This window comes from Phodopus roborovskii, unplaced genomic scaffold (assembly GCF_943737965.1).
Source record: "Phodopus roborovskii unplaced genomic scaffold, PHOROB, whole genome shotgun sequence".
Taxonomy (NCBI): Eukaryota; Metazoa; Chordata; class Mammalia; order Rodentia; family Cricetidae; genus Phodopus; species Phodopus roborovskii.
Window position 1 is genome coordinate 38,334,303 of NW_026126433.1, and position 121,896 is coordinate 38,456,198.

A 121,896-nucleotide genomic window follows, 5' to 3' on the forward strand; every position below is an offset into this window, starting at 1 on the left:
TTCGAGGCCAGCCTGGTCTACAGAGAAAAATCCATGACAGGGCAGTTACACAGAGAAACCCTTTTTCAAAAAAGTAATCCTCAAATGCGAACCCTAATAATTGTGCCTAATAAATAAATATTGCATAATTGTAAGTGCTTCATAAGGTGACCTGCCACTTAAATGTACATAAAGCCATTGTTGTGTTGGCTTAGTGAATTCATGGTTCTGCAAATTAACAATACAGCAGCATTATAAAGTGATGTCTGCTGGTCCTTGTGCCTCTCATGGAACACTATTGGTCACTGATTAAACTTTTAATGGTGGTGCTGGGGATTGAACCCAGGGCTTCCTGAATTCTAGGCAAGCACTCTGCCACTAGGCAAGCACAACTTCCCAGGCCTGCAAGAGCTCTAATAAATAATGGTCAGATTAAATGCATGCTTCATAGAGGCCTACGCAAAACATTGCTTGAGAAAATGAAATAAATTCGAATCTTATCTGGATAGCTGAGTGGAGACAATGACTTGAGTGGTTTCATTATTTCAAATGTTTGGTTTTCAGTGGTAGATTGAGAATTTGCACGTGTTGACTGGAAGGAACATGACCTCGAGTCAAGACCCACCTTTTAGCTTGGTCTTTGTCCAGAATCAGGCAAACCATTTAGCTTAGTTTGCAACTCATTTCTTTTTCTATAAACAAAGGATGTTTATAAATGCAAGAACTGGACCTAGTCCATTCAGCTCTCTTCCCCTGACCCAGTGTGTATGTGGTGTCTCTCCTTGGGAGATAATGGGTTGGTGGCATAATCAGAGCACACCAGGTAGCCAACGTGACCTACCATGACTTCTTCCTGTCAGCCTGTGTGACTCTGAGCAGGAGAATCAGGGCACAGACTATGGCACAGTGCATTTTCACCTCTAATCAAATGGAGAAGTCATGGTGGTTTTGAAAATTGAAATAACTTTTTCCCCATTTTCACATATAACTCTATAAATTTCCAAGAGAAGATATCAATGCTTCTGACAACCTTGAAATTCACAAATACTGGGGAGAACATTTTTATTTACCTGTCTCCAGTACCAAGGAGCAGCCTACCAGATGCTTGCTTATGCAAGCTGAAAACAAAGTAGGCTCCTGGGTCAGATCACCTGCCTGCTGGCAGGCATACCAAACCAACAGTATTTAACAAGCTCTTCCACCGGGAGCTTAAGGTTTCCCAGGAAATACAAGGGTGGCATGGCTGGCACTGTTGATTGTCTACCTGGCATTTGTTCTGTGTTACTCCCAAGCTGTAGAGCCCTGGCATTATTGAAGGCAGAAGTACACTCTGGTGTCAATGGAGGCAGAAATGTACTCATTTAAAAGCCACATTTCCTAGTGTCTGGCACCCATATGTAATCTTGCATATTCTGATAATTAAAAACCAAATATAACATCTATGTTGGTCTCTAGGAAGGCTTGTTAGTGGGGAGCTTGCTACAGTGAGGAAACATGCTTATTTTAAAGCCCCTCCTCTTTCTGTTTCCTTATGCTTCTTAGTCACTCTGCACTGTAAGCATGGAAGTTATGCACTACGCTATGGAAAGTCAACCTGAACTTAGAAGGACTTTTCATCTTGCTGCTTTCATGTCAATCAGGGACTTCCTCTCTTCAGGTAACTCCCTGAGGGAGAATAAATTTTTGTGTTTAAGCCTTGGTTGTTTTGAACTTTCCACTATATGCTGTAGGTGATACCATATGTCCCTGTCTTACGGGCCTTTGTGTCTCCTAGTGCTATGTGGCACACAAGTGATCCTTACTATAGACTTTACATAGCCCAGTGTCTAACAAAGCTCTGGGTTTGCTTTCCAATATCACAGCAAACAAACAAGATAGATCATAGTATTCTTCAATAGAGCAACCAAAGATGAAGGTGAGATGACGATAGAACTGGGGATAGGGAAGACATAGGTGATGTTATGATTAAGTCTGGAGGCTTCCTCAGCAACTGTTAGGATTATAGGCTAATGGAACTGAAAGGAATGCTAATGGTGAAAATGTATGCCTCCTCCCACTCTTCCCACCTCTCTGTGGGGTTGAGAAAACAGAAGCCCAGAGATGTTAGTGAAGCCCCTACAATCAACCAATATATAGGAGAATTACCATCTAGGCACAATGGGAAGGTATTATCTGTGCCACAAGTAGAGGACTGTCAGTCAGTGGAATAGGATGACATTATGTAATAAGGGCCAAATCCTAACACTAGGACTTTTGTATTATAAATAGACCATGCAACACACCTGATCTACTGATGTGGCTTTTAAGCTAATTCATCATCAGTTCAGACCTCAACGTTTTAGCATATTTCATCCTCATTTTTGTCCCCATTGTGGAGAAGATATTGCAAAGAGACATATGAAGATTTTTGATTGACATCCAGAGTCACATGAAAACTTCATGAGATTCTTATTAAAACAGACTTCTGGGAATCAGATCTTTCAAATTAGACTCTAAAGTGAATGAGTTTTTGGAGACAGATTCAACTGTGTTTGCGCATTAGTCATGGAGAAAGGGTGGCTTCAGAACAGGGTTCCTTGTCAGAAAATACCTCTATGAGCCATTCTCAGAGGACAGACCAAAGAGCACCAGTGGCTTTAGGGCTATGGTGGTGGCAGGTTAAAGACAGTCCCAAGGTGGGTGGAGTCAAGTAAAGAGACATGGGCAGGTGTGGCTTCTGTAGTTCTGTAGTTAACCATTGATATTAGCACAGGAGTCTAAGTTTTACTGTCTTTGTGGTGTCTCTCTTTTTTAAGTAATTTTAATTTGCATTATTATTTGTGCATATGGCACAACACACGTGCAGAAGTCAGAGGATGACTTTTGAGTGTCAGCGCTCTCCTCCCACCATGCTGAAGGCAGGTCCCTCATTGTTTCTGCCATGCTGTACTGAGCATGCCAGGCTTGTTGACTGATAAAAATCTAGATCTTACTGTCCTGCCTCTCCTTTCTTTGTAGGAGTGCTGGGGTGATAGATGTGTGCCACCATATCTAGCTTTTTCATTTGGGTCCTGGTAGTTGGACTCAGGTCATCAGGCTTTAGTATCAAGTAAGTACTTGTGCCCTCTGAGCCATTCCACTGCTCTTGACCCAAGATGAAGGCCCATTCAGTTGCTGGTATCATACAACCTGCTAAGTAGCCTCTCCACTGCTCAGTGAAACCCCTACTTCTCCATGCCATTCCTAATCTCATGTTGTAACTAACTACAGAGAGTTTCTGCAAGAATTTTGTTCACCTGTGGTTAGCCACAGCCTTGGAATTCTAGGGCTCTTGAACGTCTCCCAGACCACCCACTGCCCAGATCCCCTGAACCTGAGATTTCTTGTTCCTACTTCTCTGCTCCAGACTCTTGTCCAGTTTTGGAAGCTCTCAGTCTTTGGGTAACAGGTGTAGCTGAACACAAGTAGCTGTGGTCTTCTGCTGCCTTCTTGGGCCTCAGGACACTGGGGGATCATCTCCACATTTTCCTGGCTGCTATTTCTATACTGTGTCTATCTACACCCTCCTCTCCTCTCACCAAAAGCTGCCTTGCCATGCAGACCTCTTGTCTATAAATAAGCAGCTCTCTATAGTACTCTCTGTTTGCAAGTCTTAGGGAATCTTGAAGACTTAGCTCTACATGGTCACAGGAAGACTTTTTTTTAGCTTTTCTGATTTTTCTCTAAAAGGCAGGCCTCTGTCAGTTACCAGCCGCACATAACATGGGTTTCAGGGAAGTCTTGAAAGGGTAGGTAGGACTTGGAATTAACATCTGACCACTCAGTAACTCAGCTTCAAGCATATCAAAGGGACAATTACATGGGTGCCCAGCCATTTGCTCATGTTTCAGCCACAACAGGCAGCTAAGTCACTAGGTTCTCTTCTCAGTTTGGCTCTTTGAGCATAAGTGATCTTGATACAAATATAGAGGGGTTTATTTTTTAAATTAGTCTCCCTCCCTGCTTCCCTCCCTCCCTGTCTCCCTCCCTGCTTCCCTCCCTCCCTCTCTCCCTCCCTGCCTGCCTCCCTCCCTGCCTCCCTGCCTCCCTCCCTCCCTCCTTCCCTCCTTCCTTCCCTTCCATTCATTCATCCTCCCTCCCTCCCTTTCTGACAGGGTATCTCTGTATAGCCCTGGCTGCCCTGGAACTCACTTTATAGATCAGGCTGGCCTCAGATTTACAGAGACCTGCCTGCCTCTGCCTCCTGAGTGGTGATTGACAGAGGCCTGCCTTTTCAAGAAAAATAAAAAGCTGAAAAAGTTTTCATGCAACCACCCACAGCTAAGCCTTCAAGATTCCCTGAGACTTACAAACAGGAAGTTTGCTGGTTTGCTGGTGTTTGCCATACCAGCTTAAAACCTTTCTTTCCATGCAATATATTTTGTTCATCTTCTTTTGTCTTCCCAACACCTCCCAGGTCCTCCCCCATCTCCCTTCCCCTGGGTTTATTTATGTTATTTCTCTCTCTTTCAAAACAACAACAAAATAGAAAAAAAAAGAAAAGAAAGAAAGAAAATCAAAATGAAGAAGAGCAAAAGGCCAATACGACAAAAAAAATTTCCAAAACAAAAAGTCCACAACACACACACACATACACACACAGAGAGGGGGGGAGGGAAAGAGAGAGAGAGAGAGAGTGAGAGCATGGACTTCATTTATGTTGACCATCTACTCTTAGTCGTGGCGTTTGCCCCAGAGTGTGGTTGACACAAACAATGACACTGTTGGAGAAAACTCATTTTCCTTTTACCAGTGGGTGTCAATTACAAATTACCTCTTGATTAAGGGTGCATTTCCTTCTCTCAGTGCTGGTACCATGTAAAGCTGGAACCTGTGCTGGTCTCGTGTGTGCTGCCACAGTCTCTGTGAGTTCATACTTGCATCAGTCCTCTTGTGTCTGGAAGACACTGTTTCCTAGGAGTCATCCATCACCTCCGGCTCTTGCAAATTTTTCACTTTCTCTTCTGCCTGGGTCCCTGATCCTTGAGGGGAGGTGTTTCCATTTAGGGCTGAGTGCTCAAAAGTCTCTCACTCTTGGCACATTGTTCAGTTGTGGGTCTCTGTTAATTCCCATCTACTGCAAGCAGACGCTCTGGAGGGATTTATTATTAGCTAATCCAGCTCACTTGAAGCTGATCATGTATGCCAGTTTGTAGTTCCAGCCAAGGCTTCACGTGGAAGCTTTTAAATGTATTGTTTTAACACTCATCGCACAGAGTGTTGTAGCTTCAACACTATACACAGGCTGTAGACAGTTTCAACACCTCAGTGGATTCTTTCATGCTATGTTGTTATTTTTTAAAGACAGTTCTCTTTTTCTGATGTTTGCTATTGTTTTATTTGTCCCTTTGGGAACTATAATATACAGAAAGTTGCAGTTTTAAAGTGTACAGTTGAGTGGTTTTTACTTAATTCACAGCATTATACAATAGTTATAAGGGTCTCACTCTAGAACATCTCCACCATCCCAGTGAAGCCCTCTACTTGCTAGCATATAGGATCATTTCTGTTCCTCCCATTGCCCCACACTGATTAGTGCACTTTATGATTTTCGCCTATTTTAGACATTTTGCATACATAGAATCTCTCTCTTTGTAGGCACACTTGCCTCTATGCATGCACACAAAGGTTAGAGGACAATGGTAGATGCTCTTCTCTTCCTCCCATAGCACGCATTATGGGCAAGTTCAGCCACACCTAGCCTTTTATGTGGGTGCTAGGTTGTGAACTGAGGGCTTCATGCTTGCATGGCAAGCACTTTTACCCAATGAGCCATCTCTCATGGAACCTGGAAGCATGCTATTATTTGCAAATAGCTTCTTCTGTGTAGTGTAATTGTTTTCAGAGTTCATCTGCACCACATCATATGCCAGTCAGCATTTTGTTCTTTTTTTGGAGGAAGCAGTGTTGGGGATTGAACCCAGGACCTTGTGCATACTAAGCACATGCTCTGTCACTCTGTGTGGGTGAATAGTATTCCATTATAGGAATATTTTCTTTATGCATTCATTAGCTAATTCTCCTGGGTGTACCCAGCATTGAAATTTCAATATCATCTGTTAACTCCCAATGCCTTAAGAGGAACTTTTGAAGAGCCTGGCCCAGTGCCTTCCACAGTGTTGCCACTACATGCGAGATCCCTCCCTCACCCATGGAGGCAGAAGAAAACCCATTAGTACTTGTTCTCAAAGTTCACACATCCTCCTTGGCAAATCCAATTGTATGGGTGGTGGGAGTGTGGACTGCAAATGGCTACCCTTTATTAAGATGTAGTTCCCATACCATGCAATTCAGCTACTATTCATGTTGCTGGAGACCAACACAGTTCGTTTTCATTACCCACAAAAGGCCACTCCTTATTCTTTAAATATCCTCTGCTCATCCTTCTGCCCTTCCCCAGGCTTAAACCATCCACTCTTTGTATGGATTTGCCTGCCCTGGATGCTTTCTGTATCTGGAATCATGCAGTGTGCAGTCGTCTGTAATTGGTTTCATCAGCAAACCATTGTCTGCAAGCCTGGTTCATGCTATAGTACATTTCATGATCACATACCCTTTTATAACAAAACGACATCCTCCTCTGTAGAGATGATGTATTTGTGATCATAGGGTAAAGCACATTTTGCACAGATTCTACCTTTGACTCTGACCATCTGTGTGGAAACCTTTACTTGTACACCTGTTTCCAGTTCTCCCGAACATGGGGTCTTGGAGTGGAACTACTGTTCGCACATTACGTCCCTGTTTCACTTGTGAGGAGACTGCCCAGTTATCCAGGAAGGTGGCTGTGTCACACATTCGCTTCCCCAGCTTTCTACATCGGTCACCCACACTTGTGACACTCTGTTGCCATGTCAGTAGATGTAATGTTCACGGTCATTGCGTGTAGGGGTGTGGGTGGCTGTTTTAATTCCCCACAGTCTAGGCAACAATGTACTTTTTGTCCTGGTTTTTGCTGCTGATCCAAACTAAGGAAAATGCAGATTGAGATTGAGGTCTGTGAAGTGCATTGGGCAGAGAAAGTAAACCACAAGGAACAGCCAAAGAACACAGTATGAAAAAAGGCAAGTGCTGGGATAAAAAATGAATCTGGTTTATACTTCCGGGCAGCACACATTTTGTTCCTGATTGTGTGCCAGGCTCTACGACAGGCACCGAGGTCTTAAAGCTACATATTCAGGAATTTAGTTTTCAAAATGGTTTCTATGTGTCTGTCAGAAGGCTCCCCTGAGCTGGAACATGGAAAGGAAAGTACTCATCTAGGAACAGGGGACTCCAGAGCTATATGGGGAAATGTGCTACAGTGTTTGGTGTCTTCTGGGTGACCTACTTTTCTTTGGCCTTTAGGTAATAGTTTTGATTAGAATATTATTATTTCATTTTCTAATTGGTTATTGATGAGGCTTTTTCTTTCTTTAGAAACATAAATCACAGGTAAGACGTTTGTAGATATTGATAGCTTTTATTCATGTGGGCTACTTAAAGAGGGATGCTGAGCTTGGATGGCCACAACATAAACAATCATGTTTGGAGAACATCTTTTCCTGTCGCTGCACAGATGTTGCCAGGTCAGACTCTCCTAGAACTCACAGATCCAACTCAATCACCAAGCAGTAGGAACGAAGCCTATGGCCTCATGGGATGAGTCACTGGACCTGGAGAAAAATTATTTTTCTCTAGACAATATCTCTTGTTTGCACCTTTCTTGTGGTGAGAGATAATGACTTGGGTTTTCAATTTTCTAACTTCTCTTCTACTGGAAGAATATTTCTGAAACCTTTTGATACATTTCATAGGTAGTTAAAAAAAAAAAAAAAAAAAAAAGAAGAACAACAACAAAAAGGAAAACCAGATCACTTCGGCTGTCTATTCTTCTCTGTTCCCTTAAATACTTTTTTATTCATGGGAGGATGAGATAATTTTTGATGAGATAAATTATTTTGATAAGACCAGGTAGATTTTAAAAGTATCTTAAGTAATTTAATACTTCATAACTCAGACAACACATGCTTAGTAATCATCATAAAATATATACAAACACCCAGTAGGCCATTATCTAGATGTCTTGTCTCTAGGTTGGTCATTGATGGAGAACATACCCACATCCTGAGTGAGTAATGTACCTCTTTGTCTAAGTGAGGAACAGATTCATATAAGTACAATAATGTCTGAAATTTTTTGACAAAGAATTAGCAAGTTTTTTATTAAAGTTATCATTATTAAATGTTTTGGAAAATAAATATCCTTCACAACAAATTATCCCAAATTAAAGGTTTAAAAGGTTTAAACAGCAGCAAGATTCATTCTTTTTTGGGTGTGTATACATGTTCATCTGTATTGTGCATGTGTGTTTGTATGTGTGGTTATACACACAAATGTGTACAGAGGCTGGAGGTCAATCTTGAATATCAGGTTTCTGGATCATTGCCTTCCTCGCTTTCTGAGGCAGAGCCTTTTATTGGCCTAGAACTTGCCACACAAGCTAGCCTGATTGGCCACCGTGCCTCAGCGAACTGCTTGTTTGTATCTCCTGGCACAGGGTATAGAGACCTGTGCTGTCACACCTGCCTTTGTTCACATAGATTCCAGGGACCAAACCCAGGTTCTCAAGCTTACAAGGCAAACACTTCAGAGACTGAGACTGAGCTCTCTTCCCTTTATTCTTACATGGCTTTTGAAAGAAGACTGGCCAAGGGATTCTGGCCCAGGGGGTCAGGATGCTAACTGGAGCTACAGTCATTTGAAGACTTGGTTGGGGTTGGGAGGACTGCTTCCCAAGTGGCTCATTTGCATACCCAGAAAAATTCTTCAATTCTTGTTTTAGTGGAACTTACTGGAAAGCTATATTGTACCTGGCCCCTGCCAGAACAGCTGATCCTGGGGACAAACAGAGATAGCAATGTCTTTAATGACCTGGTTTAGGAAACTAGACATCTCACTTAGGCCATATTTTATTTGTCCCTCAGACCAAGCCCAGTACAGTGTAAGCAAGGGTGACATAGCCATGAACACCCAGAGGCAGGGATCACTAGGGGCTATCTTGGAAGTTGGCTGATAAAAGTTACTATAGTAAAAATGTCCACGAGTCATTCAGAAAGGGAGAGAGTTGGCTTAGATACCTCTGTTCTGAGAAGCCACAGTTGATTCCTGCTGTCAGCAAAATGTTCCAAAGTGAAGCCTAGTTAGGCCACTATTGGAGCTCTCTAGGGAGATTTAGGAGAAGTATCAAAGTGGACCAATAGCCGTGAAGAACCATCAGTGAGTAGCTTGATCCTTTGCCACAATAAGCAGAGACTCCTCCGGGAGTGGTATCTTCCCAGGATGCTCGGGCATCTAGCATGGGCCTTCTACAATCTCGTGTCATTCCTGTAAGGCTACTTAGCTTGCTTGTCTTGAGCAGAGATTTCCAAATATTTCCCTATGTCACATCACATTCTTACAGGTAATCCTCGGGTCATGTGTACTTCCCACGCCACTGGCTGTTCCTATGTCTCTTTATTTTTAATCCAGGTCTCATGTAGGTCAGGCTGGCTTCAAACTCATTTTATGCAGCTCAGGTTGGTCTTAAACTCCCAACCTTCTTGCCTCTACCTCTTGAAAGCTTGAATTATAGATTCACCTCCATACTCAACTCCCCCCACTCTCTCTCTCTCTCTCTTTCTCTCTCTCTCTCTCTCTCTCTCTCTCTCTCTCTCTCTCTCTCTGTGTGTGTGTGTGTGTGTGTGTGTGTGTGTATGCACCGGAGGTGGTTGACAATAGGTGTCTCCTGGGTTGCTTTGTACATTATTTTTGTCTTTGAGAAAGGGTTTCTCATTGAACCTGGAGCTCAATAATTAAGCTAGATGGACAGGCCACCAAGTCCTAGGGATGCTCCTCTCTGCCTCTCCAGTGAAGGGATTACAGGTACATGCCCCTGTGCCCAGCTTTTAAGTGGGCATTTGGGAAGAAGCTCAAATCTTCAAAGTTGTATAGCAAGTACTTTGTTACCCCAGCTCTCCTTTCTCTTATAGTGTAAGAAAAACAACAAAAAGAATATCAATGAACAAGAGAAGAGTTGACAAAGGGACAAACTCAAGCCAGTGTTAACTGATAAGAATAAGTAAAGCATGTATATAAATAAGACAGTTTCAGCCTATAGCCTTCAACTACTACTACTCGAATGTCTTTTGGCCCTGGAGTGGCCAGCCTCAGCAAAGACACCCATTTAGAATAGCCAAATTTGAAACTCAGCTTGACCCATTTTGTTCTTGTTGCTTCTTGGCTAGTTGGAAGCACCTGCTACTAATTGTAAGGTAAGCTGGGCAAGAGAATTCCTGTGATTCTGCGATTTAAACAGGTCTCACTCCTCAGAGCAAACAGACTGTGAGATGCATTCCAAGCCCAGCTGTAGCCGTTGGCTTGCTGCCTCTAGATTCTTCTTTTGGGCTTTCTCCTTCCTGCATTTCAGTTTCAATTCTGCTTTTATTCTCAAAGCTCCATGTTCTCCACTATGGTGTCTTTATTGTTTGGCTTCTGATATCCCCTAGGTCTCATGTTCAAATGAATCTGGAGATATTACTTCTGGATTTACCCTCTGGATCTGGACTGTGAACAAGAATTTCTGTTTTCTATACCATCCTTTTCAGTGGGCATCTGTCCCCATTCCTCATTTAGCCTTGGTGGCTGCAGGTGGATACCACACTATTCATTCCACAAAAATACAGCCTCACACAGTGGCCTCTCTGGGCCTTCATGTAGGAGCTCTCCTGCCAAATGTCTAGTCTCAGTGGCTTTCCTTAACCCCAGAGGAAGACTCCATAACCATTTCCTATATCCTTCTTGACTCTAAAACCAGAACCAGAAGGGCTTAAGCTGTCAGGTTCCTCTTGCTGAAGCTGGAACCCAGTCCTTTCCTTGAATTATATTTGCACAGTCTTTCCACTGTTAATGGTTTCCTTTGCTACTTAAACTTTCCTTTAGTTCCCTTTTTACAGCTTGGAAGTTTCACTAGGTGAGGTCTATCCTGAGGTTCCCACTTTATTTCATTTAAGTTTTTTATCTCCTTGAAAACAGAATTTGGTCCAAACATTGTATTTCTTAGTGCTCGTTTTCTCCTCAAACTGTACATTTTTCATGTTTTCCTCATCTTCTTGCTCCTTTTCATTGTAGTTTTTCGTAAGAGTCAATAAATACTGGGCTGACTTGAAATCTCCTCTGCCAAAACCATTAATCCACAACTCTTCAATTTAGCCTCTGGCAGATTTTTTTGGACAAGGGGAAAAATCAGCCACATTCTTTGCCAAAATATCACAAGAATGGTCTCTAGGTCACTTATTAATATTCTTCCCCTCTGAAACTTCTTGAACCAGGCCTACATTGTCCAAATTTCCCTCAGCACTGTTTTCTAAGATGACTTATTAAGCCCCACTTAAAAGCCTTTAATTTCAGCACTAGGGAGGCAGAGGCAAGCAGATCTCTTGAGTTCAAGGCCAGCCTGTTCTACCTAGTGGGTTCCAGGACAACCAGGACTACAAAGAGAAACACTATGTTGAAAACAAACAGCAAAAAGCCCCACTGAAAGTGTTCAACTGTTTTTTAGTTGAAGGTCCCAAAGTCTTCCATAACCCTCTAAACAACAGTATGGCCAGTCCTGTCATAGCAATACCCCAGTGTCTAGGAAGTTCTGTTTTAGCTATTGTTCTAGTGCTGTGAAAAGATACCATGGCCTAAAGAAAACATTTAATTGGGAGCTTTTTGAGAGGGTTAGCCCATGATCATGGTAGGAAGCAGACAGGCATGGGACTGGAGCATTAGCTGAGAGCTTTTACTTCCTACGCGGCCCATTTTCATGCAAAGCAGTACAGCGGGGCCCCTAAATTATTATGTGAATGGGATTAGAGTCTGAATCTTGTGACATTCCAGTCTAAGTGGTTTTCATTATTCTATAAGCGGAACTGGGAAATGTCACAATACAGGGTACCACAGACCAAGGGCAATGGATGGATTATTTGATTAGAGTGTTTGACAAAGAAATTTGTTAAGAACAATCTTTGGAGAAAAACTGGACTTTTGGTAAAAAGAATGAGTGATGACTTTTGCTATAGCACTCACAACTAATAACAACTTTCACCTTTTAGAGAACAAATCCAAATTGACAAGTTAAGCTGGACATTAGCAAAACTGTCAGAATCACCAGGTTGTTTGGATGGCAGGGTGGAAGGGGTGCAGTTGTAATTTGTTGTATGTGTGCTTCCAAGTATAGGCAGTGAGGAACTAAAGCATAAAAGGTATTTTTACTGTTCAAACACAGCCAGTATATTGAAGGTGGAACACTGACCTCGATATATAGGCCCCTAATGTATCTACACCTTATGAACTATTAGTCTGAAGTGTGCCTTGAGGGCAACTCTAATAAATGACCTGTAAAACACGATTGCATTTGACTTGGAGGTATTGTGGAGAACATGGTTAGCCATTTCATGCAGTATGCCTTTCAATAATAGAAACATCCCTTTCTCTCCTCTCTTTACTTCTCTCTCACACTCTCTCCTTCCCTCCTTTCCTTTTTCTTTTAATTTTTTTTTTTTTTTTTTTTTTTTGCACGCGGGGGGTGGGGGAGGGTGTGCTCTGTAGCTCAAACCTTTGATCTTCATGGCTTAACCTCTTTTAAGTGCTGGAAGTACAAGTGTATACCACCACACATCTCTTTGATTGAAGTATTTCTTGACCTCTAATATCAACAAGCTTTTACGAAACTGCAAACCTCAGAGTCTGATGTATTTTATTCTTCATTTTTCTTGTGCTTGCATCCCTGGGTACTAACGTTGCCCTGCTCTGTCCTACAGAATTTCTGAGTTGACATTTTAATCTTTGCTTAGATCTTCTGCATAGAATTTGCTTATGCCCGTATGCAAACTATTGTCATGGAAGTTATGCTGAAAAGAAGAGATGAAGAACATGATTAGGAATCAACATGGGGAGATACGACTTATGACTTTACAAACATCTGCAGAGTCAGCAAGCTCACGAGACTTATTTGTTTAAAAACATTGAATTGTTTAGAAACAGTGTCATAGCAACATAATGTCGAGCTTAGGTGGTAGAAAGGAGATGGTAAGAACCTGGCTCCTACTTTCCAGCCATTGGCCTTGAGGGACTCCAGGGAAAGACTGGGACTCCGGGGAAAGACTGGGATTTGCTCCTAGAAGTCTGACTGAGGTCTCAACACAATGCTTCCCGGAACAACCTCAAAGCCTCCTGAAATGTGTCTGGATGGCTATGCTCAGATTGCTTGGAATAAAGGATGACCTTGTTCAGTTTTGTTTCCTCATTAGATGAGAGGGCTGGAGGGAAGAAGGTTTTTCTCCAGGGAGGGGCAGCAGAGATGGTTCTCCCTGAGTGGTCCAGCAGTGTCACCAGGGAACTTGGTAGAAATGTCTCTCCCCACGTCTCACCCGGAGCTATTGAGTCAGGAGCTCTGAGTGCAGTTCAGTGGATGGGTGGTTATGCAAATATTTCAGAGTCACTGTGATAGGACCTTCTCACTGACTATAGGCAAGGTGATAGCTACAGGTTCTCCGTGTGTGAAATGGGAGAGCTGTAGGGCCACCTTCAGAATGTTGTTACAGGGATTGCTTAGTACATTGGAGGAGTGTCCAGTGAAAGTTAAATAGATGTGACCCCTTAGGATCAGAAGACCTGCTGCCATGGAAGAATTTGGGGAGTTTCACTCTCTAGCTCCCCTTTTCTCTAAGAGTGCACGAGCCTCTCTGGGGACCATGAGCTCCTCTCTGGGGAGCAACTCTAAGCTGACACTGCTGGGATAGGACCAGAGCTGAGAGTATGTTAAAGCCCATGCCACATGAGTCAGCCTCCAGGGACTCTTGAGTTATGGAAAACGTAACTCTGTGTATATGGGTGAGATGTGTATGCATGTTGTATGTACATGTACATGCGAGTCAGCATGTAGTAGTGTGACATTTGAACACTTGATGTCCAGTTGGTGGTGCTGTTTGGGGAGGTTTAGGTGGTGCAGTCTTGCTGGAGAAAGTAAATCAGTGAGAGCAGCATTGAGATTAAAAAGCCTTGCCTACTTCCAGTTGACTTTGCCTGCATTGTGTTTGTGGTTCAGAACATGAGCTCTTAGCTTCCTGTACCTACCACCATGCCTGCTTCTTGCTGCCACACCTTCCCACAGTGATGGCGTCTTCTCTCTCTAAAACCATACGCTGAAATAAATGATTCCTCCTATAAGTTGCCTTGGTCACAGTGTTTTTATCACAGTAACAGAAAAGCAACTGTACACAGGATCTCTAACTGAACTCAGCGACTGACTCAGCGACTCAGCTAGTTTAGCTATCCAGGGATCCTGTGTCCTGAGATTACAGGTGGGCTGTCATGTCCATGTCATGTTTATGTGGGTGTTGGAGATCTCTACTCCATTCCTCATGTTTGTATAGCAAGTGCTTTACCCACTGAATAGTCTGCTTATCTCAGAGACTCTATCCTGGATTTTCTGAACCCGCATTTGGGTGAAGAGTCCAGACAGAACCAAGTGGTTGGTTGATATTATATGCTTTTCCTAAAGTTCGGCAATCACTATTGTAACATTCAAATGTATCATGTGCTCTATAGTTTCTCCAAGCACCATTTAACAGCACAGTGCGGGCCTGGGTGTCCAATGGAATGGCAAGCACTGCGATTCCCCTGCTTTCAATGTTTGAAACTTTCCCAAGACACAGCGCAGCTTGACTCAATTAAACTGTTGTCAATAAGATGGAAAACACTAGATCAGTTGGGCCTTTCTTTCTGGCAGCCCCAACAGCCTGCCTGGCTCATCTGCGTGGTTGATCCATTCCATCATAGACAAAGAGTTGCTGATGTAACCAGAAAGAAATAATTTATTTGTGGAAAGTGGCTGGGACGAGAAAGAGCTGGGATTAAGCTCAGGAGTTCAGAGGTTCCATGCTGTACCCCAGCAACCAAGGGGCCCAGGCAGCCTGTTTTCCTGTCCTCAGGTGCAAGATGGTGTCCCGGAGACCAACTCAGAATCCTTGAATCCTTTTCTCCTTGTGTTGAAGGCCTGAAAAGAATTATTGTTTGCTTTTGTTTCTGTTTTTGAGAGCCTCTTGTAGTTGCTATCTAGTCCTGGATGGCCTTGAACCCTGGATCCACCCCACCTCCCCACACACACACACAAACACACTTCAAAGCAGTAGGATGATAGAAGTGTGCCACCATTCCCAGCTCTAAAAGCTTTTGGGGCCAGAGAATGCATTCTGAAGCCAAGTCCCCCTCCAACAGCACAGTGGAAGCCTGTGCCACAGAGATAGAGCGTCCTTCAGTCCTGTGTCATGGACACAGAGCACCCTTTAGTCCTGTGTTCTGTGAAGACCAAGTGTTTTTCTTATCTCAATACATTTCCCTCCCATTTCACCATTTCATCTCTTCTCATTGAATTTTCTGGTGAATTAGCCTGCTGTTGCTTTGACAATAGGTGGGAAGAACTGGGTAGGGGTGCATAGTGCAGTGGAGGACTGGGAAATACCACATCTGTCTGTGGGGAGGCTGCCAGAGTGAGATGTCAGCTTGTGGTTCAGAAGCGGCAACCCAGGCTTGCTTGCCTGGCTCTGGAGGGGCTTTGCTCTCTTCTTTGCCTACCCCCTTGGAATCCTCCAGGACACTGAGAGTAATTCATTTATCTCAGGGGACATAGCTGGTGTGTTGCCAAGAGAAAAGCTGATGGCAACAGGTTGAAGCCCCCAGTTGTGCCATAATTTATGGCGGGGAACTTAGTACACCGAAAGGGGCAGTTTGGGGAGGCCTGGCTGGGGTCTCCACCCACAGGAATGCTCGGCTTGATCCTGCTGTAAGAAAAATGAAGTGCAGTGAACTAGCGAAGAGCCCCTGTGATGCTTGGATGATCACACAGATGTGGATGTAGAGTAGATCAGAAATGACCCCGGTCATACCACTTAAAGGGTGTGGAGATAAATAATGAGCAGCTCACATGAAAAGGTCAAATGTCTGACTTCAGACTGTGTGTTTTCTTCCCGAGCCAAGTTGCATTGCGTTAAACGCAGGTCGGATTTGCATTCACATGTTTCTCTGCTTCAGCTCGTAACTTTCTATGTTTTCTCCCGAGGGGGTATTAAAACCAGAGCTGTTTCACATGGACGTGATGGTTCCCATTCAGAACCCTGTCACGACTTTGTCTTTTCTCTATCATCTTGATGGGAAAAATATCTCCCAGAGTTTCAAGGTCAGCTGTGAACTATCTGGGCTTGGAAATGAAGCAGTGACCCTTGGGCCACTTGTCCTTCTTGCCACTGGCCTTTTGTGGACATTTAATAAGACAGAGTCATTCTCCAGCCTTGGGTCAGAGGTCAGGCTGCCATCAACAGCATCCATAAGGCTGCACAGAAATTTCATCAGGACAGCAAGAAAGGCTTTTGCTTTCTCTCTTTCTGCAGATGGACTTTTTTGTCCTTTCAGTTTTGTTTGCTCTCGAACTTTTGCTTCTGCAGCCTAAGAGCTGGGGTCCTTGGTTCCCTACAGGGCAGACCTAGCCTGACCTCTGGTTTGGGGCTGACTTTATGCCTGGCCCAGGGAAAAGATGGTGAATAAAGCAAGGCATAGGACCACTTCCTGCTGCCTGGGGTGCTCCGAGCTGGTGCCTACCAATTGGACCTTGTCCTGATAACCTGTTTTGTTTTTAAAAATAATTTATTTAACTGTATTTTATGTGCATTTGTGTGAGAGTGTCAAATTTCCTGCAAGTGAGTTGCAGACAGGTGTAAGCTTCTATGTGGGTGCTGTGAATTGAACCTGGGTCCTCTGGAAGATGAGTCAGCACTCTTAACCTCTGGGCCATCTCTGATGACCTGTTTGCAAGCCCCGTTTGTCTCCTCTGTAGCACAGGCTCCACTTGACACTTGCTCATCCAGTGACTTCTAAGTAGACACTCGTTTCCTGGTGTCATTACTCTCAGTTCTGTCTAGTTCCTCCTCGGGTTCTCCTTTCATGCTCACCCCTGAAATGTCACATTGATAGGTTGATAGGCTCTGTCTGTCATTTTTCTTCTCTGGATAATTAGATACACTTTCGGCCTTCATCACTATATTGAGACTTCTGACTACTAAGCACCGAACATCAGTTTGCTGGGCTTTCTGGCCATGTCTATCATCAAGGTGCATGTCCCTTACGTGAAGCATAACTCATCTCAGTGCAAACTCATCCTCTTTCTGTTCCTTTGCTACAGTTCTGTAGGGATGCTGTGACTAAGCACAGAGGCATGTGCATCTTCTCATTTTTCTCCAGGCTGGGGGGGGTCAGGATGAAAAGTCGACAGATTTGGTGTCTACTCAGAACTGGTTTCCTGGTTCCCAGGCAGATGTCTCCTCCCTGTGCCCTCACATTGTGGGAAGTCTAGAAATCTCTCCTGGAACTAATGCCATCACAAAGGCTGCATCCGAAGGACCTAATTACCCACTGAGTTCAGATATCACCACATGCAGAGTCAGGATTTCAACATACAAATTTTAGGTGGCAAGGGGCCGAAAGCATTCTTTAGCACCTTTCAAGCTTTCTTTCAGTCTAGATTTTGGCTATTTTTGTTGTTGTTTGTTTGTTTTTATCTACCCAGGTCCTTAGGCTAAAAACAAAAGCCCAAAGTCATCCTGATGCTTTTGTTTCCTCATTCTCCTCATTCTATCAATTGCTGTTAAACATTTTTTATTTTGGAAATTTTTCTTAAATCCTGCCTCTCACTTTCATTTTACTGAGGCTTCTTTGGTCTAAACTCTTCTTCAGCCTCCTTTACCTATAAAAACAAAACAAAAACATCACAGCATCACAACTCTTGAACAGGCACATTCAGCAAGCACTGAGTGTACCGGCCCCACCCAGGCAGCCTATTGGGAAGCTTAAATAAGACGCTTTACAGAAAGGACACTTGGCACAATGATTGGCACATAGCAGTAGCTCAGTAAATAGGATTATACACAGGACATATCAGACTTGGGCAGTCTGGGTTCAAATTAAAGTGTCATTTGTATACTTACTGCACACATAATCTCCACATTCCCACTTATCATCCCTACAATGCAGAGGATTATAAAAGGATGTTGTGAGGATTAAATCGATTTATGTGAAGCACTCAGAATGCTGCCTGGCACATAGCAAGTGTCTGACACGTTGGTTGGTAATATTATTAATTTCCTTCCTCCCTCCCCCTCACTTTTCTTTTGAGATAGAATCTCACCACATAGCTCAGGCTATCCTGGATCTCACGACGTAGATTAGACTGGCCTCCAACTCACAGAGATGCAGCTGCCTCTGCCTCCTGTGTGCTGAGATAAAAGGCGTGCCCCTCCACACTTGGGTGTCTTACTCCTGTCTTTTATAGACCAGTAGTGCCGTGGGCTTCGTCAGAAGAAATGTTCATGGTTTGAATCCTTGTCCACAATACCCAAAGACCACGTGGATATAAAGCCATAGAGGACTCGTATCAGTTTTTCACAGTGTTTTAGAACAGCTCTTACAGTGCCTGGCTAGACTAGGACTGCTTCCCCAGGACTGAGAGGCTGGGGGTTTGAGAGGACTGACTTTCAGCTAGAAGGCTTCTGCTGGGCAGTGGCCACAGAAGGACAGTAGTTGTCACCCTGATCTCCCCACACCCCGCCCTCCTCACCTGTATATTGTTTGTTTGGTTTTGGTTTTTTCAAGACTAGTTCTCACTATGTAGCTCTGGCTGTCCTGGCACTGACTATGTAGACTAGGCTGGCCTTGAACCCACAAGGATCAGCCTGCTTCTGCTTCTCAAGTGCTTGGACAAAGGTATGTGCCATTACACCCAGAAGTCACTCTGCTCTTTGTTTATCGTGGGAACTGTCCTTCTGAAGGACATTTTCCAAATACCATTCACAATGTGAGACTGGGGACATTATTTGGAGTCCTCATGTATGACCATCAAAATGTCCCCTTTGCAGGGAGAGGATGATCAAGGTTTGTCCTTACTGGTGAAAAAAGAATAAGTCCTGGTTGCTGGCATTTCCCCACTAAAACCAGTTTTATTTGGGGCACATCTTAGGCACAGTCTCAAGCACACAACTCAGTGACTTTGACAGGTATTATATGTCTGCTTTTATCATTACCCTCCCATGGCCACTGACCTGCTTCCTGTCATTGCAGAGCAGACCAGCTTGCAATCTTAGAATTTTACAGAAATCAAGTTGTATAACGTATAACAGCAATAGCTCTTTCTAACAAAGTTAATTTTTGGCATTCATGTGCATTATCATCTACTTTGCTCATATCTGTCCCATTACTCCCACACACTGCCCCTTTACCCCCACTTTCTGTTTCATCCTGTGTACACGCTCGTACACCCACACCCACACCCACACACACACACACACACACACACAGAGAGAGAGAGAGAGAGAGAGAAACATGAGCTATTTACCTTTGTTTGTTTCTCCCCCACCAATAGTTCCCATTCTATTTTAATGTCCTGTGTATATATTTTTAAATCTATGTGACATTGTTATCAAACACTGCACATCTCTCCTCCCTTCTGCTTACCCTCCTCTGCCAAGTCTTCTCCTCTCCTGATGGACCAGAAAGGAGGCCTTGAACCTCTGGCAGCAGATGACCAGCTCCATGCACAGCCATTGTAGAGAAGGCTTGACTTGCAGTGGGTGGGTGGGGGAGGCCAGTGGTTCTTAGCCTTCCTCACAGTGCAACCTTTTGATACAGTTCCTCATGTTGTGGTGACCCCCCCCCCAACCACAAATTTTGTTTTGGCTGCTACTTCATAACTGTAATTTTGCTACTGTTACTAATCATAAATATCTGACATGCAGGATATCTGATATGCAACCCCCGTGAAAAGGTTGCTGTAACTCCCAAACCGGTTGCAACCCACAGGTTGGGAATCACTGCTGAGTAGTATGGGGCTTGTCCCTGCTACACATTTGAGATCCTCCTTCTGAAGTCCAGCTTCTTCATCTTCAGAATAGAACAGGTCACATGGCTTCCCCACCTAAGTCTGTGATTCCTGTTTCCACTGGATCAGTGTTGGCTCATTGGCTTAAAATTTTCCCCCTCTTTTTCATTTCATTTCCCTGTGGAATGCTCTTTGTTTCTTTTTCAATTTTTTTTTTTTGAAGTTAAAATATAGTCACACCATTTCTCCCCTTTCTTTTTCTCCTTCCAACCCCTCTCGTGCCCCTCATTCCTTTTGCTCCCTCTCAAGTTCATGGCCTATTTTTTTTTTAATTGTTATTGTTATATAAGGACAACCAATTAGGGAGTTCATCCCTGGGAGACTATTTCACTTGCTCTCAGCACTTCTTAGTTGCCTGTGGTTCTCAGTCTAAGAGCGGGGCCTGGAAGAGCTCCCCCTTCCATGTCTAGCATGTCTACTGGGGATGTACTTGCTCAGCTCTTGCTTAGGCAGGCATCTTGTTGAGGTAGCATGGGTGAAGCTCCCCTGCCATTTCTAGGAGACACAATCTCACAGCAGAATTCCTGGTCCTCTGGCCCTCCTAATCTTTCCATCCCCTGCTCTGCAGAGTTCCCTGAACCTTAGGTGCATATATATATATATGGCTGGGCACCCCACAGTCAGTTGCTCTCAAATTTTGACCTGCTATATTTTTCTACAGTGCTCTGTCTGTTGCAAAGAGAAGTTTCTTTGATGAGGAGTGAGAACCACACTTATCTTACGGAGCCGTGCAGGAAGTGGTGTAGGCAGACCACAAACACATTTTCCTGGGACCCGGTTTGATGTTTAAGGTATTCCACAGTCTGGCCTCCAGCTCTCTGTCCACCCCTTTTGGCTGACAATCTGGGTGACATCTACCTCAGTAACACAGAACTCAGCACCATTCATGTGAGCCTGTCATCTCTCACTAACTCAGGGATCTGCACACACTTTTTCCTTTGCCTTATGAACCCTTTGTTGTCACTAGGCCAATGCTTCCTCATGTTGTAAAGTCTATGTAACTATCCCCTCTGGGAAGCTTGCCTTGGCTCTCCACTGGGGACCCAGAAGGATTTATTCAGATCTTAGTCAAGAAGCTATCACTTGAGAACATACTGGCAAGGCTGTCCTCCACTGTGGTCATCTAGACAGGAGCCCTACTTCTTTTGACATCTCCATGTCTAATGCAGGTGTGGTGTGAATTCTGTGGAATGCTTGAATAGCAGCAACAACAAAATCACAAGTCAACTTCACTAGGGATCATGTGGACCATACAGAGCGTTCTGTTGAATGCTTTCCAAACCTTGTCTCAGCCTTCATCTTTATCCTGTACAGGAAGGAAAAGCCCACAAGCAGGCTCAGGCACATAACCAGCACATGTCTTGCAAAGCTCCCAATCTCATACGCTGAGATCTGCTAAACACAAATTAAACCTAACTGCTAAAGCTACTCTAAAAAGTGCACCAACATGGTATCTTCTGAAACCGATGTCACACTGAAGCTTGTATGTGAAAGTGAAAAGGCTGGTTTTATTTTAGAAGTACCTTAAGACATTTGGTAAAGCCATGTTAACCTTGCCCACTAGTGTGAACTGACTGGATTTAAGAGCCACTCACAGCCGCATCTCTTTCTCGTTTCCCAGGCAATGTCCATGTTGGCCTTAGCTGATGCTGGTGTTTTGTTCTGCAAAGCTTTGATGTAAAATCTGAAATGCTAAAAGCCCTCACTGAAAAACCAAGCCATCTACAAATCATGGTCAGGGAAAGGTTCTATTAGAGCAGCGGTTCTCAAGCTTCCTAATGCTGCAACCCTTGCAGTTCCTCATGTTGTGCTGACCCCCAACCATAGTTATTTTCATTGCTATTTCAAAACTATAATTTTACTGTTATGAATTGTATTGTAAACATCTGTTTTTCAATGGTCTTAGGAGACCCCAGAGGGGTCAAGGCCACAGGTTGAAACTGCTGTATTAGCAGGATAGATTCAGGTGTAGCTTTGGTTTCCTAGGTAACTGAAAATGATAGGCAGCTAACTTCTTAAGATTGACCTATGTTTTGGGATTCAGCATTCCTATAATAATCCTATAGTGGAGGAAACAGGCTCTTGAATTGTGTAACTTGCTCAAGATCTTCCTGTGATAAGGGAACAAAGGTCTTGGGGATAAAAGCCGAAGTTAGCCTTATGCTGTTGTAGAATATTATTTTAAGGTGTGTTAAATTTGTTTATGCTGCAGAACATTTGTTTTAATGATGAAAATATGTTGCATTCTTTTATATTGCATTTGTTTAACTCTGTGAAGCTGTAATTCTTTGCCTATCTAAAACACCTGATGGTCTAATAAAGAGCTGAACAGCCAATAGCAAGGCAGGAGAAGGGATAGGCAGAGCTGGTAGGCAGAGAGTATAAACAGAAGAAGAGATCTGGAAGAAGAAGATGAAGGGGCAAGAGAGAACAAGGACAGGAGGGTGTCAGGGACCAGCACCCACCCAGCCATGGAGTAAGAGTGAAAATAAGACATACAGAAGTAAGAAAAGGTAGGCAGAGGCAAAAGGTAGACAGGTTAATTTAAGAAAAACTGGCTAGACACAAGCCAAGCTAAAGCTGGGCGTTTTTAAGTAAGAGTAAGCCTCCGTGTGTGATTTATTTGGGGTCCCCCAAAGAGCCCAAAGAGTAAGAGCAAAGAGTGAAAAAAAACCTCAACATCATGCCTTTGTTCCTGTTCTCCAGTGACTAGCCTTATAGTGCAGAGAACACAGAATCTTTGCAGTGACCATACATTTACAGTATCTGTGGTGTCACCAGCCTGTGTTCCCAAATACCGTCAGGCTTCTGTTGCTGGCCTCAGTGTTTCTAGAGGACATTCCATTCCTGTGTTACAAGAGGGGACTTATCCTGGAGGTAACTTGGTACTTGTTCACTATTCTGTGAGGCTGGAGATGGACAAGTTCTCAGGCATGGGGAGTGTGAGTCAGGAGGAGGTAGTGAATGACAGCAGAGTAGCAAAACCACCCCCCCACACACACACACAAGCAAACAAAAAACAACCCAGCTGGCCAGCCCAGTGGGATATGTTTAAAGCAGCCCCTGACTTTCACTTACACAATCTGTTTTTTAGCTTGGGATGTGAAGGATCCAGGTCATTTCATGATGGATAATGATAAAATTCAAGAAATAAATTTAGTAAGAACTAGTCTTACTAAATACGATTTTTATTTGCAGATGATAGTTTACATAAGTAACCCCAAAATATCTTGAGAATGAGGATTGTTTCAACAAGCAGAAACTAGTCAAATCCCTTAAAAGGGCCTGGTGGGCCCCTTAACTCTTTTGTGCACTGAAGAAACCTTGATGGAGTTTTTGCCAAGTTTTACAAAGCTGGCACAATTGACAATAACTCTTCAGGCAACCAAAAGGACCAGCATTTAAACCAGCCTAATCCCTTGAGCCGTGTCCCTTTCTGCCAGATGTAGTTTCAAATGACTGTGTTAACTTGCAGGTTGGAAGGCAATTGTCAGTAAGCTGTATCTTTATTGCCAAAAGGCAGAGGTTGACATAATTAACTGGACAATAGAGTCAATAAACATGGACATTAACTGACCAGAAGGTCAAGACCTACCTTTCTTTATACCGGCTTTAACTGGGTAGCTGGTCACTGTGTCCTGAAGTCTAGTGTGTTCCTAACATCTACACATTTTATCTGGAAACTGGTGTTTTTGAAATGGTCTTGGATTATTACTTCGAAGTTTACTATTCTCCATAACTGTACTAGCTAATGTTTAAATGAGGTCTATCCATGTGTCTCAGGGTGGCCCTGTGGCTGGGGGAAAACAGTGACCCTGAGGTCGATGTGGTCCCAGTTCTCCTCACACCCTGGCTGGAGGATTCCCAGTTTGTTCTCTTGCTGCTGTGATGAAGGATCAACATGTGGCAGACTGGACTTGGACTAGCAACCATCCAGCCCCAATCAGGAACCAAGCCAAGCATGGTGACACCCTCCTGTGACCTCTGCACTCTGAAGGCAGAGGCTAGAGCATCATGAGTTCAAAGCAGTTAGACTCTATCTCTGAAATCCATAAGAACTAGGAATGGGGGCTCCAGAGATGACTCAACAGTGATAGAAAATACTGCTCTTCTATAGGACCTGAGTTCAGATCCCCAGCACCTACATCAATCAGCTCACAAAATCCTTACCTCCAGCTCCAGGGGATCTGACATGCCCCCCTTGGAAACACACACACTATCATACATTCACACACTATGCATACATTTATATATACTATATATACACACACATACACATTGCATATATTCACACATACTATATATCCATTCACACATTATATATACATATGTTAACACACCATATTTACATTTGCACACATACACACTATGCATACATTCACATAAACACTATGTACGTATTCACACATATTATATATCCATTCACACATTATATATACATATATTCACACACTATGCATACATTCACACACACTATATATCCATTCACACACAATACATACATTCACACACACACACACACACACACACACACACACACACACACAAATCTTTTATAGGGATCTAGGAATCATCCCTGATATGTGGCCCATAGTCTCCATGCTGAAATGGCACTGGGAATAGCTGACGCAGAAAACAGAAAAAATGGTGCTGTTCTAGCTAGCTTGGTAGGGTGTGTGTGTGTGTGTGTGTGTGTGTGTGTGTGTGTGTGTGTATGTGTATACATATATTGTGAGCATGTATGTATATTTGTGTACATGGAAGACAGAAATTGATGATTTGGGGTCTCTTCCTCAATCATTCTTCACATTACTATTTTTAAAACAGTATTTTTATTTTGAGAATTTTATACAACATATTTTTTCATATTCTTTCCCTTCCTCAACTCGTCCCAGATCCTCCTTCACCTCCCTATTTATCCAACTTGATTTTCCTCTCTTTATCTCTTTTTAAAACTCATCGAGTTCAGTTGTATTAGCTGCTTACTTCCAGGAATGATGGAGTGTGGTCCATTTACCAGATGGCACACATTAAATAAAACTGATTTCCCTCTCCCATCAGCAAATGCCAAAAACTCTGTATTGAGGCAGGTGGGACTTTATGCCAATGCTGCCATTTTGCCTGGCTTGAACTTGCAAAAGTCTTGCAAACATTGCCACAATTGGTGTGTTCATAAGTAAATCTTCCCTGTTGTGCCCAGCAAACAGTTTTCTTGAGGTGACCTACCACATCTGGCTTTTATAGTCTTCCCACCTCTTCAGCATAGATCCCTGAGCCTGGAGAATAGGAAGTGACCTATATATCCATTTAGGCCTGCTCACTCTCAAGTCTCTTATCTCTGCTTGTTGACCCTCATTTTCCACATTTTGTTTTTGAGGCAGTCTTATTATTCAGCCTTGGCTGGTCTGGAACTTGCTATGTAGCCCAAGTTGGCCTTGAACTCACAGAGATCCATCTGCCTCTGTCTCCCAAGTACTGGGATTAAAGGTGTGTGCTACCGTGCTCAGCTTTCACATGAGTTTATGAATCACTGACATCTTTTCATTTTGTCTAGACTGGAAACTATGTTTTTGTCTAGTCTGTCGCACTCCATATTTGTCTTACTACAAATAATTCATAGCCAAGCTTACAGACAGAACCACTTGTCACATTTTACAAAGTGTCCAGGTATATTGATGAAAAATTTAAACATCCTTAGTGTTTAAGGAAAAAAAAAAAAAAAGATCAAGGAATAATGATCTAACTTAGAGATATTTTTAAAAATTATTTATACTGTGATCCTCAATTGTGTCTACATTAGATTCAACTTGTAATCAAATAAAAATATTGTTTCCTAGGCCTCACCCTAGTGATTCTGGTAGAACTGAACCCTCTGGAGAGGGTCCAGCACTCACATTTCCCATGGTCCCTCAGCTGAGTCTCACGTGCAGCCTGGCTGGGGCTCTGCACTGAAAACTGTCCTGTAAATTGGGGCTTCAGACTTGGACACTTCACCATGCTGTCCATGTTACAGCAGTTTCATTTCACTATCCAAAGAGGGGAAGTGTTCTGAAATACATCTCCGGTCATCTTTCCTGCCAATATCCACTGACAACACCCCGCCCCCTGCGTCCTTGTTATGGCCAAGGCAGAGATTTATCACCTTGGGAAGGAGAAGGTGGGCACAGTCAAGAACTATGATTTGTAACCCTAGGTGGCCCTTAGAATCACCCAGGGAGCCATAAAACACATCTGGGATCCACTCTAGACTTATTAAGTCAGAATCTTGGGGGATGGGATGATTACTAGAGTACCCCAGGCATGATTTTTTTAATTATGCAGCTAATATGGAGAACAATGGATCTAGTAAGGAACAGCTTGTCAAATGAAAATGAAATTCTGCTTCCCAAGATCTTGCTTTTTCTAACATTTGAAATTTCAAGGAAAATCAGCCACTTAGAGATTGAGGTGAGCTTTGTTAATTATTGATGAAACCATTGCGTTGCTTAACTGATATACTGAGAGCCACTCTAGGCAAAGAAGCAACGAGTAAGAACAGGTTATTTCTAGTTTACTTAGGGTCAGAAAGGAGAGCCCAAGGCAGAGATAAGGGTTGGGGTTCCAGTAGGGAAAAGAGGGCACAGTGAAGGTGCAGAACCGAGCAGGACTTCTTAAGGGGTGTCTTTGTGGTGCATGGGTAAGACTTGGAGGAACAGTTAAATGCAGAGTCTGGCCCATACAGACCCTTCAGCCCTTCAGAGCCACTGCATTCCTAGGCCTGAAGGGGAAGGAGTGGGCTCTCATCAGAACTGCATCTACAGGAAAGACTGGCTAAAGCAATGAGCTCCCAAAGGAAGCGGCCAGCCCCACTTTTTTTTTTTTTTTTTTTTTTTTTTTTTTTTTTTTCTTTTCTTTTTTCTGTATTGCTTTGGAGGCTGTCCTGGAACTCGCTCTGTAGACCAGGTTGGCCTCGAACAGAGATCCACCTGCCTCTGTCTCTTGAGTGCTGGGATTAAAGGCGTGGGCCACTAATGCTAGGCTTCAGGGGACCACTTCTTGCATAGGAACATTTCAGTTGAGTTCCTTGCTCGTGTGGACAACAGTCTAAGTAATGCAGAGGTTGTTTCCAGTGAGCTACAAGGGGCAGAGTCTACCTATGGGCTGTGGATAAACAGAGACAGGAAGTGGTCAACAGACCCTAACTCTTCTGTGAAACAGCACAGAGGCCCATGCCCACAATTTTGCTTTCCATGTGCTCAGTCATGGTCTAGCAACAGTAAAAGAAAAGCCCCAGAAACGGGTTTTAAAGTCGGTGATTGCTTTCTTGCCACATGGGCTGGAAAAGCAAAGGAGGAGTGACAAAGGATGGAGAGTAGCACATAGCTATCCCGAGCCACAGTGTTCACAGCTGTCCAAGATTTCTTGGAGAATCGCCAGAGCATCTGTTCTCTGCTGTTAACTCCATCTCCATTTCCTAGCTGCCCTGGAGCTTCCTGGGATCCTCCTGTCTCTGCCTCCCATTTGCTGTAGGGGCCCTGGAATTGCAGATGTGCTAGACTTTAAATGGGCTTTAGGGGTTGTAATACAGCTCATCTAACAGCTTTCCCCACTAGGCCATCTTTTAAAGAATGCTTTTAATTTATGACAAATACAATAAAGGGAAAAGGCTTCACAATGCCTAACTGTTTGAATAAGAATGTGGCTTTGGCACTAACTGGACTGTTGTTCCTTTGGAAATTTCTGGGATTTTTTTCTATAGAAAATATGCAATAGAGGGAGACATTATAGGTTTTAAGAGAAATATGGCACTAGGGAAATGTCCTGAGATCTACAAGGATAACCCCAACTAACAATCTAAGCAATAGTGAAGAGGCTACCTTAAATGCCCTTCTCTGATAATGAGATTGATGACTACCTTATATGTCATCCTAGAGCCTTCACCTAGTAGCTGATGGAAGCAGAAGCAGACACCCACTGAGTTGAATACCTGGAATCCAGTTGCAGAGAGGGAGGAGTGATGAGCAAAGGGGTCAAGACCAGGCTGGAGAAGCCCACAGAAACAGCTGACCTGAACAAGGGAGAGCTCATGAACCCCAGACTGATAGCTGGGAAACCAGCATAGGATGGAATCAGGCCCCCTGCACATGGGTGTCAGTTAGGAGGCCTGGGCGTTCCCTGATAATGGAATAGCAATTATGTATGAATGGATATTGGAAGCCCAATCCCCATAGAGGGATACTCTCTCAGCCTAGACACATGGGGGAGGGCCTTAGCCCTGCCCAAAATGATGTGACAGACTTGATGATCTCCCATAGAGGGCCTCACCCTTTCTATGGAGCAGAAGAGGGATGAGATGGAGGTCTTGGGGGAGGGGCATGGGAGAGTGGGAGGGAGAGGGAACTGGGCTTGATATATAAAATAAGATTGTTTCTAATTTAAATAAAAAAGAGAAAGAAATACCATATGGGAACCATAGGATCATATATTTATAGAGATGTTATTAGGGGTGTGGCCTTGCTGGGGAAGTATGTCACTGGAGGTGGGGTTTGAGAGTCCATAGCCTTTCTGACTTGTAGTTTGCTCTCTCTGCTTCTGTGGCTAGCCAATCATCATGCCTATCTATTAAATTGCTCTCTGCCAAGATGAACTCATAGCCCTCTGGAATTATAAGATAAAACAAACCTAGTTCCATAAGTTGCCTTTGGTTAGGGGTGGGACTTGATGCTCACCTCACCTTTCCAATCCCAGATCTGACACAGGCTGGCACAGGTCTTGTGCATGTTGTTGCACCTGCCCTGCTGTGTCCTGGAGGCACTGTTTTGTTGTAGTCATCTACAGTTTCTGGCACTTAAAATCTTTCCCTCCTCTGCAATGCTCAGATGATTTTTGAAAAAGAGAATCTGATTATTTGCCTAATTCCACCCCAAGCATTTGTGGCATGCACATTTGTGTGCATTTGTATTCTTATATATTCACTTATGCAGAAGCCAGAGAAGAGGGGGAAACCATGGTGTGTGTGTCTGTGTGTGTGTGTGTGTGTGTGTGTGTGTGTGTGTGTGGTTGTCCCTGTATGTTTCTGTGTGTACTAACAGAAACTCAATCTAGCCCAGGCAGTGAGGGAAGGAAAACTCATCAAGTTAGCTCTGCTTTCTTCTGGCTCAAAATCAACCACAGGATTTGAGTTTCAATATGTGGCTGGGGTCCACTGAAGTGTCCTGAGCCCATGACTCCTTGCAAGGGGACATGCTTTCCTCTGAGTTTCCCAACAGGTCCAGGGGAGCCAGAGTCAAACAGATTTAATTTCTGAGGTTTCCAGTTAGTTTGGCTCTCCCAGCCTGGGAGGAGACAAGTGTCTGCCAGCATGAGGAGGTCTAGGAGGTTAGTGTGGGACTCTGTTTGTCACTCTTATATTTGACAGCTATGGAATTTATTTTGAACAGAGTAACAGTTACAGGTTCAAGGGAAACTACCTGGTTAGCACTAGGTTGTTTGAGGTAAGAATGACACTCTGGAGACAGATTCTCCAGTAATAGGTATTTGGCCATTACTTGACCTCAGTGCAAATCAGAGACTTGGATGTATTCAGAAGAAGAGCAGAGGCACTTCGAAGGGTCTGGTGGCGGATCCAGGTGGTTCTTGGCATTTGCTAGGACATTGCAAAGCTGCCTTTTAAAAAGATACTTTGAAAAGACACTGCAAGACAGCAGGAGAGGGTCCTTCAATGCTCTGGGCTTCTGGGGTTATCTCATTTCCTACACACAGAAGGGTTCCGTTTTGCTGTGGTTGGAGGCCCCTTTCCTCTGAAAGCCATCTTTTTGGATGCTTGAAGGGTGACAGTGGGGTGTTAATATAGCTCACTAACTAACCAGGCCAGGGTGGATTACCATTGACAGCCTCTTCAAGGTAATCTCAGCATCTCCAACTCTGGTTTGCAGCCCCTGACCTCACTACGCTTCTGATTTGTATATAACTTCAAGTGACCTAGATGTAGGAGATTGTGTGAACTGGTGGGAGTCCACCATACTGGGTGCTGCTGCTTTGCTATATCCACGACTATACTGGTCTACAACTGTGGTATCTGTCAGAGGCCCTGCTGTGTGCAATTCACCTTTTGCCAGGACCTTTGGCTGCTGCCAGGTTGCTAATCTTTTAGCATCTAATATTATTATTTTCTTAATCCCCAAAGATGAAGGATCAGAAATTCCAGGTTCTGGACCACAACAAAAGCTTTTAAAAATATAATAACAAGATTGACAAACCTTAAGACAGTGACATAGGTTGACTTGGCATAACATTGTGTTCAGCCTAAGCCTTCTAGAGAGTTCTTAGAATCAGCTGAATTGTGATAGAGTTGGAAAAAATGCCTGTTTGTGGCAAGTGACCCTTCAACAAACACAGGTGCTTATTTCTGTGTGTGTTTGAGAAATTCTAGTTATGAAATCTTTTGATTTGCTCTTCTTTATTTTTTTCTTCCTGGCACTCAAATAAATAATAAGCAGACAAAGAAATAAAAACTTAAGAGTTTAGGAGCAGAGATAACTTAGTGTGTAAGGTGCTTGCTGGGCTATCAAGATGAGGAATGGGAATTAGGTTCCCAGAATTTACATGAAAGCCAGGTGAGCATTGTGCTGCATATAATCCTAGTGTGGGAAGCAGAGCTACATGGTGGGCATTGCAGTGCATGTAATCCCAGTGTGGGAGGCAGCACTAGAAAATCCTTGCAAAAAGATGGGTAGGCACACTAGCAGAAAGGTGAGTTTTAGGTTCAGGGACACACTCTGCCTCTGCATATGTTAGCAGTCAAGGAGGACACAAAATACCAGCCTCAGGCTTCCATAAGCAAGTAATAATATGTGCATATGCACCTGCTCACACATGTGCCCCACACACATAAACACACAGAACACCATACACACAGACACATGCAAAGAATTCTTCCTTGTGTTCAGCTAGAATCTTTGCTGTTTGATTTTTTAAAATCTATCTTCTATCCCTTATCAATTTGGGTTATTTTTCCTGGGTCCGCAGATATGCCTTTCACAACGTGGCAAGCCAGCTCTAAACTGGTGGTCTGATAAAGACTGACTGCTCCAGGGTACACTGGAACCATTGGGTCAATATGCCGGAAGACCCTGGTCCGCTTCCTGCTAGGGCCATGGGCAAATTAAGTCTGAATTTCATGGTCCTCACCTCTGAAGGGCATGGGTCAGACTGCAGATTGCTAAGATTTCTTCCAACAAAGAAAGGGATTTAAGAAGAAATTTAAAACAAATTGCTCAATAATATTTTAAACAAACGGCGTATCTCACACAAGGAACCTGTGCTTTGTACTAGGTGGATAATAAATACTAGTCAACTTGATTTAATCATAGGGATTTCCAGAGAAGGCTCTTCTCCGTACACTAAACCTTCTAGTCACCTCAACACCCTGTCTCTCCCAGGAGTGATGAATCTCTTGTAGAAACAGGAGCTAAAGCCCAGGGGTGCACTTACTTTCTTCCTTAAGTGTAGCAAGGCCTCCAACAAGGAGTAGTCAGGCTTCTCAGGTTCCATAGACAACTGGGCACAGCTGTTTCTAGTCATTTCTCTGCTGCTGTAGCCAATCTATTAAAATACCTCTGTGATTTTGGAAAGAAAACAAATGCTCATGAGGAGGTTATAAATAATCTAATTATAAATATATCTCATTAAAAAATAGATATTGACAAGGTTCTCCAGACAGTATGGTCCTCCTTAAGCTGAGCTGAAGTGACAAACTGGCCCATTGCTCAGTGAGTAATAACAGAGTCATAGATAATTCTGGGTTGGCTCTTTGGGATGTGTTTTCCTCTTCAGTAGTTTCTCAGTCATGTTGGGTGGATTAAGGATCTGATTGCTAAGGGCCCAGTAAACAAATAATCAGATCTGGATAAATGTTTCCTGCTCTGCATCAAGGTCATACACACTAATCGAGGAGGTGTGCTGCTGGAAGGATTAAGTTGACTTTGGAAAGGATGGTAGTAAACAGACTAAACATTCCTGGTCTTTAAAAGCTCCTACAGAACCCCTGGGGTGTGTCTGGGGAGCTGTGGCTTTGGACTTGGTCTCTACTCTGGTTGCTACATGCTCTGAGTGAGCTCAAGGACACGGATAACTTCTTCCTTCCTTCCTTCCTTCCTTCCTTCCTTCCTTCCTTCCTTCCTTCCTTTTCTTTCTTTTGAGACAGAGTCCCATTGTAGCCCAGGCTGGCTTCAAAATTGTCATGCAATCAAAGGTGATCATGAACATTTGATTCTCTTGCCTCTATCTCCAGAGCTTAGGTGTGACAGGCCCACACTACCATACACCCCCTCCCCCCCCTTTATGGTGCTGGGCAATTGAAGCTCTCTGCATTTGAGGCAAACACTCTACCAACTGAATTATATCCCCAGCCAAGTTAATATCTTTTGAGCCTCATTTACATGAACAATTCAATGAAGTAATCGGCAGTAAAGCTGCATATAGCTTCTGGCATGTGGGAAAACCTCAATTACTACTCCCTTTTAATGACTCAGTGAAGGGGAGAACAAAGCAGGGAGACACAGCTCACAGGCTGCAGCAGGGAGCCCCCAGGGCACCTCACTCAGACCCTGGGAGGAGTTTTATGCCAGAGTTAGCTTCCCAGGCTGCCACACCACAGTGCTACAGACAGATGGTTTAAATAATAGGACTCTGTTTGCTCCCCATTCTAGAAAGCCAAGATCAAGATGCCAACAGGACTGGTTCCCTAGAAGGCCTTTCTCTTTGGCTTGTAGAGGCCACCCTTTTGCTGTCAATTTGCATGGTTACCCCTCTGTGCACATTTGCCACTGGTGTCTCTCCTCTTTTATGAAGACACTAATCAGGTTGGATTAGGGAACTCTTGTAATGGCTGCATTAAAAAAAAGGATTTATTATTTTTTTATTTTATGCATATGTTTATTTTGCCTGTATATATCCATGTACCATATGCATGCAGTACCTGAAGAGGGCATCAGATCGTCTGTAACTGGAGTAAGTGATGATTGTTAATTGTAATGTGGGTGTTGGGAACCAAACCAGGGTCCTGTGCAAGAGTAGCACGCACTCTTGACCCCTGCGCCATCTCTCTAGCCCCAACTTAATTACTTTTTAAAAGTTGCTGTCTTATCTAGTTTTCTATTGTTGCAAAAGAGACAGACATTTAATTTAGGGGTTCATGGCTCTCCATGCTCATCGTGGCTGAGAGCATGGCAGCAGGTCCCATGACAATGGAGCAGTAGCTGCGAGCTTAGTCTTTAGACATAATCACAAGGCAGACAGTTCCGACAACTTTGCACCAAGCACTCAAAAATGTGAGTGTTGTGGGACAATCTTTTTGTATACTATGGAGATGTGTCTTTGCCAAAGCACCTGTTATTGGTTTAATAAAAACCTAAATGATCAATAGCTAGGCAGGATGTATAGACAGGACTTCCAGGCACAGAGAGGATTCTGGGGAGAAGAAAGGTGGAGAAATCAGCTGGATGCAGAATGAATCGGACATACAGAATAAAATAGAAGTAAAAGGCACGTGGTAAAATGTAAATTAATAAAAATATGGGTTAATTTAAGTTCTAAAAGATAGTTAGGAACGAGCTTAAGGTATAGGCCAAGCTTTCACAATTAATAATAAGTCTCCATGTCATTGTTTGGGAGCTGCCTGGTGGGACAGAGAAAAGACTTGTTACATGTTAGCCTGTGGGGGCCATTCTCATCAGGCTCCATCTCCACTCACACTTAGAGGTAGTAGTTTTGGGTGGGGAGACAGAGTCCACTCCATCACACCCAGGAACTTGCTGAGGCTACACAGGGTGTCCCAAGCACATGGCCAAGTGCATCTCTTTAATCCAGCACCAGCTCCTGGGTGGTAGTATCAGTTTTTATGCTTTAGGGCTGTCTTCCCTTGTTTTCTTCTTTCTAGTAGAAAGAGTGAAATTAAAACCTCTATTTTGGCAAGTAACCACCTCCCTCTTCACTGCAGATTCTTTGCCTGCTTGGGTTCACAAAGAAGGAAGCATCACCTTTGACTCTCAGGATATTTGGGACCAAAAGCCACCCCATAAAGTGGCTTCTAAGTACTGAAGCCAGTGAATGATGTGAGCTCTGTGTGAGGCATGGACAGATGCCAGCATCCCACCCCAGGGACTAGAGGGGGTTCCCTTCCTGCTGAGCCTTTCCTACATGGTGAGTCAGCCCACACTCCAACAATACAGCCAGCTGTCTGGCTCACTGGTTTACAGGAAGTGTCCATAGCCAGAGGCATCTGGGATCCAAACACTTCCTCTAGTCTCTCCTCTCCTCTCCTCTCCTCTCCTCTCCTCTCCTCTCCTCTCCTCTCCTCTCCTCTCCTCTCCTCTCCTCTCCTCTCCTCTCCTCTCCAGTCTTCACTCTTTGCTCATTTCTTAAATCATCATACTCCACCCTCTGTGGCCAATGCTTTATACATGGTAATGCTCTAACACTTTTTGAAGAAAGTAACAAAACTCTGAAGAATAGTATTACTATTTGATAGGTCTGGACCCACTGTTAGTGCTAAAGAAACTTGAGAAAAGCCCGAGAGGCCTTGGAGTCAGTGTGCTGCCAGTTACTCTAGTAACATGGTCAGAACCACTGAGCTTAGCCATAGGTATAACTTATTTTAAGAGCAAAGCTCTATGGATGCTTTTGATGATAGACTATAAAGCAGATAAACATCTAAAGTAGTTTACATGAACATAAATGTCTGAGCGAGTGTAGTACTTTACTAATGGTGAAGTTATTATATTTACGTTTTTCCCCAAACATTGTTTTTCCTCTGAGATTCTAAACTTTGACATTCTCTCTTAAGTACATGTTCTAGTATGAAAGTTCTTGAAGTCTCATCGATGTTAATGCATTCAAGCTTTCTTAAATAGTGGGATTCAATCCTTGTCTTTGTGTGTGTGCGTGTGTGTGCCAGTACATGCATGTGTGTGCACATGTAGGAGTATGTGCACTTGAATGCCAGATAACAACCTTGGGTGTCTTCCTTAATCATTGTTCATCCTTAGATAGCAGCGCACCCATAAGCTAAACTGGCTGGTTACCAACCCCAGGGATACTACTGTTCCCCCAACCCCACCCCACCCCTGCCCCTGTATTGGCATTATAGGCCTATGCTACCATGCCCAGCTTTTCTTTGTGGGTTCTGGAGGGGGGGTCAAACTTGGGTCCTCATGCTTACATAGGAAGCATTTTACCAACTGAACTATCTCATCTCCATAATCCTCCTCTGTTTCTCTGAGAAGGAAATTGGATGGCCCATCTCCGACTTTTCCCTATACTCCTCTCCACTCAGTACACTTTCATCAAACAAGTTTTTAAAAGGTACCTACTGCCTGCCAGACATTTTACCAAGTTCAGCACTACATAGAATAGAAAGCCACAGTCTCCTCCTTCTAGAAGCTCGGTCTGATAGGGGTATATAAATGTAAGTCAACCACTTTCATATACTGAAGTAGAATGTGTGTGTGTGTGTGTGTGTGTGTGTGTGTGTGTGGCTATGGCATTCTCACAGGATATCTGTCTCCCAGCATGAAAAGAAGAGTCCTGGGGCTGTTGGAACAAGGTCTTGAAGGATGGGGTGAGTTTTGCTAACTGGTGAGATGTGCTATCTCATATTTAAATGAATTAAAACAAAAAAGTTGTAAAAAATGAACAGTTGCTTTGGCTATACTTCAAGTGCCTGGTAGCCATGTGTGGCTGTTACATTTGGCATTACAGAGAAGGACGTTTTCCATGACTATGGCAAGTTCCACTGGACAGAAGTATTTTAGAGGGAGGGGAAACAGCACAGTCTAAATGTCTGAGGACTAAAAGCCTGCATCATCTTTGGGGACCAGACAGCCTAGGGACCAGACAGGATCATCCACTGAGCTTGACTTTCAAAATTGTAAGTCCTCCTCCCCAGGAGTGTAACAGATGCAAGTTTGGTGTACATTCTGGGAAATTTCCACACAGTGGCCTAACAATAGTACTTTTCTTAGTAGCAGATGGTGATCTTTAAGAAACCTGCAGCTTTATAGGCTACCTGAATAAAAGGGTAATTTATCTTACCCCAGAGCAGGATTTTGGAGCAATATTTTAAAGGGAAAGAGCTACTTTCTAAAGGTTTAAAGATATGAGCATACATCTAGTCTTTGGAGTGAACCTAGAGGAAATCACTATCTTCCCACTTAGTAGATGAAACACTGAAGACAAAAAGAGATACCAGACAACCCACCGACTTACTTGGCACCTCTGTCCCAGGTGCATTTTAAAAGGGGGCTGACAATTGAGCACTGTCTTTCTGCTCAGGATTTGTACTTTTTTCTCAAATGGTTTCAGGGTATTTAGAACAGCCCTGGTTATAGTTCCACAAAGAGCAGTCTCAATTCAACTGTTGCCGTGGTAACTCCTTCAGTACATAGTAGGTCTGCATCTCAGCACTTTCGGGAAAGATTCCCCTCCCTTCTAAATGCAAAGGTTTCCTTGATGGAGCTTTTAGGGTTCCTCCAGAACAAAGATTCTCCAAGTGAGGCCCTCAAACAAGTAGCACCACCTGGAAACCTGTTAGAAACACAGGCCGCCACCATGGCAAGGCTGTTAGAGGGCAACCAACTGCGTTCTGATTGAATTTGATGCCCCGTCCACAAGAGGGAATTCACGCAATATACTGTAAATTCAGTCAGGAACCTGTGGCTGGGCTGGGCGGGTGGGAGCTCATAGGCCCTAGTGGGGGACTTGCTTCTGTTGTCTTGCTGAATGGACAGGAAGTGCCTGTCAAGCCTTGTCATGACTATATTTGTGCCCATAAAATGGTGCCACCTGTCAGCTTCCCCCAGAGCAGTTTCTTTTTGCGGTTTCCAATAGTGCCTTTAGAGACTCTCATAATTGGTCAAAGCCTAGATAACAAACTGTTGAACGCCCACCCATAAAAGGGACATCTAAATTTTCTTTCTCAAAGCCCAGGGAATATCATGGGAGAAGAGGCAGAAGAATGAAACAGGTAGAGTAATGGGCAGTGCTGACTTCTGAGCATGGCAGGCAGTTACACTTGTGAACTCATAGCAGCTGTGATTACCTACACAGCTGGGCCTGCTAACACTCTGTTATGGACATGCAGGGCTCATGGGACCCCACCCTCCCTGAGGATTTCTACATACTTACTGGTTGATGTGTCGAGGAGAGATTTTCTTCAATGGTGTAGCCACTGGTAAGGTGCCCATGCTCCTAAACACAAATTGTCACCTACCTCCAGTAACGAAAACCCCATTGATACTCCTCCTGTCAAAATAAGGAACAACAACAGTTACAACAGCAGACTTACATGAAAATAAAAGGAGGCTAACTGAGAAGAGGATTAGGAGAATGGAAAGGGAACAAGAGGGTAACAAGGGCTCATGATGGAAGTGTATTATGTTCATGTATGCAGACACCATAATGAAGCAAATTATCATTTGTAGTTAATATATGCTGTAACAAACATGGGCTGCTTGACCCCTGCCAGATTACTGAGTCAGAAACTCAGGTTGAGTCAGCAGTCTCTGTTTAAAAATGGTTTTTTATTAGCACGTGCGTGCGTGTGTGTGCATGGCATGCATGTGGGGATCAGAGAACAATTTTTTTGAGAAGTTAGTTTTCTGTAGGTCTCAGGATTGAACTCTGTTGTCAGGCTTGGTGGCAGGTACTTTTTACCCCATTGAGCCATGTCACTGGCCCAGCAACTCATGTTTTAACTGGCTCTCTGAGGGTGGATTCTGGTACACATCAGAGTAGAAATCTCTGTTCCACCCAACATTATTTTACAAGCACTTAAACTTGAAAGCAAGTTTAAAAACCCAGTAGAATGTTAGCAAATAACACCTCCCAAAGAAAGGGAGCAAAGGCAGACTAGTGAGAAATGAGAAATAAATGGAGGCGGGGGCTGGAATTAACCTTAAGGTGCTGACTAGAGCCAGAAAACTCAGCATAAACTCCTAACACTCTCCGTAGGCAGCAGACAGGGACTATATGGATGTATACTTACTCTAGCACAAAAGTGCACTTCCTACCTCCATCCTCTGGCAAGGCCTAAATGCACAGGCACCCAGCTGAACTGAGCATAGTAAACAACCAGATTTTGACCTCTAATATTCATTGACCAATAAAAAAAATATAGGGCATCTGAAGAAACAGTAAATCCCAGGAAAGGCAAGAAAGAAATACAAGAAAAATTTGACGTATCTTGTGGATTTATCAAGTAAATAAGAACTGAGGGAAACACAGATGGGTGCATGCTAACAGGACATGGGTGCCAGTTAGGAAGAGCTCCCAGTGGCTAGAACTGGCACAACATATACAACACAATGACCAATGACAGTCTCTCACTATATAACGTAAAGGATAAAGAACTATTCACACATCTGCAATAATTCAAATGAATGAATACAACACAACACACAAGAGGAGGGACAAATACTCCTTACAGAAGTATTTAAAGTCATCTATAGAAACTTTTTTTGGCAGGATATAGAGCTTAAGTTTCTTTCCCTAGGTAGGGTTAGTCTAGTGATTCTCTTCCAAAGAGTAGCACAAATACAAAGAATTATTCTGTGGAAGGATGTGGCAGACTGATTTGAGCCAAGTAAGAGGGTTTGGTATCTCCAGAGATACCATACAGTAGCCATATGGATGACACACACCCATTATGATGAGGGTAAGTCAACAACCCTAGCCTAGACACGAACATCCATCGAACAAAGCTACATAGTCTGCAAAATATCTGACATGCATTCCTCAAAAGTTTCAAAGTCATTCAAAACCAAGAAAGAAAAATTGCCTTCGACCAGATGAGTCTAAGGAGACACAATGACTAAGTTTAATATGGTACCCAGGATTGGATCCTGGAATAGCAAGAGAACACAGATAGAAAGTTTGTAAAAGCTGAAAAGGGTCTGCAGCCAGGGATGAATGTTAAACCCATGCTGGTTTCTCAGTTTGGAAACCTACTAATTCCACATAAAATGCTAACATTAGTAGGAAAGTGGGTGAGGGCTATAGGGACTTTCCACATTGTCTTTGTCATATTTTGTAAGCCTGAAATTTTAAGATAAAAATTAGTTATAAGTAAGGATGGTTTAGCACAGGCTAGCAAACTTGGGGAGAGCCAATATTATAAGCTGCCTTGCTTTCTGGTGAGACTGCAAGTCTTGCATAGCCTATCTGACAGCTTATCTCCCTGACTCTGCTCCTGCAGTCAAAACCCCATAGACAAATGGCCCTCCTACTGAAGGGACCATGCAGTTTAGTTTGCCCTGAATAGCAGGTTTCAGTTCCATATCTGACTGCAGAATTGTTCCAATAAGCCCCGTCATATTCTCTCATGGGAAGCCAGAATCACATCACATCTTGACACTAGAGAGTTTACTTACATCCTCTTGGTTTTGACTACTCACTTGGCAACCCATGTGTAGGCAGGTGAATTTATGTCAGCACAGGGCCATCTTACACCCTAGGGTCAAACCCTCTACCAACAGGTAAACAGTAATGAAAACCAAGTGTGTCGCCTGTCGCCATGTTTCCCAGGTGAGCTATGAGGCCCACCTCCCAGAGCTATGTCTCAGTTAGATCTTACTTCCTTTTGCTCTTCTGACCCCCTCAGCCCTGGGCAGGGAAAGGGCAATGGACAACATGGTGCAAAACAGAGATGATGAGGATGAGGGAAGTGGTGATTAGAATGTCACTCTGGTTTCTAAGCAAGGCTGACACTCAGCATCTTTCATGGCTTTGGACCATTGGGACTGGCTACCTCTCACCTAGAATCTTACAGCTGCTACCTAAGTAGTTAGCCTCATCTCTGCCCCACCCTAAATCCATAGCCTCTTCACAACAGGGTGCAGCCAACTGATCCTCAAAAGATGAGGTCACTTCAATCTTCTGTTTGAAATCCTGCATGTGTCCCCAGTTCCCTCAGAGTGAAAGCTAAGGTCTTTTGACATCCTCCAGGGCCACAGGAGACCCCAGGGACCCATGTTTATTTCCTGCTTGTTTACTTCCCTGCTGCTCTCCTGTCTGAGCTCCTCTGGCTCTGCTGCCTCCTCCCTTCCCTCTGACTGTACCCCCTGATTGAAAGTCTTTCCTGAGGATATCCATATGCAACTCCCTCACTCCTTCAAATCTTTGCTGAGTGTCAGCTTCTCAAGGAAGCTTCTGACAGTCCTTTTAAAAATAGTATCTGCACACCCCCTTCCCCAGCATGCTGCAACCCCGTTACCCTGCGATTCTCTTTTCTACAAGCATTTATTCCAGCTCGCCTCTTCATTTCCTTAGTGCGCTCCTTGTATCTTTCTCTGTCTCCCTGCACTAGATGATAAGCCACATGAAGGCAGGGACTTTGGTAGATCTAATGTATCCCAAGTGCCTAGAACACTTGGTGGCTGCCAGAAATACTCACGGGTTGGTTTTGACTTGACTCATTTGGAATGCTGGGTGAAGCAAGTCTACTGCCCATGGGTGATGATTGCTCAGTTGGCAGCCAGCTTCCAGGTAGGATCTGAGTTCATGCTAGGGCCTTTACCCCCATTATCAGGGTGGAGGTTGAGTCTTAACCTTGCCCAAAGCTCAGGTAATCTGATTCCTGGTGAGTCTTCTTTTCTGAGGGTCTCAGGTTAGGGAAGGGTATGGGAGCATGGAGCAAGGGCTGCTGGGAATGTAGGTGGTATGGGAATTTCCACTCTGGGGTGAGTGGAGGAGTTGTACATACTTGCAAGATGAGCCAGAGTAGCTGTGCATTTTCAGAACCCTGTCCTGAGCTGAATGTGGTGTTGCACACCTGCAGCCACAGAGTTTGAGAGGATGAGGCAGGAGGATTGCCTTCTGTTTTGGGTTGGCTTATTCCATGTAGTAACTTTGATGCCAGCCTGAGCTACAGACCTATCTCAAACACAGTGGGGCTGGAAAGGCAGCTCAACTAGTGAGATCACTTGCTGCTGTGTTTGATTCTCAACACCCACATGGTAGCTCACAATTAACTTCAGTTCCAGGGAATCTAACAACATTCTCTTGAGGCCTCTGCACACACCAGGCATACCCATGGTTCACAGACATACATGCAGGCAAAACACCCACACACATAATTTTTAAAATTAAGATATACAGATCCAAGGCTAAAGAAATGGCTCAGTGGTTTAAAGCATTTGCTGTTCATGAAGGGGATCACAGTGTGGCTCACAACTACCTGTAACTTTTGCTCAGGGGCCCTGATGTCCTCTTCTGGCCTTTGTACACAAACACACACACACACACACACACACGCATAGACACACACGTTATGTGCACACCCACACAAACAAATCGAACAAAACCACCAGCTCAGGATGTATCTCAGTTGGTATTATACCTGCAGGGGGCTCTAGGTTTGATCCTAGAATATAAGACCAGAAGGTGGAGACCAGCAGATCAAGTTGAAGGCCATCTCCATTATATAGTGAGTTTGAGGCCAGCCTGGATTGCCAGAAATCCTGCATCACAAACAAGGAACAGTAAAAAGAGTGTCTAAAAACCAAACAACAACAAAAAGTCCCATTCTCCCCATCCTATGCTGACCCCAATTGCTTGATCCCACAGGAAGAGAGAAGGATTTTGGTCGATGGTGCTGATGTTGCCTGCCCATCAGTGCTCTAGACTCTGATCTGAACCCACAGGAGAGGAAGCACCACAAACAGGGTACTGTGTGCTCAGCCCCACCTCCAAGCTACATTGTCATCTGCCCAAAGGGAACAGTTAAGCCTGCACTATCTCCCTTTCAGTGCTCAGAGGATCAAGTGAAATGATGTATATGAAAATGTTCCCCAACAGAATGAAGAGCTTTGCTGGGAAAAGAAATTGCTTTGATTCCAAATGATGTCAAGGGTGAGATTTCTAAGAAGTCATTTGTGTGGATTGTTATTTGAATCCTGAATCCTGTTTCTTCTCTGTCTCTGTCTGTCTGTCTCTGTCTCTGTCTCTGTCTCTCTCTCTCTCTCTCTCTCTCTCTCTCTCTCTCACACACACACACACACACACACACACACACACACATATCTTAGGGCCTGCTCTACCCAGAACAAGAGGAAATGTGCTATGAACCACCGAGCTTGCTCTGAGATGGGGACACTGATTGGGTGAGCACCCTCACAGGGTTCTACCCTTCTCTGACCTGAGTGAGACCCTGCTGCTTAATCTTGAGGCTGGGATCTTTGGCGCCACTGGAGGGAGGGCCAATAACTCGGTTTGTTCAGGACCTTAGTAAGCTATCAGTAGAAACAGATCTGTTCTCTGCCCAGAGCCATCATTACCTCCTTCCTCTCCACAACTAGCATGTCTCCAACGTCTTATTATTCCTAGCTAAAAAATGAGAAAACTGGGGGGTCAGAGAGGTTAACAACCTGGTCTAGCTTATTGGACACTGGCAGCGCAGGCCTTGGAGTGAAGATGACTGCTTTTAAACCCACAGACTTCCCTTCTGCATTAGCTACTTTTCTTACTGTGAGAAAAGACTGACTGTGTAGACTAGGCTGACCTCAAACTCAGAGATACACCTGCTTCTGCCTTCCAACTACTACAGTTAAAGAGGTGGCCTACCTATCTTAAACTGATAACCGCTAGCAAAGGGAAATTAGCTTACTCCAAGGGAGTATCTCTGGGTATATAAACCACACTTAAAGGCAGGCAGGCCCTGTGCCCAGCAATAGGTGCTATAGGTGCTGAACACAAAATGAACTCAATGGTTTTTTTTTTTTTTACTTAAAAATTATTTATTTATTTAGTCTCAATGCTTTGGGCATTTTTTAACCTTACAGGTCTTTTGCTTATATGTGTGTGTGCAAACGTGTACGTCTGTGTTTCTTGTGCTTATTCTTTGGTGCTACCCCACTATTTTTCCTGTTTGTTTGGTTTGCCCTATTCTGGTTTGTTTATTATTATTATTATTATTATTACTATTACTATGCTTTTAGATGCCTGCTTGTTTTCTAGTGAGAGAATGGAAGAGCGTGGGTGGAGGTAGGTGGGAAGGTAGGGAGGATCTGGGAGGAGCTGAAGGAGGGCAAACCGTAATTAGGATGTATTGTATGAAAACAATCTGTTTTCAATTCTAAAAGATGTGGGCTAACGCACTCAGCCTTTTCTTCCTTTTAAAACCTGATGCCATGGTCCACTTCCTCTTGGAAGTCCCCCTTGGTGGGTGTGTCTAGCAGTTTCATGTGCTTCCTGCAGCTTCAGGTGCTCTCTTGGCTTTTCTGTAAGTGACAGGTCTCCTGTTGAGGAAGGCTCTGGGTCTTTGGATATCCTCAAAGGGTCTCCTGAAGTAAATATGAAGTAAATAGGACCCTGAGACAAGCATTGGAAAGTGTTGCGTGATGGGCTGATGGGTGGTGGAGGTAAGGTAACAGGTACTAATAAGAATTTCATCTGAAGGAGCAGAGTGACTGAACCGTCTCACACCCAGTGGACTGGTTTGTGGTGTCATCTGCCTCAGCATCTTGGCACCAGGCTTTACTTACTACTCTTTTTCTTTTGGGCCATCAACCAGCTCCCAAATCAGGACACAGAGACTGAGAATTAGTTTTGAATGCTCCACCTAGCTTAGGCATGTTTCTGGCTAGCTCTTTTCTGATCTACCTTTTGCCTCAGGGCTTATTACCTTTCTTACTTCTGTATATCTTATGCTCACTGCTTCTCTGTGTCTGGCTTCTGTCTGCCTTCTTGAATGGGGTGTGTCCCTCATTCTAGCCTCTTTCTTCTCTCATTCTTCCTTCTCTTCTTTAAAGCCTAAATTTCTCCTCCTATTTATTCTTTCTGTTATCCATTCTTTGACTAGCTATTGACCGTTCAGCTCTTTATTAGACCAATCAGGTGCCTTAGGCAGGTAAGGTGAAACAAATGCAACACATCTTTGTAAGATTAAATACACATCCTTACATTGTTAAAAATGCAGCACAAACAAAAGTAACACACCTTTACACAGTTAAAGTAATACATACTCTTCAGCACAAACAAATGTAACACATTTTTGCCCAGTTAAAATACTATTCTACAACATCAGGCCACAGGGATGAGCCTGGACTGTCGCTCCTAGCTGACACCTAGGAGTGTTGTGTGCACAGGCATTTCTGGGTGTAATCTGTCTGTCTCCCTTCCCAGGATTTGGGTGGTTTTAGGCCTGGGTGTTCTGAGTCTGTCACACCTGTGACCTCCTGAAGAGGATGTAGGTCAGTGACCCTTCTTGCCCGGAGCACTGCACAGATGAGATGTGTGGGTGAGTACTTGTGTTTATTTAAAATGTATTTTGAAAGAAGAAAATGGGGGAAGAACGCATAGAACAGATGGAATAAAGGGACAATGGCAGAGAAAAGGGCAAGTGACAACTGAGAGATGGGGACAGAAATGCTAGTTTAGGGTGATAGGTTACCCTGACATTCCAGAAAGAGGGGAGTCATAGGAGGTGGGACTTCCTGTGTCATAGCAAACATTCAGTACTTCCTCTGGGTTAGGTATTAGCAGAAGCACTATGGTTTGAAGGGGTGTCCCCCAAGGAGGCATGTGCTGAAGGCTTGGTTCCTAATGGGAGTTGGGATCTTTAGGTGATGGGATTTAGTAGATGAGGTCCTTAGGTCTTTGGGGCACACCCTTAAAGGGGATCATGGGTCCTTAGGTCTTTGGGGAATACTCTTGAAGGGGATCATGGGTCCTTGGGTCTTTGGGGCACACCCTTGAAGGGGATCATGAGCCACAGTCTTCTCCTCTTTCACTTGTTTTTGATTCCTGAAGTGAGCAATTTGCTGTCTCTGGCTCCCAGAAAGCTGTGCTGTCTCACCAGAGAACTAAAGAAATGGAGCTTCAATCTTGGAAACTCTAAAACCACGAATCATAGCAAATCGTTTCTGCCTTTATGAGTTGTGTGGGGCTATTTCCTTACAGTGATGGAGAACTGACTAACACACCTGGTGTGGGTTTGTTGTAGTGTGAATGCAGCATAACTAAAGAACCATCTTACACCTTCTAGTGCTTTCATGGTATATTCCCCTATTCTCTACTGCTGTAGCAAAATATCTGATACTAGGCAATTTACAAAGGAAAGAGTATTATTTGGGGTAAAAGTTCTCGAGAGTGGGATGCCCATGAGTCTGGTGCCAACATCTGCCACCTTTCTCCTAAGGATCCTGGGTTGCTCCAACTCACAGCAGAGAGTAGGAAAGCAAGTGGGTGCAAGCTAGAGAGGCAGGACTCAGGTGTGACCTGGCTTTACAACAACCTGCTCTCGTGGCAGCTAATCTTGCCCTCAGCATAATCCCGTTACCAGAACTAGTCACTTTCTCACAGGCTTCGTTGACTCCTCAACACCGTTAGACTAGGAATCTAAGTTCAATATTCATTTCAGAGGAGACAAGCCATATTCAAACCAGAGCACCAGTATCTGAAGCAAGAACCATCTGTGTCACACCCACACTACAGAAATAGAATTACCCAGGCTAGGGGCAAGACTGGCCACGTCTTCCTCGTGTGTAAAATAAGGATATGGGGTTGGGTAGTGTCTGAGATGCTTTCTAGTCCTCCTGTTTTTGTAAGGTAAGGTAAAAGTGACTTCAGATGTTTTAATGGCTCTGCCTGGCGTCAGCTAGAGGAAGAAAGCATGTGAGCCTCTAATGAAAGGGATGACTCTTTTGGGGAGGACTCCTGCTTTGGAAGACAAGACATGGTCAGTCATGTGAGTGTAAGTGGATGAGAGATTGTGAAGCAATAGGCTTGTCATTCCCTGAAAATCCTGCCACCTAAGTGGAGGTCTGGGCTGGCAAAACACCGGCCTAACCATAAGGAGGCATTGATCTGCAGGGACTTCAGCAGCTGACCACACGGCAGGGACTAGGCATGGCAATAGCATGAGATGGGGCAGGGAATGGGCTAGTGAACTAATTGGGTTCTTAGTGCTATCTTTCTCTTTCTAGTGTGTACATGTGCATGTCTGTATGCAGTCATTCTTCAGGAGCGGGTTAGTACACTGATGAAGCTCCCAGACCATCTTTACACTGATGTTGTTCCCAGCCTGTCTTTCTTTGGCTTTATCTTTTTCTTGCGTGTACCTGTATGTGTCGGTGTGTAGTCATTCTTCGGGAATGGGATGGAACATTGATGATACTCCCAGCCTGTCTTTCTTTGGCTTTATCTTTTCTTTCCTTGTGCATATATGTGTATGTACCCATGGAATCATGCTTCAGGAACAGTCTGGTCTACCTTGTGTTTTGAGATAGACTCTCTCACTGGGATCTGGGGCCTGCTGATTAGGCAAAGTGACTGGCTAGTGAGTCCCAAGGACCCATCTGTCTCTGCCTCCCTAGGGCTGAGGTTACAGACAGCACCATCATGTTCCCCCTCCCTTTAGATGTGTGTGCTAGAGGCTGAACTTAGGTCCCCATGCCTGCAGGGTAAGCACTTTACCCTCTGAGCTCTCTCTCTGGCCTCCTTCCCCTCACCGTTTTTTTGAGACCTGTATTCCATGCTGGCCTCATACTCTCTATGTTGATGAAGATGATCTTGAACTTCTGATCCTCCTGTCTGCACCACCACACCTAGTTTATATTGTGAAGAGATAAAACCCAGAGCTTCTTGCACACACTCTGAACTACAGCCAGCTGGGCTACATCCTGAGACCCCAATTGTTTCTTCTTTTTTTTTTTTTACATTCCAACCCCAGTCCCCCCTCCTTCCTCTTCTGCTCCCCACCTCCCATTTGCTGCTGAGAAATTTGGACCAAGTGTGCACTGGGGTTCTTAGTTTGGGGGGAGGGAATCTCAAGAGAGTTGACACTGCCATTCTTCAGTTTGAATAGGTAGGTTTGAGTGATTAATATACATGTAAAAACAGGTATAATTTTATTTTCTAAATTAGCCTGCCAGGGCATGGTAGTTACTTAGATTTAAAGAAGCAAGATAAAAATGATAGGGAGAGATTTGTGGTTGTGCTCACATGTGTCACAGCTTGTGAGGAGGTAGCTGAAATCCCAAATCAATAAAGTGATTGAGTTATTTCCTCAAAGTGTTTCAGGCTATTACTTTAAGTGAACACAGGGCAGTTGGCTCTGTTTGCTCAGCTTTAATCAGCTCTGGATTCACTGGGCACACTGATCTCTCCCAACACCGTTTGGTGTTTGCCTTGAACTGGGACTTGTCTGTTTCCTCCATTCCTTCCTCCATCCATTCCTCCTGTCCTTTCTTCACCATTCCCCCGGCTCCTGAAGAAGCAAAGCCAAACCACTTCCCTCTGCCAAATGCACTATAATCTTTCCTCTCCACATCACCACCACTTGTCCTAGGAGCAAAATCAGTTTTCCAAGACTCTTTACACACACACACACACACACACACACACACACACACACCGCCTCTGCTCAACAATGTGCTTTTTAATTTAGAAAAAGCGTCAAAACAACAGTCTACTATAGTTCTGCATTGAGTCCTAGGGCAGGAAAGTGATTCCCAATCCAGCAAGAGACATTGTCCTCATTGAAGCTGGTCCCAACTCAGGCCAGCTCACAATCCCAACCTTTGTGACTGCCAAAGAATCATGGCCTGTACCCTTCCCTTCAGACTCCACCCTTCTGGCCCCCAAAGGTCACCATCAGTGATGTCACAGAACAGTATGTGTTAAGAGAGCCTGTCCTCAGAAGCAGCCCTGGAAACTGTGGGCAGATTCCAGAAAGCTGGCAGGGTTGCCCCCTTCTGCTAAGCCCTGGCTCTGGGAAATGTCTCCATCTTAGATGCAAGACACTGGGGAAGGATTCCACTGAAGCTCCTGTGGTCTGGGTGGGAGATCCCACTGACAGTGTGGATGCTCTGTCCTCCACTGTGGTCTCCATTTCCCCTGCCCAGGCAATCCATAGAGGACCAGTGGGCAGGACTTTGACCCCTCCTTCCAGCCTGGGTTCCTCCTTGCCTCTCTACTTTTTCTCTTTGTATGTGTTTGCCTTTGCACCCCATCATCCCCTTCTTCAGGGATGCACAGTCCCATCCCATCTTGCTTCCCTCATTCAGCCCTCTCTTGTTAACCATCTAACTGGGGACCAGAAAAGTCCAGCCAAAGCCCAGCACAGCCATGCCAGCAGTGCCTTTAGATAGAGCCCACACAGTCTGCTTGCTTATCAAAGCATCTCCCCCAGTTTAGAGCTGCAGAACTCAGTGGAAAATGTAGAAAGGATCTCCAGAACAAAATCTCCAAGATTTTACTGGTAGAACTGCCTGTAGGAAAGAAAGAAGGTAAGAAAGAAAGGAAAGAAGGAAGGAAGAAGGAAGGAAGGAAGAAAAGTCAGGTACAGTGACTTGTGTTTGATGTTTCCAGCCTGTATAACACAGAGAGAGACAGGTACAGTGACTTGTGTTTGATGTTTCCAGCCTGTATAACACAGAGAGAGACAGGTGGATCCCTGCCCCCCCCCCCCCCGCCATCCAGCCTTACTTTTTGTTGTTGTTAAAAAGGAAAAAGAATGAAAAATTGTGGTCAGTGTTTGAGTAATGAGGCTAGGTTTTACTCTGACCTTCACATGAACACACACACACACACACACACACACACTCACACACTCACACACACACACACACACACACACACACACACACACACACAAAGATACTCTGGGGCAAAATGGTGCAGCCATGTGGCATGTTTGAAAGTAGGTTTTTTGACTTGAAATCTAAAACTCTTTACTAACATGTGATTTAGAAACAGCAGTAAGACGTGGGATTAGGTGGGATTATTTGGGATTATTTATCCTACAGAAAGGAGAGGGTTTGTACATGCTTACACACACAGGAACTACATAGACACATAGGCAGGAACTGGTTAGTGGTGTAATGGAGGTCAGGGGAGCACTCTTGCATCCTCTTTAACACCCTCCTATCTGATGCATCTTCTCCTTGCAATCAGTCTTTCACTTTAACTGACCAAGCCTGTCCCTAAGGCTGCTACTGCTCAACACTCCAGGTCCAGCAGGGAGAAGTCGTGGCTTCATTCAGGCCCACCCTACTTCTGTCCTGTGTGGTTACCTCCTCTCGGCTTTGCTCTGAGCTTACTCTCTTATACACTCCCCCCACTGAGGACTCAAGCCTTTGTGAGCCATGCTCTATACCTCCCATCATTCTCTTGGATGACTTCCTGTGGTGGTCTTTTGAGTCTCAACTTGTAACATCTATCTCATATCATGCCTCGCCTTTTCCTAATAACATCTTGCATTTCTGGTCCTTCATTTCAAATGTGACCAGAGCTGAGTGTTAGGACAATCTATGTATCGGGGGTAGAGGTTGGTGGGTGGGAGAGCATCTGGAGTCTGTTTTCATACCTTGACAATCCCAGAAGGACCAAGAAGAGGGGAGGATTTCAAAGAAGGGGTCTGCAAGGGCCCAGAGTGAAGCTCTCCAGTAGAGCTCACTGGGCTGAGTCTGATTTCAGAGTCATACCAGCAGAGGTGATCACTTGCTTAAGGGAAGTTTCTGGAAAGTTTTGCCTCACTGCAGGAGACTTTCCTAGAAGACCTTTTGACGACTCTTTCAACCCTTTACCTGATTCCGATATAACCGTGGTGTTCCTCGGGTTGTGCAGAAGGCAGGGGCTCTAAAAATAGAAAGCATTATTATTACCGATTAAATTTCTTTCCACCTACAGAATTTTCTCAAGGTAATAAGAAGAGGAAGCCTGAGTGTGCTCAAGTGTTCAGGGAGCAGGGACGTGTGAGGAAGGTGGGGGCGGGTGCACAGCCCAGGTGAGGCCAGGTAGGTAAACCGAAGGTTAGGGAAAAAGTACTGGTGTGGGGGCCTTTCTCATGTACAACGTTTAAAGGGAGGGACCAGCACGGAGGACGGAGGCCCCTGTACACCTGGAGCCAGCACTAAGCCTACAGGGTGGAGCTGGCCTTTGTACCTGTGTGCTGGGGTGAGGCGGGAGTGCTCCCAGACACTCAGACAGTCCCTGATGTCTTTCTACCTTTGCCTTCTGAGGCATTTTCTGCTCTCTGAAGGCTGGTGTGTTTCTGAGGACACCCTGGGGGCTCAGGGGCTAGAAAATCACATGCAGCAGCAATGGGAAAATATCCAGTTTTTATGTTTCCCTCAATATCCACCCGTCCCCGTGCATGTGTGTGTCGCGCTGTAATGGTCAGAGGTCTCCTTCTAGTCTCTTCACTGACCCGAAAGCTCATTGGTTTGGAAAGACAAGCTTGGCAGCCAGCAGCCCTAGGAGTTTGTTCATCTTCCTCCCCCACCCCCCCAGAGTACTGGATTACAGACATGCATGGCCACACATGCCTTTTACAAGTGTGCTGGGCTCCAAACTCAGGTCCTCATGCTTGGAAGACAAGCACCTTACCCACTTAGTCATCTCACCAAACTCACTCCTCCCCTCTTTTTCTCTTCCGTCTCCTCCTCTCTTTCCTTCCCTTCCACTCCCCTCCTTCCTCTCCCCCTCCTCTCCCCTCTCCCCCTTTCCTCTTTTCCCCAGTATCCCTCAAATTGAGACAACATCAAGTCCTACAAATTTGGATTCACCTTGTCAGACCACTAGAGTAATTTAGGACAATTTAATGCCTCCTTCAGCCAGCACCACAAAGTCCAGCAGCCTGCATGTGTGCACGTAGCCCTTCTTCTCTCTAGTGGCCTATTCATCACCCCAGGAACCTCTTCAAACACCCTGCAGGACTGATCTATCCCTGTGAAGCCCAGTGGGGCCAAGCACAAAACCTAGTAAGTGCTTCGGGCTACTTGGCTCTGAAATAGAATCATACTAAATTGCCACTTGTTTATAGGTTAAAAGGAGATTGTATGACGTCTTTTTTCATTTAGTTTAATATCCCCTCTAGGTTTTCTCTTCTGCAAGATGGGAATAGACAATGAAGTCTGCCTCGCCTGGTGGTGGTAAAAATGGGATAACATAACCTGTATGAACTACTTTACATGCCTCTAGCACAATGCTTAATATATGCTAGAATTATTATGGATACTAATATGGCTGTTAGTAAGGGTCACTGCTTGGGGATCTCATTTTCTGGCTAAAATCAGTGGTCTCTGTCTGTTATATAGTATGAAGACTTAGGGAGCTTGCCACTTCACAGGATGCCTAGCACATTCTTGGCTGTCCTTAGGTTTCCTCTTCAACTACAATGCATAGCTAAATAATAAAATAATGGGTTTTCATCTTGTGCATTCTTCTAAGTAGTTGGTGAAACTGAGCTTTAGTCAAGCCAAGAAATCCCTAGAAGATGGATCTAACTTTCCACACTTGCTTGATGTCACAGAGACTGTAAGTTACTGTTCAACAGGGATATTTTTGTTTGTTGTTTCCAGTTCATGATTTCAGCCACTAAGTCATATGCTCTGTCTTCAGCTGTCATGACTGTCCCCTCTGGAGCCAGCTTCTTAAGCTATGTGTTGGGACTACTGCTGCTGAGTGGAGATCACGAACAGTCTGGCAACAGGTCACAGTTTCTGAAAGTGCAAATAACCAAAAATCAACTCAGAATCCCGTGCATATGAATCGGAGTCATCTCTGGTAGTGCTTATCTGGGCTGCATCATGACTTTGCCACAGTCTTGGTTCTGTACTCACAGCATACACACTCAGTACCAGGCATGCTGTCACAACTCTCCATGACAACTGATACTTCCCAACCGACCTTGGCTCAGATGCAAGGCTGTTGTATGCTACAAACTAGTGTTTTTAGTGTACACACATGTTTTTTTGGCTCTTATAGAAACATTAGGGGGTAGTTAGGCAAACAAAGACTTTTCGGTATTTTCCCATCATCCCATGTGATGAAAGTATCACATCAGTATTGGGATTGCATTGTATTAGAATTTTGATTTTAGGAATCGCTGGTCCAGTTTTATAAAAAACCTATTGAATGGATTTTGGCTTGGGATTAGAATAGGATGCCTAATAGTTTCTGAATGGCTCTAAACAGATTTATGCCATTTTGTGTACTGTTTTCAGCACTGAGGGTCATAAAATAAAAGTATCAACCAACACCACAAAATGTTTAAGATTCTTTATATCCATGTCAACTCTTCTGCCAAGATTTATTGTTTGTGTAAAAATAAACAAGCAGGCGTCATTAGCATGCAAATTTTCTTTTAGATCTATATCTAATATATATGTATATAAACCAAAGAATAACTTTAAAATAAGGTTCCTTATAACTTATTATCAGTAAACGCTCCATACCTATTTTATATGCCTTTGTATCCTGGATCATGTAACTATGTAGCCTGGGTCATGTAAAAATTTCTTGGGTGTCACATTCCAACAAATACTTCTTAACTGGTGCTCATGCAAGCAATCCTAATCAGCGGACAAAGGAAATGACATCAGGTTAGGAGGGGCCTTCCTTGGGAGAAGGTGTCAGCAGGAGAGCAAGTCCAGGGAGAAAAAGAAGGAAATGGGGGTGGAATATGAACATGTGCATGTAGGAAATCATCAAAGAATAAAAGGTTCTCAGGCAGGGGCTGTAGAGCTCTGTGGGTAGAGTGCTTGCTTAGCATGTAGGAGGCTCGGTTTGCTCTAACAAGGCACAGAGGCACACACCTGCAATCCCAGCACTTGGGAGGTGAGGCCTGAGGATCACAAAGCCAGTCATTCTTGGCTCCTTAGCCAGACTGAAGCTAGTCTTAGATACATGGTGTTCCATTAAAACCAACCAAACAAGCAAAACCCAGTGTCCCTTTCTACCCCCTCACTTAGCCCCACAAATCTGTTCTTGGCTCTTCTGGTGACTGTTTCCAAACCACCTAAATACTTATCTACCTTTTCCTTAGTTTTTCTATTTCAAATTGTGTTGGCTGACATTTTTTTCCGGAGGAGAGGAAGAATGTAACTCATTTACAACATCCTCCTTGTTTTGCTTTTGTTTCTTCATTGCTTATCCATGCAAAACATTTGCTCTACCACTGAGCTACACACCTGATTCCCCAAGCCACACAATTTTAAACATTCATTTTATATTTTTGAAGGATTATCTTTTTTTAAAAAATAAATGTTTACTTTAGGCAATATTTCCTTCTTCCACACAGAGATTCCCCCATCACCACAGCAGATTCTTGCCAGCCTTTTTTTTATCACTTTCATGTTTAGGGTGTGCTATTTGCATTTTGTCCCTTAATTGTTATTAGCCTTTGTTTTATTTATATGTTGATTTTTAAACTTGGAACTCAATGAGTGTTGACAGTATGATTATGCAACTATTCTCTTCAGAACCAAAAAAGTGTGATTAGACTCATAGAAAAGACACAATTGCAAACAATTAAGTACCATTCAAGGGAGAATACTTGAAGAGTCAGTAATCCGTGCTCAGAATTGCAATGCAGTTTCATTTTGTGTATTTTAACTGTGACTTTTTAAAAATAGTTTTCCTGATCTTCCTTTCTTCTTGTTTATAATATAATGCTATTTTTTTTTTTTTTTATCTTAGCCCCACAGTCATTGTGATGATATGCAGTCAACTGGACAGGATCTAAAGTCACTGAGGAGACAAGACTTTGGTTATGCCTGCCTGTGATGCTCTAGATTAGGTTAATTGACTTGGAAGACCCACTTTAACAGTGGGTGGCACCATCCCGTGGCCTTAGCTCCTGGGCTGAATAGAAAGGAGACAATGAATTGGGCACTAACCCTCATCATGTTCATCTTCCTGCCTGCTGATGCCATGTGACCAGCTGCCTCTGTGTCCAACTGCTGTGCCTTCCCTACCACTTCCTCCCTTGCACTGTATTTTATCTCAGCAACAGAAAGGGGCATCGATGCAGTCCCCTAGCAAACACTTGTTTCAGCCCCCCCCCCCACTCTGCTCTGGAAGACATTCCTCCAAGGGTTCCATTCTCTAGCTTGCTAGAGAGATCCTGTGGAACCTCAGTTCACTTCCTGTCAGTTCTCCTGTAGGACACCTGCTTTGCTCCTTCTGCTGGGTGTGTTTCCGTGGCTACAGGAGGGGGTCACAAAAGGCTGACTCCCAGGGTCTCTTGTACCTGTGGAACCCCTTCTCTCCATCCCCCAATTGGTTTATCTAGAATTCCAGATTTGGGGTTATTTTTACTGAATGTTGACTCAGAACATGCTGTTTTAGTGATGACAGTTCGGCCATGGTTCCTTTGTGGGTGGCCAGCTTTGTTTCTCTTTGTTTTGGAAGCTTTTAGTGTTTCTTCAGTCCTCAGTGTTTCTCAGCTTTACCTGGATGTGAGGGCTTTTGACCTAACTTTTCAGCTTACCTGGGTTTTATGTGTGTATGTAGGGGTATATGTGACCTCATTTATAGTTTCTGTAAGTTTCAGACAATTGTCTTTTCTTTTATTGTTATCTTCTTTTCATGTTGTACATACTGATTTTCTGGGTCTCTAAATAGATGGTCCATCCACTGGATCAGTTCTTTCTGTCCATTCACACCTCCACTCCCTGATATTTTCTGTTTCTTCATCTTTGCTGTTGTTCTTGTTGGTAGCCTTTGTAGAGTAGGTGCCTGGTAACTTGCTTTGTCATAGTTCAGGCTGGCCTTGAACTTAACTTGTGGCAATCCTGCCTCAGCCTCTCAAGTGCTAGGATTTTAGGCATGTGCCACCACACAGGCTCTCTCTCTCTCTCTCTCCCTCCCAGTCTGCCTCTCACCCCCCCCCCCGACTCACTCACTCCCCCCCCCTACATCTCCCTCCTTCTGTTCTTTTCTTCCTTTTCTTTCTATCTGTGGATCTGAAGGATTTTTTTTTTAATCTTTAATTTGCAATAACGTTCTTGCTGTCTGAATGTTACATATTTACAGCAGTGGTTTTTGTTTTATGCATATGATGTCTCTTTGAATTGCTAACACCTTTTAGAATTATTCAAAAAGGTTTTGCTTTGAGTGCTCGCTGAAGAGATGGCTCAGATGAGCAGAGGACACAGGTTTGGTCCCCAGTGTTCATGTTGGGTGGCTTACAACTGCCTCTAACTCTGGCCTCAGGGAATCCAACACCCTCTTCGTACCTTTTTTGACAGCTGTACTCATACATACATAAACACACACAATTAAAAATAAAGCTATCTTTAAGAAGGTTTTGTTGTTGTTAGGTGTGTGTGTATGTGTGTGTGGTGTGTGTGTGTTTGTGTAGACCAGGCTAGTCTTGAACTCAGAGACTTGCCTACATCTGCCTCTCAAGTGCTAGGATTAAAGGCATGTACCACAACCTTTCTTAATTCAACACAGAGTTCTCTCTCTCTCTCTCTCTCTCTCTCTCTCTCTCTCTCTCTCTCTCTCTCTCTCTCTCCTCTCTCCTCTCTCATTTTTTGAAATAGGGTTTCTCTGTAGCTTTGGAGGCTGTATTGGAACTCCCTCTGTAGACCAAGCTGGCCTTGAACTCACAGAGATCCGCCTGTCTCTGCCTCCTCAGTGCTGGGATTAAAGGCGTGTGCCACCACTACCCAGCACCAGCACAGAGTTCTTTTGTAGGTATGTAGTCCTGTTTTATTTCTTTATAAAATTGTTTTTAGATGTCTTTATTTTATTGTGTATGTATGAGTGTTTTGCCTGCATGCATGTATGTATATCACATGTGTGGTATCAGATCCCCTAGAACTGTACTTAAGGATGGTTGTGAGCCACCATGTGGGTGTTGAGAATCAAACCTGGGTCTTCTGCAAGAACAAATGCTCTGGCCCCAGTCCTATTTTCTTAACAGGTTTCTTTCCTGAGTGGAAATCAGTTAAAGTCACAAACTTCCTGCATGTATATTACTTATAATTCTAAGAATTTATTATGGAATAATAAACATGTAAATTGGTAGTAACCATGAAGGGAAATAACAAGAAGTATAGTTGGGAACACAGCTTGGAGATCTAATTTACACTGGAGTTTCTAATTTTTTTTTTCTGAGGTTGTGGACATTGATTTTATGCAGTGTCTAAAATGCTTGGCTAAAGCTGCCAGGCAGAGTGGATAGAAATGCTTTCCCAGCAGAGAAATTAGAACATTCAAAGGTCCTGGGACAAGAAAGATCATGGCACATTCTGGGCACTGAAGGGAGGCTTGTGTGTCTATGAGGCAGTGACCAATGGCACAGATATACACATTTCATGCATGTGTGGAACAGAGTGTGTGTGATAATGGACTAATCAGAGGTCACAACGTGGGAGCATTTGAAGATCAAGTTATGGGAAGAAAGTTTACTTTTCAGTGCAACAGTCAGTCACTAAGGGATTTTTAGCCTTAGTGGAAACACAGAAAGAAGTTAGGAGGGTTTTGTGGATGCCAGGGTAAAAGACAGAGCCAGGTAAATTTGTTAGTGATGGAGAGGTGGTTAGATGAGGAGTGAGAAATGAGGACCAAAGAGGAAAGTGGCTCCAGGGATGAGCCTTAGATTTCTGACCTGAACAATTTGGTAGAAAGAAATGGAGTGGAGAACTATGAAAAGCTGATTTGGATGGGAGTGCCTGAGTCATCCAAGTATAGCCACCCCTTAGTGTAGATGGGCCATGCTGGGTCACCCAAGTATACCCACCCCTTAATGTAGATGGGCCATGTTAACCAGGTGTTAGCTAAGTATATCTACCCCTTACTATAGATCCTAAAATCCAGATATATGAAGGGAAATAACAAGAAATATAGTTGGGACCTGTGTCAAGAAGGGATGGTCAGACATGTGTATTCAAACTTGAAAGTAAGGGATGACCTTAGAGAGACTGGCATGGATCATTGGATGTCCATGCCAGGCCACAGGGTCGAGAAGCACAGTGGCAGTGGTGGGAGGGCTGAGTATTGTCTGAGTGGCTGCTGGACTGTGTGCTGGTTTAGTTTGTAATTTTTGGTAGAAACTTTGTAGTGTTTGCCATAGTGGCGATGCCACATACTCACCATCTTTGGTGATATTCTTGCCTTTTGGTATCATTTGGCTTTAGTTGTGTGAGGCTTTTGTTTGAGAATGGGAAACTCATAGGCCAGCCATTTGGTTGGTTTGTTTTGCTGTTCCCCAGCTGCTTGTTTGTGAGGTGAACATATGGAGAAATAGGCTGCGACCTGTGATATTGATAGTAAATACAATTCAGAAAATAGAAGAATATTTTTGATTAAAAATTTATAGTGTTTAATTATTGCTATTGTAAATATAGTAGGCAATGAAAACTTAATGGAGATATATATCAACTACTATAAATATAATTTGTAAATTATTAAGAGGTTTGCAGAAGAAAATGGAAATCAAATCAAAATCAAGTGACCCTATGTCAATGATTGTTTAAATTCTACCATGCCTTTTCCCTGGGAAAATTCACTTTTGTGTTAGCATTTTTCTTAGCATAGTCTCTTTGTACAAAATGATCAGCTTCCTCAGAGTATTGTTAAGTATGCCTGCAACTACTTCCATGATGCTCACCCCCTCTTACCATCTCTCAGCCTTTCTTCCCCTTCCCCTCATCCCTTTCGCCCTCCATAGTAATGTCCCTTCTACTTCCTTGTCTTCTTTGTTTCTAGAGTCTACAAGTGAGAGAAAATACATGCTACTTGTTTTTCTAGTGGGTCTAATTTCACTTAACATGATCTTCAGTTCCTTGTGAACATTTCATTCTCTTTTTAAAATTTGATTTATTCATTTCACATCCCAATCATAGTTTCTCCTCCCTCCTCTCCTTCTATCCCTTCCCTCTACCTTCCCTTCCCCTCCCCCCAATCCATTTCTCCCCTGTTTCTGTTCAGACAGGGGCAGGCCTCCCATGGGTATCAGCAAAGCATGGCATATCAAGTTGCCCTAAGACTAAGCACCTCCCCTTATACTTAGTATGGGCAAGGAAACCCAATATGGGGAATAGATTAGCAAGAGCCAGGGAAAGCCTTAGGTACAGCTCCTGCTCCCATTGTTAGGAGTCCCACAAATGGACCAAACTGCACAACTGTCACATGTATGTTGGCTGCTCAGATCTGTCTCATGTTGGCTGCCTAGTTGTTAGTTTTGTCTCTGTGAGTTACTGTGAGCCAGGTTAGCTGATTCTGTGGGTTTTCTTGTGATGCCCTTGACTCCTCAGGCTCCCTCGATCCTCCCTCCCTCCCTTCAGCAGCTCCCTCCTGAGCTCAGTCCAATATTCAGCTGTGGATCTGTATCTCTTTCCATAATTTACCAGATAAAGGCTCTCTGATGACAATTAGGGTCGTCACCAATCTGCTCACAGGAGACAGCAAGTTCAGACTACCTATCCACCATTGCTCGTTCTCTTAGCTTGGGTCATCCTAGTAGATTCATGGGAATTTCCCTTCATCCAGTTTCTACCTGACCCCAAAATTTCCTGCCCCCTTTCTAGTCATCTCTTTTAGTACTCTCTCCTTCCACCCACCTCCCAACCCAATCCCTCAAGTTCCTATGCCCACCTGCCCCAGTCCACCCATGAGATATCTTCTATTCCCCTTCCCAGGGAGATCCATGTGTTCCCGCCTGGACTCTCCTTGTTACATAGCCTCTCTGGGTCTGTGGGTTGTAGCATGGTTATCTTTTACTTTACAGTTAATGTCCACTTATGAGTGAGTGCATATTGTGTTTGTCTTTCTGGGTTACCTCACTCAGGATGATTTTCTCTGGTTCCATCCATTTGCCTTCAAATATCCTGATGCCATTGTTTTTAACAGCTGAGTAGTATTCCATTGTGTAAATATACTACATTTTCTTTATCCATTCTTCAGTTGAGGGACATATAGGTTGTTTTGAGGTTCTTGTTATTACAAATAAAGCTGCTATAAACATAGATGAGCAAGTGTCCTTGTGGTATGATTGAGCATCCTTTGGGTATATGCCCAAGAGTGATATAGATGGGTCTTGAGGTAGATTGATTCCCAGTTTTCTGAGAAACCACCATATTGATTTCCAAAGTGGCTGTACAAGTTTGCACTCCTACCAGCAATGGAGGAGTGTTCCCCTTGTTCTATATCCTCCCAACATAAACTGTCATTTGTGTTTTTGAACTTAGCCATTCTGACAGGTGTAAGATGGAATCTCAGAGTCATTTTTCTTCACATTTCTCTGGTGGCTAAGAATAATGATCATTTCAAGTGTGTCTCTTCTGTTTGAGAGTCTACTGTTGAGAATTCTGTGTTTAGGTCTTAACATTGGATTATTTGGTTTTTTGATGTCTAGTATCTTGAGTTATTTACATATTTTGGAGATCAGCCCTCTGTCTGATATGGAATTGGTGAAGATCTTTTCCTATTCTGTAGGCTGCCTTTTTGTTCTATTGACAGTGTCCTTTTCAGTTTCATGAGGTCTGATTTTTTAGCTGTCGATATCAGTGTCTGTGGTATTGGGAGCATTTTATTCTTAATGGCTGAATAAAGCTCCATTGCATGTGTAGCACTGCATATGTGAGTACATGTGTGCCTGTGTTTGTTTTCTTTATCTGTTCATCTGCTGATAGGCACCTGGGCTGATCCCATAACTCATCTATTGTGACTAGTGCTACAGTAACCATGGGTGTGTATATGTCTCTTCTTTGGCTACCTTTGATTCCTTTGGGTATATACCCATTGGTGGTATAGCTGGGTCATTTGGAAGGAAGCTCTATGTGTATTTTCCTGAGGGCTCCTGTTTTTCATAATGAGTGCACTCATTTATATTTCTCCTCACCAGTATTTTTTTTTTTCTTATTTGCTTTCCTTCTTGATGGACAAATCCACTTCTGGTTCCACTTTAAATTCATATGAAATATTAAAAGAACCACAGTCAGTTCTTTTCCCTACAGACACAATTAATCTTATGCTAATGGAGTATGGAAGAGTCTAGTTTTTTTTTTTTCAAAATAGGAAATCTACAAAAAGAGAACATTTGGAGTTGCCCATGATGTTACATTCCCTCAGACCTACAGGTTGGTGGTTGGGAAGCTCATCTAGGTTCATTTTGGAAAACCCTCCTTTTTTTAATACTCTCCTATGGTCCTGGTGGTAGAAACACCCATGTTATTCAACGAGCTAAAAAGCTAACTGCATTCAACTTGCTTTTGAGGCAACTCATATTTTACCCTAGGAGCCCATGCCAGGATTAAGAAGGCTCCAAACCCTCTTGGTTGTTGTGATTGGCCCAGGGCCTCATGTACAACTGAGAAAATAGCAGGAAGTAGAACAAAAGGCAAAGGTTAATGAGGACACATTTGGGACTCTGTAGAAGCTCTTTCAATAACAGGGTCATTAAAACTGTCTGTGAACAGATGTGCTCCTCCTTAAGAAAACCCTAAGCTCTTACAGCTGGCCAGTCAAGAGGGGTCCAGACACCAAGCTCCCAGACCCTCAGGCAGAAGTGAGTAGTGAGACCAATGTCTGGAGCAAACTCATCCCTCCCTTCCCCAGCTCATTCCCATGTGCTCACACTGCACTGCGAGGCTGCCATGCCCTGCAGCGTGTCCTCATGCTAACAGATAGTATTTTAACAGAAGGAAGCCTGCTGACATGGACATTGCCATTGACTTCCTAGTCGCAGTGCACACATGTTCTGGTCCAGCACTTTGGTAGGTGAGCTGCTTAGTTTTAATTATCAACTTGATCAACTTGACACAGTTGAGAGTCACTAGGAAAGAGGGAACCCCAGCTGAAGAACTGCCTGGATTAGATTGGTCTGGGGGTACTGTTGGGGAACATTTTCTTGATGTAGGAGGGCCCTGCCCACTATAGGCAGTACCATCTTTAGGTAGGTGGCCCTAAGCTGTATAAGAAAGCTAGCTGAGAGTCCGCCAGTAAACAAGTTCCTCCAAGGTCTGTGCTTCAAGCTCCTGTCTTGAGTTCCTGTCTGCCCTGATTTCCCTCAGTGATGAGTCCTGAACTGAAACTATAAACCCTTTCTTCCCCCAAGTCGCTTTTAGAAAGAATGTTTTATCTTTGCCACAGAAAGGAAACTAGAACAATAAGAGAGTACACCATCAGTCAAGGGCTGTGCCACACTGATTCATAAAAGGACTTGTTAAACTTGTCATGTGCTGGCAAATTTAAAACAACAGCAATAACTTGGGCCTCTAATTGGAGATACTACACTGAGTTTATGTAGATTTTGCATGTTCTTATATCCTTAGGAAGAAAAACTGCAGGGCTATCATCTTATGCCCAGGGATCTGCAACTGCATTGGCACCTGGGATGCTCAAGATGCCCTCCAGCTGGCAGGTTCCCGACTGGAGGGGCCACCTGTGAGAAAGGATCAGCCATCCTGCTTGTTTATTCCCTCGGGTGTTTATGCTGTGTCTATCCAATTTGTGCTTCCCTCCACCCCCACCCCACGTGCATCCCCACCTCCTTTTCCCATCTGCAGCCTCCCTATTCTTATCAAAAGCTGTTCCTCTTCTCTAGATCATGTAATGCCCGTTGCCATAGCACCCGGGTACTTCACATTATTAAGACAATCTCTTTATTAGTAAGCCTGCTCCTCCCAGAGAGCTAGGCACTCAGAGCCCTTTTGAGGAGATGATGAACCCGTGTCTTGGAGGTTTAGGGATTTGTCAAGGGTCAGGACAGACAGGTTGGGCTATGTCCCGCTTCTGGCTAGAGTAGCATTGCTGCGACTTTGGTATATGTGTTTCTTCATTCTGCTTCCTTCCCTTTTCCTTACACCCTCAGAATAATTGTAATATTATTATGCTTTGCATTGTACTAAAGGCTTTCAAATGCAGCCTGGCTTTCCATCTTCATAATACACCTTTGAACTCTGAATTTTGTGCTCATTTTAAAGGCTGACGAGGCTGTAGGAATGAAATTTGAAGGGCTCTTATGGGTGATAGTCATATAGTTATTCAAAGCTAAAGCTAGGACTCAAAGCCAAACTCAAACCCAGCCTGATTCATATAGGGCTGCAATCCCAGATACTCTAGAGGCTGAGGCAGAAGAATTACAAACTCAAGCTTTCAGAGTGAGTTCAAGGCCCACATACATACTGGGATTCTGTCCTGTCTTTTTTGTTTGTTTGTTTGTTTGTTTGTTTTGGCTTTCTTTTTTTGAAAAGAAAAAAAGAAGGCTGGGGATGTAGTTCAATGGCTAAGTGCTTGCTTAGCCAGCAGTCACAACCCCTAGGTTCAATCCCTATCATCAAAAACAAAAGGAAAACAACAGACGAGCATGTCCTGTCCTCCAGAAGAGAAGTGAGCCCCCTGCCACATAACAGTTAAATCACCAACTAAAAAGACAAAAAGCAAAAGATGTGAGGGAACAGGTCTTATCAGCAATAGGGTCAAATGACATCAGTTTGTGGGTATGCACCATATTCAGAAAATTCAAAGACCATGTTAGCCAAGCCAACTGCAGATCAGAAACACAGGTATAGGATGCTGCCAGGTGGCAGGAAGTGGGAGTTTTAAGCTCAGGGTGATATAGGAAGAGGAGGTACACAGAGAGCCTGGTTGGAAAGGGTCAAGGAGAGGTGACATTTAGGGTCTGGAGAAGGACTGGCTGACATTCAGCAGACAGCAGTGGGTAGTGGGACCAGAGTGATCCTGGAGGGGAAGCAAATGAGAAACTAAGGACCATATAGTATGAGCTATAACAGGGCCATATGACATGAACTATAACAGAACCATATGACATGAACTATAATAGGACCAGATAACATGAACTATACAGGAGCATATGACATGAACTATACAGGAGCATATGACATGAGCTATAAGATAACCATATGACATGAGCTCTCTGCCAGGCTCAGCGAGGCGGATGGGATGGAGTGTGACTCTCTGTGTAGCAGAGGAGAACAGCTAGCAATGTTTAGTCCAAGGAGTTGCATCAGAGCTATGCATTAGAAGAATGAATGTATCTAGAGTATTCAGGATGTGTGGGAGAGGGGGAGGATGGTAGCCTCCTGTACCTCACTCACGGCATCCTCCTGGCCTACCACAGGCAAACTGATCAATAAGTAGAAGTTTTAAAACAGTCCTCTTCCCATCCTCCAGTGACAAATGGGCCATTCATTCCAAGAACTAATCATTAGTGCTTTTCTTAATTAGCAGAAATGAGTGATTCCCTCACTGGAGTTGTAGAGAGGGCGTGACCCTGTCCCTCAAACAGCCACAGAAGCAAGGATTGCTCGAGAACTACTTGTTGGATTAATTGAATTCCTTCCCTTGTTGCCTTTGCTTTTGGTGGCCCGAAGACCTTGGAGGCTTTTTCCATCTATCAGGTGAAGTCTGTCCTGCTGCCACTACCCTCTGAACCTTAACTTTCATGGCCCTTCCAGGCTTGGTGCAATGAAGCCAAGAGGACCAAGAGGCCTCTCTCTTGGAGGGGGGGGGGGACACGGACGACACAACAGTGGCCTAGCACATGGACTTGGTCTTGGCGTCAGAAAGGCTCCAGTCCCTAAATATCTGGTCCCTAAATACTAGCCTGCTGATATGTCTGAAATTCCTCCACAAGAGTCAGTGATGTTTGGGTCATTTCAGAAATAGCACAGCATCCCAACAGCTGCTCATGGGTGAAGTCACAGGCAGTCAGAAAGCCTTTGTCTCTGCATACCGAAGCACCAGGAACTCTCTCTAGGTCACCCCTTTGCTTGTGGTTTAGTCCTCTGATTCTCTTCATTTGAGATATTCTGGGACTACACTGCTCGAGCTATGCACCCACACCCCCATTTTCCAATGAAGATTTCCAACAGCGTAAGTTGCAGACCAGCAGCTCATTGTTTCTACCTCACCCCTACACTTACCTCACTGTCTAGAACTTTCATCTGATTAGAGCCTGGGCCACTTGGTGCCAGGAACTAGAGTGTGGACAGTTCAAGGACTACAGGTGTAGAGGGACGAGTACGGGGAAAGAGCACAGAATGTGAAGTCAAAAGAACTGGGTTCTAATCTTACTTTAGATATGCAGTATCCCCTAAGAGCTAACTTGTTAAAGCCAATGAAAGGCTTCGGGGAAGTGATTGTGACCAGTCATGAGTGCCCACTGGTGGATTTATAATTTGGTGGCATTTCTAGGGCAGGGGGTGGTAGGAACTTTGGGAGGTATGGGTTACCTGGATGGAGGACTGCCTTTGGAGGGATATCTTGCTTGTCCCTACCCTTTTCTCTCTGCCTCCTGTTGCCCTGGGATGAACCACTGTTCCACCAGTTATCCTGTTTCAGCTGTGTGGGGCTCAGAAGCAACAGAGCAAAACAACCATGGACTAAATCCTCTGAACCTGTGTGCCCAAATAAATACTTCCTTCAAATGCTTTCTCTCAGGTTATTTGTCATAATGTGGGAACTAAAGTAGTAAGATTAAGTAAGGCATTAATGCAAGCTCTATGGAGGAGCAAGGAATTACCTTTGACCCTGCAATTCAGCATACTCAGTTAAGATTTAGCCTTTTGAAGATATTCTCACGAGTGGGATTCCTCCATGGCATGACATAGCAATCATCCGTGGAGCTTGTTAAAGATGCATGTGTGCAGGAACCTCCCAGGCCCAAAGGATCTGATTCAGAAACTTAGGGCAGCCTCCAGGAATCTGTTCCCAAGCCTTCCCAGGAGGCCTGAGAAGGTGCAGCCCTGCTCAGGAGCACACCTCAGATCCTCCCTTCTAGTTCCTAGGTATGTTATTACATTTCTTCAGTGTCCCATCAGATACTAGTCATACTAGGTCTAGTACCTTTTGTAAAGCTTATTTATTTATCCCATGGGGGATTGAACTCAGGAACTCTTGCCCCACAGGCAAGTCTCTAGCCCTAAAGCATATCCCTAGCCTAAGGCTAATTTAGTACACCAACTGCAGAGCACTCTCAAACTCCAATGGTGGTCAACTTTCCAATTTCACTTACTCCAACCAACTATTTCTCCCCTGCAGCCATTTATGCTTTTGCTGCTGGATGTTGATTGTTCATAAATCCTTCCTTCTGGGCTAGGGAGATGGCTAAGTGGTTAAGAGCACTGGCTATTCTTCCAGAGGACCCAGGTTCAATCCCCAGCACCCACATGACAGCTCACAACTGCCTGCCAGTATGAGGATTTTACACCCTCATACAGACATATATGCAGGCAAAACACCAATGCACATGAAATAATAAAATATATATATAAAGCCAGGCGGTGGTGGCATATGCCTTTAATCCCAACACCTGTGAGGCAGAGGCAGGCAGATCTCCATGAGTTTGAGACCAGCCTGGTCTACAAGAGCTAGTTCCAGGACATCCTCCAGAGCCACAGAGAAACAAACAAACAAAATCTTTCCTTCAACTCCTTGCAAACCAGATGATTTTTACTCCTTTGGGGTTATTGCCCTATAGAAAATAGCATTTGACAGAGGGGGGTCATATAGTGAGGGTCAGCATCCCAAGGTGACCTTGTGGCAGTCAGAGGACAACTACAAGTATTGATCATTGCTGCCTTGTTTGAAATGGGGTCTCTCTTTTGTTGATAAGATCCTGGGAGTCTCCAGTCTCTGCTTCATTCTTGCTGTAGAAGCAAGGATGGCAGGTGTGTCTGCCAATGTCTGGCTTTAGGGGTTTGTAGGGAGTCAAACACAGTCCTCACTCTTGTGTGGCAAGCAAGTGCTTTACCCACAGAGCTGTCTTGGATTTTGTTTTTAATAGTAGTTCATACCCTGCTAAGAATGGACAACAGTGACATGGTATATACTGTCAAGTGTTAGATACATGCACAGTTTCATGACCACTGTTTATAGACTTGCAAACCTTCCTATGGTGTAAATTTCACATAACAGAGCAAAATGGGCTTTGCCCCCTGTCTTAGCTTGTGACAGCTCCATGATTTTCTCAGTGGATTCTTAGAGGCCTGCATAGTAGCTTTTCCTGCCACACAGAGTTCATCTCTCCATGTTCCTAAATGGGAATCAAATCAAATGTAATAGCCATTTGCCTCTGTGTAAATATAGCTCTACAAGTGGTAGGACCTTTGGGTTGTGCTGAGGCTAATGGTGGCACTTCTGACGTCCCTGTCTGCCACACCCTGTTCAGCTGCCAGCTATGGTAATCTGCCTCCTGCAGTCACTGGATAGTATATTTAGAGCCTCTTCCCCAAGAGTAAGAGGGATCTGAAAATAGACTGCTTTGCTTGTGTGCGATTGGGTTGCAGCCTCCAACCTCCACCTGAGTATGTGAATACATACGGCCTGTATCCAGCACAGGCAGTCAATGGAATCTGAGTGTTGATGGCTTTGGTCTAAGAGCAATGCTACACTTCAGAATTTCTTCCTCCATTTCAGGGACTCAACCTCTTTGGCTGAGTTGCCATGCATCTGGACCCAGTCTGGGGTAGAGTGTTCCATATTTGCACCGATGGCTCCCCTTTGGAGGGGACCAGATGTTCTTCCCTGGTCTCAGCTCCGTTCTTCTCTCAGCATGATCACTGTTGTTCTGCCTCCTCGGAGCTGCCATGTGCATTGCAGCTGTGGTTGGGCTGTTTATGACAAGAGAGTTTTGCGATCATCATGTGGGGCTGGGAATCAAGAGAAATGGGAGTCTTTGCAACTGTTCTTTCTACTTTAAAGAATTTATGACAACTTCATTCCATTAGGAGTAAGCTTCCCTAACACTCGTGGCTTACAGTAAGAAACAGCAGGGTAAAGTCTGTTCTGTTAATAATTGTCATCTCAGCCTGCGGAAATGGCTCAGTCAGTAAAGTGCTTATTGTATAAGCATGAGGGCCTGAACTCTTGTCCCCAGCACCCACACAGAAAGTGGAGTGTTGTGTCACATGCCTGTTATACCAGAGCTGGGGAGGCAGAGGCAGGAGGACCCCGAGTCTTCTCGGGCCAGCCAGTGTACCTAGTGAGGGAGTTCTGTATTCAAGGAGAGACTCCATCTCACAAAATAAAGTGAAGAGCAACAGAGGAAGACACTGTGTTGGCTGTTGTCCTTCACATGAACATATACATACATACACATGTATACATCCATGCATTCTTCTGAATGTTTCCCAAACTCAGCTCCTTAGCAGAGTGCCCTGGATTCTTGACAGCTCCAACACCCACGCCTTCACCCCATACCAACCATATCAGCTCTAGTAGTGAACATGTGCACTAATGCTTAGGTTTCCTGGATGAGTCCAATGTCAGACAAGTGCAAGCAACTTCCTGACATGGGAACAACTCAGTCAGATCATTGGCAGGGACAATTGGCCATGGCAAAAATAATAGCTGGCTTCTAAACCACTAAAGACACTGTAGCTAGAATTTGCCAATATACTTAGGCCATTCACATTTTTTTGTGATAACTGAAATAGTTCTAACAAAGCTAATCAGCCCTGTGCTGTAGGTACCTGGTATTTGTCTTCAGGTTATTTCAGTTATTGAGACTGCTATACTGTAGTACTGTCCAGATAAGCCTGTAATCCCAGGGCAGTGATATCTGGGTTCTAAAATCCAGTGGATGGCTGGTGAGATGGCTCTGTTGGGAAGATGCTTACAATGAAAAGATGAAGACCTGAGTTTGGATCCCCAACCCCTAGGTAAAACCTGAGTATGGTGGTGCATTGGTTCCTACTGCTAACACTGGAGGAGTGGAGACAGTTGGATTGATTGAGCTTGCTGCCCACCCAGCATAGCCAAATTAGTGAGCTTTGTGTTCAATGAGAGACTCTATCTCTAACAATAAAGATGCAAAGACATGATGATACAAGGTATCAATGCCCGGCCTCCATATGAGCACACACATGCATATATGTGCTAACTAGTATGTCCATGTCCATTAAAAAGAATCCAACTGTGGAATCTGTTCACAGCCACACTCATTCCTCACACTCAGCATCCTGGAGTTGACATCAGGAGATCTTGCTGTACTCAACATATGGTTGCATTTATCATATAGTTACTAGGTTTCTGATATATGTAAGATCCTGTTGTGGGGGCTTGGTGAGCTACAGAAATAACTCAGACTTAGTTGTCAGTCATCTAAGTTTTGCCATTCACTAAGAGTTTTCGGAGACATTTATGATATTGCAAGGAGAAGCATGTCTATACAACGGTGGTGCCAGCCACAGCTATGGCAATCTAGAAGTTGGGGAGGGGGAGGGAGGGAAAAAGTGAACTCAGAGAGCCACCTCATGTGAATGGCCTTCAGGGACAGTGTTTGAACAGAGGGCAGAGGTGGGTACTGCTCTGAACTGAGGAGCAGCAGGAACACATGCATGAGGGAATTGGGGGTGTCACTCGAAAATGACAATTCACCCATCTGACCAGCAATGAGGAGAGACAAAGGCAGGAAAAGAGTTCTGCATGGCACCCAACATTGGTGTGGTCCATCTAGCCCAGAACCTTCGGAGAGACAGCCAGAAAATGGAGTTCTAGAATGCTGGCCATTCAACTTAAGGGAAAGACTATTTCACCCCCAACGTCTGGATCCCACGTGTTCACTCTCTCCTCAGTCATCAGACCTGCCCTTCTCGCTGCCTAGCACACTCCTCCCCACCTTCCTGCTCTTTGTTCTGTTGAATCCTGATGCTCCTTCAGATAAGACTCTAGTTTTCATTGCCTCTGAAGTTTGCTATGCCCTTCCAATTTAAATTAGTCTCCTGCTATAGTCACTCATCTCATCCAGTATTTTTTCCTTCCTAGCACTTACCATGGTTTCTAATGACAGATGTGACTATGGCTACTTGTTTAATATGTGTCTCCTCCATCAGACTGCTCGAGCTCCAGGATGTCAGGGATGAGGTCCATCTTGTCTTTCATAGATGCCTCCTGGTAATTAGAGGTCAATGAGTGTTGAATGAGTAACGAAAAAGACCTAAAGCAATAGGTAGGAACCTCCACTTCAGACCACATATGTGTAAGAGATTCTGTGATTGTTTACACTGATTGTCAACTAGTCAGAATCTAGAATAACCGAAGACACCAACTTCTGGGCATTTCTGTGGGACATAATCTCCATTATATTAATTCAGATGAGAGACCCACCTTAACAGTGGGTGATACCATTCTATGGACTGGGTTTCTGAGCTGACGAAAACATAGGGCACTGAGGACTAGGCATTTATCACCTTCTGCCTCCTGACTGTGGATGCAGTGACTAGTGATGTGAACTCCAGGACTTTCTGCCATGCTGGACCACACCCTTGAATTGCAACCCCAAATAAACCACTTTCCCCTGAAAATGCCTTTGTCAGGGTATTTAGTCACAGCCCAAGGAAACGCAGACACACATCAATGGTGAGAGGAGGACAATGGTGTGGAAGAGTCACTTTCCTCAGGAGTCAGAGTTGGGGATATGGGTTTTTTTTTTTGTTTGTTTTGTTTTGTTTTGTTTTGTTTAAGATTTACTTAGTTTTACTTTATGTTTATATGTGTTTTATCTGCATGTATATTTGTGCCCCTTGTTTGGATAGTGGCTGAAGAGGCCACAAAGGGCATTAAATGCCTTGGAACTGAGATTCCAGGTGGTTCTGGGAACCCAACTGGGTCTTCTGCAAGAGCTGTCTCTCCAGCCCCAGGAATCTGATGTCATATCCACTCTGTCACTGATGATTTCACAACCTTGATGTCAATTTGTTCACTTATAAAATTGAGATAATAAAGCCAGCCTTGCATAATTCTAGTATTTTGGGAACACAATTGGAACTTAATCTATTGTGTAGGTAAAACGCTAGAAGCTATAAAAGCACCAGCCCATTACATCCCTATGAGATTGACATATCTGATTTCTGTGCCTAAAGTTTATTGGTAATCATCAACTGAGTGACTTTAGGTTTTCATCTGTGGTTGCTGCAAAATACTATTTTAGCTCACCTTGGCCAAAATAAAAACAGAACTACCTAGAGATAAAGTTGTACCCTTCTATCTTCAGGCTTCTAAATATAAGATTTGTCTGCTGAATAAATGTCTGATGTTATAGTGTAAATGTGTATCCTCATTTAATCAAAAGCTCTACTCAGAGCTCATTAATACAAGTTCAATGCATCATTTGAGAGGACATTTAACCTTGGCAAAAAGTAAGCTCAGAATTTTCACGAATGAATTAGCTTGTTCCTTCTACAGACAAGGAGCATGTGGTCATTTATTTGACATCTTGATAAAAATTCACCAGCAGACGGAGACACTTGAGTGGCTGAAGTTCATGTAGCTGTCTGGGGAATATGGTAGACATACTGGACAGTCAGGATACTGTTATTACATCACTAATGGTTTAGGTAAGACACGGTGGTTCTGTGAGACTGAAGAGAATATCCACACTTCTTTTAACTTTGCAGGTCTTGGGTGGTTGGTAAGCCTCTGGGAAGGGGGTCCCAGGGAAAGAACCCTTATGTATTGGTGACACACCAGGGCTATTGCAAGCAGGACAATCACTTTTGGATGTAGTGTATTTATTAAATACCTATTAGCATTTATGTCAGAATCACTCACAAAATCCACTGTCACTATCTTTGCAGAGTTAATAGCTATGCAGTGAACACTTTGCCCTTTGAAGGAAAACTAGTAACCACTCAGTGCCACTGAACTGGAGACGTGGTGAGCCCACACCTAGGAAATGCCACCTGAACGTGCGTTTTGTCAGACATAGGCTTGGGGGAGATTTTCCTATAAAGGTATGGAACTGAGCTGGAACTTGGATGGGTAAGAATTTGGCAGATGGGAAAAACTAAATGAAAATGAATAATAAGCCATACTGAAGGAACCTACAAAAAGTGGACAGGAGTGAGAATAAAACCCGAAAGCGTTAATTCTTTGAATTTACTTTATGGTGTAAAAGCAAACACATCCCCAGTTCTTATCATACATGATTCACAAAACAAAAACAAAATCCAGAGGCTTCAATGAGATGGCAACATGTGTATTTTCTTTCCCTCGGAGTCCAGCTTGCCCCAGGTCAAAACGCTGCAAAGTGGCAGAGGGGTAAGGACCCAATGCTTCGTGATGGCTGTCCCTTAACATTTCCCTCTGCCTACAGTTCAAAGGTTCTGTTGAGAAACAATGGTAAGGTTTCCATGCTGTGTTAAGAAATGTGTTTATTTTGCAAGTATGGAATCATCAAACAGCCAGTTGCAACAACATGTCTCCTTTCTGACAGGCATAGCATAGAAAATATGGTTGGTTCTTGGTGGAAACGCTTGCTTTAGACTCCACAGTGGAAAAGACAGACAATTGGGAACAGGTGGTAGGTTAGACTGAATTCCTGTCTCTCCTTGAAATGGATAGTGGATGGAGTAGATTTAAAGAATGTGAACTAAAGTGCCTTGCTGGAGTTTTCATGCCATCTTCCTTGTCATCATCAAATTAGCTTGTACATGAGGCACATGGATTATGCCTCTGACATAGTTTAAGTGGTAGGCATTTGTGGGTTCACTAAATACTCACAACCCAGAGAGATTCAGTAATTTACAGGTATCACTGGGCTATAGCAATAGAGTTGGGATTTGCAGCAAGACTGACCTCAGACTTGGCACCAAGAGATGAATTTTCTAGTGGTACAAGATGCTATCTTTGTTATATTCCTTTCAACATTTTGATTAATGGGTTGGATAAGACACAGAAGGCCATCTGTTGTATTTTCAGAAGTCATGAAGTAGGGATATATACAAGAGATGCACTGGCTAACAGAAAACATGTTCAAAATAGCTGGAAAGAAGAAGGTATGCCCTCAAAATTTTCATTTTAGAAGGATACAGGTAGACAAGGCAAGCAGGCCCCCAAACCAACCATCCAGGAACTGGAAGGGGGCTGGCTGTACACAAGGTTAGCATGAGTGGGGAGGCTTTATCTCTGAGCTTTAGTTTCCTGAGAATTAGCACTAGAGCCCCGATGCTGGCCTAAGTGAGCAGATGCCCTGGGAGCTGCCCTGCACTACTTACAACAGCCTACCCTTGATTAATGCTCTGAGAGCCAGTGCCCATCCACAGGAACACCAGAGTCCATACAGCTCCTCCTTATCACATTGTCACCCTCCTTCTTGACTCCTGTTGCTCTGGTCTGCTTCATGGCCTCCTCTTTTTGCCATCTTGACTTTGTTCTCACCCCTGGCACTTTTTTCCTACTTTTTATTTTGGTTTCTTCTAGAGTTCAGATGTTTGTTTTTGTCCCATAGCACTCTGGTTTGATTTACTTCTCTGGCCATCTATGTCGTATGCAGTATCAGGAGAAACCTTCATCCTTTGTGACCCCCTCAGTTCTTTCCCCTCACAGCATGCCCATCACCTTCCTATCACAACATGGAAGAACAATTTCTTTCTCTTCCAGGAGGCTATCTATAGAAATGACATTGTTAGAAACAAGGTGTGTGTGTGGGGGGGAGGGGGTGGGGGGTTGCAACTCTGCTTGCCCATGCATGCAAATGCAGAGGCCAGAAAAGAATGTCAGGTGTCTTCTATCAAGTTCTACTCTGTTCTTGTTAGACAAGGTATCTCTCTGAACCCAAGCTCATCATTTCTTCTTCAACTCTGCCTGTGGCTAGCATGCCCCATCTGTCAACCTTCCCAGCTCCACTCCTGTCTGCAGTGCTGGCTGGGGTCATAGGTGCACATGGCTACATTCAGCTTTGTTCCATGGGCACTGGGGATCTGAATTCACATCCTCCAGCAGGCACATCCAGTATTCTTACCCACAGAGCCATCTTCCCAGCCCCCTCCATGTTTTGAATGGTCGTGAACTCTGGAAGAACCAGGAGCATCTGGAGAGTTTGGTAGAGCTTTGTCAGAGCTTGCAGATGATCCAGTGACAAATCCCATGGGCTTCTTCTCTTCTGTGGTTTCAAAGAGTAGCTGAGATCCTGGGTGCTGAAGCTGTAGGGAGAAAAGGATAGGGTGATGAACGCTCTCTAGAGATGAATTGGGATGGTAGTGAGTTCTCCAACACGGAAGGTATTCAAATATAGGCTGAGCAGGGCTTTCCCACGGAATCTGTACATCAGACCCAAATACAAAAGGAACTTAGACTTCCATCTGTGCTTGGCTCTATCCAAGGGACTCTCTGTGTCGGTGAGAAAGCAGGGATAATCTTTGAGCAGATGGCACAATGGTGGTTGGCAAGGTAAAGTTACCTCCCCCATCCCAATAATGGTGGATGTTTGAAACATCAGCATGAATACCACTTTGTGGAGGCAACATCCCCTTCCTACCTGTAGGAAGCCTCCTACCTGTAGGCTTCCTTGTGAACCTGTCCTGGTCTTGGCTGCTCTGTCAGGGCTTCCATTGTTAGAGTAGGGACCACTGTGGGCTTGCCTCCCAAGCAGGAGGGGCCCAGCCCAAATCTAAAGGCTGCTCTATTTTAGTTTTTCGTCTTTGGGCATCTAGTCTCATGCTTTTCTAATTTTGTGCTTATGAAAGGGCTCTGTTCTCTCTTGGCCCGCACCCCCCACCCCCTTTCACAGATCAAATGACAAGTGCACTGGACAGAGAGGAGCCAGAGTGAGAAAATGCATTTTAATAAAATCCCATTGATTTTTTGTGGGTGCAAGTCAAGGAAAAGGCACCTAAAGAGTCTTCTATCCGCTGTGGCCTCCCCCTCTGTCCTGACCTACTAGGGCACTCATGCATCGATTGGTTCCCAGCTAATAGATTGTGCCACCCGGTAGGGACCTCTGGGGACTAGCGGGGAGCTGGAAGAGTCGCTCACAGCAGCCTAACCCAGAGTTAATCAAACTAGCAACAGGATCTCAGGCGCGGCGGCGGCGGCGGCGGCAGCAGCAGCAGCAGCAGCGACGGCGGCGGCAAGAGGCAAGAAGAGTAGCAGTGGCGGCAGCATTATGCTTGATTACTGACAGGCACCAGCTGCTGCCTTCGCCACAGCCTCTCAACACTATGTGGACTCTCGGATCTAGAGGCAGATTCCTGACTAATCCCAGAGGGCTGGCCCAGCCTGCGCTCCCCCGGCTGCTAGCAAGCGATGGCCACTCTTGTTAGCCCAAGTTGAAGGAAGCTGGGCTGTGCCTGGGAGCCGGGAGAGGCTGTACTCTTCAGAAGCGCGGCAGAGGAATGAACTGAACAGCAAACATGTATGGAAATTATTCCCACTTCATGAAGTTTCCCACCGGCTTTGGTGGTAAGGACCTCACTTGGGCTTCACTGTGTGAGTGGGAACCTGTCGGGGAGAGGCAGGGAGGAAACAGGATAACGTAGCATGGAATTGGAAGGCGGGCATATATGTTCAAATGCATGTGCAGAGCGTGTACCGCGTGTTTCGTGGGTGCTTCTCTGTGCACAAGGGAGAATGGTCCCAAGGTAAAGGCGTGTTTGCATATCAGAAGAAGGGCTTGGGGGTATTCGGAGAAGAGAGGGTCTGAAACTGAGATAAAGAGCTTTGCTACGATGCGCCCCCCTACCATGTCCCGTGGGTGTGAAAAGTGAAAAGAGTGAGGAAATTGCTAAGATGTTACCTATTATTTAATTTGTAATGAGGGGCTAAAAGTGATGTAAAAGGTTTTGCTTGGGCAAAAAAGTGCTGGAAATACTTTACAACAAGGGCAAGGTTGCTTTTACTTAAAAGCCGATTTCTCTACAATGGGATTTTTCAAAAAGGAAACATACCCCTTTAATTTGCCACCCTGCTTTCCTCCCTGCGTTTCCCCCTTTTGATTTGCTAATAGCCTCTTCTCTCCTCCCCTGCTGCTGCCCCCAATTCCACAGCAAGGGTTGCTGTCATCATTTCCGCTCTAGGGGTCGAGATCTAGGGCTGGGGGTAGGGAAGGCCAGGCTCTTAGGAGACGAACCTGCAAACTGAGGCTCTAAGTAGCCAAGCCTGGCAGGGTAGTCACTCCCTCCCCAGAGAAGCTTCCAGAGGCTGAGTTCATGGGCTGTTTGCATGTCCAGGTACATCTGTCCTGAGAACGACCCCCCCTCCCAACTTCAGGGACAGGAGTAGTCTGGACACCAGCCATGTGTAAATGCAACCAGCACTCAAACCAACTGACTTCTCATGTGTCTGGTGGTGGCATGGAGTTCGCTTTCTTGGGAACCAAAGTCAGAGCCCTGTTGTATGGATTCTGGCAGGCACGGTGAAGCAGACAGATTTGCAAGATCTTCAGAAGGGAAGTCCCTGCTCTCTTGACCTCTCCTGTGAAGAGAGCCAATTTGTCCAAAGGCCTGTGAGGAAAGTTTGTCACTTTATTAGACTGCATCCTCTGGGGAGGCACTGTGACACACAACCATCCCTTGTTTGGAGGCTTTGGGCAGGAGGTGTCTCATTCCTTCAGAGTGCATCCAGTGACTGTGTGAGCCCAACAGGGGCCAGGAACCCAGAGATTGCATGTGAATGACACACTACCATTGGCACTGGAGTGCGATCCTTGGGTATAAACAATAATGCTGTACTGTGTTCAGTGGCCAAAGCATTAGAAGATTGCTGTTTGAGCCCAGGGACAAGGGAACATGGGAATGGGCCCAAGGTAAAGCTCAAGTTATTTGGGACAGTTTGATGGCTGTGAGTAGTGGCCAATATCACCTGACATATGACCTCTAGGTTATAGTCAGGGCCTTCTCCACTCCCATCTCAGCCCTCTTCAGGTCTGAGAACAACTTTTTCCCTTGCACACGACCTTGGTTGTTTGAGGGGCATGTTTATGTTCAGCTTGATTCTTAAGACCCTCAAGATCTGTGAGATGGTGGCTTCAAAACAGAAGAAAGAGGGACTCAGTCTAAGATCCTTTCGGGTCTGCTAGCTGGAACTGTGAAATGTTAGCAACTCAGGACCATAAGGAAAGTTGAGGAAGTCTCCCTTTGGATAGACACCAAGCTGAGGCCTAGAAGAAGGCTGAGATTAGTTCAAGGCAATGAATGATAGAGTTGCAAAATGCTTTTAGAAACACCTCTAATTCAGATTTATAGTAGAATTGCTTTTACTGGATGTAGCAAACAGAAACAAACACACACACACACACACACACACTGGGGGCGTGGGGAGAAAGACACAGAGAGAATGACATTGTTGACTTTGGGCCATTATTTTTCATCATTTATCTGTATAATCTTAGGCAAGCTACTGAACCTCTCTAGACTTTCACATCTTCACTCTCTAAAGTGGGATTTGTAATGGCATTTTTTAGAGTTTTGTTTTGAGAATTAAATGAGGTAGCTAGCACGTGGAAAAAAAAAAGTAGTGTCTGTACATTTGGTACCAAATACAAATTAGTATTTCCATCCCTCCCATTTTGCTCAGAAGCCAACATGCAAATCAATTTAAATACCAGATATTACTGTAGAATAATGAATTGTGGATCTGGAAAAAATGTACAACTAAGTCTGCAAAAACCAACACATTTTGCTGGCTTCCATATTAATAATTGTGGAGGTTCCATTATTTGGTATAATTGCTATATCAGATCTACTATAACTTTGGGGAGGGTTGTTTAAATGCTTAATTCTAATGATGCTTTTCATTGACATCACTAAGAAAGGAATGACTTCTTTTGCTTGGTTTTGTTGATGTTTTCCATTTTGTTTGCATGAGCCAGTTAAGAGGAATACACTGCCCCTTCTGTACTAAGAACCTTCAGTGCAGGAGAGGGATCCCACTGCAGGCTCAGGAAACCTGAGCACATCACCTGCAGCCATTATAATGCCTCTGCCTTCATAATTACAATGATGGGTGACTCCTGCCTTTTCACATATTAGCAAATGGAGCCACAGAAGGTTCTGGGGTCCTGTAAGAATCTCCAGGGCAGCAATGCCACTGTGGGGGAATAACACCCATGTCTGTGCTGTGCTTATGACGTGACTGAAGGCCAGTGCCTACAGGGACCTGCAAAGTGACACTTTCTGGGATTGGACTCATCTTGGATGGTAGAGAACTGTTTTCTCCTTCCTGGCTAAGTCTTGGGTTTGCCACCCGAAGTGGGAAAATACTTGTTTTCCCAGTATGCTTCAAGACAAAGCTTGTGATTCCCTATCCAATTGTGTGGTGATCCCAGGGGAGAGAAGAGAAGGGACAGAGGGTGACAAGTACCTATTAGACAGGGACCAGCTGTTAGTGTGAGCACTCTGCCAGGGCCAACCCAGCAGCAAGCAGGCTGGCTGACACTGGTTGCTGCTCTGTTTCTTTTAGAGGAGTAGCTGGAGGCTTTGGGAGGTAAAGGACCCTCACAGGTAGAAATGTCACAGCTATCCTTTGAATCCAGGTAGTCAGGCTACAGGTCCATGCTCTGCAGAGCTGCCTCAGTCTTTGAGGCCAGCACACTTGTTTTGCAAGGATAGGGACAGCAGTCTATCTCACTCCAGCCTGGAAAATTGGGCCTGGCCATTGAGAAATAAACTGCAGAATAGCTTACGAGCAACAGTAAACTCTGGGGCATAACTGGTGGCTTCTTAGGGACCTCCTGATTTTTAAGAGTCTTGCTCACCTGACCTGGCTCTGGCATAGAAACTGCCCCCTTTCGGGTCAAGACCAGGCTGGAGAAATCCACAGAAACAGCTGACCTGAACAAGGGGTGGGGAGCTCATGCTCCCCAGTCTCATAGCTGGGAAACCAGCATAGGACCAACCCAGACCCCCTGAACATGGGTGTTAGTTAGGAGGACTGGGCAGTCTATGGGGCCTCTGGTAGTGGATCAATATTTATCTCTAGTATATGAATGAACTTTGGGAGCCCCACATAGAGGGATACTCTCTCAGCCTAGACACATGAGGGAGGGCCTAGGCCCTGCTCCAAATGATATGACAGACTTTGAAGTTTTCCCATGGAAGCTCTCACCCTCCTTGGGGAGCAGAAACGGGATGGATGGGGGTTGGGGGAGCAGTGGAGAAGGAAGGTAAGGGAACTGGGACTGACATGTAAAACAAGCTTGTTTCAAATTTAAATAAAAAATATTATCATTAAAAAAAGAAGTGTTTTGGCTGCATTCAACTGAATGAACAGCTGTGACCACTACTTCAGGGAGAACAGGAGAAGGATAAAGAATAAAATACAGAGCTTGAATGAAGAAAGAAAGAAAGAAAGAAAGAAAGAAAGAAAGAAAGGAAGGAAGGAAGGAAGAAACTGCCCTCTTTCAACTTGAGAATAGCCACAGAGGAGAGTCAAGTTGACAGCATTTGTGTACGTATGTATACCATGTGTGTAGTTTCCAGAACACATTTTTTCCCTTCACAGATGTGTGGGTGGTTAATTGAAAGTTACCATGGGCATAAGTGGTTAGGGTTTGTGTAGGAAGAAATAACTGTTTATGAAATGAAGGAAGGAACATATTTAGGATAAACTATTTTCTGAAACATTTACAGTATCACAAAGAGGTAAGTTGATCAGTAGCAGCCAAGAGAAGAAACTACGCAAGGTCTAGCATGGGAGTCCGCTGAGAGCTGTGCCTTTAGCTGCCTCCCCCCCTTCCCCCCAGTATCTGATGTCAATGCTACTGAAGGGAGCTGCTGTTTTCTTTTCTGGTGGGAAAGTAGATGACACAGAGTTCAGGAGATGGAAGGCATTTCCTTTTTAGGATTCCTGGACTTGGTTGGCTCTCATGAGATGAACCCAATCCTAGCTCAGTCATACCCACAAGAGTGAGATTAATAGCATTTGGGAGACACCTGTGTGTGCCAAGCACTCTCCGGGGCACTACATGCAAGTATTGTGTTCTCTGGGGTCCTTGGAGATAAGATACTATTAACATTTCCCACCATTTTACAAACAGGAAACAGAACCCTAGAGAGCTTGAGCAAACTATTCAAGATCATTGCTGCCAGCAAGGAGCAGAATCCAGGCAGGGTCCGAGTCTACCAGGGCGGCTGAGCTTAACTGTGTGGCCACACCCATGGTTAGAGGGGTACGAGGTAGGAAAGAGTCCCAGAAATGAAATGGGTGAGTTATTTGTAAGAATAACTTACATAGCTATTTTTCCCTGTATTATTTACAACTTGCTTATGGTTCATAGCACCTACTTTTTCTCTTTTGAATCATTGTAGCAGAAAGTATAAAATATCTTAGGGAGGAGGCAGGGGACAAAACAAAGGTTAATTTTTCCCTAGGTGGGTTACATTTTATTTTAATATGTGCAGGTGTGTTCCATTCCGGGGCAGGGGTGGGCTGGACAGTGGGCAGTGTACACTTTTGCAGGCCACACTGCATCTGTGAGAAGTGCTCAAATGAACCCTTGTATTCAGAAAGAGCTATAGCTATGGTTGTGCTCCAGCAAGGCTGCTGGTCCCCAGGGGATTTCTCTGGAGAAGTTTTATTACCATTTCTGATTGCTCTTCTGTTAGTTGAGATCCCCAACGCCCTGGCTGTAAAGCACTTTTCTTCTGGTTTCTCTGTCACAGGGTTGAGTTCTCATAGTCAGACAGCATCCCATAGGATCTGTCCTGCCTGCAATGACTTTTGGAGATGCTTAGATGTAGCTTGGCCAGTTTGCAGGGATGGATATCATCTTCAAACCCATTTTTGCCATTCCATTTGGGGGCAACTCTGAGTGGGCAGGACAGGGGCAGGCAGCTGAACCATGGGGTCCTCCCCTTCCCTGCTATCCATTTTGAGTGGGTAAGCAATGACCTGCAGCTGTAAGGGCTAGATTTGTTTCTTTTAAGAATGGAAATTTATAAATATCAACACACAACATTTGGAGGGTGGCATTAAACGTGACTAGAATTCTGTATGTACATGCACCTCTCCCCACCCCCCTTACAAGAGGGCTGTCTGCCTAAAAGTATCAGACTGTACATTGGTACATGCTGAAATAAACATGACTTGGATTTGACTCCTGGAGGATCACAGGTTTCAGACAGTCACAGGTTAGCATGTCATCCCAGGGCAGGTGCTCGAGAGGCGGCCATGATCAGGGATCTCCTACCCCTGCCCTTCCAGAGCCCTTTGCACCAGGGTAGGGACCTTGCTAACTCCTGACTTCTGTTTTGTCACCTTTGAATTAAAGGGCCTGGAGCCCCTTGTTGCCCTTGTCCAAGAGGGCAAAGGGTGTGCACAGTAAGGATTTCCAGGTGCAAGGTCAATTCAAGCTCCTGTTAGGATTTCAGAATTAATATTTGAACTCTAAAAATGGAAAAGGCTGTGATCTTTAAATCAGAAGAACATTTACAAGAAGTTAGATGACTGGCAGGAAAAGTGCTTAATAAATATTTTAGGCTGTTTGCCCGAGTTTTATTTCTGGGACTCATCATGTTTGTCTCTCTTTTCCATCTTACTAGTCTTGAGTGTGATGGGGAGGCAGCCTCATGGAGGGCTTGGGTTTCAGAGTACCTGTGTTTTCTCGCCTCCAACAATGAGGGGAGCAGAGCAGAAATCAGCAAGCAGGGAAGTAGTTCCTTGGACTGGTAAGGGAATGCCTGCTCATTCATTCGTTTGTTCATTCATTCATTCATTCATTCATTCATTCGATTTAAGGCCTAAAAACCTGGTGTGTGTAGGACCTGTGCCCTATTTGCTTTCTGGAGTATACACGTGGGCTCCAAATCCTTGAAAACATTTGAGGCTTTATTATTTCTGGAAATTTCTCTCAGGCTGAGTTTAAGTTTAGAAATCTGAAAGATTCAGGTATGTAGAACCCAAGAACAGATGAAGCCAAAGGTAACATTGTATAGAAATAGATTTAATTGCATTATAAGACAACTCTAGTGTTTAGAAAGGGCTATCCTTATTCTGAGGCTGGGAGAACTTGAACAAGGAGCCCAGAGTGACAAAGGCCATGGGTTAAAGAGCTGTGGTGGGCAGAACTAATGTTCAGAGACATCAGCAATGAGACCTTATTCAGTGGCTCCCTCAGCACCTGCCTCACACTCCTGCTGGTACATGGCTAGAAGGGCTCTTGGAATACATGGTACCAGAATATGGACCTGGCTTGTGAGATAGACAGTTTTTGTCAGTGGGATCTCCCAGTACATCTCATTTGTTATGGGGCAGTATCATACCCATCTGGCTTATAATTGGTCCTGGGTGAAAAAGTAGTGTGTGAGCAAAACTATCCAAAGAGGTGGATAGGCATGGTGTGAGGTTAGACCCCACTTCTACGTTATATAAAGCACTGGCTGTAGTAATTCTCAGCAAGCCATATTGACAGAGCCACTTTGTCATCAGGAACCTCTGTTTGCTGATCTGCCTAATGGGGATAAGTTTACCCTACAAGCCACCCTGTATCAGCCTGTAACTGTAACAAAATAGACCTTTCCTCAAGGAGTGATGGTTCTACCTAAAAGGTTTGTCATGGACCCTGGCACATAGCACTGAAAAAAAAGAAAGAAAGAAAGAAAGAAAGAAAAGAAAGAAAAGAAAAATAAAAAAATGTTTTTGAAAAGCCAGTAGTTGTTATGGAAATAGCAGCATAGATTCACAAAGAATGCCACGACTATAGGCATTATTTAGTGGGCACAATATGTATGGTTTGAGTGATCAGAAGTCCTGGAGCTTTGCCCTGCGTGGCCCTGAGCAGCTCTGTCTCTGAGCTCATTCCCTCTTTTATAAGTCAAGGTGGTTCTTGAAGTCTTATAAGTCTGGCTCCTAATTAAAAGCAATATAGTCTTATTAACTTATGACATAATCAATTAAGAAAGGTGATTAAATGGTCATAGGGCACTGGGGAGATAGCCCAGTGGGTAATAGCACTTTCTGAGTGAGTGGAAGGATATGAGTTGGAATCCCCAGAAGCCATTTGGACACAGAGTCTACCTGGGGATGGGAGGAAGGGCCAGGAGAGGGAGGCAGGGCTAAGAAAGGGAGGCAGAGCCAGGAGAGGAAGCCCTGGGCTAGCCACCACTACCACCACTCATTCACCAAAGAGAGTGAGCCTGCCTCACACAAGGTGAAGTTGAAGACTGATACTTGTGCCTTGGCCCTGTTCATACCTGCATTCACACACAAGCATCTGTATACATTCACAAGTAATAAATATTTTTTTAAAAAACCCACCATGGTATAAATTAGCTTGTATTTGCTAATTTACAAAAAAAAAAAAAAATAAAGAAGGTTTGTTAAGCAAATAAGCTGGTAAAAGAAGCATTGGGACTATTTAAGATACATCTGTTTTCAAGCAATTTAAGAAGCATAGTAGGAATGTCATTAGCATATTAACGGGGCGTTAATTACAAAAGAGTCTTTTAAAGCAGGTTTTATAAAATCCCCACTTAGTAACCATTAGCTTATGGTACTTGAAACACAAACTATTCACGTGTGTTACTTAGAAGTAATAAAATTGTAATTTAAAAGTAATCTGCCAACTTGTCAGGAATTTAAACTGATTTTCCTCTCAATTGATCCAAATGAGTGAGGTTTTGCTATAATTATATATAATGCCAGTAATAATGAGGCTGATTATCAATCTTTCCTGCTTTTCATCACTCCATCATCACAGATTTCAGGGTGGGAGCAGAGGGAGTTGAGAGGAATGGGGATGGGGAGGGGAAGTGGAGGAAAAAGAAAAGATGACAAAAAAAAAAAAAAAAGCACTCCCCCAACCGCTCCTTGAAGCACTGGAAGAAGCCACCACACACACACACACACACACACACACACACACAAACACACACACACACACACACACACACACACACACACACACACACACACACACACAGCCTCTTCCTGAACTGTGAGTCTAGGTAGAAACCCCCCCCCCCAGTGGCTGGGAAAGGCTGTCTGCCTCTGCAGCCCATCCTAGCCCCACAGGTCCTCACCAGAGCATCTCTTTTGGCCTCTCCCTACTTTCCTCTCAGTGGCTGAGAGGAACTGAGTGCCCCAGAAACAGAAGCAGGGTCATTTCTCCATGTTTTCCACTCTGGACAAGTTCTTGTTTCTTCTCTCTTAAAAAAAAATCCAGGAAAGGAGGAAAGGCTTTGGCTGCAGAGGAGGCTTCCCACTGGGCTTTCTTCTAGGTGGACTCCCTATCACCTGCCCACCCCGGGAGTCTCCAGGGAGTCTTGTTTCTAATACCTCATTTTTCACACCTGTTAAGACACCCAGCTTTGCTCCAGTCAAATAGGCATAAAAAAAAGAAAACAAACAAAAAACAAAACAAAACAAAAAAAACCCTTTCCATCCAGCTCAGATACTAATGCGAAAGTGCTTTGGAAAATACTGATAATGATTCAAATATAAAAAAGTATCTTAGCAAATCCTAGTGCAGGATGGCCCTCCCATGCAAGGTTGTGCTGGGCAAGGGTCTTGCAGAAGGGAACTGTAGCTGGGGTTTGGACTATGAAGGGCTGGAGTCAGGAGTTAGAAGGATCCTGGGTCAGGATCCTGAGACAGGCTAAGAACTCAATCAGGAAGAAGATGCAGGAAGGACCATCTCAGGAAAAGTGCCAGAAACTACCACTGTACAATCAGAGGGACTGGGATTAAACTCGATCTCTGTTGCTTCCTTAGTCTCAAATGCCTTGTTCCCTTATGTAAGTTATTTGATCCCGCTATCTCCCAGGTTTCACACCCCCACAAGTAGGGACAATAAGAGTACCAGCCTTATTGCACAAGAGTATCACAATGAAGCCCACCAGTTCATGCAATGAATGTTTGATAATAATCTTTTTTTTTTTTTAAGTACCAGCCTCCTAGTGCTGTTGGCATGAAGTGAGTTAATATATGTAAAATGTTGAGAACTCTGTCTGGCTCATGGCAATTCCTCAATAATATTAGCTATTATTGTTATTCAGGAGAGGAGACAACACAAAAGTGTCAATTAAAGCCCTTCATAAGGCTAGTCCCCTGCCGAACTCACTCAAAAGCCTGCCAGCACATTCAGAGCCAAGTAGGGAAAGGATGTGTAAGTTTTCCTTAAACAAAGAACAAGCCAGGCACCGAATATTCTGATTGTCAGCTTAAGCACAGTATCTTTCTACTGGAAGAAAGGAGGGAGAGTTGGGTGTGGGATTGTCCCCACCGTGGGAGAAACCAGAGTGGTACAGGGCCCCAGGATGCTCCCCCTCACCCCAATTTATTGTGAATCCAGGTCTGAGAAATTGTTCCCTTCCCCATGGGTGGGCATTAGCTATTCTCAATGGCTCGTGACAAGTCTTCTTGCCCTCCCGAAGAGGGCTGCCAGTGAGAAAACAAACTCTCCACCCTGGCACAGCAGCAAAGGGGTGGACATGCCAAGCCATTTGCTCCCTTGTCTGGCCAGTCAGAAAGACTACAGGCTTGACATTTCACTTTCATTGGTGGAGGAGCCGTTGCTAAGCAACTCCTTACCTTGGTAAGAATTCTGTACATCTCAGTACTTCCCTTTTCTCTTTCTCAACAACTGCCTGTCTCTTTCTCCTCTCCCTTCTCTCTGTTTTCTATTCCTTTCCCCCTCTCTCATTTACACACACACACACACACACACACACACACACACACACACACACACCATTTGTTGTTTAGAGATTCCACAGATTTTGCTTTTGATAACTGCCAGGAACATTTTCGTGTGTAAATGATTTTTGTTGATGTGTTGTATATCTCGTTATATAGAGTAACAAACAAATGCCTCACTAGTCAATAATTAGCCATCAAATATTATTTTGAGCAAAGTGCTGGGAACCATGATGACTGTTTACAGCAGGGGTGTCCAACCTTATGACGCTGTCGCACGGTGGTGTAGTCTACAAATGTGTTGGGTCACATTCACAGTTAGTCCAGGATGATGGACAGACAAGCATAGAGGTCACTGACCACGGTCACCAGGAATTCTGAAGAGACGTCATTGAAGAGGATCTGTGTCTTAGGCTGAATTATGAGATGATATGAGGTGACCTAAGGATAGCACTGGGGTGACAGAGGATCACTTTGAGCTATTTATGAGCCACCACTTAGAAAACCCAATACTGAAAACCCTCATGTGCCTGTATCAATGCTTACTAGTTGGAACCCTTATGTGAGCATTCACTTGGAGTGGACTATTCTACTTTTCAGTGGTGGGTACTTAACCAAGGCCTTATGCACTGCAGGCAGGTGCTACCACCGAGCCACACCCCCACAGCCCTTCCATCTTTCCCAAACTAGTCTGCTGTGACTGTCAACTCACAAGCAGTCCCTTCCTCGCCCTCCCTACAGAGTAGTGAGCCTTCCAGCTTCTGCAACTGGGCCATGGGTCTCAAGCATTCTCTCTGTTTCTCTGAGGCAGGCGTGGTTGTCTCAGTCCACACAGTTCCACAGAGGACTCAACAGGACTTGGGTTCTAAGGAGAGGAGGAAACCCAGGAGCAGGCACACGTGGAGGACACAGCAAAGAGGGCACCTGCAAGCCTCAACACTGCAGCAGCATACAGATGTTGGGCTTTCAGCGTTCAGAACTGATGAAGTAAATTCTGGTTGTTTAAGACAATGAAAGTCTACATGGCTGACAATTAGAGTCTGGAGGTCAACCTAGGGCATTTTTTTCACATCAGAGCTTATGTCCCCTCCCCTGTAGGATTGTACTTGAGACCACAGTGCTACAACACACTTCGGAAAGTGATGATGTTTTTTCTGCATCCTACATATTCTTGTCACAGTCTGGGCTCTTGATGATAGTCAGCATTTCAAACTGTACTTGCCAGACAGTTTGAAGGCCTAACAAAGTCCAGCTGGTAATAACAGGGCTCCCTTAGCCTCGGACAATTCCACACTACCATTGCCTGTCCTTTCTCTCCAATGCTTGAAGGCTGTGCTCTGGGCACCACTCACAGAACAGAGCTAGCTGGAAGGATAGTAGAGGCTACCAAACACCAGCTCCTTGCTGGGAGAAATGAGACCCACAAAAAGAAAACTACCTTTCCTTGGCCTATTATCAAGAAAGACACGACCTCCCAAGGAATTTCCAACACACACACTGATTGAAAAAAGAAAATGAACCCCATAGAATAGTCCTAGGGCATTTTCGAGGTTTCTGGGCAGTTGGCATGTTACAAATGATGTAAGTTTAAGACACAGGATCAGGGAGCCAGCAAGGTAGACAGGGTGCAGAGTCAGAGTGAACCTGAGCAAGCAACTGTTCATTCCCACTGCTATAACAAGATACTTCAGTCTGGCTAATTCATAAATAATGACTCTTTTACTTATAATTCCTGAGGCTTCAAAGTCCAAGATCAAAGCCCTGGCTTTCCACTCCGATTGTGGCGCCCTCTGAATTCTGATCCTCTCGTGAGGGAAGTAGTAGAAAAGAGACAAATGCTGTTTCTTCACATGCAGACAAGATCTGGAAGGCCTCGTAGTGTTCTGAAGCTTCTTTTGGAAGGGCATCGATCCATTTTTGAGGGCGCATCCTGAGGCGCTCCTCACCTCCTCAAACCTGGGGTTTGAATTTCAAAACGATTTTTGGAAGGACGTAAACATTCAACCCATAGAAGAGCCCGATATCTTTGCTAAAAGCCAAACATTGTTGCTAAGAACTGCTAGGTCATTGTCAGGGACAAAGTTCCAAAAACATTTGTGAAAGATACATTTGTCTCTCTGAATTAGATTTCAGTTTTGGAAATCTGGTTATAAATTATCTACCTTTCTGGGTTGACTGCCACATTAGAAGTCAGTCACATTAACATTTTTTAAAGTAAAAATTTTATTTATTTATTTATTTGCTTGCTAGTGTGAGAGAGTGCATGTGTGTATTTATCTGTTGCATACCTGTGACATGGCATATGTGGGAGACTAGAGAATGACCTACAGGAGTTAGTTCTCTCCTACTGTGTGAGTCCTGGACAAGATCCTCGGGTCATCAGATTTGGCAGCAAGTGCTATTACCCACTAAGCCATCTTGCTGGCTCAGTATACCTCTAAGACAATTGATAACTGGATATATGCACTATTTCATTCTATCTCAACAAAGAACCCTTCCCACCACTGCAGTTCATAGTCAAGTTGCCTTCGTTTTTACTAGGAGCAGTTACAATATGCTTCTATTTTCAAATTGCTTGCATGTTACCATCTCAGTTTATCTCTGAAATAACTTATACATTCTCTAGTATCTATTTCTATGTTTCTGTGCAGGCCAGTCCTTCCTTCCTTTCTTCCTTTCTTCATTCTTCCCTCCCTTCTTTCTCTCTTTCCCCTCCTTCTTCCCTCCCTCCCTTCCTTGTTTTTTGAGACAGTATTTTTTTGTGTAGCTCTGGCTGTCCTGGAACTTGCTTTGTACACACCAGGCTAGCCTGGAGCTCAGAGAGCTGATTGCTTGAGCCTCTCAAGGGCTAGGATTAAAGGTTTGCACTACCACATCTGGTTTTCTTTTCTTTTCTTTTCTTTTTTTTTTTTTTTTTTTCCTTTTGGGGAGGAGTTCATGTTTCTTAAAAATCACTTGATGCTGATTTTTACAGTTTTTATAGAAAGAATATACTTTATATTGTCATATTGTTCCTTGACTCCTTTCTATGACAATGAATCTAGGAGGAAGCAGCTTGAGGGAGAAGGATTTATTTTGGCTCACGGTTCAGGGGATACAGTCCATTATGGCAGAGGAGATGTTGCAGCAGGACTAGCCTCTGTCTGTGGTGTGGGGCTGTTTGCTGATATCTGAGCAGATTAAGAAGCCAGTACTCATCTGCCATTGTCCCTTGCCCTCTTTTATTCATTTCAGAGCCCCCTTCCATGAGGTTACAATGCCTACATTCAGGGTGGGTTTTCCCTCCTCAGTTAAACCTATTTGGAAACAGACTTTCCCAGGAGTATCTACTAGGTGATTCTAAATCCAGTCAGGTCAACAATGAAGATTAGCTATTACACTTGGTATTCCTCTAAAATCAATTTATTGCTTAAAAAAAATGTTTGACTAGTTCCCTTCAGAATGGCAGTTCAGACAAAAGTGGGACGTTGGGGCCAGGTGGGATGAGAGATGGTTTTCTGCATGAAACAATGATTCCTGTTTGAGTTTGTGGCGTGTGTGTGTGTGTGTGTGTGTGTAGATGCATCAGCACTCCTGCCACAGTGATGTATGGGGTGGGGGGGACCCAGAGGACAGTTTGTGGGAGCTGGTTCTCCCTTTCCACTGTGTGGGTTCCAGGATTTGAATTCTAGATCTAGCAGTTGGTGCCTTTACCCACTCAGCCATCTTACCAGCCCTAGAGTAACTCCTTTCCTTAGGTAGACCTTAACTAACAAAGCAGAAGGACCAAGTCCAGGCAGACATTTAAGATCAATTCCACAATTACTTTCTGACACTCCCTGTTCAGCCCCAGAACTTTAAGGGAGAAGGTTGTCTGTGCCTTCTAATGTTAGCACTTATTGCTCAGATAGAGTATGGTCACAGAAGGTGTTTGAAATTGGTGTTTGGAATTGGGCAGCGTCTCCTGCAGGCCATACTCACTAACCACTCAGTTTTCTTTTTCTCTCCCTGTGTACAACAATGTGCTCTGGCTGAACTAAGGGCAGCAATTTTGCATACCTCTTGCCATCTGGTCTTTCATGCCAGCTGCTCAGGGACCCAGGGCCACAGTTGCAAGGGTGCGGTCAGAGCTGCCCTTGTTATGCTTTCTAGACTATTTTGCAGAGACTGGGATTTATAATCCCACTGGAGAAAATGTTCCATGGTGAACTCTCAAGATGATGTGGGAACACCCACTCATCTCTTCCGTCTTTCGTTAGTTACTGGGAACATGGGTCCAACTGAGTTGAGCCAAGCAGTTTATACTAATTACCCGCTTAATGCTCCCATGCTCTCAGAGCCTCTTCCCCGGGCACTAGTGCTGTAGTGCCTGCCCCTGGAGGGAGGTGGAAGTGCCGTCTACACGTCAGTGTACAGTTACCTTCCTGTGCTTCCCAGGATCTGGTACCCACTTCAGCCGTTTGCACATGGGTGAGTGGACGTTAGTCTTACCCCTGTTCTCATAGCTGTATGAAGTTGAGGTAGGGAATATTCGGGAAGCTTGGGCACCTATTCACTTGTCCTTCCTGACTGACTGGCCCAGGACACAGTCACAGGAGACTTGTGAGCCATACAATGGATGCAGAGAGAAACTTGGAGAACTAAGGCATCAGTGAACCATCTTCTAGGCCAAGCCCTCTCCTATCCCTGCACTTGGCTTATCTGAGCAACTAGCATTTGTAAGAGTGGCCAAAAGGAGGGGAAGGGCCCGGGAAACAAAATCAGGGGTGGGCTAGGTCTCTGTATCCGCGGGAGCCCTATCTCTGCTTTCCTAAACTCTCATGACCTATGCTTTTTCTTTTATAGGCCCCCCTGCCCACACTGGCTCAACATCCATGAGCCCATCAGCAGTCTTGCCCACAGGGAAGCCAATGGACAGCCACCCCAGCTACACGGACACCCCAGTGAGTGCCCCACGGACACTGGGTGCTGTGGGAACACCCCTCAATGCTCTCGGTTCCCCCTACCGAGTCATCACTTCTGCCATGGGTCCACCCTCAGGAGCATTGGCAGCCCCTCCAGGCATCAACTTGGTGGCCCCACCCAGCTCTCAGGTAGGTGTTATTTCTCTCCAAAGTTAGTTTAGCCATCTTCAAGGTCTGAGATTGCTCCTAGGGTGGACTACAGACCAGACCAAGAGCTCCAGCTGGAGCCATAGGCAGGGGCTCGCTGTGGGCTTTTCTGAAGCGATTGGATTACCTCCATAGAGACGGCTCTCCTTTAGGACCTTACCGTCTCTGTCTTCAGTCTGAGAAGTCCTGGGGATTTGACAACAACTTGTGGTCCAAGAGACTGTGGACATAAGGGCACTTCTCTGGTGATGTGATTTCAACATCTTTTTGTGGTGTTTCATTTTTCTTATTTAATAATGAGTATCTGGGCAGTGGTGCAGTGGAGCTCATATCAGATATCCTGCATAATATATATATATATATATATATATATATATATATGCATTATGATTCATGACAGTAGCAATGAAAAGAAGTCTATGGTTGGGGTGGGGCACTGTATTAAAGGATCATGGCATTAGGAAGGTTGCAAACCACTGCTCTAGGTGGTTGGGAAGATGGCTCACCAGTATAATACCTGCCATACAAGCATGAGGAACTAAGTTCAGATCCCTAACCCCCACCAAAAGTAAGGCATGGCATCCATCTGTAACCCTAGTGCTGAGAAAGTAGTGAGAAGGGGATCTATGAAGGCTTCCTGGTCACGCATGTCAGCCTCTGACCTCAGTACATATGTATATACATACATGCATACTTGTGTACACACACAGCAGTGAGTATCAAGACAACGAGATATCATGTGCTTTTGTTAAAGGGAATACGGAAACGACCAGGGCAGGTCTTTGCTAAGTGTTTTTAACTGAGAGGGGAAATGGGCAGGCCCAGCTCATAGACAAATCCAGAATTAGGTATACATATATCCACATAGTGTCTGAGACTAAGGAGAGTCAAGAAGAAAGCATGATCTGAATTCCGAGTGTTTCTTGACACAGTGGAGAAAAGGTGTATACACAACAGACCTGTATCACCGCTCGGTGGAGCCACGGGATGGCCAGATGGCTTTGCCTTTCTTACAGGATTAGTAGTTTCCTCCTCCTGGAGTGGTTGACCACTGCTGTAATAATGCTATATAAAAGTATAATCCCCAGGGTGGAGTGCTGAGTGATTAAGAGCACTTAATGCTTGGGTTGGTTCCCAGTGCCCTTGTGGTGGCTCACAGTTGCCTGTAACTCCCGTTTCAGGGGATTCAATGCCCTCTTATGGCCTCTGAAGACACTTCAAAGATGGAAGTACAAATATACACATAGGTAAAACACACATACACATAAAATAAAACAATAAAATTCTTTAAAGAAAAAAAATCCTTATGTCTTTAAAGCTTACAAAAACAAGTATTTACCTTCCACTCAAAGATGTCCGTTCTTAAGGGCCAGAGTGTAGATGTGTGCATGTGTGCTCATTCCTGTGGGCGGGCAAGTGTAGAGGCCGGAAGTCAGCTTTGTGTGTCTTCCCCAATCATCTCTCAATCTTCCCTTTTGAGACAGGGTCTTCCACTGAACCTGTAATGCAATCCCTTAGCTAGACTTGCTGGCCAATCAGTTCCTAGGATCAGTCCACTTCCATCCCTAGCAAAGGGGATCTGGATGCACAACACCACAGCTGGCATTCATATGAGTCTTGGGGATCCAAACCCATGCTTATACAGCAGGTCCTTATCCACTGAGACATCTCTCTAGTCCTGGGCTGTATGTATATAATAGTTTCCTGCCTTTGGTCTTGAGCTGAAGTATTAGCTCTTTCTGGGCCTTCCCCTTACTGCTGTTCAGACTGTAGTGTCCTGAATTTATCTGCTGACTTACTACACAGATCCTGGTACTGGTCAGTCTTCAAAACCATGTGAAAGAGTGTCTTATATCCCTCTACTCTGGCACCCAAGAAATCTTGTACAGGAGGTGCTTTCTATATCATGCGGAGAAGTCATAGCATGTTGTGTGAACCACACATGCAAAAGCACAACTCCAGGGAAGTGGAGGGACCTATGTATTGCCCAATCATGGGTGCTAGGGCCTCAGAGGCCTTGGATGGCAGTCGGAATGGGGCATATGTGTGCCATTTCCTGCCTTTCAGAATGAGTGTGCTTTGTTTATTAAGTTTCTTTTCCACAAACACATTCAAGGAAGGAGAGTCAAAGCCTGGTAGTTAGAAAGATACCTTGCAGTATAAGGGTAAAAGTTGGGTTTTGCAAAGGGCATTGCCATTCATTTAAATAAATGGGTCATAGTGGCTCATATATGTAATCCTAATGTTTGGCAGTCATATCTGTAATCCTAATGTTTGGCAGTCTGAAGCAGAAAGTTCCCTACAAGTTCAAGGCCACCTGGGAAGATATATATATATATATATAATGAGTTCAAGGCCATCCTGAGCTACAGAATGAAAACCTGTCTTAAAAACGCAGGAACTTAAGGCTGAAAGATAGCACAGTTGGTAAAGTGCCTACTGCACAAGAATGAGGACCTGGCTTTGATTCCCAGAACCCAGTACAAACCTGTGTGTGGTGGTTGTGCTTGTAATCCCAACGTTGCAAAAGTAAAGATGGGAATCCCTGGGTCTCAGTGGCCAGCCAGGCTAGACACACCAGTGAATTCCAGGCCCCAGTGAGATAACCTGTCTCAAAACACATGGTAGATAGCTACTGAGGAACACTCACTGGGGCTGACTTCTGTTTTACACACACACACACACACACACACACACACACACACACATACACACCTGTAGTAAGTCCATGAATAAATGCATACATAAGTGAAAACTGTGAAGACTTACAGTGCGTGAGTGCTATCTGACTCCACCTTTGTTTGGGAGTATTAAGTGCTATAAATGTGGCTGACCATTCAAAACAGACAAAAACCTAAGGAATAAACAAGATAGTTTAGAATAACAACCATCGTATCTGTGAAGGCATATAAACCAGGGTAAGTGGGGAGAGTGGCAGGGCCCGTGGGTAGGAAGTAAGCAAACACTGTCTCTCCGAGGCTGCTTTTAGTAATCTCAATGGAGACTTCTGACTAAGCCAAACCTGTCCAATAAACTCATCTTCAGAGTCGTGTGTCAGGGCCGCTATTCCTGGATCATATGCCTGTACAGAGGGATCGGGGTTGAAAGGTCAGCTGAGAGCTGTGCGCCTGGCCAACTGGGCTGTGTGCAGAGGCTCGGCCAAGTTTGGCTTTGGTAACTATATTAAGCTTGCCAAGTGCTGGTGAAGCGGCCTCAGACAGCGAGCAGTGCTCTGGGCTTGGGATCCGGAACCACACTCAGCAGAACTTTGCCCAGTTAACCAGGTGACACACGGCAAAAGGTCTTGATGTTAGCCACGGAGACTTAGACTCTGAGGCCTTGGGTAGGGATTGTTCCCGCATCCTGTCTTCTCTGCTCAGCACTGGGTCTGTGGGAGCTCACCACTGAAGCATGCTCTTTCCGTGACCTGTAAGTACAATTCAGAAGTATTGCGGGGAGGAAGGGCTCAGTGTGGGAAAGCAGAAGGGGTCTCCCACTCTGCCCTGTTATTCTCTTTGAACTCCTCTGAGTGCACCCTGAGTTTTTGATCTTGAGGACCAAGGAGAACTGAACTGGCACGGATTGGAAAGGACCGTGTGACCTTTCACAAACCACTTTAGCTCATTTCTGTTTGAGTTTCATTTTCTCTACTGTGGGGCACAAATGCTTGCCCTGATTTTCCCAAAGGGATTTTAATGAATGTCAAAGGCGATATGGATCTGAAAAATGCTTCTCGAGTTCTGTAATGCCCTGTGGCAGCCAGAGGATATTATTATTACCGTTACTATTATTATTCCTACATGGTATATACTGTACAAACTGATCCTTAATTCAGGTACACTGTGTTGGTGAAAGGCTCTGGAGAAGTTTGTTTCAACCAGTATTCACAGAACCAGGCCAATTCCAGGTACTAAAGGTTGTTTATATATACATACACACATAAACATACACACATGACTGAATCACATACACATATGGTGTATATGTTTTATATATACACACACATATATATATGAATTATTCACACGTGAATTATATATACACACATGCACACACTTGAATCACATACACATATACTTTACATATGAATTACATACATGTATATCTATATGATTCAGTCCATTTGGAGAGCATCTTAGTAGAGTGAGCAATTTTCAGATACCAAATCTATATTCAAGGGGGCACCTGAACATTTTTCATGTAGTCATTTAGGCTACACATTTCATTGTGTGTGTATTCACGTGTGTGCTCGTGTGTGCCAAGTGCTGTATATTTTCTAGTACAACTCTGTTGGACAGACTCTGAAAAAGTGCTATATAATATATATATTTGGTGTCTCCCTTCTATTTCTCCCCTACTGACCCCTGCTGCCTGACCTGGATGCTATCCCTACTGGTTCTTTTGTTTTGTTTTGTTTTTTGGCTTGGTAATTTATTGACAATTGAGTTCTTATCCTCTCAAATGTTTGCTTTTTATAGAAAATATTTTCATAAAACTGCAAATATTATAGTTGGAATAGACTAGAAGATTATCTAATCTGATGATAAAGAGAAATTGAACTATAAAATCTTCAAGCAAAATTGTATTTGGAAGTCTAATATTCATGTCAATTAGAAAAAGACTTGGTGCTCACCTGTAATACCAATGCTTGGGAGGCAGAGGTAGGAGGATTGTTTCAGAGCCAGCCCGGGATACAGAGTGAGACTCTGTCTCAAGAAACAAATAAGATTTGATTGAAGCATGTTCAGAAGATAAGTAGCCTCAATTATTTCATATCTGGGACACACACCCATCATTTAAAGAGCACTTATGTAGACTAAAGATGAGGAAAACAAATTGTGCTGAGTGATAGGACCTTGTCAAGATCTATGGTGAGGAAGGATCCAGGTGGTGGGCCATGTCCATTACAAGATGAGAGATGGGGTCTGCACCCTGGAGTAGGAACAGAACCCAGCATCTGGCTGGAATAATTGAGGCTGAAGGCAGCTCGGAAATGGAACGGATGCTCTGACATGGTTCCAGAGGTATTCAGGAAGTGTCGACCACTGGCCAAATCTGTACAGAACAGATGAGCCAGTTGTGCTCCTGTCCCATCTTGAGGATGCAGCCAGCCTGCGTGCAGTGGCAGGTCAGACTGCCTGCTGAATTTCAGCTCTAAAGTGCCTGTTTCAGCAGAGCTGCCTCTAATGGAATGAGACAGCCAAGGTTCAGGGACTTTGGGGCCAGGCAGCTAATAGGTCTGTATTGACAACAGCTGCCTTCCATTCCCTGCACCATTGTCTCAGCCACACAAATGCCAAGCCAATCAGAGGGGTGGATGGAGGGGAGAGCATCAGCTCATTTGTCCTGACCACTTTGTCCCACCACCGCTGGAGTCCATGAAGAAGGGAAGTGGGAGGAGGGCTGCTGACTCAGATGGGGAGAAAATGTATAAAACTGCTCTGCTCCTCCGTGGGTTCCCGGACATGGAGGTAGGGCATGGGCAGGTGAGAATCTGTGTCTCCTACCAGCCCCAGCCAAGTATACGGTGGAGGAAGAATTATGAGCTGGGATCCAGGAGCCCGGGCACCTAGCTCCAGGTAATTAGACCTAGTGAGGTTCTCAAGTATGTCTTTTCCCTTCTTCCTCAGTCTGCTGAGTGTGAAAGCCATAATTTCTCTGCTCAAAATTTCTAGTGGCCCCTAAGTGTCATCTCCCTTGCCAGGCCTTTGAGTCTCCAAGACCTGGCCACTGCCCATCTCTCAGTCTCATCTACAGTGCACATCTACCCCGTGGACACAGTTGCTCCCCAGGTTCTTGGGTTTCCCTTCAGGCCTTCACTCAAAGCCTTTGCCCATCATCGTTCTACCCACCCACTACCAATTGGGGACAGGTTTTATGCCAAGTGCTGCCACCTTCAGAAAGTCTTCCCCAATCTCACAGGGTGTAATTTTTCCTTCCTAAACTATCCTACCCAATTTTACCCAGCAATTCCTGGAGGCAGTGCCTACATCGTCTTGCTTGTAGAACAGCCACAGTGTTTCTGAATGAACAAAAGAAAAGTCCATGACAAGGCTACTGTATTCATATAAGAACAGGGGACTATGGAGATGGCTCAGTGAGCAAGAGCACAGGATGCACAAGCATGAGGACCTGAGTTCAAATCCCCAGGACCCACCTAAAAACTAGGTATGGTTACCAGTGCATACAACTCCAGCCTCGTGTGGAATGGAGAAAGGGAGATTGTTGGGGCTTACTTGCCACCAGCCAAGCTCCAGGCTGAGCAAGAGACGCCCCCCATCTCAAGACATTAAAGGTGAATAATAGAGCAGGATACTCAATATCTTTCTCTGGACTATGAACATGCACAGGCATACATACCTGAATAGTTCACACATGTCTACTCCTTCCTCCCTACACAGAGTAAAACCAGGAAGAGCTCTTTGGGTTGTTATGAGGACTTTCAGTAGTAATTAGCATTGACCTAGCTTCCCAGAGATGGTCACGTGCATTACTTACTCTTCTGGTCACTGTAGGATGCAGCAAAGAGCTAGGGGATGAGGTGGGAGGCAGAGGGATAGTGGTATCTTCTTGAGGTGATAATCCTCACTCCTAGGATCTTTCTCGTCCACCTAAGGATTTAAGGACAGAGCTGTGATCAGCTATACAACTCAGTCTCTGGGCTCATCTGATGAAATGGCTTCCAGTTTACTTAACCAAGTGTTAACTGGTATGCTCTTGGGGCATTTGGAAAAAGCTGTTGTCTAGACCCAGTGATACCTTTTGAAATTTGTATTTACTTATTTTTAATGATTCGTTTTTATTTTATGTACATTGGTGTTTTGCCTGCATGTGCGTCTGTGTGAGGGTGCCAAATCTCTGGAAGAGCATCAGTGCTCTTAATCTCTGAGCCATCTCTCCAGCCCCCTATCTTTTTTTTTTTTTTTTTTTTTTTTTTTTTTTTTTGAGGCAGGGTTTCTCTGTACAGCCCTGACTGTCCCAGAACTTTTTCTATACACAAGGCTAACCTCAAACTCACAGAGATCCCCCTGCCTCTGCCTCTCAAGTGCTGGGATTAGAGCATGCGCCACCATTGCCCAGTGCCAGTGATTTATTTTTTTACCTGTTAAGGTGTGTCAGTGTCATCAGTGATGTGATAGTCCCCACTGCAAGATCAGTCCTCAGACCCACCACATGAGAACCTCCAGGCGCCACCCATGGTATCATGTTCTCTCCACGTTCCTAGGTGCAGAACTTGTCTATGCTATACAGACAGGAGCAGGATGAGGTACTGGGCGTGGCCTCTAGATAGCTTGGCTTAACCTTGAATAAAAAGAGGAAAGGAATTCTTCTATCATACATTTTCATCCATTATACAAATTAAAATATTCACAGCCTTTAACCCAGAGCCTCTCTCTGACTCCTATGCTCAATAAATATTTGCTTAGTGAATTGAAAGCCTAGTTTTTGTTTTTTGCTTTTTTTTTTTTTTTTTTTTTTTTTTTTGTTTTGTTTTTACAGTGTTCTGTCTGCATGTATCCTTGCAGGATAGAAGAGGATACAAGATGTCATTACAGATGGCTGTGAGCCACCATCTGGTTGCTGGGAATTGAACTCAGGACCTCTGAAAGAACAGCTTGTATTCTTAACCACTGAGCCATCCCTCTCTCCAGCCCTAGGCTAGTGGTTTTAAAAGGAACCTAATTTGATGCTATTGTAGGTTATGTTTTACTGGTCTTTCTTCCTATACCAAAGTCCCAGGACAGAGAGAAATCCTAGTTCTGGTTCAGTTTGGAGTTATAGCTACATGGTTAGGCAACATAATTAAAATTTCATGAAGATCATAGGAAGTCCGTGGACCCTGTGTTAGCCCTCAGATATTTTTCTGATGTTTCCAGCTGATACAGTTTACAGACTCGCACCACCTCCCTTTCTTTCAAGTTGCTTGTGTGTGTTGTGTGTGTGTGCACGTGTGTGCATGTGTGTATGCATGTGTGTGTGTGTGTGTGTGTGTGTGTGTGTGTTTGAAGATGCATACCTGTGTGAGCTTGCCTATGGAGACCAGGGGACAACTTCAGTTGTTCTTCAGGTGTCATCCACTTCTGTCTGTCTTTGCTTTCTTCTTTCCTTTTCCCCTCCTGCTCCCCCCTCTTCCCACTCCTCCTCAGCCTCCTCCCCACTTCTTTTGAGGCTGGTCTTTCATTGGCCTGGAAGCTGCTGCTTTGCCTAAACTGGCCATCCAGAGAGTCCCAGGGATCTACTTGTCTCCACTCCCCAAGCACTGCGATTCTGAGCACATGCCACCACGTTTTGACTTAAAGAATATCTATAGCTTTTACTCAGGTGCTCACACCTGCACACCTATAGTTCACTTCCTGAGCCTTCTCTCTGGCCCCTCTTATGCAGGTTCTTAATTGTGCATATTCTGACTCCTCAAGGAGACCAAATATTTTTGAGGGCCAAGAGACAGACCTTGTAGGTTTTATGCCTCCCTCTGCCTGGCTGAGAACTCTGCTGTGTACCCACAGGCTGTTTCTGATTTGATGACTGCCTCAGATTTATTCAGCTTCTTTTCTCTGATGACTACAAACACTGAGCTTCAGCTTCTTGGACACTTTAAGGGCATCAGGATAAGTGGGGAGGAGATGTTCACTTTTGACAAGGGATGGGGACCAGGAAAGTCAAACAGACCTACTCAGACATCCATATGGACCGGCTCCATGCTATGGGGGCAGGGGGAGGGGCTTACCAGGGGTACTGCAGGGCCAAAACATTGGGGCTAGCATTTTCAGTGAGCTCATAAAGATGAGCCACGGACCTGCCCTTCTCACGAGTCCCCAAATATGCACTTTCATTTGCCTTTGTGTCTTCAAAGTCCTGGGGAATGTCCAGTGATTGACTAATGAATTGTTTTTCATTTTGGAGTGGGGGGAGATGGCTTGGCTTTTAGCATCTGTGTGTCTTGCCCAAGGGCCATAGCTCCTTACAGTGTACTGCTGAATCTGCAGTCAGTAGTTGATGAAGAAATTAAAGTCACACAGCTGACATTGTCCTATGTGTGCTGTACTGTTTAGCTCAAGTAAAAACGCCTGAGTAAAAGGAAGAAACACAAACAGCTTAATAGAGGTGTGTTGTGGTGCTCTGGCTATGTTTCAGCTTCTAGAAATGATTTCTTTCATCTTGTGCACTTGACCCATGGCTTTACATTCCTGTCACAGATGAGCAGTTGGGAAACTCTATACTTGGAAGTTACTTCTTGAAATGGAACTAAGTGCATTGGGCTTATCCTGCCTATGTCTTATTCTTTGTCATTGCATCTCTTGCAGCTAAATGTGGTCAACAGTGTCAGCAGCTCTGAGGACATCAAGCCCTTACCGGGTCTGCCTGGAATTGGAAACATGAACTACCCATCCACTAGCCCTGGGTCTCTGGTGAAACACATCTGTGCCATCTGTGGGGACAGATCCTCAGGTATGAGTCCCCCGAGAGAGTTCCAGGGAAGGGTTCCCTCCATGTATGTACTGTACCCAGTGAAATGAAATGGTCCAGCTGGGGGCCCAGCCTATAGATTTCATTCATGGAGCACAAAGCCTGCAGTCTTGGTGATTCTAAAATACAGTCTCCATCTTGAAGAGTTAGCTTCAGGGGAAATGTTTCAGAGGCTCCTCTCCAGAGTAACACAATTGCTTACATGTCTGGGATTGAGACATTTAAGTGACAACCAAATATCCCATGCTAGAGTTTCTTTAATTTTTAAAAATTATTTCTTATAATCATCAAATGTCCCAAATACCTGATTATAAAACCAATAAAAAAAATTGGAACCATAAAAGTACAAACAGAAAAAAAAATTCCATAACATCTCCACGAAAGAGAAACTCCTTAGTATTTGAGCATATTTCATTTTACCCTTTCACAGCATGCTAGATTTTCTTTTTGTAGTATTCCTTTATGGGCATGGATATGTTTCCATAGGCTTGTCCTCTTCCATTGTACCAAATTTGCTTCTATCCCTTCCTCTCCATTCTTTCCGCTCTGACTTCTTCCTCCATTAGTTTTTAACACATTTGAGTCTGAGAATGAGAATTACAAGTGTGCAGGAAGCCTGCTTGTAATACCAACACACTCAGTGGTGAGGCAGGGGGATCATGAGTTTTAAGTGAGCCTGGATGACACAGTGAGACCCTCTGTCCCAACTAATTAAAATAACTAGAAGGCAGAACATGTCCTACCTATGGCAGACCATGACTGCTAACTCCCCATCTTCTCATTGAAGCTGCTCCCGCAAGCTCTAGCATCAGAAGGCACAGGTGCCTCAGACTTCTACAGCTTCATGGCCACCATTTGCCTTCCCACTCATTTTCCATTTTGTTTTTTGTTTTGTTTTTGTTTTCCAGTAATTTTTTAATTATTTATTTTTTATTTTACATGTTGATCCCAGTTCCCTCTCCATCCCTCCCTTCCTCCCTTTTACCCTCTCTGCCCCCTCACATGCACCATGACCACCCTCCCCTCCCATCCCCCCACCCAAATTCCACATGTAGGGCAATTCTATCCAGGTGGGGTCATGTAAATCTGTCAAGATATTTGAAGTAGGGGCTAGGACTTCTCTCCTGTCTCTAGGCTAAGGCAGTATCCCTTCATGGGGGATGTAACCCCTAGGTCCTTTTGTGCACCAAGAATACATCCTGGTTCCACTGTCTGAGGACCCTTAGACTGCTCAGTCCTTCTGGCTGAGACCCATATTCAGGAGTGCCTGAGTCAGTCCCATGCTGGATTCCCAGCTATCAGTCTGGGGACCCATTAGCTTCTCCTTGTTCAGGTCAGCTGTCTCTATGTGTTTCTGCAACCTGGTCTTGTCCTCTCCCTCTGTATCTGGATTCTAGTTTGACTCAGTTGATCATTTGTCCAGTTTTTCTATTTCCAGCATTCCTTCGGTTTGTGTTGTCTTTATTTCCTCTATTTCAGTTTTCAAGTCTTGAACTGTTTCCTTCACCTGCTTAATTGTTTTTTCTTAGCTTTCTGTACTTTCTTTACTTTCCTTAAGAAATTTGTTCATTTCTTCAACTTTTTTGTTTGTTTTTCCTTCCATTTCTTTAAGGGATTTTCTCACATCTTCTTTGAGGGCCTCTATTATTTTTATGATGATAATTTTTGAGTTGTTCCCTTTTGCTTCATCTGCTTTGTTTTGTTCCGGTTTAGTTGGTGTAGATTCCCTAGATTCTGGTGGTGTCTTGCTTGTCTTTCTGTTGTTAGGTGTTTTCTTGTATTGCCATCTTCCCATAGCTTCTTCCAGTAGGTGTTGGGGTCTCTCCCTCTCTCTATGTTACTTCCCTGGTGGACTTAGGTGGGTCAGAGTTTCGATGACAGTAGCTCTGGGTGGTCCAAGCTCTCTAGGAGGTCTCTCCACAAGCAGGGGCCTGGTGATGGGGATCAGCGATCAGGCTCCAGCAGAAGACTGGTGATGGGGGTCAAAGATCCCAAAGGCTGGGACTCAGGATGTTCCTTGTGCCTATAGGCAGATCTAGCCTGGGCCTGGCACTCTCTAGCTGAGGCCTCTTTAGCAGAGGCCCTGAGATGGTGGTCAAGGATCCTGCTGGCAGGAACTCAGAGTGGTCCTGCAGAGATAGGCAGATCTCTGGGAGGGGCCTGGGACTCCAGTAGAGGACCAGCGGTGGGAGTCATAGACCAGGCAGGTGGAAATCACGGGTGGTCCAATGTGGATAGGCAGGTCTCGTGTGTTCAGAGCCGCTCCCAGATGTTCCCCGAACCTTACAACTCATTTTCAAGTCATGAAGACCTGGCTGTTGCCATGACAAAATGTCAGTCACAGCTTGACAAAGCGTTTTTCTTTGTTTTGGTTGTTTTAATTGACAGTAGTAAGTCCCTTCATGTGTAGCAAAGCCATGGGATGATTGTCATACTATGCTCAAATTAGTGTCCTGTTTTTCAAACTGAAAGTATTAAGGTATCTGGGGCCAAGACAAAGGCCCATATTTATCATTGCTGTGAATTCAGAAAGTATAGCCAGTTAATTTGGCATAACTTATCGTCAGGCAGGCTATCCTTAGCCACCACATCATAGGGTGATCTCCACAGACAGGTAAGCTCTGGGGTGCATGAAGTTACATTTTTGAGTTCTCAGGGATGTCACGTATCCACAGAAATAAGACAGAATTAGGTCTGTGGCTATATGCAACCACCTTTTGTACTCTATTTTAAACAATCTGCTTTGTTACATTTTCAAGTTCTCTGACTCCAGCTACATGAGCGTAGCTGCTTAGTGTACAGCATAGAGACTTCCCTCATAGTGGTGGTTGTCCACCTTCCTAGTGCTGTAACCTTTAATACAGTTCCTCATGTTGTGGCGACCCCCCTCAACCATACAGTTATTTCATTGCTACTCCATGATTATAGTTTTGCCGCTGTTATGAATGACAGTGTTGATATCTGATGTGCAGGACATCTAATATCCCCTGTGAAGGAGTTGTTTGACCCTTCCAAGGGTTGTGACCCACAGGTTGAGAACTACTGCCTTAGAGCAAGCGCTGTTTGACTCATGGTAGCTAGTGCAGACAGGTGTGGCAGGCAGCTCTCGACACAAATTATCCATTCTTGCCAGGGATAACTATAGACCCAGAGACAGTGAAGCATATAACCAATTATTCTAGATGAAGCAAAATTACTGTCCATCAGAAATGTATGCCCTGTTCAAGATTGAGCGTAATGTTATGCTGTATAGATTGTATAGCCGTTTTTTTTTTTTTTTTTTTTTTTCAGGCAGTAGCGCAGGAGTGTTCATAGTTTACAGTACAAGATGATAAGTTTAATGGGTTTCCTGAGTGAGACCTTGGGCTTATTTTGAGAAATGTCAGTTAGACCAAGGTTCTTCTCCTGCCGGGTAATACATGAAAACAAAACATCTTTTTATTTGTTTTGTACATTAAAATATTGAGCTGAGGTGGGGCATTTGCTTATCAAAATCCAAGAGTTGCTTTGATAAAATAAATGTCAATAAAATCTGAGGTCAGGAATTTTTAAACGATGCTGTCTGGAGTTGAAGATACAGAGGGAAGACACAAAAAGGGTTATTTATGCTTACTTTGCATTCTGTGGTGCAGCTCACACTCTTTAGGAGTTGTTATTTGTACTTAGGGGCTATAGCTGTTTCCTTAGGGGGTAGTCCTACCCAAATAAATACAAGCAGTCTATGGGATGTTCTCTTGTAACCAGGAAAGCACTACGGTGTGTACAGCTGTGAAGGCTGCAAAGGCTTCTTCAAAAGAACCATAAGGAAAGACCTCATCTACACCTGCCGGGATAACAAAGATTGTCTCATCGACAAGCGCCAACGCAACCGCTGCCAGTACTGTCGCTACCAAAAGTGCCTAGTCATGGGCATGAAGAGGGAAGGTGAGACTCAAGGAGAGCAGGCTGCATGCAGAGAGTGAAGACCGAAGCCCGAGGAAGAGCAGGGCTGCACTGGACTCTGGGAGAGAGAGGTCTGATGTGGAGGTTAGGATGAGTCTAGGTGCCACAACTTCTCAGGGCTTACCTCCAGAGCTCAGAGGGCCAGAGGCATCTCTTCCTCTGTCATCTCTCTTCTCTGAAAGCCCAAGGACAGGTGCCCACACTGGGCTTCTCCATTTCCCTTTCAGTAACTGGGCAGAGGGTCTCGGGGGTGTTAGAGGCCTTGTTCTCTGAGGCTCCAAGGGAATATCCGACTGACCTTCAAGGTAGAGTTGGCTTCCTGCGTTGGCTTGTTGATGCCATCTAGGATTTATAACCTAGTCTTTGTGGATTATTGGCATTTACAGGTCTGACAGACTGGCCTTCTCAGTCCTGGAGAGTGTCACTGGGTATTGGAGTGGTTTCATCTTTTAATTTATAGTGTGAGTTAGTGGGCTATCCCTGCGTCAGAGAGTAACAAATCTGAAAGTGCCTTTTCCTTGTTGTTCTTGCTTTAAAAGATCGAAAGTCATCCTGCTAAGTAACACAAATACATTGAAGTGGGCAGTTAATTAACTAGAGGGATCTGTGTGCAGATGCCTGGCGTTCCTGGGGAATCTTAGTGCTGGTGCAGGAAGGATGTCCTCCCCTTGCAGTAGGACAACAACTCACTGCATGGGTTCCTTCAACACCTCTTATTGTGGGTTTGAGGAAGTCTGCCAGAAAGAAGCAATGAAGGAATAGGTCCTGGAGCCCATGCTTAGAGGGAATGTCATCAACAAGGAAATATGACGGAGAAGGGTACATTTCAGAATCACCCAACTAACAGGAACCAGCTCACAGATGAGGAAAAGACCCTAAGATTCAAATGGCATCCCAAGCTGCCCCTCTGCTCGCCCCTCTGTGTCTTCCCTTAGGAGAGACATCAGTGTGAACAAGATGGCCAAGTCAAGTATTCCCCTACCAAAACATCCAGATCTCACTAAGAGAAAGGGAAAAAAAAATCCTTGCTATGGCTTCAAGATTGTATGTGGTATAGACACCCTTTTGTCCTGCTAGTTCAGCTTATCCTAGTGCCCTAGGAGCATAGAAGGTCTTTAAGTGGGATCTGGAGGCAGCCAGCCTGAGTCTCTAGGCTGGCACCAGCATGTCCTAACTTTTGACTTCAAATATGTTATCTAGTTTTTCTGTGGTTCATAGTACCCCAGAGAGTTTTTGGAGGGGGTTAAATGAGATACAATAATCTATATAAAGTATTGAGTATTAAATATAGCTTCTGATCCGGAAAGCACTCCATTAATACCAGCTGCTGGAGAGCCTGAAAATATACAGTAACTACTTACTGCATGGTTGGGTGAAGCCTGAAAAGCTGGAGTCTGGGATTGTGTTAGATCGGCTAGTGTCCTGGCTATGTCGTGATGTATATTGTAGCAGGAGCTGAGGATATCTGCCATGTAGAATATCTCCTAGTAATGATATGTTGCTTCAGTTATAACAGTGAGGTTTATAGTACTAATAGAAAGAGAGAATAGCCGATTTGTACTCAATGGCAAATGGGAATCGAACCTAGTTTCCTGAAGCCAAGACTTTCTTTGAAGCTTCGGGATTATTTTCCTTGAATGTCACAAGTCTGTTAGAAGAGTTGATTGACGATCACAGAAAGGACTTAACTCAGTTTGCTTCGGTTTTTAAAATTCAGGACAAATAGAAATGGGTTGATTTCTGAAAGATAAGTGCAAGAACATTCAACTTCAACCAGAAAATCTGACAGGGTGAACCGAACAAGAAAGGGGAAGGAAGGGAAGCTGAGAAAGAGGAAGGGACCCTGTGGGAAGACTGGGGGAGAGACACAAGCCCACAGGGCAGGAAGACAAAGGGGAAGGGGACGTAAACACTCCATCAAAACTTCTACAGTTGTGTTGGTAATTCCCAAAAGTCCTTCTCAGTCAATCCCTGCAATTTCAGCCCCGTGGACAGGGAAACCAAGGCTGGGAGGAGGCTGAGTGGCAGATCTGAGGGCGTCTGCATGCATGTGGCCGGGGTAACATTTGGAAAAGATTTCTTTAGCTCTGAGGTGTGTGTTCGCTCCTCTCTTGCCTTTTCTCCTCTCTGTTCTATTTCAGTGTCTTCTTCTCGCCTCTTTGTTTTCTTATCTCTTCACTTCCTCCCTCTTCTTCCTTCCTATACTCTTTCTGTTTCTCTGGGCCACATAATATTGCTACCTGGTAAGGATTATTAGTGGTGGTTTTTAGGCCTCTTCTCTGACCTCAGAAAACCAGTCTCGTCCTTCACAAGAGAGACTCTGCTTGCAGCTCCCCAGCTCCAGCCCTTCAGACAGCCTCTGTGGCTCACATCCTCAGAGGATAAGGGCTCCCTGGCCTATGGGCTGGGAACAGCAAGGGAGAAACCTGGAGGAGAGGCTACTTGCAAAGGTGCTTTACCAAGTTAGACTAGAATTTGCTCCTCTGTGGGAGCAAACTATCTTCCAGTGCTGAATTCTGCTCATTGCTGCTGGGACTAAACTAGAAACAGCAGCCTTGTAGATAGAAAGGAACCCAACAGAAACTTCACATTGAGAGGTCAGTGTGGGGTGTGGGGTGTAGGGTGTGGGGCCTGCCTTGCACCCCAATGTGTGGACCAAGGGTTCTGAGAGCTAAAGTGAACTTTGGTGAAAGCCCCAAGTTTGGGGAACGCAGAAGTAACTCCAACCTACACCTTTGCCTATGTGCCCTCCCCCACCCATGAAATCAGTGCACATTCTGAAATGTGTTCTAGGTGACATCCCTCCACCCCTTCACTTACTAAATCCCCACAGCTGGCTCCCTGAAGATCTTCCCTGACAAGTCGGATCAGGTGATGTTGTGTTCAGGATGGTGCACAGGAGGCCTACCTAATGGGACGTGAATGCAGGGGCTGATGCATAGGATCTGACAAGGGGAGTTTTTGCAGTAATGGGCTTGCTCCTTAACCGTTGCAAGCTCACTGCTCATCAGAGCCAGCAGAATAGGAAAGATAATGGACACAATGAGGTTAGCAAGGAGATGGTAGCTCCTTCAAAGAAGGGTGAGATTAGTGAAGCTAAAACAGAAACAATAAGAGGGTCTTTGTAATGCATTGGAAGCAATATGACTACCGACCCACCTTTGTCCCCACAAGGAAACAGCTTTGCTGTCTCTGCCCCATCTGTCAGCATTACAGTGTCCCTGGTTATATACCATGGTGAGTCCATTTTAAACGGGAAAAACTTCAGGTAGGTGGCTGTCCCACATTGGTCCTTGACACTCTGTAACATCTGTCGGTCTTGCCACATGCCAGCTGTGCAAGAAGAAAGGCAGAGGAGCCGGGAGCGAGCCGAGAGTGAGGCAGAGTGTGCCAGTAGTGGTCACGAAGACATGCCCGTGGAGAGGATTCTAGAAGCTGAACTTGCTGTGGAACCAAAGACAGAATCCTATGGTGACATGAACATGGAAAACTCGGTATGGTGTCAGATTTCCATCCAGTTTCCATTTCCTGACTGGGACTGGAGGACAGAGAGGGATATTTAGAGTCCCAGGACTTCATGTGACTTTGTTCCTTTTTCAGACAAATGACCCTGTTACCAACATATGCCATGCTGCTGACAAGCAGCTTTTCACCCTTGTTGAGTGGGCCAAACGCATCCCTCACTTCTCAGACCTCACCCTGGAGGACCAGGTCATTCTGCTCCGGGCAGGTAAGACATTGGGTTTCCTCTTTTCCTGAGACAATCTCCTAGGCTACTATTTTGAAATGACCACAAAAGGAGCAACTTGTAGACCAGGCTGGACTCACAGAGACCTGCCTATCTCTGTCTCCCAAGCACTGAGGTTAAAGGTGTGTACTGCTGTGTCTGATCTTCATTTTATGACATTTACAGACTTGTACATTTAAATACTCCCCCCCCCCTAGGACTTTCATTCCCAAATGAAACCTCATTCATGGAGGAGTAGGGCTTTTCCCCAACACAAATGTTTCTGTGGTTTTATAATTTACATTTCATTTCAAAGACTCATAAATAACTTTATTGAGGATAATTTGAAGCACTGTCTTACAACTATAAGACTGACAAATGGAGATATTCCCATTTCACCAGGTGAAGTAAGAATGTCAGAGATTTTGGGGGCTGGGGAGATGGCATGATGGGTAAAAGTGTGTGCTATACCAGCATAAGGAACAGAGGCAGGACCCCTAAAGCACGTATAAGGAGAGAAGTTGACTGAGGTTGCATGTGCCTATCACCCAAGCTCTAGGTGTTAGGAGTGGCAAGGAGATGGGAGATGGAGAAGAGGGCTTGCTGTCCAGTCAGTCTGCAGGTTCACAGAGGAGCCCTATGTCCTGAGAGTAAGGAGAAAAGTGATAGAGTAGGAAGGCTAAATGTTCTCCTCCGGCCCCAACATTTGCACACCCACATGTAAACACACATGCTCACGTGGACACACACACACACACACACAGAGACAGAGACAGAGAGAGAAAGAGAGATTTCTGCTTAGGCCTATGTTACCTGGGGCTCAAGCTTTCCTCCCTCCATTTTAAGATTCTTTGTGCACAATCTTGTCTCCTGTATTAGAGACGCTGCACTCTGTTGACATCTGCCGTAGCTCCTCTTTGTCACAGAGCCATCAGGGAGATTTCATGAGGACTGCCTGAGCACTGGGAACCAGTTCACTCATGCATCCCTGACAGCTGATGAGCGATCACTGAGTGTCCCCTGAAAGCTACATACTGTGCTGTTGCTATAGATGACACCAAAGAAATACAACTAGTTTGTCAGGTCCTGGAACAGAGACTATGAGGTACAGTCACTGTACCCATCATTCAGCTAACAGTGACTATTGTCTGGTAAAGTTCCAACTCATAGTTGTTGTCAGCGATGACAAAAAGAGCCCCTGCTCTCAAACTGTCATTCTAGTCTGCATCTGAGAAACGGCAGGGGTTTGTGCAGAGCCATGAATTCAGGAAACTCTAGCGCTTGTCCCTCCTTTTGTCACTAATTACATGTGTCACCTTGAGCTGCATCTTAACCTCCCAGGATTTTCCGTTCTGCTTTCATTACATGGGATAATAATCCATGCATTGCTGACTATCAAGGAAGTAGGAATGTGATGGCTTTTCCCACAAGGTCTCCTCTCTACGCTTGCAGGGTGGAATGAATTGCTGATTGCCTCCTTCTCCCACCGCTCCGTATCTGTCCAAGATGGCATCCTGCTGGCCACAGGCCTCCATGTCCACAGGAGCAGCGCTCACAGTGCGGGTGTTGGCTCCATCTTTGACAGGTTGTGATTCCCTTCTGTTTCCAGGATCTGCACATGGTGCATGTATACACATTGTGTATACACACAACTCTCTCTCTCGTCCCCTTCTCTCCTCTCCCTCTATGTGATGCTGATATAATGGCAGTCCAAACAGTTCCATGCGACTATATCAAAACCATTTCCTTTTTATACGGAGACAGGATCTCATTCTATAACTTGGGCTGGGCTCAAGCTTATGATAATCCTCCTGCCTCAGCCTCCTAGATGCTGGGATTATAGGTGTGAGCCCAGTTTCCAGGCACTATTAAGCACATGAAAGCATAAATATGGGGATTGAGAGAGGGATTTTGGCAAAGGTGACTACAATAAAACAGAGCTAGTCAGAGGCCAGCATCATTGCCTAGTAGATGGAGGGGCCTGCTACCCTCATGCTTTTGAGTTGGATGGAACACTGACATCAGCTGGTCAGCTGCAGGTGGGAAAGAACAGCATATCATAGGGGCCAGAGATGGAGACAGGGTCTAGGATGCCTTTTGAAGAGGCCTGGTATGTTGGGCTAACATTTTTTTTCTGTCCTCCTTCTCTCTGGACACCAGATCTTTAGGATACAGCAGAAGCAATCTCAGTCAGAAAGTGACACCTTGACAGCAACTCTCTCCCTTAAATGTACTGAAGTGCATTTAAAAGAATAAATAAAAAGTAATATAAATACTATATAAAGTATAATATAAAGTAAATAATAAATAAAGTAGTAAGTAGATTGGTGACTTGGAGCTAAAAGAATGGGCTTCTGGTAAAAAGAAAGAGAAATCTGAAGTCTATTGAGTTCCAGGACCCAGCCCCCCTCTCTCCACTCCCCCGCCACCCCCATAAGTGGTCTCTTTGGGAGACATACATGCTCACTTTAGATGCATGTACTGTACGTCTTCCCAGTCCTTTCCCATGATGTGCTCAAGCACGTTCATGGCTCCTAGAGATACTTGTCCTTTGATCTGTGCTGCCTTCCTCTGGTCCTTCTGCATGTTCAGTGCTCTGGGCTGGCTTCTCATGCCTTTCTGTTCCCTGCTGGGAGGCCATCGCTCCTCCCTGGGGAGCTCTTGAACTCTGAGGCAGTAATTCACTGGACCTTTCCCTCTAGAGTAGTTTCCACACCCATTTCTTCATCCACACCGAACTCCTTAGGACACAGGGCTTTGCCATTTCTATCCCTGTACCCTGACGTCTTCAGTAATGTCCAGAAACCGAGTAGGCCCATCACAGGTGGTGGGATTCCTTGCTGGTCCTTGGCCTGGAACTCATGCTTCTGTTCTTCCCTGCCCCTGCCTCCTGTGAACAGAGTCCTCACGGAGCTGGTTTCCAAGATGAAAGACATGCAGATGGACAAGTCAGAGCTTGGGTGCCTTCGAGCCATTGTTCTCTTCAACCCAGGTGATTTCCGCTTGACTCCCTCTCTCAAGGTTACCTCCAGGGCTCTGCTATTGCTGCATAGCCCCTCCCCCGTACCACCAAGCTCAGCCCAAACAGGGCAGCTTGAGCCCAGAACCCATCCGCCTGTAGAGCCCTGTCCTCTCCAGAGCCATCCTGAAAGTATTTTAACTGGGTATGGAGTTTCTTTAGGTGTGTGTGTGGAGGGGCAGGGGGGTGCTGGGGGACGGTACAGCTGGAAAAGATGAGAAATGACAGTGACTCACCGTGAAAGAGAAGCGGGAGGTAAAACGTGGTCAGATTTTGAGTATATCTCTAAGTCACTGGGATCCTCTGGTGAATTCAATGTAGGGTGTGGAAGAAAGACAGAAGTCAGTTATGTCTCAGGGGTATTTCATTTCCCAGAACAATGATAGGCATAGAATTCCCATTCATTTGACACGGGTAAAACCCCAGGGGAAGCAATTTCTAAGGGTGAGTGGGTTGGGACCAGGATTTTGTCTTTGGACATCCAAGAGAATGGACTTCACAGGAGAAGCCAGGACCAAGGATACATAAAGATATATAGGCAAGGGCTGCCTACCTCTGACTGAGTTGGGAGGGCTGCCACAAACCTGATGAGAGATTAGTTATGAGTAAAGACTGCGGAGAAGAGGGCTGGGGACTGAGAACTTCACAAGCTGGTAGGAGAAAGAAAGGTCAAGGGAGCTTGGCGTGAGGTCATTGGGAAGGGCGTGGCATCTTGGAGATTCAGCTACAAAGCACCTTAAGAGAAGGAAGTGACCGACTTCATCAAATGCTGCTGTGTGTGTTCAGCCTTCTGAAGTGTGATGTGACATATGGGCACCCTTTATCTCCAGAATCAGGGTATCTCTGACGCAAGCCATGTGTAGGTTTAGTTTTCATACCCTATCTCACCATGCAGCCGCACTCAGCATATAGAAAGCATCTGCTAAGTGTGTGGACATCATTTTTCCAGACAGGCCTGGATAGAATTAAACCCTCATTAAGTCAGAAGAGGATTCATTCACTACTAACAGTTGACAATCCTTAAAACGGATCATTTTTTAGGGAGTTTATACACAGAAAGGCCAGCCATCTGACAACTTCACAGTTGTCCCCATGCTTGGGTTCCGTGGGGTGGGGGGTGTCAGTATGATAGGGACCCTGTCTGGAGGAGTTGTCCTGCTGAGGCATTAACTAGAAATCAAATCCATTGCTCTCTGTAGATGCCAAGGGTTTGTCCAACCCCTCTGAGGTGGAGACACTTCGAGAGAAGGTTTATGCCACGCTCGAGGCCTACACCAAGCAGAAGTATCCAGAACAACCAGGCAGGTGAGAGGGTGATGAGAGAATGGCAATGTCAAGAGCAGTGCAGCTCCTCCTCATCCCCATGGACTGAGCCCCTCCCATGCTGCAGGGGTTCTGTAGACCTACTGTGCTTACATCAGCACAAGATAAAGGCTCAGGTGAGGTTAAGGTCTTATCTGTCTAGATCACCTCACCATTCACCTACTAACATTAGTGCATAAGGCAATGGCTGTAGATAGAACAGCATCGTGCCCCAACAGCTTGTGGGTTTGTTTTGTGTTATTTCATTACCAGCAGTTAAACTAAGTATGAAAACATTACATGGAAAGTAGTTTTTATTACAATGTATCATTATTGTGGCGGTGATTTGTTACTGTTGTTTATCTCTTACTGTGTCTAATTTATAAATTTAATTTTCATTGGTACATATGTATATATGTACACATGCATACATTTTTCCGTATCTATGTATAGGTTTGGTGGTGTTCTCAGTTTCTGGAATGCACATAGGGCATTGGGACAGATCTTCCCTCAGATGAGGAGGGGGACTAGCACATGTATTTTTAAATGTTGGATGAACAAGGAAATGAATGGATTGATATGGGAGCGTGGTCTCCATTCTACCAAGTGATAGATTCAGAAGGGAGTCAGTTAATCGAGATCGCAAAGCTGGTCACTGGGAGAGGTGAGATATGAACCCAAGTCTCTGTGAAGCGACAGCTCACAGCCTTTACCCCATGGTGACTCTGATGCAGTACAAAGGACAGGCTCCAAGAGCTGCTGGTCCTAGGCATCCACCCCGTGGCCTTGTTTCACCTTCTATAGCTTTATTATTTGGTCTAAGCAAACCTCTTAAAAAGTTTCCTACAAAGTATGGCAAAGAGTTTTCCCTGACTGCAACTACAATGAGAACCTGTGATCTTCACATCTCATAGAAAACAAGTGAAACAGAAGGCTGCCTAAGACACATTAGTTTTGTCTTTAGGACTAATTGTGCCCCTCAACACACACTGGTGACTTTATTCCTCTGTGAAGCCAAATTTCCATTTATCCCGGATCACACACAAACATCTACCAAATGTTCAGCAGAGGCAAAACTGTTTCATGGGAGGTTGTGAAGAAATCAAGTGAGTGGGTTTCAGCCCTCAGTCAGTTAATAATCAGGCTGCTGTAGTATTAGATGTTAAGCAGTGATAACAGACTCATCAAAGCCGGTAACTCAGCCCAGTGGGAGTTCTTTCTCATCCCTCAATTGTGGTGGGCCCTCAGTGCACCACTGCCAGCACTCAAAGGTCTGGGCTCATTCCACTTGTGGCTCCAGTATGCCTCAGAGCCCTCTAAGTGATGGGGGGCAGGGAAGGCAGAGGAATATGGAGGAGAGGAGCTCTGTGGACCCTGAGAGGCCCTCTGCCCTCTTCTAGTGACTGAAACAGTCCTGTGATCTAGCCAGCTATGGAACGTTAAGGAAGAAAGAGTCAGGAGAACTCAGTGGCCACTTGGTATCCTGTCCTTCACCTGCCATTGGAGAAATCAAAGGGCCCTGTCCTGAGAGGTTGAAAGCATCCTGGCCTGCCTCTGGCAGTTACAAGCCCTGAGCAAGCCACATTAAACAGGATGCTCTGAGTGGGTGTTCTCCTCCAAAGCCTCCAGCCCCCAGATCCTATTAGACCTGCTGTCCTCCATGCTGTCCTCTTGCAGAACTAACTCTGGGTCCTGCTAGTAACCATTAAGAACAAAAGCACATCCCAGAATAACCTGACTCTCTTTCCTCCCAATTCCAGCAGCAATGTCTGCTTTATTAGAATAAATAGTTGTTAGAATCAGGTAACAAAATTTTATTGTAAATATTTTGGATACACTTTGTTCTAGTGTCCATGTGGTTCCCTGTGTACATACATAGAGATTGTAGCTACAGATGTGAGATTGTGTCTTTCGTTGCAATGTTTTCCTCCCTTGGCCATCCTTGGTTTTCTGTGTTTGTTTATTTTCTTGTTTTTTAAAAATCAAATGTTGAAAGCAATAATAATAATAATAATGTCCCATAGTTTTGTCATAATTTTGCAATGTGCTTCTATTTTCAGGTGCTTAAGTCATTGCCCTGTAGCTAGCATCTAAGTTGTTTCTAAATATCAGTTTAAAAGTTTTACAACTGATGTTTTTCCTGGAAGAGAATACCAAGGGCCTAGCTACCTCTAGGCCATTGGTTCTCAACCTTCCTAATGCTGTGACCCTTTAATACAGTTCTTCATGTTGTGGTAATCCCCAACCATGAAATTATTTCCTTGCTATGTCATAACTGTAATTTCACCACTGTTATAAATCATAATGCAAATATCAGATAAGATATGCAGGGGTCACGACCCACAGGTTGAGAACCATTGTTCTAGATGCTGGAGAGGGAAGCCAGTTCTCAATTGGGAGTTCAGGAAGGGGATAGAGGCTGTGTCCCCCGTGTGTCCTGGGCTTTTCCAGCATACCCTGAACAAGGGGTGACATCTGTCTGAGCTCACAGGAGGTTCAGAAGGTTCATGAGGGGAGTCACATGGCTTATTAGGCAGGCAACTAACCTTCCATAGGCTGGTCACCTCTGACTCGCATGCCTGCACTTCCCAGTCAAGGCACTTGTCATGGTGGTGGAATGCTGCCACTTTGTGGATAGGATTAAGTAGTGCATGGGGTCCAAGGTCTTTGAGAAACTCGGAAGCAGAAATTACTCACACACAAGTGCCTTCCAAGGCTGCCTTGCCACCAACACACCAGCCAAAAATGTAGTGACAGTACATATCGATGCACAGGTGCCTTCCATTAGGCCTGGCCTTAGTTCCCAGGCCCAGCACCAACGGCATAGCTAGGACTGGGGAACACTGACAGCTTGTACCGGTTGCCAGGATCAATCATGGTCTAGCCCTGCATGTTAAATAAAGGACCTGGGTGGAAGGGCAGCCTCTTCCTTGATGCACTGTCTCTTTGCATCAAGAGCTCTGAAGTTTGTGCTGACAGTAGCATAGAGCTTTATTCTTTTCATATAGAAAAGAGTGGTCCCTCCCTGATATTTTTATCTGTTGACAATTTGGTTTTCTTATATTGATTATTTTTGTCTTATTTGGGTGTGTGTTGTTGTGTTCGTGTATCCAGATGTGCATACATTTAGAGGCCAGTTGTCAATCCATAAGTGTTGGCAGCCTTTTTTTTTTTTTTTTTTTTTTTTTTTTTTTCTTTTGAGACAGGGTCCTTCACTGGTCTGGAACTTACTGATTGTGCAGGGCCAGCTGCCCAGTGAGCCCCAGGGACACCTGGGTCTCCTCCTCCTCAGAGCTGTGATTACAAACTCACACCAAAATGTTTGGCTTTTTTTCTGTGAGTACTGGGTATCGAACTCAGGTCTTCAAATCTATATGGCGAGTGGTTTTCCGACGGAACTATTTCCTCAGCCTTGCTGCTGTATTTTTTAAATATCACGTGACACAAACATACAAGTATGCACATTTCCGAGGAACAATGAAATTTTGATTCAAAACCTTTCCTTGAAATGAAAATTTCAAGCCATGTAAGCAAATCAAAGACCGTTTCAAATCAAGGGGCCAGCTTCCCATGTCACTTCCCTGGTCTCACAGTAACTATCCTCAGTATAGGAAGCATGGGCAAATGTTAAAGTGTGTGTGCATGAGCAAGTGAGTAAGGATGTTTGTGCACACATGCATGTGAAACTGTGCATGTATGGCAGCCTGGGTGTACATATGCAATATTCTGTGTATGCACATATATGTATGCATGCATGCATGCATGTATGTATGTATGTGTAAGTGAGGGTATGCACAAGCCCATGTTGGGGTGTCTTTCTTATTGCTGTGATAAAATGCTCTGGCAAAAACAACATAGGGGAAAAGGGCTTACCTTGGCTTACTGTTCCTGAGCAATACTGTCTATCATGGTGGAGAAGATGTGTCAGGAGCAGCGGCCAGCTGGACACATTGTAGCATACTCAGGAAGCAGAGCAAACAGGAAATGGGGCTGGGCTATACATGAATCACCCACCCTCCCCGTGGGAGACAGGCCATACTCAAACCACAGCAGGAGGAGGTGAGTGCATGTCTGAGAGTAGTGGGACTAGTACATACATGGGTCTCTCGTGAGTCTCGGGCGTGTGAGGATGTGAGGTCAGTGTGTGAGTGTATGCGCATTTTCTCCCCAAACAGACTGGCTCCTCAGAGGCAGTCCCTCTTCCTCCCTTCTCCCAATCTAGCCAGAAGCCCAGAGGAGGAAGCTGGCCATATAAATTAGTAGACACTGGTTAACTGAAAGTGAAAACTTGGTTTTGGAAACAGACTCAGATCACACAGCCTAAAGTGATCCGCTAGACTGTGATGAAAAGCAGGGTCTCCTCAGAGCAGGGCAGGGTCTGTGACCATGCCTGGTACATGGCAGGTCCTCACACGTGTTCATCTAGTGGTGATAGCTGTCCCAGGAACAGCACACCTCTTGTGTCATGCCCTGCTGCAAGGGCTCACACTAATCTTGGCGGACCCTGAGGAATGCTGGGAAATGACTGCCAAGGCATGCCACGTCAGCCATACAGTTCCATGATTGATGTGGGGCTGAGGGCTATTCTGGGACATGCCATAGAACTCAAGACTGCCCACATGCCATGGGATCCTGGTTCCTCTGTTCACATGAACCAGCCCTCTAGCTGGTTTCTGAAGTTCTCAGAAGCTGCCCAGGTTGCAATCCTCCAACTCCTTCATATCTGCTTCTAGGCTTTTCTGTGGCAGCTTGGTGGAGACCCAACAGATGGCCTCTACCACCACAGCCAGGTGCCTCCTCTGGCCATTCCCTAGTCACACTGTCCCTTGGCTTCCCTGCAGGTTTGCCAAGCTGCTGCTTCGCCTCCCAGCTCTGCGCTCCATTGGCCTGAAGTGTTTGGAGCACCTCTTTTTCTTCAAGCTCATTGGGGACACCCCCATTGACACCTTCCTAATGGAGATGTTGGAGACCCCTCTGCAGATCACCTGAACATCCTCAGTTGCAGCTTCCCCACCAGGGTGACCGATCCCTGGGCTGATGTGTGTGCAGCCCTACCCTGCACACTGTCCCCTGCCTCCCACTCTGACTTCCTTCCGGTCCCCAAAATGTGATGCTTGTAATAAAAACAACCTTTCTACACACGCGACTTTTCTAGGTGGAGTTTTGTATGGATGTTAAAGGTGACCCTTCTTTGCTATCTAAGGGGCTGAAGTCTTTCTGGAAGTTCTTGAGAAGAGTAACCAAGCCTCTGTACATATAATTGGTTTAAATTATTTTTTCACTTGCCATGGAAAGCAAACAAATGGAACAGAAACTAATAAACATGATATTGGCACTGCTTGTAGTATGTGGTGTGTTACTGTGCAGCTGGGAAGTTCTCTGGGATGTGGAGGATGGGGGCCAGGATGTAGGTTAGCACTGACTCTGTGGTTCAGGGCTGGGGGTTAGGAGCTGAGTTGGGCTACAGATACAGCTGGAGTTGCTGCTGGAAAGAAGGAGAAGGTATCCTTTAGAGACAGCTTGACTCTCCTCTTCACCCTCTTCTTCCTCCTCCTCGTGTAACCCTTCTCAAGCCTGTATTCACAGATATGGAAAAGGAAATGGGGACTACCTGGGGAGGAGTGCTAGGGTTTTACTCCTGCCCCTATTGGGGGGCACAAACAAAGAGGTCTATCCCCAAGCCGAATGAGAGGACAGAAAGACTGGCTCAGTCAGTGCCTACCTATGTAAGAGGAAGCTGGGGCCTGAGCTTCCTGGCTAGCTACCCACTAAGCAGCAGGAATACAGACCCATGAACACAGCAGGTAGCAAGAAATACTTAAGAGGGGTTGGACTATTGTAAGCATAGAGACTGATGCCTTTTTTGAAGCCTCTAAAGACAGGGCTTCATCTTGAATTTGCCCTTGGGGTTAGGGAAGAAGGAAGCATTTTACATGTCACCTGTCTATATTGAGCAACTTTTGTCTAACCTCTGTGTGATACACAGGTCTTTGGGGGATGCCTGAACAAATTATCACCTGCCCATGCTTAAACCTATTTCTTGTCATCCCTTTTGTGATGGTCGGTGTGAACTGCCAACTTGACACATCTAGAATCCCCTGGGAAGAGTCTCAGTAGGGCTTGTCTGGATCAGGGTAGCCAGTGAGCAAGTCTGTGGGGGAGATTGTCCTGATTATGTTAATTGATGTAGGAAGACCCAGCCTTCTGTGGGCAGTACCATTCCATGGGGTTGGGTCCTGATGTGTAAGAATAGAGAAGGTGAGCTGAGGAGCAGACATGCAAGCACTCATCCTCTCTGCTCTTGACTCCCACATAACCGGCTGCTTCCAGTTCCTGTCATGACTTCCCCACAATGAAGGACTGCAACCTAAACTGTAGCCAAGTAAACCTTTCTCCTTAAAGTTGCTCCTCTCAGAGCATTTCACCTACTGAGCGTGACATGAATGTAGGTTACTTTCTCAATCAATTCTCCAGTGGACAGGGGAAGGAAGACCCAGAAGAGAAACGATGGTAATGAGAGTGGGGGAAAGATCAGTAGAATGGACCACTAACTTTGGATGAGACTGGGCACTTCAGTGAGTGATATGAACCATTCTGAGCATCACCCTAGGTACCTTCAGCAGGCAAGGAGAAGGAACATAATAGAGCTTGTCCGAAGTATGAAGTAGAAGAAAAACAACAACATCTTTTTCAATTCAGTCTATGTGTAGGAGGCACAATTTACAGAAAGAACTAGAAAAACCAGAATTGTGAAACATGCAGGCTTTTTCCTCCAAGGGAAGAAAATGGCTAATGCCCTTTTATCCTGAAGGCTAGAGTGGATATTGTCTAACAACCCTGTGATTCTTTGCTATTTCATGGAGTCAGCATCCTTCCAAATCCTGAGCATTGTTTAGGTGCTAATCCTGAGCTCTGCCTCTTAGTGAATAGAACCTATCCTTGTGAAGGGTCCCATGTACTTTGCATTCTCAATTAATGGAACCCATCTTTATGCTTATTACAAATCCTTGCTCCACAGGTCTTTACCCTGAGCATTGTGTCTCTGCCAATAAAAGTCCATTCTTATGGGAAAGGTCACAGGTGCTCTGCTAAAGAGATGTGCTTTGCAAGAGAGTTTCTATGTAGCCATTGTTGTGATAGTTGTCATGTGGAAACCTTTCCCCAAAGTTTTTCTGTGTTTAAATATGCAAGGAAAATTAACAGCTTGATCAGATTCTGGACGTTTTTGGCCCAGCACTTGCCAAATTGGCACTGACCCCAGTTTCATTCTTCGCCTTAGAAGATATTTGCAGAACTCAACAGGCAGCAGCCACCTTGGCTTGGCCTTCTTAGGGTATTCACACCTTTAACCTCAGTAACCATCCCCACTCCATACTTGGGCGAGCCCAGATGGCCAGTCTGAGGTCTCCTGTCCAAAACACCAGCTCAGTGACTTAGCTTGCTTCTGAGAAAAGGCCAAAGACAATCAAAATGCTCATGGACCTCTCTCCTCCTCCTCTTTCTTTGTTTCTCAATGCAGGGTTTCTCTGTGTAGACCTGGCTGTCCTGGAACTTATTCTGTAGACCAGGCTGGCCTTGAACTCAGAGATCCACCTGCCTCTGCCTCCTGAGTGCTGGAATTAAAGGTGTGTGCCACCACCACCTGGCTAGTTTTCTCCTTTACACAGCCACAGAACACTTATTCTACCAGGCAAGCTCTTCCACCAGCTGCTGCCTATGCGTTTGCCTTTCTTCTCTGTCTGCCATGATTCCTTCTCCAGTGGCTCCTGTTCCAGGCCTACTTGTCCTTTGAGGCCAGCTGTCACTATATCTCTGTACAAACATTCCTGGTCTCTCTACCTCTGCTGTTTTACACACTCTTTTGTGTCTCCGTTTGTGTATTAAGTACTTATATATCCTGTTAATTTTACTTGTAAATGCCTCGATCAGAGATCACGCCTGACTGAACTGTTTCCACAACAGCCAAGCACCCAGTTAAAAGTTAGCATTTGATAATTTCCCTCCACAGTTGGTACCTCTGGCTTCATTCTTAACAGAAGTCATCCTATTGCAAATGGAGCAGTCCCATTGCCAAGTCAGGAGGTAGAGAACTAGAACACTGGGAAACTTTTCAGAGGCATGGTAGGCAGTGACCAAATAACTTCAGGCAGAAAACATTAAGATCAAAGCAAATAAAAAATTACATATGTAGGGCTGAACTGGTAGGCGATAGCATGGTGGGTAAAGTGCTGGTAGCATGGTGGGTAAAGTGCTGTTAGCTCCTGATTTTAGTTATCTGGCGCCCACACAGAAGCCTGGCTCTGCAGGGTGCGTCTGGACCCCAGTGAGGGGTATACAGGTGACCGTGAGGAGCAGATGAAGTCCTGACTGGGTGTGTATTGTTGTCATGAGCTTAGTCCTGTCAAGGACCCCAATATTGCAGACCTGTGGGAACTGGGGAAGCCCTCCACAGGTCAGGCTGGGGGGGGGGCTGCTGGTCGAGTCTCCTCTGGTCCCAATGTAAATGTTGACAGTGTGTGTGTGGAAATGGTCAACACAGCTTCCTCTCCAGGATTAATGCAGCCTGAGACTTTTCCCCCATGGTGACTTCCTACTAAGATTAGCTAAATCTGCCTCCTTGTTCAGCTGGATACCATGCACCCACCTTTTTAATCAGCTGTGAACAAAGTAGCTTCTTGATTCAGATGTATAAAATAAACATGTTGAGTTTCTGGGATACTGCTGTTGCTATTTTCCTCTCAGAGCAAGCACAGCCCACCAGAGCCCAGCTTTTTCTATATGTGAGCCTGTGTGTCTGTCCATTCTTCATCCTCTCACAGCCCTAGTTAATAAACCCTGAAATAGGGCAGAATGTGACAGCGTATCCCAGGTGCCCACAGGCCAGCCAGAATAGAGAGGTTAAGTAAGAGACACTTTCTTATGGAGGCAGAGACAATGAGAGAAACAGAGAGAGACACACAGAGAGAATCAGAGAGAGAGATAAAGACAGAGAGAGACATACAAAGAGACACAGAGAGAGTGTGTTTGTGTGAGTGGGGGAGAGAGAGAATAGAAAAAGGTAAAGAGAGCATCTCTCTCTCTCTCTCTCTCTCTCACACACACACACACACACACACACACACACACACACACACCATCCCCAACCCCCAAAAGAAAGAATGATTTGTCTATAACACTTAAGGTCACATAAAAACCTGGGATTATAATCTGGCCTTGGAGATGAAGGCAGGGAACCATGATTATATAGGTTTTAAAATAATTTTTGTTTGAAAATTTAAAATAAAAAATTTTAAATGTTTAAAAATACATATGTACTTATGAGACAACTATTTATTTTAAATATGAAGAAACAAAGATTCCTGCGGTTACTGTTGGCCCCAGGGCAAATGTGGACCTGGGGAGAGGGTCAGGGTGTGGCTACCCCCATTGCAGATGCTGCTCTTCAAGACCTCTATTCTGTGACTGAGAAGGATCTGCAGACTGAGGTACTAGTAGATGCAAGGAACATACAACACGAAAAATAAATGTGGAGCTTGGATAAACCAACAATTAGCCAACATATTCAGAACTTCAGCTCAGGGGCATTTTCTTTGGTTAGTTCTCTTTTATACTTATGTTTTGGAGCTGGAGAGATGGCTCAGTGGTTAAGAGCACTGACTGCTCTTCCAGAGAACTCAGGGGACCTAACATCCATGGCAAAACACCAATGCACATTTAAAAAAAAAAAAAAAAGACTGGGCCTTGGTGGTGCACGCCTTTAATCCCAGCACTTGGGAGGCAAAGGCAGGTGGATCTCTAAGAGTTCGAGGCCAGCCTTGTCTACAGAGTGAGTTCCAGGACAGGCTCCAACGCAATACAGAGAAACTCTGTCTTGAAAAACAAAACAAACAACAACAACAACAACAACAAAATACCTTATGTCTTTAAAACCAGTTTAGAGGCCACCTAACACCTAAGACAAGTGATTGCATGATTCTATACTGTAAACTCATCGTATAACCACAATAGTCCCCATGTAACCCAGATTCCCCATCTACTTAGCTTCTACTAGCACCATGCTCTTTCATATTCCTAGCTTAATATTTAATATATTTGGGGTTGAGTGGGACTTGACAGTTTCCAAGCATCAAATCTTTTTTTTTTTTTTTTTCGTGCTCTTGCACCCACCACTGAGGGTCCACTCTCAAACTGACCTAAAGTTTTGGGCTATGTCGTTCCACTTAGACAAAGAGTCAGGCCTGTTATAGGATTTAGGGCGTCACTAGGATGGAGCTAAATGGGGAGAGGAAGGGAGGCTTAAATTCTTCCCTTTTCTCCACAGCATCCAAGGAAGCCAATGAGTGGAAAGAGCCTCTGTCGGTTTGTGAAAAGACCTGGGGCGCCGAACACTTTTCCAGGCAGAGGAGAGCTGCTTTCACCCTCCTGGAAAACTCCATGGAAATGTCTTCCGTGGCAGTTTTGGAGCACACAGCCATCTCTGACCACAGACCACAGAGGAACTGGCCCTGGGCCCAGAGTCCCCACGGGGGACGGGGGAGGGGGAGCTTCTTGGGTTGTGCAGCTGCAACGCAGCCCGGATTTCGCCCATCTCCAGCAGGATGCTGCGGCGTGGAGACAGCTAGGCACGAGCTCCCTCTGCTGCTAGCTCACGGTATTAGTCGCGCCTTGTCTGGGAAAGCATCTTCCAGAGCCTGGGAGAGCCTCCAACTCTGGCCAGCAGCTCCTGAAACCTGGGTCATTCAGTGGAATATTTGTTTCAGACTCTGCAGAAACGGGCCCCAAAAGAGCAGACAAGGCGAGAGCACGGAGACGCCCACGGAGGGGGGCACACAGGAGCAGGTTGGAGAGAGTGAGTCCTTCCTCACAGCGGAAAGAGGCTCTGAATATACACAGCTCTCCAACCACCAGTGGGACATCCGGTTTTCTTTTGCCCCCATACCATTTTAGCTAAAGCCACGAAAATATAAAAGTGCCAGGACCAGCACTTCCCATATCTGAGGAGCCAGATGCAGAAATTCCAGGCAAGCTGAAGTCATTTATAGCACACCTAACATCTGGCAAAGGTCAGAGTTCTGGTGGGAAGGGCAGAGGCCAGAAGAAAGGGCGGAGGGTCCTCTGTGAGTAATGGGGCAGCCCGTTATAGCGCCTTGAGCAGCTCCTGAATGACACAAGGCTTCAGAATTCTGTGCTGTATGATAGAAGATTCTGGTCAAATCACCCCTAAAACTTCTTTATCTTAGTGAATCAGTAATGTCTTCTAGAGATCAACGGACTTTGAGTC

The 121,896-nt window shown here is 44.7% G+C and overlaps 1 protein-coding gene across 1 annotated transcript; it reads left to right on the top strand.

Moving 5' to 3' along the window:
• The first annotated feature begins 73,300 nt into the window (after positions 1-73,300).
• Positions 73,301-115,955, top strand: Rxrg (retinoid X receptor gamma). The gene is made up of 10 exons (XM_051186198.1): positions 73,301-73,897; positions 88,892-89,139; positions 98,463-98,607; positions 102,370-102,549; positions 105,901-106,061; positions 106,168-106,297; positions 107,747-107,879; positions 109,195-109,286; positions 110,513-110,618; positions 115,457-115,955. Exons 1-10 carry the CDS (start codon positions 73,849-73,851, stop codon positions 115,602-115,604), a joined length of 1,392 nt encoding a protein of 463 aa, XP_051042155.1. The 5' UTR covers positions 73,301-73,848; the 3' UTR covers positions 115,605-115,955.
• Positions 115,956-121,896: the final 5,941 nt, after the last annotated feature.

What these genes read in the sequence shown, in the direction of transcription:
- Rxrg (XM_051186198.1), top strand. Translation starts at nt 73,849, where the DNA reads ATGTATGGAAATTATTCCCACTTCATGAAGTTTCCCACCGGCTTTGGT. An exon ending in CATTGTTCTCTTCAACCCAG is followed by an intron (nt 109,287 to 110,512) that starts GTGATTTCCGCT and finishes TGCTCTCTGTAG; the next exon opens with ATGCCAAGGGTTTGTCCAAC. An exon ending in TATCCAGAACAACCAGGCAG is followed by an intron (nt 110,619 to 115,456) that starts GTGAGAGGGTGA and finishes GCTTCCCTGCAG; the next exon opens with GTTTGCCAAGCTGCTGCTTC.